Source organism: Crinia signifera, chromosome 9 (assembly GCF_055691185.1).
Source record: "Crinia signifera chromosome 9, ASM5569118v1, whole genome shotgun sequence".
Lineage (NCBI taxonomy): Eukaryota > Metazoa > Chordata > Amphibia > Anura > Myobatrachidae > Crinia > Crinia signifera.
This window is the reverse complement of record NC_139225.1, coordinates 91,019,874-91,137,880: the sequence shown is the minus strand read 5'-3', so window position 1 is coordinate 91,137,880 and position 118,007 is coordinate 91,019,874. Positions and strand designations below refer to the sequence as shown.

Genomic DNA, 118,007 nt, shown 5'->3' with positions numbered 1-118,007 from the left:
GTCGGGGGGGAATGGGGGTGATGGGGGGGGACCCCTACAGGTAGTGCGCCAGTGGTGCTCTGCTGGAGGCACCACTGGCGTGCTGATGTTTCGCCTCCTACGTCACTGGTGTCAAACTCATGGCCCTCCAGCTGTTGTGGAACTACACGTCCCAGCATGCCCTGCCACAGATTTTATATAATGCATTGCTAAAACTGTGGCAGGGCATGCTGGGGCGTGTAGTTCCACAACAGCTGGAGGGCCATGAGTTTGATACCACTGATGTACAGTGTACACACTAGGTGGTGATGGACACGCCCAGTGGGCGGCGATAGACACGCCCAGTGGGCGGTGATAGAAATGCCCTCCAATTGTGCACCTACTAATAAAATGGGCTGCGCACGCCTATGTCTACCATCTGTATGTCTGTATGTCTTGGAATGTACCGTGGCCCTGCAGTAGAGACGCAGGTTGGTGCTGAGATGGGGTTGTGTCAGCAATATAAGACATCACAAAGACACTGATGTGGTAAAACTTTAAAATCAATAAAAAAAAATCCAAAAGTATGTACTACAAAAATATAAATCATGATCAATTCAGTTGATTTTATATAAAAAAAATGTTATTCTAAAAAATAGAAGATTTGGAATGTAACACAAGAAACACAGATGCGTTGCAGCATATGATTGCTCATAATTACAGAACCAAGTAAAACATTTGTTCAAAAGTATTCAAACTTTAGCAGAGCAATGAAGTGAGAATACTTCAGAAGTAACAATTCCCCTCTCATATCACTCGGCTGTTCAACTAAACAATACTGAAATGATATGTAAAATATTATTTAAACCTAAATTTTGTGTTCCGTCCCACTTAATGAAACATTTTAGACTGCACTGATTTCACGGTGACTGGCAGTGGCTTCTAATTGGAAGTCAAACCTGCCAGTCACCCAAAGCAAGTCCAATGGGGAGGCGTTTCCTCCCTCTGGGATGCCTCTATGGGCTGCTGAGGTGGAAGCCCATAAAAATGGGTTCTGTGCAGACCAAGGACGATACTGCGTATGTACCCGACCCAGGACCATGAATTGGCTTCTATGGACTGCTGCCGAAGCAACCCATAGGGGTTGGGGGCAGTACCAAAGAAGCTACTGTGCATGCACTGGTCACATAACAGTGATAGTGGTCAGGACTGGTAGAGGGGACCAACAGGCAGTGGCGGGGACTAGCAAGCACCGACAGTGGGGTCCAGCAGCAGCGGAGGGGGGTGGCATTGCTGCCAGTGCCTGCACAGGGGACCAGCAGGTACTAGTGGCAGCAGTGGGGACCAGTGAGCACCGGCAGAGGGGTCCAGTGCCTGCAGAGGGGACCAGCAGCGGCGGGGTCCATCAGCAGCGGAGGGGGGGGGGGATTGCATTCTCCACTGAGGTAGAAGCCGCCATTTTTTCTATTATCGTCCACAGTTCATATTATGCCAGATGATAGTGTATACAACTCAGGGCTATCCACCTTTCCTCAGGCAGAATGAGTGATTAGAACGCGAAGCGGGCTAAGTGACCAGATAAAATGCAGATAGCAGAGGGCAAAGTATGAATGGCCAGCAGCACTGACCTGATGGCTGCATGTGTTGTTTCCCATGCACTGGGCTGCACAGGAGATTTTTCCGGAATTTAAATCTTACAGATGCCCCATCAGCCAGACAGAGGGGAAATACAGGCAATCAGGACGAGGCTGATGCGCAGTGGGGGTGGGGGGGCTTGGTGCTGCAGTTTCTTCCTTCACCTGGTAAAGAGGCAAAAGCATGAAGTTTTTTTACTGGCACTTATCATGTAGGTATAATACATTCCCCACTAAGTATAAAGGCCGCCACAAACCGCGCCAATTTCATCAGATTTTGACGGATCGGGCGAATATATTGCATGAAATCGGCTGAAATCCGAAGTGTTTGACATCAGGTCCGATCTGATGAGTGTTCCCCTGTGCGTCGGATCAGATTCTGTAGAGAAAACGTGCAGCACCTATGATTTATAACATTACAGTAAGTGCCAAATCAGATGGAGCTCTCCAGGGAAGCTGCCTGGGGAGGTCAAGTTAAAACAGGTCCGTCTTGTCAGGACAAGTCATGCCTGTGCAAGGGGACCTTAAGGAATAGCTGAGAAAGGAATAGCCCTAAATACAGTCACTGTGATCATAAACTACAGAACAGATCTTCCCTGAAAAAGTAACTGCAGTGCTAAGGAGCATAGGCAACCATCCCCTCACATCGTTAAACATATTGAATTGATAAAGATAAACTTTGCCACTGCCTTTGGTTTATGAAGAGAGATTTAATTCAATTAAAGCGCAGGAGGTTACTGTCATTAGTCAGTATTGACCAGGATCAGACTTGGGGTTTGATTTGACCTGTGTTTGTGTGCACATAAATTAAAGAACTTTGTGGCAAGCACCCACCTCTCCGTATACCAGCTGAGCAGAGCACTAATAGGCAGAACTGCTTGAACAGGCTTTCCAGACATACCAGCCCATTATACTCCTGTGCAACGGATGGCCTGTCTGCCCTTTGCTATTGATGCTGGAGAATGTGTATAAAGGTTTGCAACATTTTGATTCTTAGTGCTTCCGAAATGTCTGAAGATTGCTAATTTCCAGACTTAAGGCCCCGATACACTGGGTCCGACTTGTTCCATACCTCCCAACAGTCCCGATTTTATCGGGACAGTCCCGATTGTCAGGGCCTGTCCCGCTGTCCCACCCGCGGGCGGCAGTGTCCCGCGGTGTGGGGGGGGCTGTTGGGAGTCCCCCCTGTCAGCTGCTAAGCAGCGGGGAATAAACGCTGTGCGCATGCGCACAGCGTCTATTCCCGCAGCCAGGGGGCTGGGGGCATGGCTAGAGGCTCACAGAGCCTCTGGGTCATGCCCCCATAGCGGTAAAATGGGGGCGTGGCCACACGGGGAGCCGCGTGTATAGGTCACGCCCCCAAATTAGGCCACGCCCCCGAGCGTCCCGCCTGCTGATCTACGAAAGTTGGGAGGTATGTTGTTCTTAGGACAAGTTGGACCAGTTAGACCCCCTGGCAGCTCCCCGGGAGGCTGCTTACGAGTTGGCACTTGATGTGCCAAATTAACCCTGTGGGGCAGGCAGCGGGGTCCCTGCAGCACAGGGCAGGCAGTGGGGTCGCTGCGGTGCTGGTCCCAGCTCCTGGGGTGCTGATCAGCGAGTCCGTGCCGCGTATGGGAACTGATTGAGTAGTGGGGCTTCTCCCTCAGTTCCCGTCCACCACACGGACCCGTGTAATACCCTGTAGATACCTAATGTTGGGCCAGTATAATTGAGAAGGGATCACCATGGACAAGGACATTATGAGACGTGAAAGGTGCCTTAACCCCTTCTGCCAAAGGCAGAGCATTGCACCTTAGAGAGATTCACACCCCCAGCACGAGGAGAACTGGCAGGCTATACACTGGTTAGCCCGAGGACAGGCTCGTGCCATTGTCCAGGTGGAGAATAATAAAGCTAGGCTGCGCGAGTGATGAGAGGATATAAAAAGCAGGGGAGAGGATGTTAGAGCAACGGTCCCGGGGGAGAGAAGAAGAAGAAGGCTGACAGAGAGATCCGGAGAGCGGAGCAGAGTGACGCAGGCTTAATTACCGTGTAACAGAGTTCCCGGTCTATCTCCCGCTTGCAGTCCGGTGACCGGTGCTGGGAGCCATGGCGCTGGTCCACCCAGCAGGTGTGACGCCGTCGGAGGCGGTCCTGGAGGCGGCGGTCGAGATGGAGTAGGCGGGGTCCCGCAGGACGGCCTACTAGCCGGAGAGCATCCATCGGAGGGACAGCGCAGGGCGGGACGGAGGCGTGACCTGCCTTCTCAGCGACGCCCAGATCCCAGCTGTATACCCGGGTCGAGTGAGCCGCTGACAGCTGCGAGGATAGAGACAGGACGACCCCACGCAGTGCCAGACGGAGGGAGCAGGCACATCGTTGAATACCGGGTCTGCTAATTGTGAGTAGCCGTGGGAGGACCTCTAGGAGGTCGAAACCCGGCATCAACCATAAGCTCGGAATTGTATACGAGAGGGACCTAGCCAACAGCCCCATAGTGCCAGCGGTAGCCTGCAGACTATCACCTCTAAGGATCCCCCTACCACAGGAGTCCGTTTGGTCAATGACACTCTGTCAATTGCTAAATTCAATAAATAGTCAGCCAGACAACATCGGAAGGGATACAGGAAAAGTACATACAGTAAAGGCAGGATATTCGCCAGCCATTCCTACAGATTCCCCAACCCACTTCAATAGCACTAGCAACTCACCTGGACCAGTGTAGACAGTTGTTGCCAACCGCAGTAGCGAGAGATCTCTGTGAAATAGAGATAATTTCATTAATCAATAACCATCTGCTGGGTTGAACTAGTACTACGCTCACTGTTTATTTATAGAGGGAGCATCAGACTAGATACTCAGCGAGCTGTACATAAAACATTATACTAGCAAAGTGTTAGAGTCCGCCCATTAGGGTATGAGAATAAGTTGTTGTACGTTAGTGAATTAGTATAGTTAAAGATATAAGCATATGGTAGAGTGTCTCTCTGCGCAGAGACGGAACCTATTGTTGTTGATTTAGTGTTAGATACTTACCTGAAACGTATATTGCTGACAAGTGTCCTCAGGAGTTATTGTAATTGTATCAGACTGGTATAGATAATATGTATCACATTCATAAATGTACAGTCGTATAAAATGACCTAACCGGTTAACCCATGCTGTAAATACTGTAATGATTGGTACACTTATGCGAGCATTGTCATTTGGCTCACACACCTGTTGTTAAATATTACTGTAAAGTGGTGTTAGCTGTAAAGGGAAATTCCAGTATCCTGTATCTTTGATATTTGAATCCTTTACACCATTCTTTAAGTGTGCAGTCACCGTGGTGCTTCTGCAGCCTATGCACAAGAGAAATAACCTGTAATTAAAATAAATACTTACTGATCTCGAATATCTGTTCCTTGAGTCGTCCGGATCTGGGGAGAAGAGAACGCGGGTTCAGAAGAGAACTATACTATCACATAGTGTAGTACAAACTTGGCGTCTACGGACAGGATAGGAAAATGGCGGAGTCAGAACCCCAAACCCCCAAATCAGCAAAAAGAAGAGTCCTCCCATCCCCGAACGACATTGGGATAAGAAAAAGAGGAGAAATGGCAGAGAACTCGCCCATTACCATGCCTTATTACTTCGGGGCCCCATGGTTGCCCGTGTACTCGGGAAATAAACGCACAGCGGGGACGACAACATTCCGAGATTTTAAAGATAGGATGAAGTCCATGTTCGACTTGGGTCATGTGAGTAATGAACAGCAAGTACAAATGCTACTAGGACAATTGAAGGGGCCGGCGAGGAGAGAGGTGAAGGCGTGGATGGGGGAAAGAAAGGTCACAGTACAAGATATTTTCAAAAAGTTGGCCAGCGTATTTAACGCACGCACCCCTGCAGATTTAAAGGGACATCTATACGCGAGGAAACAAAAACCCCAAGAGTCATTGAGGGACTTCGCCCTGGCATTGCAAGAAGCCTCGCAGGCTATTTAGGCGATCGAACCAGGAGACAAGGATCAAGAAAACGAAACTCTGATTAACCTTTTCGTGGAAGGAGCTCGGGAAAAAACAATCCGAGCACAACTCAGAATGTGGAGGAAACAGAACCCGGGTGGCACTTTTTCAAAATTCAAAGAGGCAATCTTCCACATATTAGGGATGAACCAGTGTGACGACGAAGAAAGCCCGGCGACCACCGATACGGAAGATGAGGAGGATGAGGTGGATGAAGAACCGGCACCTAAAGCTTCCACCCGCGCAGGGAAAGGAGCTGTCACCCAGCAAGTATAGACAGGACGAGAGATGTCCGGGCCTCTGGCAGAGAAGCTGGATATGATTACCAAAAGCTTGGCAGAAATGGGAAGAGAATTGAAGGATCTCCGACAAGAGCAGTTACTGCTCAAAAGTAAGGGAAACAACGCCGGAGCTTCGGGCAGAGGCCGAACTCCCTGGACGACCCCGGTCGGAAGAGGGAGACGGGCCACGGACCGTTTCGACGCCCAAGGAAGCCCGATTTGCAGGCGCTGCCACAAGAGTGGGCACATCGAGCGCTTTTGCATGGAAGAGGATTTAAATGGAGATGCCCCGAGGTCGCGGACCCACCCTCGGGAGAATTCCCCCCAGTAGGTCCGACTCCGCCAACCTGGCATTCCCGATACGTAGGAGCCTGCCCACACGTAACCATCTCTATCAATGGTGTGGAGATTTCGGCACTATTGGACACGGGATCCCAGGTCACCACCATCTGTCTCACCGAGTTTGACAAGTACTGGCCAAGGGAGGAAATCATGACGCCACCAGATAACTGGCTGCAACTGTTGGCCAGCAATGGACAAACCATTGAATATTGCGGATACTGGGAAGCCGAATTGATGATCGGAAAAGCACGGTTGATCCGTCAAGGGTGTCTAATCACCAAGGAATATAACGAACATCTCCCACCCATGATATTAGGGATGAACGTGCTTAAAAATTGCCCAGGAGAACTAGTAGAGGCTCTACAACAGGAACTAAGTCGAGCAGATCGCGAAGAACGAAAGGCTCTGCTCCAGACGGTCAGATGGTTGAAGGGAATGGGCAACTTCGCTAACGACAGTGGAGAAATTGGAAAAGCTCGGATCAGCGATCGGACCACCCTCCTTCTCCAGCCAAACTCAGAAGTGATGCTACAATGCAAGGCCCGCTTCGGAGTAGGCGGAGCAGACTATGAAGCCATGGTGGAACCCCACGACCCGAGCGGACAATATCCATTCGCAGTAGCGAGAGCCGTCACCAGAGTCCACCAAGGCCAGGTGTTAGTATGGGTAATTAACCCACATAGCTTTCCCATCAAATTACATAAAAATTGCCCGATCGCCCGATTAACCGAAGTCAACTTCGAAGATATATTCGACGCAGAGGCTTCCACGGCCCCACAACAAGTAGCGAGCACAGCCCCGGCGATGGGAACAAAAAGGGACCGATGGTGGAATTCTATTCAGATTGGGGACTCGAGTACGTCAGCAGAACAGAAGGATGGAGTAATACGAGTAGTAGAAGAATTCTCACAAGCCTTTAGTCAACACCCTTCAGATTTCGGCACGGCGAAAAATGTGGTTCACTACATACCCACAGGAAACCATCCACCTATTAAAGAAAGGCACTGTCCGTTAGCCCCTGCGCTGTATCAGCCAGTACGAGATATGCTGACAGAGATGAAGAAATCCGGGGTGATCACCGAAAGCCACAGCCCCTGGGCGGCCCCCATTGTACTGGTCAAAAAGAAAAACGGAAGCCTACGATTTTGTGTGGATGACCACAAGTTAAACAATGTAACCCACAAAGACGCATATCCCTTGCCGAGGATTGAGGAGTCACTAACCGCCCTAAAGACCGCCCAATATTTCTCAACCTTAGACCTAACTAGCGGGTATTGGCAGATCCCCGTAGCGCCAGAACATCTGGAAAAGACGGCCTTCACCACGCCCATGGGACTATTTGAGTTTACCCGTATGCCCTTTGGACTATGCAATGCCCCAGCGACGTTTCAAAGATTAATGGAGCACTGCTTGGGCCACAGAAACTTTGAAATGATTCTGCTGTATTTAGACGATATTATTATCTTCTCCGGCACGTACGAAAAACACTTGGAACATTTGGGGGAAGTGTTCGCGCAGTTGATCAAGAGCGGCCTGAAACTGAATCCCGCCAAGTGCCACCTCTTGAAACCTGAAGTGCAGTACTTGGGGCATATTGTGAGCGCCCACGGGATTCACCCCGACCCGGAGAAGATCAGGGCAGTCACAGAGTGGCCCATTCCGACAACCGTGAGAGAAGTCCGGAGCTTCTTAGGCTTTGCCGGCTACTATAGACGATTCGTGCACCACTTTGCCAAAATAGCGGCACCCTTACATGCCTTACTCCGAGGCTGGTCCGGGTCGGAAAGGAGAGGAAATGCCCCAGTCGATTGGTCCGACTCGCATCAGCTGGCATTTGAGGAGTTGAAGACAGCGTTGGTTAGTGCTCCTCTTCTGGCCTACCCCGATTATGAACAGCCTTTCCGCGTATACACAGACGCTAGCAACGCCGGATTAGGTGCTGTGCTGGCCCAAGTGCAGAATGGACAGGAAAGAGTCATCGCTTACGCGAGCAGGGGCCTGAAAAAGACTGAGAGAAATTCAGAAAATTACAGTGCGTTCAAACTGGAGTTGCTGGCGTTGATATGGGCTGTAACGGAGAAGTTCAGAAGCTATTTGACCGCCGCTTCCTTTACCATTGTGACTGATAACAACCCCCTAGCACATCTGGACACCGCACACTTGGGAGCTTTAGAGCAGCGCTGGATGGCTCGATTAGCGAACTTCCGTTACACCATTACCTACCGTAGTGGGAAACTGAATACCAATGCGGATGCCTTGTCCCGCCTGCCAAACGTAACCATCCCGGAAGCGGAAGACGAGGAAGAGAGGGTTGAGATACCCGCGTTCGCACCTAGGCCGTCAAAACGGTGTAAGAAAACTGGACATTCCAATCCGGTCATGGTGGCCGAAACCGAGACAGTAGACGCCGGACCCGTCGTTGATTGGCAGAAGGTGCAACACGAGGACCCAACCATCCGGGAGTTAGTCAAAATTCTTCGGGAAGGACGAAAACTGTCCAAAGAACAGCGGTCACAAACAACACCCGAGCTGCTCCGACTCCTAAGACAACGAACTAAGTTACAATTGAGAAGGGGTTTACTGGTCCGAGTCCGATGCGACCCCGGTACGCATGAAAAGATTACGCAAATTGTGATACCCCGACAGCGGAGCGACTCCATCTTGCAAGCCTACCACGACCAGTCGGGGCATTTCGGGACCTACAAAACAGAGGCAACTTTACGAAGCCGGTTCTTTTGGGTTGGCATGAAGGAGGACATTGACAAATGGTGCCAAGACTGTACAGCATGTGCGTTGAAAAGGCGCCCGGATCCAGGACAAAGAGATCCGCTATGCCCAATCGAGACACGACGGCCATTAGAATTGGTGGCCCTGGACCACGTTAAATTGGAAGCCAGCACTAGCGGAGTAGAGTATGCGTTGACTATAATGGATCACTTTACCAAATTCTTGGTGGTGGTCCCAGTTCGAGACACTACCGCAAAGACAACAGCCCAAGTGTTCCTTAAACATTTCTTGCAACCGTATGGAACTCCAGACCGAATCCTTACTGACCGTGGGCCTGCCTTCGAAGCGGCTTTATTCCGTGACTTGTGTACTTTATACGGGTGTAAGAAAATACGCACTACCGCCTACCATCCGCAGTCGAATGGCTTATGTGAGCGGGCCAACCAGACTATCATTGGGATGCTCCGAGCATTGTCCAGGGAACAACGGAGTCGGTGGCCAAGCCTAGTGGCGGGCCTGGCATATATGTATAACAACACGAGCCAGTGCTCCACCGGATATACCCCCTTCTACCTTATGTTCGGCCGGCATGGCCAATTGCCAAAAGATTTGGAGTTGTATCCGGAGTTCGCGGAAACCGAAAGGCCCCCAAGTGACTGGGTCGGTCGACACCAACGACTAATGGAATCGGTCGGAGGAGTCGTAAAACAGCGGATGGACCGCGTCCAACAACGACAAAAAAGGAACTACGACGCTGATAGATGTGAGATCCCGCTCCACATTGGCGAACGAGTGTGGCGGAGGAAAAATCGTAGGGACAGTAAATTAGACTTTCGATGGGAAACTCAACCCTACACGGTTGTCAGCGTACCGACGGGCGAGTTTCACAGTTATCAGATTCAAAGGGGTCAAGCGGGCCCCATCATCACTGTCGCACGAGAACAATTGAAACCGTGCTCAGCGACAGCCACGCCCGAGTCAGTCAAAGAATTACTCGAAACAGAAGGGGACGAGTCTCCTGCAAATGCCGTCATGCCCGATCCCATGGAGATCCTCATGCTTGTTTGTGGTCCAAGTCTCAAAATAAGAAGACAAAGTGGACGCCCTTCGTCAGGACGGGAGCTTACCCCGAGTTCGGAAGTGGATCAAGTAACACCACGAGAACGAGACGAAAGTGAGGCTTCCGCCCTTCCAACGGAAAGACCATTACGAAGCACCCGAGGGGTGTTGCCCCTACGTTACCGTGTATAGATAGACACAATGATGTACCTATTCAGTGGCGCCGGAACGGGGGGGGCGAGGGGGCAGCTTGCCCCCCCCAAAATTCATGAGGCGCCAAAGCAGACGCCAGTGCGGAAGCCAGGGGAAGGAGACGTGACGTCTCCTTCCCCTGACTAGTGACCGTCCCATCGCGGCTCACGTGGGCGGGGGCTGACGATGCGGCCAGCGCGCGCCAAGCCCGTCCGCCCTCCCTCCCGTCCGGCGCTGCCCGGCCGTCCTCTCTGCTGCCCGGCCGCCCTCCCTCCCGTCCGGCGCTGCCCGGCCGTCCTCTCTGCTGCCCGGCCGCCCTCCCTCCCGCACGGCGCTGCCCGGCTGCCCTCCCTCCCGCCCGGCGCTGCCCGGCTGCCCTCCCTCCCACCCGGCGCTGCCCAGCCGCCCTCCCGCCCGCAGAATCAAGGAGCCGCCCGACCACCCACCAAAGAGGTGAGCAAAATTAAGGAGCTGCCCAGCCTTCATTGGCCCTGTATTATCAGCATTGTCCCTGTATTCATTACAGGGACAATGCTGGCAATACAGGGACAATGCTGGCCTGTATTGCCAGCATTGTCCCTGTATTGCCAGCATTGACCCTGTATTGTCAGCATTGACCCTGTATTGCCAGCATTGTCCCTGTATTGGCAGCATTGTGCCCGTATTGCCAGCATTGTGCCTGTATTGCCAGCAGTGTCCCCGTATTGCCAGTAGTGTCCCCGTATTGCCAGCAGTGTCCCCGTATTGCCAGCATTGTGCCCGTATTGCCAGCAGTGTGCCCGTATTGCCAGCATTGTCCCTGTATTGGCAGCATTGTGCCCGTATTGGCAGCATTGTGCCCGTATTGCCAGCAGTGTCCCCGTAGTGCCAGCATTGTGCCCGTATTGCCAGCATTGTGCCTGTATTGCCCGTATTGCCAGCAGTGTCCCCGTATTGCCAGCATTGTCCCTGTATTGGCAGCATTGTCCCCGTATTGGCAGCATTGACCCTGTATTGCCAGCATTGACCCTGTATTGCCAGCATTGTCCCTGTATTGCCAGCATTGTCCCCGTATTGCCAGCATTGTCATTGTATTGCCAGCAGTGTCCTCGTATTGCCAGCAGTGTGCCCGTATTGCCAGCAGTGTGCCCTTATTGCCAGCAGTGTGCCCTTATTGCCAGCAGTGTGCCCTTATTGCCAGCATTGTGCTCTTATTGCCAGCAGTGTCCCCGTATTGCCAGCAGTGTCCCCGTATTGCCAGCAGTGTCCCCGTATTGCCAGCAGTGTCCCCGTATTGCCAGCAGTGTCCCCGTATTGCCAGCAGTGTGCCCTTATTGCCAGCATTGTGCCTGTATTGCCAGCAGTGTCCCAGTATTGCCAGCAGTGTCCCCGTATTGCCAGCATTGTGCCCGTATTGCCCTGTGTATAATGCCCATGCATATATGCCGCTGCCCTGTGTATAATGCCCACGTGTATATGCCGCTGCCAGTGTGTATAGTGCCTGGGGGTAACATATAGCAATTTAGGGGGCGCCAAAATGAGATTATATCTTGCCCCCCCCAACCTAAAAACGTTCCAGCGCCCCTGTACCTATTATAAAGAGTATGTAGGGTGGTAGCATACCTGGGGACAGACATTGTTTTGGCCGGGGAAAGTTGTAATACCCTGTAGATACCTAATGTTGGGCCAGTATAATTGAGAAGGGATCACCATGGACAAGGACATTATGAGACGTGAAAGGTGCCTTAACCCCTTCTGCCAAAGGCAGAGCATTGCACCTTAGAGAGATTCACACCCCCAGCACGAGGAGAACTGGCAGGCTATACACTGGTTAGCCCGAGGACAGGCTCGTGCCATTGTCCAGGAGGAGAATAATAAAGCTAGGCTGCGCGAGTGATGAGAGGATATAAAAAGCAGGGGAGAGGACGTTAGAGCAACGGTCCCGGGGGAGAGAAGAAGAAGAAGAAGGCTGACAGAGAGATCCGGAGAGCGGAGCAGAGTGACGCAGGCTTAATTACCGTGTAACAGAGTTCCCGGTCTATCTCCCGCTTGCAGTCCGGTGACCGGTGCTGGGAGCCATGGCGCTGGTCCACCCAGCAGGTGTGACGCCGTCGGAGGCGGTCCTGGAGGCGGCGGTCGAGATGGAGTAGGCGGGGTCCCGCAGGACGGCCTACTAGCCGGAGAGCATCCATCGGAGGGACGGCGCAGGGCGGGACGGAGGCGTGACCTGCCTTCTCAGCGACGCCCAGATCCCAGCTGTATACCCGGGTCGAGTGAGCCGCTGACAGCTGCGAGGATAGAGACAGGACGACCCCACGCAGTGCCAGACGGAGGGAGCAGGCACATCGCTGAATACCGGGTCTGCTAATTGTGAGTAGCCGTGGGAGGGCCTCTAGGAGGTCGAAACCCGGCATCAACCATAAGCTCGGAATTGTATACGAGAGGGACCTAGCCAACAGCCCCATAGTGCCAGCGGTAGCCTGCAGACTATCACCTCTAAGGATCCCCCTACCACAGGAGTCCGTTTGGTCAATGACACTCTGTCAATTGCTAAATTCAATAAATAGTCAGCCAGACAACATCGGAAGGGATACAGGAAAAGTACATACAGTAAAGGCAGGATATTCGCCAGCCATTCCTACAGATTCCCCAACCCACTTCAATAGCACTAGCAACTCACCTGGACCAGTGTAGACAGTTGTTGCCAACCGCAGTAGCGAGAGATCTCTGTGAAATAGAGATAATTTCATTAATCAATAACCATCTGCTGGGTTGAACTAGTACTACGCTCACTGTTTATTTATAGAGGGAGCATCAGACTAGATACTCAGCGAGCTGTACATAAAACATTATACTAGCAAAGTGTTAGAGTCCGCCCATTAGGGTATGAGAATAAGTTGTTGTACGTTAGTGAATTAGTATAGTTAAAGATATAAGCATATGGTAGAGTGTCTCTCTGCGCAGAGACGGAACCTATTGTTGTTGATTTAGTGTTAGATACTTACCTGAAACGTATATTGCTGACAAGTGTCCTCAGGAGTTATTGTAATTGTATCAGACTGGTATAGATAATATGTATCACATTCATAAATGTACAGTCGTATAAAATGACCTAACCGGTTAACCCATGCTGTAAATACTGTAATGATTGGTACACTTATGCGAGCATTGTCATTTGGCTCACACACCTGTTGTTAAATATTACTGTAAAGTGGTGTTAGCTGTAAAGGGAAATTCCAGTATCCTGTATCTTTGATATTTGAATCCTTTACACCATTCTTTAAGTGTGCAGTCACCGTGGTGCTTCTGAAGCCTATGCACAAGAGAAATAACCTGTAATTAAAATAAATACTTACTGATCTCGAATATCTGTTCCTTGAGTCGTCCGGATCTGGGGAGAAGAGAACGCGGGTTCAGAAGAGAACTATACTATCACATAGTGTAGTACACCCGCTTACCAGCGCCGCAGGGACCACACTGCCCGCCCCATGCCGCTCCCAACTGCCGCTGCCAGCCTCACGCCACCAGCTGGCCAGACCCCGCAGCCTGCCCCCCGCAGCACGGGAAAGTCTCAGGCCAGCAGGTCCGACCACCTGCTCAGGTCCGATGCACATGGAACCGCGCATCAGACCTGAGGGGACATCAAACCGAGCCGATTTGGGACAATTTCACAGTCAGATTCATCACAATCGGACGAAATTGGCTTGGTGTATGGGCACCTTTAGAAGAGTTTCATTTGAATGTGCATTTAAAAAATAATAGGAACCATTTATAAAGCTATGGACATTGATGAACACAGTTCACACAGGAATCGTTTCAGTAATCAAACAAGAGGCCTTGATCTTCTTCTCCTAACAGACCTAGAAAGTGATCTTTTAGCAACACAAGCTCGCAGCTTTTTCATGCACCCTGATGTGATGTGAGCTAATTTATTCTAATCCTGTGACCGCTGCTTTGTAATGCTGCTTTCACACCGCAAAAACTGCATCGACCCGGTATTTTTAAACATTTCTAAAAACTGGTCAATTAAACCCCTTTCACACCGCATATCTTAAACGGTATTTCAATGCCGTTTTTTGTCCCTTCACATTGAACCCGTGTTCAGTCCATAGAAAACAGTGGATGTTCAGACTTAAAAAAAAACAGGTCTGATATGGGTAGGACCCTGCTTTTTTTACCGTTTACAAATACCAGTATTCTGGCTGCTTCAAAGGTGCACTCATTACTCACTGACACATTTTAAAAGATCCACAGGTGGAGCTAATTACTTCACTTGTGATTCTGTGAGGAGATCTGGAAAACATTAACTGTTGGTAGCTCTGGAGGACTGGAGTTGGCTACGCCAGGTTTAGACTATATTTTAGTAGATGCATGTAGTTACAGTATATTCTCAGGCACTTCACATTCCAACACTCTTCTCTATGCCCCTTATATAGCACCAGTCCCATCCACAGCAGTGCCTCGGCTACATGCCAGACCTATAGCACCACCATCTCCTACATTACAATATCAAATTAATAAAGAATATGATCTACAAATATGTTCTCAAAAGTCTATAAGGGGATTTTTGTAAGAACTTACCGTTCGAACCCCTTTCTCTGAGTCCAGTCCGGTGACACAGCTCACGATGGGATGTAGGAGGGTCCGCCAGGAGCCAGGCACCTATGCTTCTAAATTCTTTGGGAGCAGGCTCCTCCCTACTGCATCCCATAATGCTTGTTAAACTTCAACAGCACACTAGGATACACAACTCAGTAAAATGCCTGAACATCTTATATGCAACTTATAACTCATAACATGGCAACCATGAACGGAAGTGTTAGGGAGGGATCGCTGTGGCACCGGACTGGACTCAGAGAAAGGGGTTCGAACTGTAAGTTCTTACAAAAATCCCCTTTTCTCTTTCATCCAGTCCGGTGACACAGCTCACGATGGGACGTTCACGAGCCGGTCCTTTGGGAGGGTATGCTCAGACTGCCAGTTCTCATCACTGCCCGTCCAAATGAAGCGTCCTCCGACGCAAACTCATGAAACCTGTAGAATTTTGTAAAGGTGTGAACAGAGGACCAGGTGGCTGCCCTGCACAGCTGCTCCGCTGTGGCCCCATGGCGCACCGCCCACGAAGAAGCAACTGACCTTGTAGTATGGGCATTTATGCGAGATGGAACAGGCCTACCCGACTTACAGTAGGCAAAGGCAATAGTTGATGCTTGCCTGGCATCATCATCTGAAGCAAGTCGTCTAAAGCAAGCAATGAGTTAGAACTGGAATGAAGTTTTCAAACCATCTCTCATCTCCTCTGTACAGGTACATGAATGCCATTTTTCAAAACCTGATGCTTTTCATTTAAAAGAACAGTCTGCAATGGAAATGTGTTTTGCTACTGGGAGCCTACAACATCCCCCACCTTTAATCAGATAAGCTGAGCAATGTGTGCAAACACCAACCCCTCCCCCTGTACCAGCTGACCTAACTTTCCTTTAAAATGGGAAATTTGGAGAAGCCTGGCCAAGGCTTGCCTGGCATCATCATCTGAAGCAAGTCGTCTAAAGCAAGCAATGAGTTAGAACTGGAATGAAGTTTTCAAACCATCTCTCATCTCCTCTGTACAGGTACATGAATGCCATTTTCCAAAACCTGATGCTTTTCATTTAAAAGAACAGTCTGCAATGGAAATGTGTTTTGCTACTGGGAGCCTACAACATCCCCCACCTTTAATCAGATAAGCTGAGCAATGTGTGCAAACACCAACCCCTCCCCCTGTACCAGCTGACCTAACTTTCCTTTAAAATGAGAAATTTGGAGAAGCCTGGCCAAGGCTTGCCTGGCATCATCATCTGAAGCAAGTTGTCTAAAGCAAGCAATGAGTTAGAACTGGAGTTTGGACTGGATTTGGACATAAACCGAAACACTGCCACATTTTATTTTGCTTCTCCCAAATTACTATCTGTCTCCGCCTCTGAGCTGAGGAAAGCTATGTATTACTCTTTGTTTTACTGTTTCTTTACCATGATCTTCATCATATACCCCCACTGTATGCTGTTCCTTCACTGATTGCACACCCTGCCAGCAACAAGCTGGCAGGGTGTGTCAGCTTTGGAAGAAAAGTGGTTCATAAATACAAATATTATTATTACTGCTGCCTTTGAGCAGCATGATCAAGATGGCGCCGCTGATGGCTGCCTAGGAGCTGTGCAGCTCAGCCAAATATGTTCCCTGTGTGATAACTGTACTGTCTCTGCTTAATGTTACCTACCTGGCTGTAGCAGTGACCAGTGGCGCCGCTGATGGCTGCCTAGGTGCTGTGCAACTCGGTGGGCATGTGTTCCCCACATGTAATGTCTTAATGAAATGTATGTAATGCCTTCTCCCCCCCCCCTTCATCCCTGCTTGATGCTGCACTGTAAATCCACAAAAAATTCCTAGTGTGCGCAAGCATACATGGCCAATAAAGTTGATTCTATTCTATTCTATTCTATTCAACCAACAAGCAATCGTCTGCTTTGAAGCAGGCCACCCAATCTTATGTACATCGTACAAAACCAGCAGAAAATCAGATTTGCGAATATCCTTCACCCTGTTCACATAGATTCGCAATGCGCGAACCACATCCAACTTTTTCAAATTGTCCCTATTCCTCGTACCCTCAGGCGGGGAAAAAACCGGGAGAACAATGTCCTGATTCAAATGAAATGAGGATACTACCTTAGGTAGAAATTTAGGTACTGTTCTCAGCACAGCCCTATCATCATGGAAAATCAAAAATAGTGACTTGCAGGACAAGGCACCCAACTCCGACACACGCCTAGCCGAGGCAATGGCCAATAAAAAGGTAAGTTTCCAAGAAACATATTTTAGATCCGCTGATCTCAGTGGCTCAAAAGGAGGCTTTTGCAGCATAGCTAAAACAAGGGATAAGTCCCACGGTGCAACCGGCTGCCTGTAAGGAGGCTTAATCCTGGTTACGCCCTGCAAAAAGGTCTGCACCTCTGGCAACAGAGCCACCCTCTTTTGAAAGAAAATGGATAGTGCCGAAATTTGCACTTTCAAGGATTGTAAGCTTAGACCAGATGACAAGCCACCCTGTAGGAACTCAAGTAGCCTCGCCACCTTAAACCTGGATGTATGAACTCTCTGCCGTTCACACCATCTGATGTAGATCTTCCACACCCTATGGTAATTAGCCGCTGACTCCGGCTTTCGGGCCCTTAACATGGTCTGGATAACCGCCTCTGAAAAACCTTTCTCAATAAGGAGGACTCATAAACCACGCCGTCAAATTGAGCCGAGCTAGGTGCAGGTGTAGGAACGGCCCTTGACTTAACAAGTGAGGCTGAAGAGGAAGTCGCCACGATTCCTTCGATAATCTCAGAATGTCTGAGTACCATGACCTCCTGGGCCAATCTGGTGCAATCAGTATGGCTGGTACTCTTTGATTCTTTATCCTCTTCAACACCCTCGAGAGCAAAAAATGTAGACCAGGCTGAAACACCATGGAATTGTCATGGCATCCACTGCCCAAGCAGACGGGTCCCTTGCTCGAGAGCAAAACCTTGGCACCTGACAATTGCTCCTTGACGCCATACGGTCTATGTCTGGCAATCCCCAGCGGTCTACAATCTTCTGGAAAACTTCCCTGCGGAGGTAGTCCGCCTCCACATTCCGGATCCCCGGGATGAACACGGCTGATAGTGCTGGCACCTGCACTTCTGCCCAGGTGAAAATCCTCACAATCTCTGCCATAGCCATCTTGCTGCGAGTCCCGCCCTGATGGTTTAAGTATGCCACAGTTGTGGCATTGTCGGATTGAACTCGTACCGGCATTCATTTCAGAAACTCCTCTGCTTTGCCCAAGGCATTCCATACCGCTCTCAGTTCCAGTATGTTTATAGGAAGTCTGGATTCCTCCTCGGACCAAAGGCCCTGTAGCCTCAGATGGAGGAAAACTGCTCCCCAACCCCTGAGACTGGCATCCGTCGTGATGACCAACCAATCCCAGGAGCAAAGGGACCGCCCCACCTGCAGAGTCTCTATATCCGTCCACCAGATTAGGGATATTCTCGATTCTTGAGACAGAACCAGCCGTTCCTGTTTCATCGTCTTTGCATTTCCTGACCAGCATGCTAGGATGTTACACTGGAAGCACCTCGAATGGAATCTGGCAAACTGTAGCGTCTCGAAGGTCGCTACCATTTTGCCCAGCAACCTTACCCCCAGGTGCAGGGGGTAAGGTGAAGAATTGTCAGCACCATCTGCCGAATCTCCACTGCCTTGGGATATGGCAAGAACACCCTGTGAAGGTGTGTGTCCAGGATTACTCAGAGGATTTGCAGACTCTGAGTGGGTGTTAAATGCAACTTGGGAAGGTTTAGCACCCAACCCTGCTCTTGCAAGAACTGTGTCGCAACACTCAGGTGTTCCTGAAGTTTTCCCGCCGACTCCGCCTTGAATAAAAGGTCGTCCAGATAAGGAATAATTACTATTCCCCTTAGACGGAGAGCTGCAGCCATGACCACCATCGCTTTCGTGAACACTCTCGGAGCCGTAGCCAAACTGAACGGCAGGGCTTGAAACTGCCAATGGTTTTCTCAATGTCACGGCCGAAGATTCTGATGAGGTCGTGTGGTGCTCAGGGACTGAGGAGGAGGCAGTAGTAGGGTTAAAACGAGCAGGTTTAATAAAGGATGTCATACAGGACTCAAATACTTCTTTGAGAACAACTGTAAGAGGAATCAAAGTAAATGGCAAACGATAAATGTCCAGAAGACAATGGGGATAAATGTCCAGAAGACAATGGGGATAAATGTCCAGAAGACAATGAGGATGAATGTCCAGAAGACAATGAGGATGAATGTCCAGAAGACAACGATGAGGATTTATCCAGGTAACAATGATGAAGAAAATCCTGATGAAGAGATGAAAAGATGGTGGCAAATAGAGGATCCGGAACTGGAAGAAGATGGGAGGTGACTGCGGCTGGAGGTAGCTGAAGAGGAGGTCTTTGGGAAATCCAGGAGGAAGCACCCAAGGGTACCAGAGAGAAGCTGGCGACCAGCGTGACTGGAAAGGAGCACTGGATCTGAAGCCAAAGCGAGCTGACGGACACAGCTGGGATAACAAGGACACAATGAGTCAGGAGCCTTCCAGGAAGTGCACGGCACAGAAGACTCTTTGCACTGACACTGAGTTACCTGGGCAGATCCTCTATATGCATAGAAGGCGGCTGCCATTGGCTATCACAGTGAAACAGGTGTGCAGCTCTGACCTGGCCCAATCCCCTGTTTGCCCTTAAGCAAGATGGCGGCGCTGGTCTCACGGCACCCATAGCCTAGAGCGAGACCACGCCGCAGACTTCCATGCTGCCCTCCAACACTGCCGGGCCTCTGCCTGCCGCCTCACCTGACATGGAGGCCGACACACGCCAGCCGACTGCGGACACGGACGGGAGAGTACAGGACCCGCCGTGTACCGCCGCGGCGGCGCGTGACACTCAAATTGAAAATCTGAGAAGGGACTGGTGATCCTTGTAAATGGGCACATGGAGGTCTGCATCCTGAATATCTACAGATGCCAGAAACTCCCCCTGCTCTATGCTCAGGAACACAGAACGCAGGGACTCAATGCGAAAATTATCTACCCACAAGTGCAGATTTAAAGATTTTAAATTTAGAATAGGCCTGAAAGACCCGTCTGGCTTGGAGACTAGGAAGAGGATCGAATAAAACCCCTGTTTTCTTTCCAACCAAGGCACCGGAATAACTACTCTCTTCTCCTTGAGAGACAAGGCTGCCCCCAGAAGAGCGGACCTCAGTGACGCAGTCCGAGGCAAAGGTGTAGGAAGAAATCTCTTGGGTAGAATGCCCCTGAGATTTATCCGGTAGCCCTCGGAAATGATAGAAAGAACCCAAGGATCTACTATGGATTCCTTCCACCTGTCCTGAAAGTGCAGGAGGTGACCCCCCACTCTGAGCCCAGAACGGGGAGTCCCCGCCCCGTCATGCAGAGGACTTATCACTTTTTGCTGCATGCTTTTTTGTAAAGGCCCCAAACCGAGCCTTGGAAGACCTTCCTCTGTTGGCCTGAAATCTACCACGGCCAGCCTGTCCTCTGTTGGACGCTCCGCCCCGAAAGGGCGGCCGAAAGGACGGCTTGAAAACTCCAAACTTGGAGCCTGAACTCTTGGAAGTGGTGGGGAGGAAAGTACTCTTGCCCCCTGTAGCCTGCTTAATGATGGCTTCCATCTCTGAGCCAAGCAATAACTCCCCCTTAAACGTCAAGTTCTCAAGGGACTTTTTGGACTCACTATCAGCTTCCTTCTAGCAGTGACTGAGGTGATAGACACTCTGGATGCCATTTTAGCTACTTCTCTGCCAGTATAAACGCCTCAGAATTCTGGTGGAGAAGACCAATCAGCTCCTCTGCCCACTTGATCATAGCTTTTGTAACCCAAGCAGAAGCAATAATAGGCCTCAAAGTATATCCCACGCCTTCAAAAATAGCTTTCAAGCAGCCTTCCAACTTTTTTGTCCACTGGGTCTTTAAAGGCAGCACCCCCCTGGACAGGTAACGCAGTGGATTTAGACAGTCTAGCAACCGATGCATCCACTAATGGGGCTTTTTCCCATATCTTGCTATGTTCCTCCGGCATGGGGTACATATTAGCATATTTTTTTGCCATCAACAGCCTTTTATCAGGAGTCTTGTCTGCTTCATTCAAAAGAGAAGACATTCCCTCATCAGAGGGAAAACACACAGGGTCCCTGCGACTCTTTTTAAAGACACAAGAGACAGGAGTCTTTTCTTCCTCTGCAAGATTCAGAGTTTGTCTAACAGCCACAATCAAATCCTCAATGCCTGAAGCTAAGACCTCAGCCTCATCACTCATGTCCCAGCTCCAGTTCTCCTCACACACACCATCATCATCCAAATCCTGTAAAATGGGTGGTGTTGAAAGAGGGTGCCTAAGCACACTCTCATTAGAGGATTTTGTGAACTGCTCCATTAAGGCAGTCATTTTATGAACCCCCTGGGCAGTATCCTGCATAGCTTGCAGCAAAATGGGGTCCCCCTGAGCTGGGGTAACTTACCCCCCAGAAACCTGAGAAGAGGTAAAGTGGCCAGGAGACCCTATCAAGGAATCCTTCTGCCTATTCAAAGCCTCAGTAAGAGCATTCATAGACCTGCCCAGTGCCAAAGCCCAAGCAGGTTCAGCTATCTCCGTTCTGGGGGCGCGTGACCCACTCGGAACAGCCTCACAGGATGGGCATAAATCCCCCTGATCCTCATGTTCACATGTAAATTTAGTTTCACACTTTTTGCAGTTAATAAACATGTCCAGCGCTCCCTCCCCCACAGCAGCAGAAGCAAACCCTTCAGCCATGTGAAACACAATGCAAAATAAACAGGCACCGCACAGAGTAATGTATCAGTGTACTTATCAGAGCTGTATTCCGATCAGCGATCAGCGAGGGAAGCGCTTGTTAGAAGAGACTGGAGTCTGTGTAAAATCACCCTGTCAGCTCCGCAGCACGGGGAAAAGGCGCCAAACACAGTGCAGGAAGAGACAAAGTCTCTGCATCAGCGGGGGAACTAGCCACTCTGGCGTTTCCACCCCCTTCAGCCGCTCCCGCAGTTGTCTCTCCTTACCTCCTTGTATCTCCTTTCAATGGGACCACAATGGAGTTGTCCGGCAGCGCCGGACTCCTGTAAAAGACTTTAACTCCCTGGCGGGATTTCTGTCTCTAAACCCTTCAAGATGGCGGGCGCCATCGCGGGGGGTCTGTCCCCCAAGATCCCCTTCTGCAAGGAGCCGGTTAGGACACCTCCGGGGCCCAGTAAAGTCTCTAACTCAGAGAGACTAAGCGTTGTGCAGAGGTAATAAAAAAGTGTCCTTCTGCACACAGAGAGCTGACAGGACGCGCTTCTGTCAGCCTCTGCTGCGCTCTTAGTGTGTGTGAACTTCAAGCTGAAGTAACACACTGGAAAACCTACTCTTAAACTAGTGCATTAATAAAATAATAAAAACCTAACCATCTTCAAAAAATCCAAAGAAAAAAACGCAGCTGCAGCGCAGCTGCGAAGCATAGCACCCACTCCTGTGGGCACCTAAAACTAACTGAAGCATTATGGGATGCAGTAGGGAGGAGCCTGCTCCCAAAGAATTTAGAAGCATAGGTGCCTGGCTCCTGGCGGACCCTCCTACATCCCATCGTGAACTGTATCACCGGACTGGACGAAAGAAAATACATTCGTTCACTGATCATTTTCCTTGCCAGCATTAGTTTTAATGACATTTCCTTTTGAACTCCCTTCTAATTACAAATGGTCATTTAGTACTTTGCTAATAATTAGCATCAACCTGCTTATGTACAGGATAAGCTTTCCAATGACTTTTCTATTAACCTGCTGTAATTATGTGCCTCTAACAAGATGTAATTAATGTTGCCAGTTGGAAGTCTTATTATGGTTTTATTTTTCATGATTACTTTTAAAATTGTGAATAATTATTGGTACCTTTTTCATGATTACTTGAAATTACAGAAGTAATTGTAAAACTCGCATTAGCAAGTGTGGTTTATTACATGCAACAGGTTATAAATGGTGAGGACACATAAGCCAGATTAAATAAAACCCACCTTAATAAGAGAATGGCAATGACATATGTCCCTGGCAGGTGATATTTGGAGAAGACATAAAGCAGCTTTGGGTACTTGTGTATTATCCGGGTGCCCGATACATCGCATCGCATGCCACTACTAAGGCATGCGATGCGATTGTACCCAACTTTGAGCCTTTCCCGGGAGGAGTGTACAATTTCATTACAATTTCAATTTTCATTACATCGCATGCCTTAACTAGTGGCATGCGATGCGACGCGATTATACCCGATAATACATTGTACAGGCACCCTGATGCCTGATTACAATGTAAAATGCACCCCCATAATTTTTAATTGCACACCCACCCTGATGGGTGATTACTATGTGAAATGCCCCCCCCCCCCCCTGTTAATGCCACCCCTGTATAAACGACAACCCGAAGCGTGGCGAGCGGCGGCGGTACGCGCCCTCCGACCTTTTCATACCCCCACTATGCACGTCGGCATGGAGTTGACTTTATATAGTGTGGCGAGCGCAGCGAGCCCCGTGAGGGAACGCGTATTACTTTACATGTATTCCGAGTCGCCACGCTTCGGGCTCGGTGGCTCGCCACACTATATAAAATCAACTCCACGCCGACGTGGATAGTGGGGGTATGAAAAGGTCGGAGGACGCGTACCGCGGCCGCTCGCCACGCTTCGGGTTCGCGTTGATACTGGGGTGGCGTTAACAATGGGGGGCCATTTACATAGTAATCACCCATCAGGGTGGGTGTACAATCAAAAATCGGGTCGGGGGGGGGGGGCATTTAACATAAGAATCAGGCATCTGGGTGCCTGTGCGATGAAAAATCAGGTCCAATCGCGTCGCATGCGATATGATTGTATGTGATGCGACGCAATTTTTTAAGGTGCGATGAAAAAAATCGGGCGCCCAGATAATACACAAGTACCCTGCTTTGTACTGTAGTTGTGTTACTATAAGATCTATAGCTAGACAGACAAATCCTTTACTGTGGCCTGGAACATTGGTGTATTCTGCTCAAAATTTCATGGAGGGACCTTCTTTCTGCAACGCCGACTCTAACATATTCTCTGCCAGGTAAATTAATGATCAAGAGAGAATTCGGGTGCATTTCACCAGTGGCATGATTCTTATGACTTTTACCCATTAGAAGACTGTGGTACTGCCCCAGTGATCAAGTAGGCCACCACTGTCCTGTTTGAGAACACTTTCAGGTGAACACCTTCCAAGTGGCCCAGAGTACAACTTGTTATCCACACTGGTTTCATTTCTTTTCAGTTTAATAAAAAAAAAAAAAAAATCTTCTTAGACCCAACATCCGTGTACTGCGTGCTGTAACAGGTACATGTTCCCTACTGATGCACTGTTCTCAGGTACAATGGCTGTGATACCATAGTTATTATCCTTTATATGGCAACAGATCCCCAGACCGCAAGTACACAGTACATAAGCAATTAAGCAAAACCGGAAACAATAACTTGAATAATAATAGAGGACAAGTACAGGATACATAGCTGCATCAGCAGAGGACACTGAAGTATATGTTTAAGTATAAGCGTGGCAGAAAACGACCGGAATTGGCACCAACGAAGATGCCTTAAGTATGCCCTTTACATTTCCGTCCTTAGTTGACCTGTTTTTCAGTTTCCTACTTAGTTCAACATCAATGGGGGCAGACTAGATGGGCCAAGTGGTTCTTATCTGCCGTCAAATTCTATGTTTCTAATGTGGATTGTTTCAGCCGTAGATGGTAATATAGAGTCAGTTATCGTTGTCTTTCAACATATTCCATTATAGTTTTCTCCTTCACCGTCTCACCCCTAGAATTATATCTATAGTGGAGACTTTGATACATAGAAGCCTTGTGCGTAGCTGGATAAGGTTACAGAGTTGTATAAATGTGGATAACCCATGGGTTATTTTGTATCCTCCCTTCAAGAGTGTAATGGAATGTTGTATGGGATCACCCTGTTCTACAATCTTTCTGCCACACAGGTGTTAGTTGGCTTTTCCCCAACTCCTTACCCAGTCATGGGATTGGAACAATTTTTTTGTTGTCTGATGTAATTTTTATGTTGTTTTTTTCAAATTTGTCAGCTTTGTGCATTAGCTTGAATATAGCCAGATCCTGATGAGGTTACAAACTGAATGAAAGTAAATTGAAAAATGTTTGCCTATAATACAGAAACCCATGGGTGCCGGATGACCTCTCAACAGTGGGGATTCAGACAGTCAATACGATGACATCAGAATCCTGACTGTAAAAACCTGACAGTCCGGATCCCAATTTACAGGGGCTCTTCTTCTTCATAAGGATCCTTGACCTCCATTGTTGGAGAATACAAACTGTGGCGAGCGCAGCAAGCTCACAAGGGACTTCTTTGCTCTCCCATCGTCCGTCAAAGGACCAGCAGTCGATATTCTGATGATGGTATACTGACCGTTGGAATCCGGTCAGCCCGCTATAACACACCCAAAAACATTGAGGGTGACAAATTAACTTTATTTATGCCAGCTAAGATGGATGTCAGGATTTACATGCAAATATATTTTTTTAATTATTTGTATAAATCTATTTAAAAAATAATAATTACATAAGAGACAATATTTTTCTAGTACCATCTGAGAGTTTCCTTATTAGAAACAGTTAAAAAAAATCTTCTTTTGTATGGTCAACTTGACCTGGTTAAACTGTTGCCTAGGAGACATTACAAGATGCTTGCTTTACTTCTCTTACAATATTTTTTGCAGACCTACCTCTAATCATTATTTTTGTATTACTCCACAAAAGAAGAACTCCTCCTCATATGGTAAAGTACGCATCTTCAATCCAAAACACAAATAATTGTTGTTCTTCCTAACAAATCCTTAAATATTGTTCAATTCTGCCTTCTAAATTGATGCATAAACGGCTGAGTATCGGCATGTACTGTATGTACTGTGACCAGCTCACCACTGCAAGGCTTTCACCATTCTATCTGGTGAGCCTGAAACACTTTGTCCCTGATTTAAACACTCAATATACTGTATATCCAAGGTATCAGACTGAGGCATTGCTGGACATAACTTGTGACAGTCCCTGTAAAAACTTCCTGTCTCAACATGGAGGAAGGGATACTAACCCAAAGCAAAGGGAGGACAATTTGGCAGGATGTAAATGTAAAGCATTATAAAAGAAATAAAAACTAACTATCTTACTTTAGGGGGAAATGTATTGTATCATTGCATTTTATTTTACTTCTAAATACATTGAAGCGTCACAACTGAAATCTTAGATAGCCTAGGAATCTTTTTTTTTTCTACATCATTGACTGCTGGGGGCATTTGGATCATTTACCTGCGGAAGAGAGGATACCATCACCTACCTTTGATGGCACTGGCCTCTTTCTGCAGGATTATGTGGATTGTGTGCCCTACCTCCCTGCACAAGTAATGATTTGAATAACAAGACAAACCTGTCAATGATGGGGGGTGAGGGTGATAAACAATTGAATTCCTCCCAATGGCCTTTATTCTGGTTCACTCGCAAAGGCAAATTCCGGTACTTATGTATCATCTGGGCTCCCATGTTAAATGCACCCCATTTTTTCATACCCCTACTATCCAACTACGCATGGAGTTGAATTTCTATAGTGTGGCGAGCGCAGCGAGCCACTCTGCCCGAAGCGTGGTGAGCGACGCGGTCTCATAAGAAAAAAAGGGAGCTCAGATATTACATAAGTACCCAAATTCCTTCTCAAATGGACAAAACCATGTGCACTGCAGTTGAAGAAGATGTAACGTGCAGATAATTGGATTTGGGTGAGTTATTTTGTTTCTGTGCAGGGAAAATACTGACTGCTTTATTTTTACACTGCAATATAGGTATCATTTTGAAGTTAAACTCCACCCAAATCTAATTCTCTCTGCACATGTTACATCAGCCCCACCTGCATATAGTTTTGTCCATTTGACCAGAATAAGGGCCAATTTGTTGATTTGAACTTCAGACTCCCCAGATCTCAGTCTGACCGAGCATCTGTGATGTATGCTGTAAAATCAAGTCACACCCATGGAGGCCCCACCTAGTGACTTACAGGCTGTAAAGGATCTGCTGTTAACTTCGTCTGGTGGCATCTGTGGAGTCCATGTCTTGAAGGGTTTGGCTGCATGAGAACCTACACAATATTAGGCAGGGTTATGTCTTGGTGTACAAACATACACACAGATAGCACATGCCTTCATTTTCACCAAGTTTCAAACTGTAATCATTGACTTTCTTTATAAATACCTCTATGTTCTACCTGGGTTTGTAGTCTAGGTCTTTTTTCCCCCACCTTTAAGCAGGGGCACTTTTAGCAGTTTGGTCCAAGTTCTGACTGGGGGCTAGATTCTCTAAGCATCAAAAATTATAAAATGGAGAGTAATAAACAGTCAGCCAATCAGCTCCTACCTGCCATGTCACAGACTGTTTGAAAAAATGACAGGCAGGAGCTGATTGGCTGGCTGTTTATCAATCTCCATTTTATCACTTTTGAAGCTTAGAGAATTTGGCCCTAGGACTCTATCGCAGATGCCTTCACAGGGAGCAGTTCCTGTTGCTTAAGCGCCAGCTGAGCTTTTTTCAGCATTACATGATGTACTATGTGTGTACAAGGGTGTAAGCAACAGGTGAACCTTAGTTTCCCCTAACAGTGCTCAATGTCTACAGGTGTATACTGACCGGAAAACAATTACACACGGTTTCATTATTGGAAAGTCGGATAATTATGTATAAAACAATGCAAACAAATCCATTAAAATAAGGCAATATTCGATGGTGATATCATATGCCTCTTGACTAAGAAAATGGCCATGTTTTAGGATAAGAAAACAAAGGAAATTGAGCAGTCCCAGCTAGGAGTCTCCATACCCTGGACAGACAAGCCAGACGCTGCCCAGTGCTCTGCTCTTACCTTCTGTTCATAACCCATATAAAACAAAATCACTTTATTTAACAAACATAAAATTATCCATGGTAGAAGGACCATGTTGAATTTACCCAAGGCTTCGTAATTTGTCGAGACGGTGGTCATTTATTAGCATGCCTTCTGTTCAGGTATTTTTTTTAATAGGAAAGTTACGCTTAGGTGGCAGGAATAATAATGTAACAGTGAATCACTGGTTCTCTCTTTCACATCTGGTCTCATTTTGGCTGAATAGAAGGTCTTCAGGCACGAAACCATGGCATATGTACGAACAGCAGTTCTTTAGCTAGGAAATGAATAAGTAGAACGTATCTGTCCACAAATAACATTTTATTTTCAAATTTTACCAAAACTTTTCATTTGCACATTTTTTGTAAAAACCAAGTTAGAAATACCCCGTTCACAACACAACAGTCAGATACATACAGAACTGCTTTTTCCTGTTGGGATAATATCCTAAAATAGGGACTTCTTTCTATCAAACACATGCTAGCAAACCGCAGGTTTTCAATGCAACATTCTCAAAAACTGGATATATATTATATACGGAGTGTAGTGGCTTAACATGAAAGATGTGCCAGATACTGTAACAGCATAAAGGAGTAAAGCGGTCCTTCTACCGATCGCACAGATTACTACAGCGGATGGCACTAGATTAAATTTAAAATTAGTATTTAGGTAAGGACCATCACTGCTTTACTAGTTTGGTAGCGAGATCTATATTTGCAAGAGAGCCCAGCTAAAGCTTAAGTATTATCTACATTGGAGGTTTTATGAATATCCTCTTTCCCCCTACCTGGAACTACCTGCCACAGAGTTCTACCATTTATATTATACAGAACTGGAAAATCTATTTCTTTCTCCAGCTTTCAACGGCAGCAGCTGGAGATGTAGGCGCTACATGAGACAGCTGCTTATAGCCCCCGAGCTTTGGCTAGACGGAGGGCAAAGTTGATAGAATAACTTTTGTTGGCGTACGTGTGGCTTTATATAATTCTCATGATTAGTTATAGACATGCCAGCTTTATGACGAGATGATAAAACCCTAGAAGTGAGGTGCTGAAGGATTTTAGGGACAACATAATATATTGGTTTCACAAGTGCTATAGTTGCTATATAGAAAAAGCTGTTGAAAGATACATGTTGGAGAGGTTGGCAGACCACCCCAGAAGATACAGTCATTGGGCAATAATAGACCTCTATCCATGGATGGCTATACAGATTCTCAAATGTTAAAATTGACTGCTTAAAAAATACAGGGGCTGCTATGCTATTAGACAGGGGATCACAGGAAACTAAGGACTCTAATCTAACAGAGTAAAATAGTTCTCTCAAACGCCACCATACTCAATTTTGTAGGAATAAACACCCAAAACAAGGAAACCTAACAAAACGGCAAAAAAATAAAAAATATATACAAAGTTTACAGTGTATCCATATATCTATTTCTCCATAAATAGCTAAAACTAGATTACTAATCCTGTATACTTAAAGACTGGAATTGTCACAGTTGTAGTTTATTTTCTAAATGGGAATAGTTTGGAAATCTGGACAATTGTACCTTAAACAGCCTAATTTCACAGAGGACATTGCTAAATGTTTAGCACACACACACACACACACACACACACACACACACACACTATTAAATCCAGAAAGATACATCTACCATCTAATACAGAATACATACAACTTTGTAGACACATCGCACATGAATATGTAATAATGTACAAACTTGTTCAACTGACCACACAAAAAGGGCAAGTACTCCAAAAATTGCAATACAAAATATTATATATAGCATATTTACACATCCAAACCCTGTAAAAAGCAACAGAGGTTTATGGGACCAATATAATCTCCTTCCAAACATCTGCGTTAACCTAATATTGGCAACATTTTTACTTTGTCATAACTATAGGCTACCGTACTGCACTCCTCTAAACAAATGTATTCAGACACATTTTACTAAAACAAAAATAAATGGCTGCTTCTCAATTATGGATAGGTCAGCTTTAAAAATGCAGAAAATATTTGTAGGAAGAATTTAAAAAACACACACTGTACTATTGTAAGGATTTCCTACATCCTGTACTTAAGTCTGTGTCACATTATGCACATAGACCTCAATACACCTTGCTTTCTACACCCCAACACAAAATCCAAGCTGTATGGCTCATTGCACAGGGTAGGAAAATGGCACAACATTAATCCATTTATTCATTACTGCCTGACACCTTATTTGGTACTTGTTTCCTAGCACGGCCACACCGATTTCCATCGGGGTGGTCGTGTTGGAAAAATCGCGTTGGTCGCATGCGATGCGACCGACCCGATTTTTTAATTGAATCAAATGTGAATAGGGTCCCTGGGACCCAATTTTACATTGGATTCAATGTAAAATATCCCCTAGACCCCCAATTTTACACCGTAAACCCCACCCAAAGGAAATCTGGTCCATCGCGGGCATCGTGTACCTTAACTTAAAGTTACACGATGCCCGCGATTGTGGCCGTGCTAGGAAACAAGTACCCCTTATTTTGTAATGTTTACATGTGTAAAGGTTGAATCGGTTGGGCTTAATCCAGAAAGGTGCAGTTATAGGGTCCTTTGTAATCTAGAGAGGCACAAATCAAGTCCCCAAGATGTGCCTCAAGGAGGACGTGAAGGCACTCTGTACAGGAAAATGAGAACGCCATCAGCACAGAGCACTGAAACTCCCCTATGAATAAAAGTTTAGCAACACAAACAATCAAATTAAATGCCCATGAAAATGACCAAAAGCAATAGGAATGAGGAGTACACCATGGTAAAAACTATTTTAGAATTTCTCAACACCAGGAATTAGACGTTTCTCAAAAAGTAAAAAACGCAAAATCATACTCTACAAAATGAAGAGTTGAATCACATCTTTAATTAGCTATAAAAACAAAAAAGACCCTTTTAAACTCCATTCTTATTTTTATTACTTCCCTTTAACATAATATTCGGAACAATGGGGAGAGAAATGTTTTATTTAAAAAAAAAAAAAAGGGACTGTAATGCATAAGTATTTAATAGTGTTCTCCCCAGGCTTAAATTTTCAGACAGTCTGGGCAGCAAGAGATGCCCTGCCACCCGGCACTTGTAGTCCCCTGACATTCGGCACTCTCACCAATTAGACCTTGTTGCAGACGGACTTGCCGGGTGTCAGGGGGTGGGCGTGTGGCCTATCACATAGCAAGGATGCGTCAGGGTGGAGGACGGTGATCCCTCCCCACTGAATAAAAGCCAGGGTGTGCTGTTCAGGTGGGAACAGTCTCCCGACTGAGCAGCAGTGATCACAATGTCATTGGGAGCCGTTAAAAAAAAAAAAATGCTTGTTTGCAGAAAATTAGGGTAGCACCTGGGATCTTCTTAGCATTTTGTGCGGGCAATATTTATTCTAGGTGCTGCTTATTCTGTGGTGCCAACTAGTGGGCGCATTCTATGGCAGGGCAGTAATTGTGTCAGTGACAGAATAATTGTGTAGTATTTGGATGCCTAAAAGGTCAGGAGTTAAACACTTTATTATTGCGAAGACCCCCACTCTGCTACTTCTTGATGCTACCCGGCTGGAAAAAAAATTCTGGGGGGAACACTTAATATTAAAGAAAATATATTCAGGTTCAACCATAAATAATTCTGTACATTCTGCCCATGATTGACAAATTTCCCATATGTATTAAGAAATGCATATCTTACATGGTTGTACTGCCGATAGTCGCTCAGCTTCTTTCTGACTCTTGCATTATACAGTGCCTTACTAAACTGCTAAATTGCTGAGAAAATCTCAGTAAAGGTGCGTAAACATTAGATGATATTTTAAACTATATGCACGATAACCATTGTTCACAATTTTTTTGTGTATATCACCTAGTGTATGCACACTATATAGTTAAAGATGCGCACTCCCACGGGTTGTTAGTGACCTCCTCCATCATCTGTGCAGGAGTGATGGACACAATCTTCAACAGCATGCTCCTGGATGTGGCCAAGGAGACACTGCCAGGGGAAGCCGCTGCAGGGATGGTCGCGCGTGCTCCCAGTAACAGTTGCCCTGTACGCACGGAGATATGGTCACTCAATGATTCTTGCTAGAAATCGCACCGTGTGTACGGTAAGTGTGTAACTGAAAATCCATATGGTAATATTCCATGACTAATAATATATGTGTACTTGGAATGAGAGATGCAACAGACCATGGTAAAATTGCACATAGCTTATCGATGGCCCTATATATTCGGCATGGCCAACCTGGTCCTGTGACCTGAGAGTTTTACATATAAAAAAATTAAATAAAAAGTTGGGGAGGGGACACTTCCAGCATTTGTCCCCAAAGACCATAATGAAGCAGAGTAGATTAATAGCCCCAACTTTATAAAGAGTGGAGCATGGAACCTACAGATTGGTTTATCCTCCATGACCAGATGGGGTAACAACTTGCAGGTTATGTACCATGGCAAACGGAACATGCAACTGGTACTGCATGATACCAGTGTATTCCCAACTAATGGCCACCAGCAGCAGGAGGGTGGGGAGGGTTTGTATATCAAACTGGACAATTCTGCATCTAACCTTTTTCACTTGAAATAACAAGAGGACTACTACTAACTACTATGTAACAGATACGGACGGTGGCCCTTAATTAAATAAAAGTGTACTAACAAAACCTGTACGATATAACAAATGATCTGGAATGATGAGAAGTTTGGGTTATTGCCTCTCCCTATTGCTAAAGTTATTTTGATTGAATCAGGTTCTGTACACCTAGCACCGGATGAGTTGAGTGTCCGCCCATTTGAGGAGTGTATCTGGTGTGTGCCGTACCATGCATGCTCTGGAACTGGACAAAGGCAGGTACATGTGAATCCATCCCATCTCTACTACTGACAAAAGAGGCTTAACTGGGATGCAATAGGGCGTTCTTCCATTCAGCAAAGGAGCGTCAACCTAAATTTGGACTTACATGTAGAGATGTATTTTCAGACTTTGCCGGAAGTATAGACAAGTGAAGGTACACTATGCTTCTCGCAAGCCCAGTCTACAAACAAGGGCAGGCACTCCGCACATTGCAAACAGATGCATTGGTTTCCATGCACATAATGCAAGAGCATTGACAGGCTGATTGAAAATGGGTTCACCAGGACCCACCAAAGTACCTCTTATAGCTTATTCCTGTGAAATGATAACCCATATTATATAATCATACATCTTAGAGCAACATTTCTGACACCTTCTACAAGCATGCTACGCGTGTTTCTGGCGGAACCAGTAAATGTAATGGGATCAGAGGCTAGTGGTCAGTTTTGATCTGCAGTTAAAACCATGATAGAACAAGGCTAAGCCACTGCTTTTGGATGTAAAGGGTTAAACATTCCACATTACCATAACCACATGCCTAGTTTTAGACTGTAAAACAAAAACCATACAAATGGGACTGCTCCATTACAGCCCTGCTCATTCAGGTAAAGCCTTATATGAAGCTGGAGTAGATTTACGTTCCTGTTTAGCGCTGTATAAGCCTATAAAGATCTATAAATAAAAGTATCAGGTCTTGTAACAGACTAGAGTACATAACATAGAAAAATAAAAACAGGTATTTTTTCAGTCCCTGTGCAAAAGCCACCATAGCCCCCTGGCGATGCACTGTGCTGCTGATAAATAGGAAAGCATTTTGGCTTAGGGTGGCAAAATGAAGAGAATGTTCATACAAAATTGAATCCAATACTGGAGACCAGTGTCCGTTCTGTAAGGTCACTTGTTTACGTAGCTGGAAGTTTGTAACACTGTTAAATCAAAGTGCTGGTAGCTTTTTTTAACCTCTACATGTTAGATCCATATTTTGGCTGGGTAGAGGTTAAAACCGCAGTGACCTTTTAATCCACTTTCTTTCCTGAAGAGGGAATCAGGTAGACCAGGAACCTGTAGCCTGGTAGCCCAGGGGAGAACAGGGCCACAATCATCTTCCCATGAACCATGGTCATAATGGTTTGATGTCCCGAAGCCCATATACGATACCACGGCCCGTAAAATGGGTCAGACACAGCTGGGCATAGCATGTTGTTCAAGTTCACTTCAGTCATCTATTGAAAAAGCACAAAAACAAAACAAAGAGGGAAGTGAATTTGTAAAATCATACAGACAATGAGGGTATATTCCAAATGGGTGCCGGATGACTGACCGACGGTCAGGATTCCAACAGTCATTCCACAGACGTTGAAATACTGACTGTTTAAACTCCAACAGTTGGGATCCCGACAGATAGGGGCTATTCTACCTCTTTGGGGTCCATGACTCCCATAGAGGGAGAATAGAATAGGTGGCGAGCGCAGCAAGGGGCATTGTTGCGCTCGCCCCGCAGTCTGAGTCCCAGCAGTCGGGATTCTGATGTTGGTGTGTTATACCACACCCATTACATACATTAACCTTCATCCTACAGAAAGACCTATACAGTATAAAGGCTCTCACAAATACATTCAGCAAGTTTTCGGGATCGGGAGCAGTGCTAGCGGCTCCTACCCGGTCCCCTGCTAGCTCTCCTGGGGGGCAGCTTGTGCTGCTTGGGTCCCAGGTAGCCCTTCTCCTCCCCACATACGTGGTTAAGATTCGCCGTCAGGGGCAGCGAGCCCCTGCGGCATTGAATACTGGGACAGCGAGGGCTGGCAGCAAAGGCTCCAGCCCTCCGGAACACGGCGACAGTGCAGTGAATCCTAAACAGGATTCGCTGCACATGCCGAATTTTGACATTGAATACTGCCCATTAAATGTACTGCAGAGGTATGGAAATTTGTGTGTTATTAAAAAAAAAAGAAACACAAGAGAGCACATACTATAAACAAGTCTGCAAACTGTATTATATATATATATATATATATATATAAATAATTTTTTTTTTTATAAAATGTCCAGATATCAGCAAACACCCACTACAGTATACTTATCATTGCTGGCCACAGGGGCCCTTTAGAAGCATAGATCCCATGATGACTCATGGCTATTCAACATCCCTTGCCAGCACCGCGGCTCTGCAGCAGAATTTAACAATATCTAATGAAGGTCCGAAAGGTGCTTGAAGAACTGTCCCAGACCAAAATTACCACTTTTACACTGCTAACCTGGGTTGCACCCAGGATTTTGTACCCAGCTCCAACCCATGTGCAACCCTGCTTGAGACCCCATTTATGCTGGCGTTCCCACCCAGTGTATTGCCAGGTGGGTGACGTCACCAGGGAGGGTTGTGCTATAGCGGGTTTACAGGGTTTAGTTCGACCATGGTATGGTCGACTACCTTTAGACGACACGGCTTAGGTAGACATGTAAAGATAGTCGGCGGCAGTAACGCCGCCGCAGTAGTCTGGAAGTCCTAAAACAAACACTCACCAGGCCCAGGATCTGGAGAAGACTGAAGTGGTAGAAGAACATGAGTCCAGTTGCCAACATAGCCCACCAGAAGTTACAGAGTGGCTCTGGTGTGTACACACCTGGAAAACATCAATATAGTTATAATAATCCAGGTAAGGAATTTTAATAATCCAAGCAATGCATATAACTTGTATTTAAAATATCTAAGAATTAACAAGGCATGATCCGTTCTATTTAGAATATGTGCAAATTAATTGAATATGAACAGTCAACAGTACAATGAAATATCTATTCATAGGTTGATATCGATCTTCCAGAACCCAGCATTCAGATGTATAAATACAAACCGTGGCATCCCAATGTCCACATGGATTTTGGCGCGTATTATAACCTTAAACCGCCCCTCCAGCAGCCTAATGCTAACCTTTCCCCTCCAGCAGCCTAATCTAGTGTTCCCGCTTATAGCAGGACACCCTGGATGGTTTTTTAATTGCCAAAATGCGATGCACCCTGCACTTATGGCGGCGCCCCATTAAAAACAGCTTGCTACTGTCCCCACACGCAGGCTGCACTGTCAAGAGGCAGGGAAATAAAATAAAATTCAGCTGACTGATGTGTTGAAAAAGATTTGCATCAAGATTGCAAAATAATATTAATAGTGTTCCGGTTTTAAACTATTTTAGGCACATGAAAAACTAGAGTGACTTCTTTATATTAAATCTTTATTATAAAAGGTGCTGTAAATGGGAATACAATTGACGCCATGCATAAGAACAGACTAATAAGCCAGTAAAAGCTAGATGGATAGACAGAGCTTTCTCATGATAAACACTAGATGGCAACAAAATGCAATCAAACAGAAATCATTTTCAGTCAAGCAATAATTCTGTATAAGGTTACCAGTGTTGTGTGGGTAAAAATAGGGAAATTCATCTGTAGCACACAAAAAAGTGTAACATAACACTAGATAACAGTATAGATGTCTTTCAAAGTATTTCGGCTCGTAAAAAAGTGAAATTGCTGATTAATTTTTAATGATTGTGAAGAATAAAAAAAAAAAAAAATATAGATAGCAAGTATTTTTTCCAGCAAGAAATGCCCTACAATTTGGAGGGTATAAAAATATATGTATCGCTTCTAAAAGTTTATTTAAAGAAAACAAAAATCACCCATCCACTAGCACGATATGGCCACTTTTTATGCGATTCTGGCGCATTGCTGCGATGGATTGCATGAAAAGTGTCATATCGCAGGTGCTTTTCCTGCAATTGCGATGTGAGGAGCGTTCTTGTGTGCCTCGCATATCAAATCGCAGATCCGACGGGCTGCCATGAATATTTGTTGCAGCCTGTAGTCCCTGCTAGGATCGCATACGATACATTGGGCGGTATTCAATGAGAATACCTGCGAGGTGCAGCGAATCCTTTTTAGGATTCGCTGCACATTCGCCACGTCCTGGAGCCGGCGGGCTCCGGTATTCAACGTGTCAGGGGCTCGCTGCCCCTGACTGGCGAATATGAGCTCCTGCGGCGATTGCCGCAGGGAGCCTGAGGACGGTGCCAGGCAGAGAGATGGTAGTCTCTCTGCCTGCCCCAGAACTTTGTGGGGGGTAGGTGGGCTCCCCGGGTGCCAGGCAGCACAGGCTGCCCCCCGGGGGTGCCAGCAGGGGAGCGTATATTCACTATACCCGATCGTAACGATCGGGTGCAGTGAATATATGAATATGTAATGAGCGGCTCGGCTCCCCCTGCTGGCTGCGGTGTAAAAAAAATAAAAAAAAATTAAATTAAATATATATTCATGTGCTTACAGCACATGAATAAAAATAGCATGCCCCTCCTCAGAATAAAATTCCTGATTTTTTGACACCAAATGTAAAAAACAAAACACTTTATTTTAAAAGTTCACATTCCACTTCCCCATAAAAAGATAGCGATTGCTACTCGGTGAATCATGGTGAAAAAAACCTTGAAATGTATTCGCCGTGTGGTCATTGAATAGGGTGATTCACCGTTTTAGTCAGAAATTCGCCAAACAGCACAAATTCGCCATAAAAACATGGCGAATCAGGCTCATTGAATACCGCCCATTGTATGCAAAAGGAAGGCATACAATGTATTGTGTGCAATCCTGTCCACCTGGAACCACTGGGTGAGGTACCGCATGCAATACCTCACTCTAGTGGATGGGAGCCTTATCTTCTACATGCAAGCTTAAAACATCTTTCCCATCAATACAGCACCCACAAATAGCCATTCCACATGTTCTTCATTTTGCATAGCATCATTCCAAATCATAGCAACAAGGTTGTCTAGAGCGCTGGGGATACTTGCCGTGTGTAATATACACCAACAGCCACTACGGTGGAGGGATGCCACCCTCCAAATAGTAAAGAAAAACCAATACCGTTGGGCGTTTAGTGCATATAGGAGGAAATAAAAGACAGGACAATACATAAAACAACAATTAAGGAGCCCATACACGGTCCGTTGTGTATGGCTCCGTTCTGTACTATGCCATGTGCGCCCCCGCGCATCACATAGTACGGTACAAAAAGTATGTGCTGCACACTGCATGCACTAGGGATCTGATCCGTGCTAATTAAGTCCCAAGCGGATCCGTTAAATGGACCGTGTATGGGCTGCATTAGAATTAAAAGATATAAGCTATCTGCATATATGTATATATAGCTCCAAATTTTTGGAGGACTCAAAAATGGATATACCACCTGGGGGAAACTGCAGACCAATTGGTCTAATTCACTATAGGCAGTTCAACATGGAGCTATGTTTTGCTCCATAAACTGGAGTCCAAATGGCCACTGAATGATGGGTAGGTATAAAATCAGCTGTTACTCACACACATGGGGTAAAGATGGGTGTTGCTTTATGTGGGTTTAAACATCACAGGGCACCAGAAGCATAGAGATGCAGGTTTTGAGGTCCACAAGGACACTCCTTACTGCCAGATTTTACAGGTAGCTGGGCACTTTAGGAGACTCCTGGAGCGCTAGCTGTATGCACCGTAGTTTCCCACATAGGATAATGTAGCTCCATTGCCCGCCGGGGATCGATCAGTCAAAGCTGCAGGGGCCAAGTATAGCCGGTGACTGCCCAGATGATAATCTGCAGGGTGGCTGGAGCTGTAATTGCCGCTACACAGGGGACTCACCGCAAGTCAAAAGTGGCAGTTAGCAGTGTTTGCTGCTAACAGTCCCACGAAATTCCGAATTGATAAAGCCGTACTGTGTGCGAAAAACCGCGCCTTTGAGAACCCCCACACATCCCTACACAGTGGCAACCCGTGGGACTGTTACCAGCAAACACTGCTATCTGCTACTTTTGACTTTTTCAATCACCTCACTAAATATTACTTCCAATGGGCAAACAGTGTTTTCATTATATGCACCACAGAGCAGGTTTTTTTTTGGTGTTTTTTTTTATTTCTTTGCACAGTTTGCGAAGAAAACAAAGACTTTAATTAAATTGCAAGATACAAACATATATAACTGGATCTGTTTTATATGGATAATAGTAAATAGTAAAGTTTAAACAAGAATGATAGAAAACCAGGTCATACCTCCTTTTCGCAGCAAGTAGATAGGAACTACGTACAGCATGATGTGCTGAATATAATACACCTCTACTTCAAAGGGTAACTGCAATGACAACAAAAAAACAAACAGTCAGGTTTAGTACTTTTTATTGTGATCGCCGAACAGGTGTCTGAATAGTTCTAAGCAGAGTACACAGAAACATTTCATGGAAGAAAAGTGAAAGCGCACAAGAGTAAATATTATTGATGGGTTCCGATGTGTCTTATGGATAGTAGGGCTGCTTCAGGTGGTATGTGGTAACCTCCGGGCAGGGTGCCATCCCAGGGTAAAGGTTCGGGAAGATGCATCCATCATTTATACATGTTTTTCATACATTTTACTTATAGTAGCTGCTTAATAGATGTGAGGGTGGGAAAGGTTGGCAAACTTCACTTCATTCCAGGAAAATGTCCTTTTCATGTAACGTTTGTTACCAGGTTTCATAAAGCATATCCCGTACCACACAAGCAACATTTACTTTGCACAATATATTCTAAACCAGCGGTTCTCAAACTGTGGGTCCCGACCTTCTCACCATGGGGTCGCGACTGTATATACCGCTGCCAGTCTATATAATGCCCACATGTATATACCGCTGCCTGTGTGTATAATGCCCATATGTATATGACGCTGCCTATGTGTAGAATGCCCACATGTATATGCTGCTGCCCACATGTATATACCGCTGCCCGTGTGTATAATGCCCACATGTATATACCGCTGCCAGTCTATATAATGCCCACATGTATATGCCGCTGCCCATGTGTATAATACCCACATGTATATACCGCTGCTCGTGTGTATAATGCCCAGATGTATATGCCACTGCCCATGTGTATAATGCCCACATGTATATGCCGCTGCCCACATGTATATACCACTGCCTGTCTATATAATGCCCACATGTATATACCGCTGCCAGTCTATATAATGCCCACATGTATATGCCGCTGCCCATGTGTATAATACCCACATGAATATATTGATCATTTTTATATGGCCACCGAAGGATTTTATAAATATCCAAATGGCCCTTGGTAGAAAAAAGGTTCCCCACCCCTGCCTTAATGGAACAGAAAATGTAAGAAACTGTACATTAAGCAGGGTCTCAAAAATGAATTCAAGTAATGGGTAACAGAGGATTATACAAACCTTTTATTGTAAAAGCCTCTTCAATAAATAAAAACACCACCTGGTATTGAACTAGGAAGGCAGCACAGGACCAAGCAATCTTGCGGTCATAGATAGGGAGTGGCAGCATACTACTGAATACTATTGAATACTGTCTTTGCATTAAAAACATTTGTTCAATTGTTATAGAAGATGTGGCAGCTATAAGGTGGATTATTACCATGTCAAAAATACAATGTCTATGCCTTATACGACAAATGTTAACAACTCTGATTACATTGAAAACATGTTTATTTTTATTGTCCATGGTGTTTTAATAAAGAAAAATATTTATATAAAAAATAAAAAAGCCTCAACAATCTAACCATCCTGCATTCACATGAAACAAAAAAAGTGTAAAAAGTAGTTCAAACTCAAATTTACTAGAGCTAAATAAGCTGCAATAAACCAATGCATATAAGTGTACACACTTGGCCTTCTTCAGAATCAGTCTGACATGTTAATTGTGATTTTATTTGGTCTCACACTGCCTGAATTTTGTTAATGAGCATTTTTATAGGTCCAAAATGTGGCTGGAGACTTTGGGGTGACTGCTCCCACGTTCAGTATTCAGCTGACCCCCGGAATGCACCTTTTCCACCTCACTGGGTTTTTATAGTGATGGAGAAAGTGTGTGTGGCCACTAAAACAGCGGGCTCCCTGCATTAGCTGAGAGCCTCCCTGTTTGGGGGAATCCTCGCCATCCTGTGACAAGGAGGATTCCCCCGGAACATAGAATAGGGTGAGCAGCCGGGCGGGGGTTAAACAGCGAGCATCGCTTGTTTTAAGTGATCCTGGCCGCTTAACCCCCTCGCCGGCCGCATTAAATATGGCCCTGTGTGTGACTAGGTGGCTAAAATGGGCATGGAAAGTGAGCGTCGGTGTGCACACACTATAAGTACAAATGGGGGGGGGGGGGGGTTGTGGAGGTACACTGATTTTACCCTCTTTAGCGTTTTTTCATTTTCTAAATATAATCAGAAACCGGTATACGAAAATGTGACCTTTCACACTGTGCTGTAGCTGTCCGGTGGTGCACCCTAGAGTAAAGGTACAGTATGTATTTTTTTACTACGCAAGTACAATAAGGGCTTAGTGTGGGAGTGCAATCGCAGAGTGCAGCTAAATTTTATGGTTAAAAAGAAATGCAAACACATCCAGCTAAAGGGATCCGAGTGGTATTTACTCTGACCTTGGTATCCATCTAAAGTTGATTGTAAGGACTGTATAGGATTGGTAGAAAAGTGTTCACTGCCCCATAGAGCTCTGTATAGTTTTGTGTAAAGAGGGGCTGATTTCAGCCCCCAAAAGGAGCTAATCCAGGTGCCTTTGCCAACATTAAAATGCTGCGGCAACAGCACATTGCACCCTTCATGCTGAATAGGATAGACACTGCATTATACACTTACTCTACACAAACAAATAACGCTTCTTACTCAACTGTATGCCTTCATGTATAAAGTGTCAAAAAAATAGAACAAATTTGTGTATGCTAGTAATTGCATGTTACAGGATCCATTTCTCTCTGATACTTATCTGCTCTATAACCTGTAATGCAAATGCATTGTGCACTGTTATTTCAGTCACAAACCAGTTTTACCTCAGCCAGGTAAGACAATTGGAGGGAGAGGCGACCAAAGGGAAGGTGTCACAGTATGAAGATTAACTGACTTGAAAATTCCCAAAAATGCAATAGATTTGTGGTTGTACTTTGTATTGCAACAGGCCTGAATAAGGGCCTTATTTATCCATGGAAACTGCATGGCTTGTGGCCGCTAACACAGATCTTTCAATGGCAGAACATACAAACTGTATGCGACCAATGGACTAAGGGGGTTATTCTGGTTCATTCACATCCTTCCGAGTTAACCAGATCCCACCATTGCCAAGGCGCGTACATCCGCACTAGCTATGAATGGATGTTTTACATAAACATCCATCGTATGCCACTGGGACCCAAACTATCGAAAGATGTGGAAAGTGGATGCTCTCAGCAACCTTACATGTCTTACATATGAGTGTACGCTCAGGGGGAAGTGGATGGGCAGCTGACAACCGGTGATGTCAGCTGCCCTCCCGCGCATGTCCATCACTGCCGCATTAACATGCGAATGCCCAGCGTTCTCATGGGTATGCCCATGAAACGCTGGTTGTTCCCATAAGCTAATGGGCCGCCCAAGTACCCCCCCCCACCCCCCCTGTGGCCTTTCTGTTCACCGTGGCCACACACTCCAAATGCAAGCGCAAAGCCAAAACATTGGCAACGTGCAAACACACGCGGCCTAATGAATGGACCTGAATAAGGTTCTTAACACGTTTGTATGGAATAGGTATCATCACATATAGCGGTTATCTTTAATCATCGTGCAGGAAAACCTGCAGCTCTACAGCGCCTATGTATAAGGAACTACTAACAGTGTGCTCAGAGCTATTGAGAGTCGCATGACATGACATAGGGAGATGATCAACAGAACGTAGAAGAACATTCACCAAAACAAACAGAGAAATCCTACTGCATGAAGATAATAAATCCACTTTACTTCCTGATTAACTGGGTAATTAGGACATGAAGGCGAATAATCCTATAATCTACTCAGTGTGCTTAAATTCTTCTGTGTTCAAGATCATTAATACATCCACAAGCACTGACAGAAAAATCCCTGTGAGCCCTATTTATTAATGTACACAGGGCACACCTGAAATCACTGAGCGGGACAAAATGGATCTACGCAGATATATAATTTTACCATATTTACTTCCTGACAATTACCCTTTTTCAAATAGCTGAAGCAACATTGCTCATTAGTCTCCAATAGTTAAACTGATCCAAGGCATGCTGAGATGTGTAGTTCCTCAACAGCTGGAGGGCCGCTTATTGCCCACCCCTGTGTTAGATTGAGGTATTGCACGAGATATCTCGGCAACTCCGACGGGCACCCCAGCAGCTAGATCGCATAGGATACATTGTATGTGGCCCATTTGCATACGAAGCATCCTCCTGATCCAATCTGAGGAGCATGGGGCTGCACAACAGATCAGAAGTAAAATGAGATACGATTTATCGGCCTGATGGGTCTAAATCGTGTAAAAAACAAAAAACAATTTGTATACGTGTATTGCCACCTTTAAACTTTGAGGTCCCCAAAAAGGTAATTTATAAAAACAAAACTATATTTTCATTTATCAGTAGCACACACCTACAAATCGCTCTTCGCTGCCTTCTGAGCATGAAGAAGGAAACACACAGATGTAAACAGTAAACTATCATAACTTTAAGGACCAAATAGGTCAACACAATTTCAGTTTTAATGGAAATTATACCTTGCGCTCTATAGTAAATGAAGTGTGCCTGTTCATGAACATTAAATATTTATTTATTTGTAAAAACACTGTAAGAATATAATTGATAAAACACTGATTAATAATAACTGTCACAGTGACATGATTGAGCATAAATTAAAAATTAATAAACAAATTTAAAAGGTATATGATCAACACACTGCTAATGATAACTGAATGGCAATAAATTGATACAGTATTACATCCAATGGGCTGATCGTTAATTAATGCGAGGTGAGCAAAAGGATTGTCCCAAATAGGGGATCTTATGATGCCTATTGCTTTGGGATGAAATAGTACGCAATCCCAATGTTGTCCGCAATATTAATCTGTTGTTTCCTCGGGAGGGCGGGCACCTCCAATACCTTTGCTGCACTAGAAATACAAGAAATCTGAGCGCAGTCACTATATCCTTTTTACAATTTCAGTTTTGCCATTTTACTCAATTGTCTCGAATGGTTTTTAGTCAAAATGCACATGTATAAATACTTTGCTGCAAGAAATGCAGAAAATAGGATCATTGATGTTCTTCTTTCACACATGGCAAACAGACTATGAATGCCCATCATATAATGCTTTATTTTCAAGATCACCCACAGATGCTGCCATTATCACACTTAAAAGCAAAGACGATTGCATACAACCAGGACTGGACTGGCCATCTGGCAAAAGTCAGAAGGGCCGATTTTGTGCATCCTTTGCTCTGCGCTTTCAGTACTGCCCCCTGGGCATCACTGTGCTGAGCACCCCATAATTTGCATATTGACGTCATCATGACACCATTATGTGACTGCACCTGAGCTGCCGGCGCCGCCATCCAGTCTGAGCAGCCAGTGTGTGTGTGTGTGGGATGGGGGGGGGGCAGAGGGGCTGGCCACATGACCGCGACGTCCATGTCATTAATTACCCGCGGACGTGAGAAGCTGAACGTCACCACGGCGGGGTCGGTGCTATCTTAGCAGCAGAAAAGACCAGCCAGTCATCACGTGTGTTGGACAAGGTAAATTTGCACCCAATCAGCAGGAATAATTGCCATGGTTATTGCTTTGCCTTTAAGTAGATGTAGTAGTTTACCTTATATAATTTATATATCACATGCCTTTTTTGACTGCCAATATTATTTTGTTACTCTTAATTTAAAAGATCCTCTTTAAAGTGACCACATAGTTTTCTAAATATATATAGAAACTAGTGTTCCCGCTAGGCTTATTTTAGGCGTCCCCTTTAAGGCATCGTCCCAGAAGCCCCTATACCAACACTGCGGTCCTTGGTCGTCCCCCGGTGCAGCAGCGGAGCCTGGTCACCGGCCGCAGCCTACATACAGTACACGGTGTTGGGGACATGGAGGACACCGCACGGGCACCGTGTCCCGCAGCTTCCTAGTGACTGGAGCAAGCTCGGGGGGTGACTGGCATCAGGGGAGCTCACGTGTGGTGACACCCGCTGGCTGGAGGCAGTGCTCGGCCCCTGGGGCCGGGGATGGACAGCTGGGCACCCAGGGACATGCAGCCCTCCCGCTCCCCTGCCGAGCACTTGTTGATCGCCCAGAGCAACTTTCCTGGTGGGGAAGTGCCCGAGTGCGGCGTGTGGGGAGGGTCCCAGCTCATCTGACCCCCCCCTCTGTCGGCCAGACGGACTCCTCAGCACTGCCTCTGGGGGACTTTATGGGGGATGTAACACACTCTGGAGATGCTACGAAAGGAGTTACCCCTGCCAGAGGGGTGGGAGCAGGCCAGGGATGTGGACTGAAAAGTCTATTACATTAATCACAGCAACAGGACCACCAGCTGTATAGACCCCAGAGACAGGTACAGCCAGGGGATATCTGGTACACTATGATATCTGGTACACTATCAGCACCCCGGCAGTGCTGCCCCCCCTGTACACTATTGCCGCACACACACACGCCCTGCACACTATGTACATAGCTACTGAAGCTGAGGGCTAGCAGCTGGCACAATCGCTGTGTGAGTAAAGTGATGGTCCGGCTGCTGCTGTACCAGGTGCCAGGAAGTGGGCGCAGTGTCAGTGTACTAGTTGCATTGGATGCTGCGTTTCACCCATTTAACATTATGCATTAATTATCCTGTGTGTTACCGGTGTCTGGGATTAGTGTCTAGTCATATTGAGATCCCTATAGATGGGGGTGATTTGTGCACAAGTGCTGATGGTGTGACGCTCCGATGTCACAAGATGGTTTATATAGCATAAATGTGCCGATGGTGTGATGCTCAGGTGTCACAAAATGGATTATATAGCATAAATGTGCCGATGGTGTGAAGCTCCGGTGTCACAAGATGGTTTATATAGCATAAATGTGCAGATTGTGTGACGCTCAGGTGTCACAAGATGGGTTATATAGCATAAATATGCTGATGGTGTGACGCTCCGGTGTCACAAGATGGTTATATAGCATAAATGTGCTGATGGTGTGACACTCAGGTGTCACAAGATGGTTATGTAGCATAAATGTGCTGATGGTGTGACGCTCAGGTGTCACAAGATGGTTATATAGCATAAATGTGCTGATGGTGTGACGCTCAGGTGTCACAGGATGGATTATATAGTATAAATGTGCTGATGGTGTGACGCTCCGGTGTCACAAGATGGATTATATAGCATAAATGTGCTGATGGTGTGACGCTCAGGTGTCACGAGATGGATTATATACCATAAATGTGCTGATGGTGTGACGCTCCGGTGTCACAAGGTGGTTATATAGCATAAATGTGCCGATGGTGTGACGCTCCGGTGTCACAAGATGGGTTATATAGCATAAATGTGCCGATGGTGTGACACTCAGGTGTCACAAGATGGTTATGTAGCATAAATGTGCTGATGGTGTGACGCTCAGGTGTCACAAGATGGTTATATAGCATAAATGTGCTGATGGTGTGACGCTCAGGTGTCACAGGATGGATTATATAGTATAAATGTGCTAATGGTGTGACGCTCCGGTGTCACAAGATGGATTATATAGCATAAATGTGCTGATGGTGTGACGCTCAGGTGTCACAAGATGGATTATATACCATAAATGTGCTGATGGTGTGACGCTCCGGTGTCACAAGGTGGTTATATAGCATAAATGTGCCGATGGTGTGACGCTCCGGTGTCACAAGATGGGTTATATAGCATAAATGTGCCGATGGTGTGACGCTCAGGTGTCACAAGATGGATTATATAGCATAAATGTGCTGATGGTGTGACACTCAGGTGTCACAAGATGGTTATGTAGCATAAATGTGCTGATGGTGTGACGCTCCGGTGTCACAAGATGGATTATATAGCATAAATGTGCTGATGGTGTGACGCTCAGGTGTCACAAGATGGATTATATACCATAAATGTGCTGATGGTGTGACGCTCCGGTGTCACAAGGTGGTTATATAGCATAAATGTGCTGATGGTGTGATGCTCCGGTGTCACAAGATGGTTATATAGCATAAATGTGCTGATGGTGTGACGCTCAGGTGTCACAAGATGGATTATATAGCATAAATGTGCCGATGGTGTGACGCTCCGGTGTCACAGGATGGATTATATAGCATAAATGTGCCGATGGTGTGACGCTCAGGTGTCACAGGATGGATTATATAGCATAAATGTGCTGATGGTATGACGCTCCGGTGTCATCATTTTGACGTTTAAATTAAAATGTGCCCTCGCGATTGAAAAATGTGCCCTTCCCGTGGTCAGCACCCTGCCCTAAAAAATTTCTAGAGTGAACACTAGAAACTATTGTGGCCAATATATTGGATTGTTGTCAGATAGTAATGAGTGGGTTTCTAGGAAAAAGTCTGTAAAAAACCCTAAATAATACAGTTGTACTCATCTGAATATAATTCAGAGGTGGACGCAATGTAGGTTGCAGATGCAGTGAAGAAATGTTTTGCCGTTCACAAAGAGAGTGACAGGCGGTCAGCATTTGGGTTAGGTAATGGAGTGGCTAAAATAACACAGGTGTGATGGGACCACTTTATGCCATACTCAGCACTGTGAATTTGTATGCAGCTGGAGAGGCCCAGGCCCTAAAGTGTTATTCAGGAGCCTAAGGAGGACCTTGAAAGGCAGATCATGTAATAAGCATTACTGCCCAGTTTTTCCATGGTTTATAAATAAACCCAGTTACAGAGTTTTACCTCTTTCAGTTTGTAGTCCTAGGTTTAGTTACTGTGCTCTGCATAACAAGGGAAATTATCAGGGTGGGCAGGAAATCTCATAAGCATGGGCCAAGGATTCATGATGCTCTGTACCCACAATGCCTCATCAGCGTGCCAAAATATCATGAATCTAGGTCACAAGCAGGTGGGCCTGTTTGGTAAAAATGCCAGAGCCAATTTTTGGTCCCAGTCCGGCCCTGCATACAACGAACATGAAACCTGAAGCAAATGGGACGTGCATCATAGTTACATAGTAGGTGAGGCTGAATAAAGACTTGCGTCCATCTAGTTCAACCTATGTTTATAATAGCTTATCCCTTGTTGTATAGTATGTTCTGATATTTTAAGACAATGCGTGAAATAAACTTGAGATTGTGCGTATTCATACCCATTGACAGATGTGAAACAGAATTGGTTGAAAAGGGGAATTAAAATTGAATAGCCTAGGGCTAGAAGCCCAAACCCAACACCCCTTTTCACACCCAATAACTTAACATGGCTAATTTAATTTTAAATGAAGAATAAATAGCAAAGACAGTAATGAAAATCACTGGTACATACCAATCGTGTATTCAGCACTGGAAACACCAAAGCAAGAAGGGCCCCATTTAGCATATGCATCTGCAACCTTAAAAAAACAAACAAACACACAAATATAAATAAACAGAGAGAGATAAAGATAGAGAAATAGATACACACACACATATATATATATATACACACTCACACATACAGATGATCAATATAAACATTTAAAGTTTGTACAGGGCAAATGCCATTTATTCTATAAAAGGAATTAAAAGCCACATAATATACTGGTGACCATACATAACAAGATAAAACAAAAAGGTCTCAGTTACAGAACTCCAAGGCATTATTCAATATCCATATCATTTACAAACAAGGATGTGACAATTATCGTAGTGTTCCTTTCCATACCAAAGTGAGATCATTAAATATAAAGTTTGACAGTTATCAAACACAGATGTACAGAAAGGGAATGGGGCAGAATGTCTAAAGGCCCCCATACACTATACGATTTTGGGACGATTTCATCCGATTTCGGCACTTTGGGCCGATAACCAGATGAAATCGCCCCAAAATCGCAGGTGTGTGATGTATGATCCGATCCGATGCGCGGTCCCGTGCGCATCGGACCGGATCAGGGAGGTCGGACGGTCAGCACATAAGATCATCCGACCTCCCTGTATGCTATGCATATGCCTGCCCACCTGTCAGGCATATGCATGCAGACGGCGGGGGGGCGGGGGAGCACGGCGGGCAGACACACTGACCTGGCCGGCTGTGATCACAGATAGCAGCGGCAGAAGTGGGGGCGGGCGGCGGCAGTAGTGGGGGCGGGCGGCAGCTCACAAATAAGTTCCCGGCGGGTGATGCTGACCTGGCCGGCATGCTGTGGTCTCAAATACAGTAGTAGCGCTGCCGCTGCGGGACGCACAGCGGCGGCTATTAGATTTTCAAAATAGCTGTCAAATGACTGGCCGTTCTGTGATTGGCTGAGAGAGCTCTCAGCCAATCACAGAACGGCCGGTCATTTGACAGCTATTTTGAAAATCTAATAGCCGCCGCTGTGCGTCCCGCAGCGGCAGCGCTACTACTGTATTTGAGACCACAGCATGCCGGCCAGGTCAGCATCACCCGCCGGGAACTTTTGTGAGCTGCCGCCCGCCCCCACTACTGCCGCCGCCCGTCCCCACTACTGCCGACGCCCGCCCCCACTACTGCCGACGCCCGCCCCCACTACTGCCGCTGCCCGCCCCACTGCTCCTCACCGCCCTGCAGCTCCCCATTTGTTTACATGTGATAAATCGCATGCGATTTATCACATGTAAAATCTGGCTCATCAAGTGCCAAATTTTATGTGAGCCTCCCGGGGAGCTGCCGGGCGGCTCACAGGAGAATTGGGTCCGACTTGTCCTAAGGACAAGTCGGCCTAATGTATGGGGGCCTTAAGTAGTAGCATCAGATTGAAGTTGAGTCATATTTCTGTAGGCAGAACCCCTATTTGTATCCTTCTGAAACCATGCAAAGAGTGAGATAACAATAAGTGGCTGTAATTGCAACCTCAGAGACCACAATCAAACAGAATGCCCTCTGTGAATCCCAGTTCAAAGGCAAATTGAATACAACTAATGTGGTTTGTTGGCCATGAATGGCTCCTTATCCAGCGGTTTCAAAACAGCATTTTTTCCTAGTATTTTTTACACACATTCCACAGCGCTTCAAGCACGTAAAATTGGTATAGCAATTGAACCCATTAGTTTGCATTTCTAAGGAATGTTAACTTAGAAAGTAGCTGCAAGTAAACTGGAAACCAAATCTGTCAACCCATTGCATTTATGAAATATTCCAGTCAGGATTCATGAGAAGACGGAAAGGTGTATGTGCCTAATGATCTCTGATAACAAGAGAGAACAGAATGTGCAATCTTGGATGGTTTTAATTATTTCTTGCTGCCAGGTCACAGGAAGTGCCTGCATGACTAGGTGTGTGCCAGCTGCCTGAGAATTAATTCTGGTGAAACATTATGACAGGAGCTCAACATAAAGTATTACGTTTTCAGCTGGGCCAACCAACTGGGCTTCCTCTGATCATTTGAAGAAATTGATGTAGCACTGGATTGTGGGTTGACATTTAAATATCAAGTTTCATCCAATCTTTATTAGTATCCAGCATTTGATTGTTTCACAAAATTCTTTCTACAATCGTACTTGAATTTGTGTCCTCATGCTTGAACTTCTACAATGCGCTATTCTAGGGCCTCCAAGAAAAAGACGCACCCATGCAGCCATCGGTAACTACCCAGCCCTGTACCTGCCTCATAACAAATGTGTTCCATTCTCTTCACTGGCTGCATGTAAGATATATTTAGATAGCCTTACTGACATTTATAACCCGATACAAATGGAGTCTAGGTGCTTGAGGCATATAATCCAACTCTCAAACTATGATCCACTAATCGAGAACTACTAAAAGACATAGAATTCCCCATACCGAGAAAGAGATAAAAAAGCTTTAAGCTTGGCAGCGCCTACTCACCCCCTCAGTCCACAGAGGACACTACTCTAGAAATGTTCAAACACAGCATAAAGACAAGTTTACTCACACATTCAGTAATGGCCCTATAGTTTCTAAATCAAGAGTATAGGCACTAAAAAGGTAGGGTTAGGCACTCAGGGGGTATGGCTAGGGTTAGGCTGCAGGTAATAAGGATGAGGTGTGAGGAGGGTGGGGGCAGAATTACCAGCCAGGTGTTAGGGTTCTGCACATCAGGATGCAGTTTCCAGACTTCTGACCGCTGGCACACCGATAACATCCCAAGAAAAACGCTATATAAATAAATTAGTACCAATTCTCATTAGAGATCCGCAGGCCTGGATTTATTCGGATCTCAAAACGGGATCTAATTGGCTATATGCTGTCACATGTTTTGGATAGCCAATAAGATCCCAATTTGAGATCCGAGCAAATCCGGACATGAACATCTCAAATCAGCAAGCGCTGGTGGACAGGAAAGCCTATGATTTTGAATTGAAAATTCCATGGGATGGCACTTGAGAAAGCATTGGAGTCAATAAAGTGTTCCTTAGCGATACTTCGGCAACTGTTTATTACCACCGCATGTCAAATATGACTACCATGCAACAGCAAATGCACTGATGCTTAATGCAATACCAGTACGTATCTGGCTCATGGTCCTAATGCTGTGTACACACGGGGGAGACATGGGCTATAGTCGCTGGGAATATGGTCGCAGGCGACCATATAGCCAGTGATTGGGAGTGTGCCCCGGCGATAAATCGCCGGGTGCGCGCTCCCGTTTTCTACCCCATTGTAATCGCTGGTCGCAGGAGCTTGCTCCTGCGACCAGCTAATTACCTCTGCGGCACCCCCAGCAGAGGTTCCTTTTCAACAGCGACCATCTCTGGTCGCTTGTTGAAAAGGAGACACTGAGCAATATATTGCTCAGCAATATATTGCAAGCAATATATTGCTAGCAATATATCTCCTCCCGTGTTTACGCACCTTTTTTTTTGTTTTTAGGACAAAACCATGCTACATTCAGGTGGAGCAGATGTAACGCGCAGAGAGTTCGATTTTGGTGAGTTTCCTTTAAACTGAAATCTGAACTGCAGTGTAAAAATAAAGTATTTACCCTGCACAGAAATAAATAACCCAAATCTAACTCTCTGTACTTTACATTTGCCCCGCCTGCAGTTTTTGTCCAAAAGAGAAAAACTTTGCAATCCATTCTGAATTAGGCCCCATGTGTAGAGGGTATAAGGCTAGCATGAGGCATGCAGCCTTGTGCCTTATGTAAGAAAATTCCTCAGATACAGGATAAATGTTTTGACTTGTTTGTATTAAGCTCCATGTCTCACATTACATTGATTTATAGATTGCATTTAGCAGTAGTTCTATAGTGCGTCGGTTACGTGCTGGGCTGCAGTCCCAAGATTCCACTATAAATAGATTGGAAATGCTCAGTTCTATCACAAAAACCTGGCTCAGGGCTCACCTGTTTGCTAAACCAACCTGGGTACTACAATATTTGTCATATAGATCTATAGATCATCATTTTTGTAAGTGTTCCAGCTGCCTTCTGATGAATGCAAAGCGTGGCTGCCACCAGGGGAAAGACAAGAAGCCGCTATTGACGGAGATTACTGAATGTAACAGTGGTGATTGGCCCTAAACATGAGTAATATACCAGTCAAAACTAATTTAGTTCTCTGCATGGTAACAATTACTTTTCGCACCTTCATAAAAATATCACCAAATAGCATTTGTGAGGATGCTCCCTTTTTAAATCGCTACCATGTTCACCACCAGAACAAAAAAAAATTGTGCATTAAAGCATATAATTTCTAAGTAAATCACATAAGTGTTTGTAAATGACTGTGGTATTTAAATGCAATATAGGTTACACTTATACCTCTTTTACACCAAAATCCTGGACCACTGTTCCAATCCAGGTCGGAGCCACGATTTTTAAGCTGCTGGGCTACCCCCAGCCTCTGTGCAACGCAAGGCCACCCTACCCCCCCCCCAATCCCCCCCCCCCCCCCACGGGGTGAATGGATGCACAGTACATGTTTGCACAATAAAGCAGCAGAGGCTCTGTGCAACCCCCACCAACTTTCATTCTGATCGCAGGACGCTGCGGTCCAGAGGTCAGGCTCACCCATTGCTGTAAACTGGAGCCAGGTCTGATGCCCGTTTACATTGCCCCTGGCCCGGGTCCTCCCAGTGTTCCACCCTGGTCAGGAGCAGGGTAGGCTTGGCGGGGAAATGGACCCGTGTTTTCTTAGCTACCCTTTTTACACCGACGCTGACCCAGGTCCACAAAGCAAAAAGTCGGGTTTTTGACTCGGTGTAAAAGGGGTATAATTAATTACATTTGTGTTAACATTTAAAAATACTAGGAAACAGCCATTTTAGATAGAAATTCATGTTGTAATGGGAGTTGTAGCTTATGGGAGTTGTAGCTTATGTTCTACTCTACAGGAATACAGTTAAAAAGGGAGAACAATTACACTACAAAAGTACTTCAATATATTTTATAGCTAAAACAATGCCATCTTTAAAACGAGCACTTCCATGTGCTGTTGCTTTCCCTTAGTGAGCCCAGCTGCATGCAGACACCATTTCTTCCATGAGCTCTAATGTTTTGGAAGTACAGCACATAGGCAATACTTTGTCAACCAACAGAAAGCTGCAATCAGTGTGCCTTATCTGACAACATACGGCGCAATTCAATTTAGCACTATTTTAATGAAGGAGGTCCCAGAGCTATTTAAATTGTCAACATTGCACTGAACTTAGACATCTGCCAGTTTCTGCGCCTCAAACCGGGTGTTTACTCATGGTAACCAGTATGCTCTTAAGGGCCTGCCGCGATGCATTGCAGCACTAAATTACTCAGGAGGGGAGTGAGATGAAAGCCTCTGGTCGATCTGAACAGAGTGCTGAATTGAAACATCCCCATGTATGGCTGCTTAACACATAAGTTGAATTAGCTGGGGTCCATTTCACAGAAATTGAGAAGCCCTGTGCATAATTTCTCCAGCCTGCAGTCCTTAAAGCTCTGCTAAGGGGAAGAAGTTGGTCAGTTAACCCTTTTAGGTCGAACGTCTAGTCAGGCTCAACAGCCCTAGTAGCAGATCTAATGGTGAGACACTTTGAAATAAGACCATTAACATCGTTCAATGTAGACCATTTTTTAATTAAAAAAAAGAAATGACAATTAAATTAAAACATTTAAACCAGACTGTTTGGAATTTAAAAAAAAATTTGGACTGCAAAGGGTTAAACTTGAATTTTGCTGGTAAAAAACTATAAAAGAATGTTAACAATTATACAATTGACATATTCCAAAGTACTCACCTGAATACTATTGTGGCAACTTTACATGGGGGACATGCCAGGAGAAATATCTGCAAAGCAAAATGAGGACAAATTAATATTTCACTGAAACATAATGCCAGAGCCCATCTATTTGTAAGTGTGACACTATGGCCAGTATCCAATTAGCTGCGGTGATTTACTCTATATAAAAATGGAATATGACAGTGGTTCCTAAACTGTGTGCCAAAATCAAAATTATTTATGATCAAAGTAAAACCAGTGCTGCGGACTGCCAGAAGCACAACTATACACCCTCATACAACCGAGTATAAGGAAGACAGGCAGGAAGAATTTACTATTTTTTTCCAATTGTATAAAATAAAAACAAAAATTTTTATCCGAGGGGTGCTGGAAAAAATTTCTGATCCTCTAGGGTGCTATGATTTAAGAAAGTTCGGGAACCACTAGACTATAAGTTTAGTAATGTAGAGATTTCATGAGATATTTGCAGTGAATCTTGAGACCCTGAGGGGATGGATCAATTATCAGCAATTTTTGTTCTCCATAAGGATCTTTGGGGGTGGGGTGGAAGTGCACCGTGATTTTCTTTTGCAATTCAATTCCTAAAAATTGCAAACTTATTGCAGGAAATTCACATTTGTTTGTGTGCACCTGCCTTATCAGGGGAAAGGTAGGGAAAATAGTGTTTTACGTTAAGATGCTGGATAAAATACTCTGCATTTGCTGATGACCTTCTGCTCTATTCTCACAACCTGAAAAAAGCAATCCCTCATTTACTTTTGATTTTACATTGGTTTGAATTGATAAAGATTAACCATTCTAATGCTGCACGTACACTAGTGTGATGTTGCACACAATTCTTTGATTTTGAGCACATCTGTGCGATAAATCTACGGTTTGTATACACGTCGAATGCATCACCCGATGGGATGCCCGGGCCCACTAATCGAATCACACGTCGATAGGTATTATGTGCTCCACCCAAAAAAAATCTATGGAATTGTAATGCGACCGGCGGGTATGGGGAATGCACTTCCTTGTAACACTGTCAGCGGCTGTCTGTATAGCGTAGCACTAAGAAGGAGCGCTGGTGGGGGTCAGCGGCGGCAGAATTTGAAAAGTTTCACACTGGGCGGCCCTCTGATTGGCTGAGAGCCGCACAGAGTTTTGAACAGTTATCAAATTCTGCCGCTGCCCACCAGCTCTCCAAGTAACATCTCCCAGATATTTAAGGTTTAGTACATGTGGGGTCCGCTAGGTTCATCAGTTTTTACATCAGGAGTATGTTCTTACTCCCTCTCGGATACAATATGAATTCCCTACTTTACGGATACCCCTGTTTTATTATCTACAGGCAGTTTATTATGTTCAAAGGATTTTACCAACATTGACAAAAGTGGACAGGAATTGTGGTTCAGATGCCACGCTTCGTAGGGTCACAGGGACGCCATTTTTCACTTCTACATACTTTTGCCCTTTGCTCAACATATATACAGGCAATGTTGGTCTTTAAGATTACAAAGGGAATTTCCTGACATACCCATCAAAACATTATTGAAAGCATACAATACGCTTAAACAACTAGTGTCAATATTGTATGCTGAAATGCACCAAAAAATTTTGCATCGCTCATATTTTACTCCAAAACTGAAGTTTTTAATAGGTAGTGCTACGACAGCCAATTGTTATAAATGTGGTTCCCCAAATGCAGACCTTGTTCACAGTTTATGGTCATGTGCTCAAGTACACATCATCTGGTTGAACCATCAGGACTATATAACAAACACTGCATATTGTTTTTCACAATTGATAAAATGGGCATTTATTCTATGGACTATCATAGGACTCTCACTTGGTAACCAAGTTGTATTAGATAAATTAGTAGTAGCTGCCACAATAAAAAAAAAAACTATTCTACCAGAATGGATTTCTACTCCACCGGTAGCAATTACTTTATTATATCCCTGGATTTCCTTTTTGTTTTTCATGGACTGGATAGGTGGTGTCAGTAAACAAAGAAAAAGGGCTGTTAAATGCTTTAGTATTTACGTTCAAATGTTGTCTACCACTGGTACAATTTAGAAGTACCTAATTCGGGGGCTCCCTTTTGAGATTCCGTTTCTACAAATATTTGCTGGTTCACCGTTGATTATGTGTGCTATAGTTTTTAATTAGTATGTATTCTCTTCTTTGATTTGATATTCAAATGTTTGGCCAAAGGTTCTTGTCACATGTACTGAGCGATTTTCCCCATCATCGCTCTGCATACACGCTTGGCAAAAACATCCAATGCGTATGCACGTTTAGTGATATTAGAAAGTGAAAGCATTCAGGAACAGCAGCAATGATGTGAATATTCTCTATAAAGTGCTGCAGAAGATTTCTGTGCTATATAAATAACTGGTACTAAAATAGCAAATTCCAGGTTTCCTACTCTGTGGCAACAGCTTGGGGAAGGCCTTTTTTGTTCAAACAGTACACAAAGCAAGGACTGAAAAGATATGGTTTGAGGAGTTCAGTGTGGAAAAACATGACTGGCCTTAAGTGGGACAACTTGCACAATCGGTGGCTGTCGAAATACTTTTTTGCCCCACTGGTCATGTGTGTAACATATACACACACACACACACACACACACACACACACAGAGCAATGTATCAAATATAGTATATTAAATTAAGAAACTCTAACGGTCACTTTTAAATGAAAGCACTAATTGTAGTTGCACTTGTGTCCTTTGTCCAGATTTGATGGTAATATAGTATCTAAATATTTAACAAAAAAAAATAGCAGTTCTTTATTTTCTGTGTTCAAACTTTTAAACTTGTTGAAGGTAACAAATTGTTAACCATCAGGTATGCACTAAGGAAGCAATTCAAATTGATGACCTAGTAAGTAGGCTCCTGCTCATCACCTGCCATCCAATACAAAGTGGACACCAACACCACTTCACACTGTGATGATCCTTTTATTATTACAGGTTGAGTATCCTTTATCCAAAATGCTCGTGACCAATTGAATTTTGGATAACAAATTATTCCGTATTTCAGAGCATCCACAGGGTAAGGTGAAATTCTGTAACAAAAGATGTGTCCATAACACAACAGCAATATGGGATACTGTACATACAGATGACCAGCAGTTGGAATACCACCATTGGCATTCTGAAGTATGTAATCCCACCTGGGGTCAGGCAAGCATACTTACCCTCTCCCCACAGCCTGACCTTACCACTCCTCACTAGTGCCTAACCCAGGGCTGGGCAACACCGGCCCTCCAAATGTTAGTGAACTACACATCCCAGGATGCTTTGCATTAGTTTTGCTATGTGGCCATGCTGAAACTGATGCAAAGCATTCTGGGATGTGTAGTTCACTAACATTTGGAGGGCCGGTGTTGCCCAGCCCTGGTCTAACCCTAACTTCTACCTCACAGTTAAACCCCAAGCCTCCACTTTCCCTGACCTAACGCTAACCAACTCCAGTATACTTTGTTTGGCAGCCCAGCACAATTAATGAGGTTGGGATTAGGGCACCAGTCTTGGTGGTAATTGGGATGTCAGTATTGTGAGCTCTGGCATCACGTATAACAAAGATAAATAAAAGAATCTGCAAGCAAGGGCGTCACTCAGAGTTATTTCAAAGCATGTAGTTTATTAAGAAGGATGGTACAATCCAACAATTGTTTCGAGCTGCGTGCTCGTCCTGAGTATCTATTATTTTAAAGAATTACCACCTGACTCGATGACACGGTGTCATTTTTTAGTATATACACATGTTGAGGATTCAGGTGGTTATTGTCAAGTGCTCTCATCCACTACCAGATTGTAATTTGCTCCCATACATTGCCAAATGTTTGTTTCCACCAGACAGATAAATCTTTAGGTGTGTGCACAAATTTAGACTCTAAACAGATTCTCAACACCAGGGGCACAAGTAGGGGCTACTACTAGATAAAAGATCATCCTGCTTATATAATACCTGTGGTAATGGCAATGCTGCTTCCTGCATGCACCAGGTTGTATTAATGACATGAGGATAGAGAACTCAGAAAGTTTAGTATACACATCTGTCTAATTAACAATCTTAAGTCCAGGTGGAGACCCAATTACAGTTTACGGTTTAGCGCGATGCCTCCCAGCTGACTATAATCACTGTGCAGCCAAGAGAGCAAGTGCTCTGAGACATGGGAAGAACAGCACTCCAGGGAGATGATATAATGTCTTTTGTGCGTCCTATAACCCATATAAAGTTACAGGAGATCAGGGATAAAAATCATTATAACGTATATAACAATGGCTAAATCAGACCAAAGCACTGGGCCCATCACCAAAAGTTCTCAAATGGGTCACTTTCTTACCGCAGCACAACATATCCCTTATTAGGACACTAAGAGAAATAAACGGTTTTACTTAAAACAGAAAAAAAATAGGACTTTTCAGATCTTTCAGTGACCCCACAATCATGGACCTTACGGTTTTGGTATAAAAATTGCTGTGATGAACTTCCCTCCTACACCCGGAAAGCATGTCACATGCCATTCACAAATTAAAATAAAAAAGGTTAAACTGAATAAAAAGGAGCAATACAGTAAACATCATGCATGGCCAATCTGTGGCTCTCCAGCTGTTGTGAAACTACACATCCCAGCATGCTCTGACACAATTTCAGCATTCCTTAAAAGAAAAACTGTGGCAGGGCATGCTGCGACTTGTAGTTTCACAACAGTTGGAGAGCCACATCTTGGGCCAGGCCTGGTATAAATGAAAAGAAGGAAAGGACACGCACTGGGCGAGTCGAGCAGCCATTTAGCTATAACATTGTATGTTAATTTCCCAACTATTTAACAGGATTCGAAGGATTTATAGTCTCCTTAATTAGATAGTCACACATGCATCCATTATGTACATTCTCTGGTGTATGGACATATCCATGTATCCAAATAAATAAAATAATATCTAATGACATCAGTATTGTTATATGGTTGTCTATACAACATTGAATGATAATATGGGATCCATTAAGAAAATATATATATATTCATAGAATGGAATACAAAAAAATGGGATTATAGAGCCATGGTTTTCCTGTCCCATATGGTTGTGAATTAGATATTTTTACTAACTATATAATGTCACTATATGGGTTGTTACTTATGAGTTATGTGTGTAATAGCTTTTTTCCGTACGGATAATGACAAATTTATTTCTGGATATATCAGTTTTCAATATGTAATATCATTCATCCGTCATTCATTGCAGTTAAAATGTATGTTACCTTATGAAAAACATTAATATGCATGCTATCTGACATTAATTATTGCTTAGTCTTACATTTTTCTAAACCTGTATATACATCTAAATATAAGTTACAATTGATACGATAAAAAGTTCTGATCACGTGATCACACCCTGGAGCGCATATGCGTTCCAGACAATTATAGTAGTGACAGAAAGTTCCGCTCACGTGATCACACCCTGGAGCGAGGAAGCATTCCAGATGATTATGGTAGGTGTCACGTGATGTGCACGTGATCAATTGCGTCATTTTATGACGTAGGGTCATGTGATAAACAGATGACCAACCACTATGATTGCTTCGATTGGGCCGTTGGTCTCTCTCTTCTCTCTATACAGCATTGCCGCCGAACTCCCTTTTCACTTCCGGGGTGTGAGCGGAAGCTATTCTGTATGTCTCATATGGAACGCATTTGCGTTCCATTCACGTATTTGATACTTCTATTACACACACCATATATCTTGTCTATCAACTTGATTCACTCTTAATTCAGTAAAAAAAAAAAAAAAAAAAAACTTACCATTTAAAGTATACTATGAACATAACGATGTCGAATAGATACGTATTTATTTATATACCACTCTCTCTATCCCGATCACGTGATCAGCTTTGATCACATGATCGGAGTTGAACTCCTGAATAAAGAGAAAATTTTATGAAATTCCATTATCATTTCTTGTTACGAAATAATTGTTTATATTAATTATGTTGATATATGTCTGTCGCCTCACTCCTGTATTGATTTTTTATATGGTTTATGAAATTAAATTGATGATTGAATCTCACAGGTGTACTGATTTTCTCATCAAGTAGGGTATATATACCTGAGCCAGGTACACAGTCTCAACACCTTTGATAAAGCTGCAGGACGCAGTGAAACGCGTTAGTTGATCTATCCCAGCCTCTGGATACCTGCTGTGAATTCCCCCTTTTTTGCAGACATCATTCTACTGTCTATCCCATTCTCTGGACACTGTTATTGGCGGACAACGTGCACAGCAACTCCAGGTGAACAACATCCACACCAGTGAGAACCATCACTGTGCACGGAAGCCACATTCCACATCCGTGTTGAAACACTTACTGTGTATCGATACAGAGACTCCTCTGGTGATTTGAGCCAAACATCATTCTCTCACCCCAAAAAAGAGGACCGAATAACACAAAGCGAACGATCTTCCTCCAGCGGCAACAGATTCAGCCGCAGACATCGTGAGGACCCCCAGTTCTGCTATTTCATCAATTGGTAACGTGCACTTACCTGTCCCCCAAAAAGTGATCACACACAATATTATCCAGACGTATCCATTGAGGCTTGCGAGCGAAGCGATGTGGTACACTGGAAACTGTGTCCATGTTGACTGTGCCAACATTCGGGTAAAAAAAAAAAAAGTGAAAAACCCCATGTCCACCTATTGCTTGTGTCGACCTATTGACCTTGACCCATGTCAACCTAGAACCCTGTCCACCCAACGGTGTCAACCAACTTGCTGTAGACCCAACCCGCCCATACACTGAGCAGATTTGGGACAATTTGGGCAGATTCTGACGACTCAGGCTGTGAAATCAGCCCAAATCGGCCCAGTTTGAGGTCCCCTCAGTCAAAGTCAGAAACTCTTGGGAGGACATGAAAAGGCTATTTATTGTTAGGGAGGTAAAAACCCTAACCATCTGAACACAAATACTGAAATATTTCTGATACAAATGTTTTATTATTAAACGCGACTCAAATATGTAGAGGATTTCTTTATATATCTGTTCAGGGGTGTAAATTCATTCCAGGTGCCAGGAGGCAAACTGGCGATTGACATTTGGTCCTGTCCCCTCCTTGTTTCCATCTAGTTACCCAATTGCAGATGTTAGCAGAGGTCCTAGGACAGAAGAGTATTGCTGCAGCAGCAGGTGCACCACCGAGCTCCAGAGGAAGTTCAGCAGAAATACTTGCATTGTTGTGAACCACTAGTGCTGTACATGAAGGTGCCCCTTTGTGGCCTGGTGTTCAGAGGCAGGAAAATCCGAAAAGATGGCATTGTTTAATTTTGAAGAACACAATTTTAAGAGATATGGACTCCAGTTACACAGTTGCAATATCTAATAAGGATAAAAAGGAACTGATGCAAGTCAAGTATTGCCATAAGATAATTGCAAAGACATATTTTGAAATAAAAACGGGAAATGAAATAAGTCTCTGGAAGGAAGCTGGTCTTATCTTAAGATCTGTGAACAGATTGGTGTAGTAATGTCTTTTTTTCAGATAAAGGATTATTTCAGCATCAGATGATATTGGTAATTTAGCTACTATTTCCCAAGGTAGGTATTGGTGCTTTTATTTTATTATTGCAAGACCAGTAATACATGTACACACTCCACTGATCACCAATACCCGTATTCTGCTATTTTAGATTTTCAAAATGTAGTCAATGTGGTTTAAGGCACATCATAGCACTATGCTAATTTAGCAGTGACTATAATGTGCCACAAGCCATTACATGCACGCTATGGTGTTCTCTGTTTCTCCCTTGCATGGTAAAAGCTCAGATCGCAAATGCATGCAGAGAAGCAAGACCGGTCCATGAACTCATGTCCAGAGCAAGCAAATGATATCGCATATGGGGCCAAGCGCTGTAATACAGTGAATGCTTCTGGCAAGCAATGGCCAGCACTCCAGCTGTTGTGGAATTAAGCATCCGGGGATTCCCTGCCACAAGTTTTAGCATACCCTAAAAGTATAACTGAGGTAGTACAACCGCAAAGCCCTGTTCTGTGCTAAAGATTAAAAGGTGAAATATTTGTGATTACCCAATAAAAATCGGTCCAATACTCCACTGTAAGATTGCCAGCTGTAAATGCTGACTTACTAAAGCATTGAAACTTTGCATCTTCAAATCTGCTGGTAGTAGTCTTTAGGTCTTTATGTTTTGGAGTGCTGCACGCATAGAGTTCGGTTATTACCCAATATATTTAACAGCATTTGTTTTAAAAGTGGACTTCTATAAATGAAAGGGCCCTTGCGTCTCACCACAGTCCGAAGCAATCTCATCTTTGCACAAAGTACCCTGTATTTCCTGAGCTTCCAGTTGAGCCTCAATTACATCATTAGGTCATTGAGGCTCAACTGGAAGCACAGGAAATACAGGGTACTTTGTGCAAAGATGAGATTGCTTTGGACTGTGGTGATATTGCTTCCGAATGCCCCTGAGAACAGTGTTATGGGAGGGCATGTGGCTGAGCGAGAGCACTTCACAGCGGGGAAGCAGGGTCCGTATGCCGATTGCCGTTTCAGCATGTGCACTAGAGCGCTGTACTTACTGGCCTATCAGTAGCACACCTTTCCATCTGTCCCCGCCGCTCAGCCACCAACTTTTCTTCTGAGACATACTTCACTAAAATCATCACTTTTTTTGGATCCCTTTGTCACAGATTAATGGTTCAGGCACCTCAACTTTTCTTGACAAATGATGTATTATACAGTGAAAACCCCAAAATCCATTTAATGGTTCAAGAGATGAGCCATAAAAAACAAGATGCCTATAGTATGTAGTGCTACATCTCTCTACACCCTCTCCCGATAGATACACACACGCACGCACGCTTTCCTAGGTTTTCTTTTCATGTTTTGGCCAGTCATAGCTCACATCTAAAAGTTGCTGGAATATAATTATTCCAGACTGCAGCTACAGGTGCCCAGAAATAATAAAAATAAAAAAAAAATACTGTGTCAAACAGTATATTTCTCAAGTTAAATTCTGCTTCTATAATGGGGTTAAGATCTACAGCTCTAAAAAACACTCAGATTTCACCCTGTACAAACCAGATATGCTGCTTCTGACTGGTAGTAGCAGCAAACACACTATACCTAACCTTTACTCTGGAACAGTACAGTGATTAAGGTATTTTAAATCCCTAAACCTAGTGAAGCATATCAGGTGACTGTTCATCCACATAGGGGATCACTTCTCCTCCCTTGTCACTGCTTCATATATCTACCCCAGAATCTGGTATCCCTTACAACTAGAAGCTTATAGGATGGAACCTCGGGCACCAGATGATTGACACAATGGAGAGTACAAACATTCACATTTAGCGATAAAAGAAAAGAAAAAAAAAAGAGAAAAAAAAAACGAAATCTGAGTATGACAAGTAAAGGCTAACTGGATTATTGAAATAAATATTGCTGCTACAAATCTTACATATGGCATTTTTTCCAAATGTTTTAGTGCTTTTTCGGCATATTTACTTAAGGTGAACAAGAACGGTGTGTACATACTACATGAAACTGGTGAAATCACCTGCCTTCAGGGATTTCATAACTGATAGGTGTCCACCGGTGTACAATTAAGAGTGTTGCAGTAAAAAAAACATCTTTCAGCCCAAGTTCCCTCAGGTGCATTTCCAAACAAAGCCGTCACGAAGATCAAAGATGTTTCAAAACAAGATCAGAGAAAAGGCAATTGAAATCACAAATGTGGGTCAGGATAAGAATGACACCATGTCAAAAATCAGTGCTCTACAAGAGTGAGGGGAAAAAAATAAAAAATAAGAGAAAGATAGCCACTGTAGAAGGATCACTAATAAATCTTTCCTGGAGTTCTGAAGAAAGCAGTGTTTAGCAGAAGATTGCATCCGCATCATTCCAAGAACACTGTAATAAAGTATTTTGCTAGGACTTATTCTTTGTTTAAGATAACTGCTCTCAAACTGTAGGTCCTGACCATTTCAACATGGGGTCGAAACTCCATGTTGTCGACGGTCAGGATAATGACCCCTCAGCTCTCAGCCAGTAATCCAAAGAGTGTACTCCGGGGTCCTGGGGTTTCTCTCCCACTGCCTCTCCCTGTCATGCACGGCCTGCCCAGTTTTCCACTGTAGCTTCTTACCATCATCGGCTTCTCTCTGTCATCTACTGCCTCTCTCCTATCGCCAAAGCATTCACAGCAGGTATAAGCTTTAACAATTGCATAAATATAGTTAAAACCACATGCAGAACAGGGACTTTGAAAGGAGGTCATCTCTGCAATTTTGTAAGAAATTAGGTGGTCACATTAATACCATGTTCTCATTGCCGCCCCTGCAAAAACCCAGGTTTTTCTTGCCGGATTTTTAGTGGGGCACAGAGCATCTCAGCTCACAGACCCCCTTCACACTGCACCTCAGACCCAGGAATTTCCTGTGTCTGCCCCTTTCACGCTGCTTCCCCTGATTTGCCTGCCAACAAGTGTGTGGAATCTAAGAGCAGCTTTGATGACTGTTGGGAAATTTGTAAAAATTGCTCTGATTGGCTGTTTAAAAAGCAGCTTTTATTGGCGGACTAAAGGCTTTTTTCCCCAGCACACTGCATTGATTTTATCATGGCTATTACCCCATTTTTTGGCGATGTTATAATAAACTGTGGAGTCCTTCACTGTGCCGGTGACTTGCTTTTTGATCTCCTCGCCTCTCACAGCCAGCAGCTACAACACTTCCTCATCCCTCCAGTGCAACAGCTCTGCTCTCCTCTACGCAGCATTTAATGGACGTCACATGTCACCTGATTACATCCCCCAATGAGCTTGGTTTTTGGCATCATGTGTGAAAAACACGGGTCTGTGCCATTCAGACTGACGTACATCCGTGTATTACCCAGGAAACACCCGTATTTAATTCCCGGGGCATAACACCTGGGAATTTCACAAAGACCCATTCACACAGAGACACAACACAGTAAATTACCACTCGCCCTAGCAAATACCCGGGTGTTTGCGGCAGTGAGAACGGGGTATGACTTTCACTTCTATATTATGCCTCCACAATGCTGCCATGTATGCAGAGTCTGCTGACCACATATGTGGCAGACATTCTGCAAAAACTTGCTGGGGTCCTGTAATCATTTTACAAGAAAAAAAAAAAGTAAATTATGTAGATAGTGTGTACAGGTCATCCTTATGTTCAAATATGTGGTAAGGGACAGGAATGACTCCTGTTTGTGCACAGCACTGGTTTTGTCTATTACAAGGGCCATAAATAACATGGACAGTGTTATACTACCCGCAGTAGTTAGCCACATGGCAAACATGGGATTTTAACTGAATTTTTGGCAGATGGTCATTATCGGCCTAGTTTCCATGAAAAGCCACGTACCTATGCATTGCCACTGTAATGATCTCCGCTTTGAAGAACTCCTATTGGGGATGTGGTTTTGCCTGCCGGAGGCAGGTGGAACAAAACCCAGATAAGTGCGAGTGGTCAGGGCTAATAGGATAGCCATGGGGGAGATATTTAGCTACAGTAAATTGTGGTTTATAATTGTATACCCCAATGCAAGCATCCCAAGGCACCACAGGGTGTCACGGCACACAATTTTGTTATCAATGTGCTATGCTGATGACGTGCAAAAAATAAATAAATAATGTACACACTGCAAAATAACACCAATTGTTAAACACTATAGACTTTTGGCTGTAATTCTGCTAAATACACAGAATTGGGAACTTATGAAATCAGGTAGTGTTTATTTATTTGTAAATATATGTAATTAACAAACCATTTACATTTGCTCTTAAAATGAGTCTAATACAAAACTGGTGTTTGACAATAAAGTTGCCATTTGGTCATATTGAGATACATAAACACTATCAAATTCAGTGCATTTGCAAAATATCTGGCTAGGTCTTCAGAATACAGATCAGTAGTGCTTCTAAAATTACCTTTCCAGTTGCCATGACAACACTTCCTGTTGCTCTAATGCAGAATAATTTAATGAGTAATTCCTCTAACCATGCAAAAGGCAATTATTAGCCAGATATAGGGCCAGATGCATCAAGCTTCAAAAAAGTGATAACATTGAGAGTAATAAACAGCCAGCCAATCAGCTCCTACCTGTTATTTTTCAAACCCAGTCTGTAACATGGCAGGAAGGAGATGATTGGCTGGTTGTTTATCACTCTCCATTTTATCACTTTTTAAGCTGGATACATCTGGCCCTTAGTGACTTCAATATTCCCTGCCAAAAAAAAAAGTTGCTGCTTGAAGAGGCATTATGGAAAACAAATGTGTAAATACAAGGGTCAGTCAGAAAGCCCCATTACATGTGATGGCCAACACACCATAAGGCCCATTACACGTGATAGCACATACAAGTCTCTTACCTAAATGCTCATTGCCAGAGGTTTTTTTTCATGCTTAGTTGGCAAAGAGGTTTAATGCTCATTGCCCAGGGTAGGAAAGGCAAACCCAGACAGGCATCCTGCCTGACGAGCAGGTCACGGCCCCCTGCCCTGGTCCTCTTTGTACTGCTACCAATGAGCTGGGATGCAGGATACTCAGGGAGAGGTATGATGATGGTGTATCAGTGTACTGGTGTTGGTCTGGGAACCGAGGAGGGTATTAGGCCTGGAAGCCTATGGGGACGCAGTCTGGGAGGCGATGGTGATGCCTGCTAGCAGAGACCTGGAACACACAGATACTACTCAGGAGCTGATGGTAAACAGCAGAGGGTCTGGAAGGTGGAGAGATCGAGGAGGATTGCTAGTAGCAGCACAGGTATCACTGGGGAAAAAATAAAATAAAATTGCTTGGAAGCCCGGGAGCCTTGGATGCGGATTCTGGAGGGTGTCATAGGGAATACACAAGTTGCTCAAGGCAATTTGATAATGCTGGAGGCCTGGCTTATATCCCCCTGTCTGTGATTGGCTGCAAGTCGCAGCGTCATTTAACCTGGGAAGTACCTGTGCACACCTTGAGCATGTGATTGAGTGCACAGGTAAGAGGTCAGAGTCATCGGCTAGCACATTGGAGCTAAACCGTCAGCTGACCAAGGTTTCATGGCGGTACCCATGCAAAGGGGAATAGCCGTGGAAGCATTGAGGGATGCCGACCAGGCCCATAGAGACATCCTGCCAAAGGACTACACCACTCGCAGATCCAGTGTGCAGGTAAGAGACACGCAGACACAAACTTTGATTCCTTACAGGCTCATTTAAAGGCATAAAAAAATGGGCAGGGTATGGTGCCCCGCAAAAGAAGCTTAGAAGAAATACCAGAATCTGTTTGGTTGCTATTGGCAACATCCCATCTGCAATCGAACTCCAATCTTAATAAATGTACCCCTAACAATCCAAAGTTATTAGGCTGATAGGATTTGAAATATTTCAATAACTGATTTTAGACTAAAAACATAATTAATACATGTGTAAATTTTCAGAGGAAAAAAAAAATTAAGGAGTTGGGCATTAGCACTGGATATGTCAATGGCATTAAACATTTTGAATAAACACTAGTTTGCCTTTTCAGTTCCATGTCTGTTTCAAAGTTTCAATTGCACTAAAACAAAAAACGAAGAAAAATAACTTTCTAAACTAGCGTAAGATTCAGTAAGAAATTGTTCCGTAATGGCAAATACATTACGATTAATGAATGTTGGAGGAGACGCTTGATGCTAGGCAGACTTAGCACCTCTCTTATCTGAATCACCTCCCTATGGGTCTTATTCTAGTTCACTGACAAAATCCTTCTTAGATGGACAAAACCATGTGCACTGCAGGGGGCAGATCTAAAATGTGCAGAGAGAATTCGATTTGGGCGAGTTATTTTGTTTCTGTGCAGGGTAAATACTGTCTGCTCTATTTTTACACTGCAATATAGATCTAATTTTGAAGTAAAACCCCACCCAAATCTAATTCTCTCTGCACAAGTTACATCTGCCCCACCTGCAGTGCACATGGTTTTGTCTATCTAAGAAGGATTTTGTTAGAAAGTGTGAACTAGAATAAGGCCCTGTATCTCTGCTGTGTGAGTGTGTGTGGGATTTATTGCATTGGTTCAGTTTACTTAGGTAAAGACCACAAGCAACAATGTGGAACAACACCAGGGACCGCATTCATACATTGTTACATGTATGAATGAGTTTCAACTGCTAGCAACTTGCATGCATAAGAACAAGAAAATGGACAGGTTCAGAGAAAAATTACAGAATGGGTACAAAAAGTACCGTACATCATCCTATTTAAGAAACATTTTAATGACCATACAGCAACATAAAGGATGTCCTGCACATAGAGTGGCACAGGCCTTTTTCAAATACAACATTGCTCCAGTCCACAGTATCCTACCAGCAGCAAATGAATCTCTTTCAGTATGTGATACAGAGTGCTAGATGGAGACAGTACTGAGACACACACATTATATTACAAAGACAATGATAACGATCCTTCAGGGGAATGCATAATTAGTACCAGAAATCTGTCAGCAATTAGTTCTGGCAAATTATTCAAAGCAAAATAAATGGTCAGCCACGAAAGGAATAAAGACATTGCAAAGGCAACAGGCTTGCAAGGAATAGTTTGAAGATTTTTGTAGAATTGATGCTGTTTATGTTAAAATGAAAAGGACATTATACCAAATACCAAAGTGGATGTGAAGCAAAGGGCCGAAGGGAGCGAGGCGCCATTCTCATGCATTTAAACGCCAAAAACGGCACCCAAATTAAGTTGATCTTGCACCCTTCGCTGTGCCCCCTATGGAGGTGCGAGCGCTTTTAAGCAAATTCAGCCAGCCGTAAAGTGCGCCCGGTGCCGCAATGATTCGCGCTTTGTGAATCATCCGCATGGAATAGGATCTACCCCTTTGAGTGCCAAGGGAATTGGTCAAAATAGGTGTGAAAATTGGCAAGTAAACATTTTTATTCATCATAATGACCGGTAATGTATACCTTATATAGGAAATAAAATCTTTTTTTACACAACATTTTTTATTTGAATATAACAAATGTGAACGACGCTGGCATTTTTAGTCAATATTTTGTACATTTCTCAGAGATGTTGGCGCTCAATGGGTTAAAGTAGAGCGCTTTAAGACGACCGCATTCATCTTGGCACATTGCCAGAGCATCTATCCTTAACTACAAATGCTATTCAGTTATTTTAGAAATTAATTATAAGCCACACATTAAGATCTCATATACGCCATCTTTAACCGCCATGCCATTTTGTTGTATAAGGAGTCCCGAAAGACACAACCACGTAAAATGTGTGGATTATTAGTGTTTATTTTAAAAAAAGCGCATTCGTTAATAGATTTTTCAGTTCACTATAGGTTCACCCACATTACTTTAATGTTGTGCACTGATATTCTATAACGCTATTAAGGAATATACTACAATGTTCCTATGGATCAAGGTAAGTACCCTACCGGTCTAACACACATAAACCAGACAACTACATTTATTCACCATACTGTACCAACACTTAGAAGTTACCATACACTACTATCTACATAAGTATAATTGAATGACATGTTTATGTGTTCCACGATAACTCTCAAACGCTTTAACTAATCGTCTTCAAACTTGGCACACTACCTTATCATATTAAAGGGACATAAGTTTGAAGATGTGTTTAAATCGGATGACCCCTTAAGGGTGCTGTCATAAGTGTCCATGCTATTTCTGTTGTTTTCATACATTGTGATATGTCGTGGGAAAGCTTATGAGATTATTTATTTATTAACAGTTTCTTATATAGCGCATACATATTCCGCAGCGCATTACAGAGATTATTTGACCATTCACATCAGTCCCTGCCCCAGTGAAGCTTACAATCTGTATTCCCTTCCACATGTACACAGACATTCTAGGGTTAATTTTTGTTAGGAGCCAAATAACCTACCAGTATATTTTTGGATTGTGGGAGGAAACCGGAGTACCCAGAGGAAACCCACGCAAGTACGGGGAGAATATACAAACTCCGCACAGTTAGAGCCATGGTGGGAATTGAACCCATGACATCAGCGCTGTGAGGCAGTAATGCTAACCATTACACCATCCGTACATTATCAATACAACCAAGGCCGCTGAAAACATTGCCGGACCCTGGTAAGAAAAAGAGGCGTGGTCCACGAAAGGATGCTTGGCCACGCCCCTGTAAAAAATGCAGGGGATGCGGGCTTCTGCTACAGCTGCCTCTAACCCCCACTCAGTACACGGCACTGACTGGCATGTTGCCGAGTGGGGGAGAGAGGCAGCACAATAAACAGACAGACTCCCTTAAGTGGACCCTTAACCCCTTGAGAAGTGGGTTTTCCTGGAGCAGGACAAACCTACCAGGGCAGGTTTGTTCTGGCCCAGAGTTACTTACCACAGAATATATGCAGTATGTACAGGCCAGCAGATATTAAATGGCATATTAGCTAGATAGAGTGTTTATTCTAGCACCCGCTATCTTTGAAAACCCATGCAGTTCCTCTTCCCTACCTGGGGTGTCGCTGTCTCCTGTAGTGCTTCTAGCACAGTGTGGTCTGTATATCAGCACTTATAGGCAAACTAGACTTGTGCTAGAAACACCACAGCAAACAGCAACAGGGGTCCCCTCTCTGCGCTCAGAGTTTAAGGAAGCAGCACCTCTGAGGGATCCTCTGTTAGATAGGATCCAAGAAATAGAAAAGGGGTTTCAGAGGGCGCTAGAGTGACAACAATTATGGTAAAAAATTGTATTTAATACAAGTTTACGAATATAATTACACATAAAATACCCTAATTGGGTGTGATAAATATACAAATTGTACTACTATACAGTTTAAGGTGGATTGATATATAGCTCAAATATAGTTCACAAATATGCACAATGCTGATGGGTTGATGGTGGAAAGCCCAACGCGTTTCGTCATTCTCATGACTTCATCAGGAGCAACTCAGCAATTAGTAAAGCTATGTAAATCCGAATCAAGAATGAATTTCAGACTTTCACAATGATAACAAAGTAGGCAATGTCCAATAGTAGCCAAAGGACGTGAATTTTCTCCAGCAAATACAGACGTTAGGCTCAGCAGAATGAGACCTACAAAAATAGAGATTTCCCAAAGGAGTGTGCATGCAGCTAGAATCCACCTTAGCATTCACTAAGGTGGATTCTAGCTGCATGCACACTCCCTTGGGACATCTCTATTTTTGTGGGTACTTGCCTACTTGGTTATCATTGTGAAAGTCTGAAATTCATTCTTGATTCGGATTTACATAGCTTTACCAATTGCTGAGTTGCTCCTGATGAAGTTGCCCCTGATGAAGTCATGAGAATGATGAAACGCGTTAGACTTTCCACCATCAACCCATCAGCATTGTGCATATTTGAGCTATCTATCAATCCACCTTAAACTGTAGTTGTACAATCATTTGTATATTTGTCAAACCCAATTAGGGTTAGATTAACAGTACAGTGGCTGACCCAACAGCCGTTTCGACTGGAATCCAACCAGTCTTCAACAGGGGTTGGATTCCAGTCGAAACAGCTGTTGGGCCAGGTGAGAGTTACAGGGAGCTGGTGTCCCTAATCTCTGTAGTGCACCCTCACGCTGATCATCCTTAACTTCCTCAATGCAGATAACGATGCCCAGGAGTTAGACAGTTCTTCAATGGGACGGCGAAGCAACTGTCAGGCTAAGCACATGTGTGCTGTCACCCGGCGTCCTGTGCCCTCCGCCTCAAATTTATGGAGGAGGAGTAGAGGTGTGTGGGTTCATGTAGTGAGAGTCCAGTGCTCCCTTCCCTGGCCCTGTGCGATATCAAATCTGCATCTGGTGAAGTCCTCACCAGGCGCTTGTACAGTTCCAGCTCTTGCTGCCTCTCCTCCAATGCCGGAGGGACAGTTGGGGAATGCGGGGGAAGGAGCGTAACTGATGTCCAGCGTCTTCTTCCCGGACCCCGTCCGCAACTAGATCAGTCACCGGAATGATGGGTCTCTTGTGCGAGCCGCGATTTGAACACTGCTCTCTGTCTCTTGTAGAAGTTAGAAGTTCGGGAGCCACTTGGGGGGGGGGCTCGGGAGTTCAGTCATGCAGTTGTTCGTCTGTTCAGGCATGCCTGTCTTTGGATGCGCCAACAGCCAAGTGCAGCTGAACCTCCCTGAGCAGCTCTGATCTTCCCAGAGAGGCAATGGGGAGGATCGGTGACTGGAAGGATCAGTGATAGAGGGTGGGGGGCCAGTGGTTCACCGCAGGAGGCACCACTGTCGCACAGAGGCATGCCTGGAAATTTCTCAGGAGAGCCCGCTCCTGCAGTGCAGCTCAGTCCGAGAAATTTCCGGGCATACCTCTGAAGGGGTTACAAGCCTATAAGGGTCCATTAAATGAAAAACCATTTTCACTTTACAAGACTTTTAAGAATTGCATAAGCATCCTAGCCAGACGTTCATAGTCTGCAATGCTACTCTGTCAGTCACTTTATTGGTTACCTGTATTCTACCGTACTCAATACAAAATTATTTTACTTCCACACAAAGCCATAAACCTGCACCAACATACATACCTTCTCTTATCTCAAAATATCATCCTACACGACCTCTACACTCCACCCAAGTCTCTCATCCACACTCATTACTCGCTCCCATTCCCGAATGCAGGACTTTCTTCGGGCTGCACCCACTCTGTGGAATGCCCTCCCAAGCACAATAAGACACTCCTCCAGTCTGCAAACCTGTAAGCGTTCCCTAAAAACTCATCTCTTCAGGCAAGCTTATCAAACTCCAGAGCCAGTCACAGTACCTTGCATTCTGGTGGAATCGATGCAATAAAGACTACAGTATCTATCCTTATGTATCAATGCCTATTTCCCTATAGATTGTAAGCAGGGCCCTCCAACCTTTTGACTGTCTGTAAATACCCTGTTTGTTGTATCACTGTCTCCTTTGTAAAGGGCAACGGAATATGCTGCGCTATATAAGAAACTGTTAATAAATAAAGAGCTTAAGACTAGTAAAGTTTTAGATCACACCTTTTACTCTGACTTTCTGTCACCTGATATCACTACAACCAGACTGAGTATTGTGCCATTAATACCTAGATGTCTTCTTAAGAGGAAAAGGCTGATAAATTTATTAGCACAATAAAACGGGCATATTCTCATCGCCAATCATATGAACCAGATTTTTAACACAAAAGCTTACATTCTCTGTTTGAGGAAAACAAGAAATAGAGATTGAGCAAGTCAGTAATGCCGACGGCAACCAAAAGAAGTTATTTTTTGTAGCAATTTCTAACTGTAGTAGCTGACCGTTACGGTGCTGTGCATCAGGCAACAACAGCTGCAGCTTATACATTTGCTGGGACATTGAAGCCTATGTAGCAGATAGTGATCCTCACCTGGCAATTCGGTCCTTTTGGGGACCCATAGAATGCATGCAATAGCAGTCCAACTGCACACCATCATCTGGAACAACTCTGCAATACTGTTGGGCTGGCTGATGGTGTGAAGGTGCCCACACACAGTGCGATATGTGCTTTGCACTAGATGCGATCTAGTACAAAAAGTAATGCATACAATTACTTTTTGTACCGTGTGATATGTGGGAGCGATGTGAGCTGCATGCAATGTGTTTTAATCTAAAAAGATCAAAAACGCATCCATCGATCAGCACCTTAAGGAGTGTGTGTGTGTGTGTGTGTGTGGGGGGGGGGGGGGGGGGGGGGGGGGTAAACGTGGACTGCTAGTCCATCACATCACACCCCCTCTGCATGGTGGAAAACAAACTTAACAGCATTGTGTAACCTGTCATTTCTCCATTATAAATTCACATGTAAACAGTTAAGAAATGTCTCACATACACACACAAACACTGGGCAGGAAAATGATATACAATAGAGAAATGCTTATTTGTAAAGTCATAAGCCATATGACAAAATAAAATCCCTCCTTTTGTTCCCAGTACACAGCCAGTTAAGAATCAGACAAATAATTCAGTAACCACCGCGTACTCAGGGGCAGAAATTATCCACAATGCGTCACCACACACATTACAGGCAAATATCATCAACACAAGGAAGACAAGACCCTTTTTCATGCTCTCTTCTACAGAGGTCCTCATAGAAGAGAACAACAGATAAGGGATATATATTAGAACCATAAACATCATAATTCAACCTGGTGCATACCCATGCAACAGGTGTCAAACATCTGTGTGTGTATCCCAAGTCTTATGTCACACAGGAGGGAAGAATACTTACTAGTGATCCCTCCAAGATCACAGGAGGGCAGGGCACCAGGAAGAGGGGATAGATTGATAAACAATCTAAATATCACAAAATATTGTAGGCGTCAAAAGGAGCCTACAGTTTCCAGACAGTATTATGTCCCTAAGAAGAGCCAAATATTTTAGTGTATCTATCTATATATAGACGCCTCATCTCTTAGGTGAAGTACCTCCACTGACCACTAGAGGCCACTTAACTGACCAAATTTCGCTTTAACAGAAAGTGAAACCAAAATGATCTGTTTCTAATGCTGCTTTCCACTGCAAAACCTGCTTAGACTCTGTATTTAAAATGTTTCTTAAAAAGGGGCTGAGCAAGTAAAACCCCTTTCACACCGCACGTAAATACCGGGTCTCAAACAGGTTTGCAGTGTGAAAGCAGCTGCAGGAGAACAGGAAATACAGTAGCTATGATAGGAGCGGAATCAGCTCATTATATATGTGCATATGTAATGAGCAGGTCCTGCTCATTAAATATTCATTGCGCTGGGTCCTGCTCATTATATATGCACAGAGCAGGACCAGCTCAGTGCTCACTGCTGCCTGAGACCTAAATACCATTCAGAGCCGTTCACACTGCATAAAAAAAAGGTTGTGAACCGTGTAGGACACTGCTTTTTACCCGTTTGCAAATACCAGTTATTTCTAACCAGTAAATGCAGACTGCCGCTTTCACACTGCCTGCCGCTTCAACAATTTTAAAAGGCTAGGAAAAAAAAAAAATATACAAAAAAAAAGGCAGCAGATTGTTGAAAAATGGCAGAGAATTCAGAGGATATAGCTGCTGAGATTGAATACCCCCTGGTCCCCTATCTGCTCCTACCTAAAAATATCTGTCTTCACAGAATATATATATATATATATATATATATATATATATATATATATATATATATATATATATATATATATATATATATATATATATCTGTGAAGACAGATATTTTTAGGTAGGAGCAGATAGGGGACCAGGGGGTATTCAATCTCAGCAGCTATATCCTCTGAATTCTCTGCCATTTTTCAACAATCCGCTGCCTTTTTTTGCAAAGCTTGAACTTTGCGACACTCAGGACATTGAATTCCGATTATCAAGTTGCAGTCGGGTGGACCGAATTTTTTTATCTTTATTTTTTTTAACAGAAACTAAATTTGGAGAACAGATAAACGGATAAGGGATTCTCAATCTGTACCAGTTCACTACAACATCCAGCAAGCCCTATGCAGAAGAGTTTCCAGAACACTAACAGGAATAATAACCGTTTTATTCTCAGCACAAGCGCTGTTTGGGATTTCATGAATATCTTGCACTTATCACTCACAGCCACATTTTCTGAACAAATCTGGTGGTTGGAATGAAAATTTGGTAATGGATGAGAGCAACAACATCTGTTAAATCTTGATTTAACCAATTTGTTTAACCGAACAATTTTGTCTGTTTTCCAAATTGTCATGTGCGCTCATCCATTACTATCTGATATGCCAGAGAGTTAAAGTTATAATCTCATGTGTAAGGTGTGACAGGCTATATACTATGTATGTTTGTACAGATGTGTTTACATACATCTAGCCTCCTTTGGCATTCAACAGCCCTTCTAGTTGCATCATGCCCATGGCATGACTCGGTAACAGGCGTATTTGAGACTCTCCATTTCATAGTGTCTGATATGAGACATGTCTATATACAATGTATGACTGCTGCTGTATCTGCATATGAAATGGTTCAAAGAAAACTCTTAAGATGCCCACACACTAGAACAATTTTTTGGCCGATTTACGATAAATCAGCCGATATATCATCCGATGTTTACCGATAAGCGCTCCCGGGGATCTTTTGCTAAATCTTCTGATCTTACGTGCTGCATGAAAGATCAGAAGATTTAACAAAAGATCCATAGGAACGCACACGGGATCTTAAGAAAAAACGTTGGTAAAGATGTGCGCTTGCCTGAAATCTTTTGTCCAGGACGGGCAAAAGATTTGAAGGCTAATATATGCGCACATCTTATGATGGCAGATCTTTCTAGTGTGTGGGCACCTTTACGTTCCATTTCTTTATACAGTAACATTCACACACTTAAAATAGACATGCCGCATATAATTTAAATCAGTAGAACTGCTTTTGTATCCTATTCACTATATTTTGCAAATACCCCTTTCACACCTAAAAATGCAGGGAATACAGTCCAGGAATAATGCATGGACATTCCCGGGTCAGCCCCTTTCACACCAACCTAGTCCCTGCATTTTCTGGTGTGAGTCAGTGCGGGCAGCTCGAGGCGGGCGAGTGTAATGATGCTGGCGGGGCTGGCCGGGTGCTCGGAGCTGTGTGTGGGAGGATACAGCGTGCTGGTGTGGTTGCTAGAAAGTTTGTTGAGGCGCACCGTGCCGCCGTTGCTAAGGGTTCTGTGACAAGCGACCCATGAAATCCCAAGACCGCTGGCTGTGACAGGACGTGGGCACTGGTGGAGACTGGGAGCGGCTGTGTTGGATTCTCCACTTACGGAACACAGGAGCTCCACAACCACACTCCTGCTAACCAGAGCCTGGTCCTGTCCCAGCCAATCGCCATGTTGCTGAAGGATAGGCGGACACCTTAACGGCAAGCTGGGAAGCCGGGTAAATTTCTTTTACATCGGCCAGTAACCTGTGAAGGTCCCAGGAGCAATCCTGCTAGCTAGCAGTGTTGAAATCACGGCACATTTGGCCCTGGAGCCTTTCACACCTGCGCTATTCCCAGGTTGTTCCCTAGGCCAACCTGGTAATTTTAAAAAAGGTGTAAGACACTTTAATTGGAGCCTCAGAAAAAGACAGCCAGAGCTACAATGTCAAACAGAGGTCATTCATCATGTATAATGCAACTTGTGTCGCACGAACAATAGATGTAGGTGAACATAACTGTAGTTATCCGGGCCTGGCTAACAGGGGTCCATTAGAGTTGCTGCTCTCATTACTATCTTGGGCACGGTTGGGGTACCATTTTCTGTGATAACTGTAGTTACCATTATTTTCTCAGGTTGCTTCCAATGAATTAGGATTCCAAACTGCCATAGCAATCACAGCATCATAGCAACAGGTAGTTCCGGTTAATGGATATACACTGTCACTCTAGACCAGGGGTAGCCAACTCCAGTCCTCGAGAGCTACCAACAGTTCACATTTTTCACTTGTGGTTCTGTGAGGAGATCTAGAAAACATTAACTGTTGGCTACCCCAGCTCTAGACAGACAGCCAATACTCAACATGAAGTAGTTCAACATGAAAAAGTCGACAAAACCCCCTCCCCAAAAAGACTGTATTTCGCTTATTTCTGCTTTTAAATAGAAATCATCATGTGTATTACGGCTTTTTTAATTAAAATTCTGAAGTCACACTGCTAGTTTCAGGAGTTTAGATGGTCCGTTTTTCCATCATTTGCCGGTCTGGGGATGGACCGCGGTCCGCCAGTTGCCGGTCCCTGCTTTAGGATTTTGTGTCTTCTTATGGTTTTGTAAGCCAAGTCTGAGCTATCAAATTCACTGGGGTGTATGCAATGCGGCCAGCGAGGGGGTTATAAGGTGTGTGTGTGGTGGTGGTGGTGGGGTCGGCAAAAACAAGCGATCGTCGCCATTTAACCCCTGCGTCCGCTGCTCATCCTATTCAATGTTCCAGGACGGGGAGGATTCCCCCAAACAGCGAGACTCGAGGCTAATGCAGGGAGCCCGCTGCATTTAGCAAAAACGGAGTGAGGGGGAAATGGCGTATGCAGGGGGGGGGGGGGGGGGGCAGTTGAATACTGACAGTGTGAGCTGTAACAGCTCGCTCCCAGCATTGAATACTCCCCATAGTGTATATCCCTTCCCTTCACACTGGCCAATAAGCGGTAAGTTAGCTTTAAAACTGGACATATATAAGACGAGATTTTAATGATACGCATGCAAACGATAAGTAACGATATTTCCATTCATATGATCTAATATGTATGCACTATTTTGTCAACAATGCATGCTCCCGCAGGTCAATAGCGAACCCCTCTATCATCTGTACATACAGTACAATCCTGACTAAATTGTCACTGCCTGATATCATGTCAGGGAAAACAGCCATATCAAGGAAAATCGTGGACGACATTTCATCACTTTGTGGCATCACCTAATGTGTACCCAGCTTAAAGCTGGGTACACACTATGAGATTCTCAGCTTTCAGATAGAGCAGATAACTGTATAACGTGTACTCAGCATCAGAGACTAAAAACTGTTTGATCATCTCCCGACAGATATAACATGTACAACACATACATGGTCGGTCCCGTTATTTTGGCATCATTCAGAAAGTGCACCGTTTACTAACCTCTGCCGAACTAAACGATTATTGGGTATTGTGTACTATGTCTATCTGCCGTTTTCGGTGTTGTTTTGTTTGGTCAGAATCTGTCTAGTTGGGGCACAATCTTCTAAAGATTATCCAATATTATGAGCATGTCAGAATCTGTGGGGCAGATGTATTAAGCATTAACAAGAGATAAATGCAAGGATGATAAAGAGACACACATCCAGCCAATCAGCTCCTTACTGCCATGTTAAAGGCTAGGTTTGAAAAAAGTCAGTAAAGGAGCTGATTGGCTGGACGTTTCCCTCTCTATCTCCCTTGCATTTATCTCTTGTTAAGGCTTAATACATCTTCCCCAGTGTTTGATGTGCTTGTATTCAGTCCATGTCAGAATTGTGGTTGCTGGTCTTCTGTCCATATCTGCATTTTGGGTCTTGTTTCTTGGTATTGAGAAGTCTTTCAGGATTTCAGCCACATCCCGTATTACATGGTCCTTGCACGGAGCATACAGTAAGCCAAATTTTAACAAACGAGATGGAACCCTCCAATGCAGGGTTTTTTTTTGTTACCGTGACATACAAAATGAAGCCACAGAGATGTAACCGTCAAATTTTACCACTCTTTATACAGTACATGCTTATTATACAGTAACAAGATCATAGGCTATCTGGAAATTGTTTAGTGACCTACAAAATAATTATTGCTACGCCCAATTACTGTAAGTAACGCTTCACTTCCCACTAACTAGCTAGCAAAATCACGTAATGCCTTTGATTCTCTAAAGAAGAAGTTGGCAATACCTCAAGTTGCAGTATGCTCTGCCTGGCAGGCTGGGCAGGTTCACAACCGCTAGATGGGCACAGGTTGCCAGCCTAAGCCTGCTCTGCGGCATACCAAACTCCTGACTAGTCACTAAATATAATTATCCAAGCAAAAGGTTGTGTACATCAGAAAAAAAAAATACTACACTTTATTATCTACAAAAATACACTTATATCTGCATTATTACCAGATTGCATCTTTCACAATGTGTGTTACACCGCACCCATGCAATGGAACATGTGTGATAAAACAAAGTATACACGCTCTGCAGTCAGAATAACAGCTGTAGTGACAAAACATGGATGACCTGATGTGTGGGTGCATCATTAGAATTAGCATTAACTGCATCATGGTGACTGCAGGACAGGGGTTCAATTGGTATAGTACAAGGGGATGTGTGGGGTAATACTATTATCTGCAGCATGGTGACTGCAGGACAGGTGCCCAGCGGGCTTATGACGGGGATGTGTGGGAGGGGGGAGTATATACTATTATCTGCAGCATGGTGAAAACAGAACAGGGATCAGGAGGTATAGGACATGGAGATATATGAGGGGCAATACTATTATCTGCAGCATGGTGACTGCAGGACAGGTATTCAGTCGGTATAGGACAGGTAGATGTATGAGAGGGGGTGCAACGTGGTGACCACAGGACAGGGGGATGTATGGGAGGGGGTGGAATACTATTACCTGCAGCATGGTAACCACAGGACAGGAGATCAGGAGGCACAGGACAGGGAGATGTATATTTTTTTTTTTTAGGGGGGGGGGGGGTGTAATACTATTGCCTGCAGCATGGTGATGACATGACAGGGGGTCAGCAGGTATATGACAGGGAGATTTATGGGGTGGGGAGTAATACCATTACCTGCAGCATGGTGACCACGACAGGGGGTCATCAGGTATATGACAGGAAGATGTATGGGGGGGGAGTAATACTATTACCTGCAGCATGGTGGCCACAGGGCAGGGGATCAGCATATGTATGAGGGGTAATTTCATTACCTGCAGCATGATTAAGAGAGGACAGGGCATCAGGAGGTATAGGACAGGGAGATGTATAAGGGGGTGGGGGGATAATACTATTACCTGCAGCATGGTAGCCACATGACAGGGATTCAGCAGGTATATGACAGTCTTGGTGGCAAATTTAAAGCCGACCTCCACGCCGAACGTCAGGCAGAGCGCCGCCAGCAGCAGGTTCTTGCCGAGGCTATCGGGGCGGGCAGCGGCAGCCGGCAGTTCCCCGTCACCCGGCTTCCCCCTGGCGATCCTCCGCAGGGACAGCCCGATCTCCAGCAGTGACACCAGCAGCAGGACCAGGCTCTCGCTGAGCCGCTGCCCCGCCGGCAGGAAGGACGCGCACTCCGGGCCCCCATTGCCGGCCAGGCTGGGGTCCACTCCTCCGTACAGCCAGTCCGAGTAGCGGGACATGCTTCCCTCGGTCAGCAGCACTCCTCCGCTGCCTCCTTCCTGGCGGAACATCAAATGCACGGCCCGGGTGTCTCAGTCAGTCAGGGAGGGAGGGGTGAGCATCCCGGGAAGGGGGGGCGGGAGAAGATGGCGGAAGGAGGAGGATACGGCTATGTCCACACGTGCGGCGGGTCTCCTGCGCTCCCAGCGCCGGTGTGAGCGGGGCGCAGAGGCTGGGGCGCGGGGTTGGTGGTGCGGTGTCGGGGAGGGCGGGTGCGCCTGTGTGCGCATGTACACAGAGGGGCAGGACAGCTGTATGTAAAACATGCGAGAACCCGCAGCATCCCCAGTGGGCGGGGAACCGGCTGTGTGCTCCCACCCGCCTCAGCCTCCTCAACGCACTCTCCAGTCTCCCCCACAGACGCAGACGCCGCCGGGATCCCTCCTGCGCATCACCCGGTCCCGGAGCAGGACCTACGCCTCTTCCTATTGGGTGAGACCCTCCTCCAAACCCCGCCTACCCTTCGTGACATCACACTGGGACACTGGCTGCTGCAGCTGCTCTCCTCCTCACACATGTTTCAGCAGTACATACATATTTACATGTTATATGCCCCTGCCCTCAGCGTACACAGAGCCTGTAACGTGAGCCGTTCATATCTACAATGTAAGAACATGTAACATACTCCTGTCACGTATATATAGATGGATAGATATAGATGTATATGTTAATAGAAGCTTCTATCATCATTATTATCAGCAGCATCACCAATAGCCTTTATGTATATATTCCCACAGGGAGTCTGCAGCGAAGTGCAGAAGCAGAATGAGCAAAAAAAAGAAAAAGTGATCCACACACAGTACAGAGCATGCAAGGGCTACATCAGCTCTTGCATGCGCTTTTGGCTGTTCTTCCTTGAAATAGGCTCATCGTCTGTGTTGATCTGCTCTGCCAGTCCCTCCATTGGTTGCCTGTATCTTACCGTGTTCAATATAAAACACTTCTACTCGCATATAAAGCTATTAACCATAATGTGCACAAGCATATATCTCTTCATTTATCACAAAATATCACCCATCTCGACCACAATGCTCTGCACAAGAACTGCATGCATCTCTCTTCTGCACGGATCACCAGCTCCCATTCACTATTACTGGACTTCGTTTCATCGGGCTGCTCCCAACCTATGGAATGCCTTTTCACTAGCCTCCAAACTTTCAAGTGTTCTCTGAAAACTCACCTCTTCAGGCAAGCCTATCATAGTTAAGTTCTACACGAATAACCCTCTGAGGCACTTATGTATTATATAGCTTCCCTTCTGGACTTGTAATTTGGTGGGACTGCTATGCTGTTACTGGTGCCTGTCCTATATCCTTATAGATTGTAAGCTTGCAGCAGGGCTCTCCTACCTCCAAGTCTGTCTGTTGTTACCCAGTCTGTTTTATCACTGTCTACTATTGAAAAGCACAACGGAATCTGCTGCGCTATATAAGAAACTGTAAATAAATAAGTCACATTCATATAAGCAACAGAGTGGCAGAATCCAATGGTTATGTGCCATAGGCGTAACTAGAACTTTTGGGGCCCCATAGCAAAATCTTGAAAGCCCCCCCCCCCCCCCCCATTGTCACTACAATGCCCCTGGGAGGGGCAGAAGATATAATGAGGGGATTGAGAGCCAAAGGAGGTATCAAGAAAAAGAGAATTGGAAGAGAGATGGGGTGAGGGGGTGATGGGAAGGGGGAAGATAGTGAGTGTAGAGAGAGATGATGTGAGGGAGAGAAAGATGGGATGAGGGTAAGGGGCAGAGAGATTTGAGGTGAGAGTATAGGGTGGGGGGATGGGGAGATGGGATCAGGGGAGGGGGCAGAGTTGGGTTTAGGGAGTGAGGGGAATGGGTGTAGGGGATGAGGCTAGAGCACAGGTTTTAAAAGATTTACATTGATAACTTTGTCCCCCAGCCCCTCCTCCCCCCTCACTCACCGTCGCTGGCACTCAGTCCCCTCTCCTGCACAGTGGCAGGGGAAGCCGCATCTCCTCACAGTTGCAGGGGTAGCCGGGACTTGTGCACAGCGGCGGCTGAAGCTGGAGGGAGCTTGCTCTAATGCACAGTAGCAGGAAGAGCCCGTCAGGTCTTCTGTACAGCGGCGGCTGTAGCCAGGAAAGCCGGGTCACCGTCTCATACATAGCGGCGCCTGAAGCCATGTCTCCTGTACAGCGGTGGCTGGAGGTGGGTCTCCTGTACAGCGGTGGCTGGAGGTGGGTATCCTGCACAGTGGTGGCTGGAGGCGGGTATCCTGCACAGCGGCACCCGGAGCTGGGTCTCCTGCTCCGAATAGTGCTGAATTAGGGCACAGGACTGTGTCCAGGGGTCGAAAATATTTTAAAAGAAAAACTGAATCAAAAGGGTGCAGGGAATTGCGTGCTGGACCTCCGGGGCCCCCAAGCCGCCGGACCCCATTGCAGTTGCATCCCCTGCTCCCTCTCTAGTTACACCACTGTTATGTGCCATTGTAGGCAGTAGGAGGTGATAATGAAAAAAAAGGGAAAAAAAACTACATGCAGAACATGTTACATGACCCTTTCATAAAGAATGCTAGAACTTTGTCGGCAGATAAGAACCACTTGGCCCATCTAGTCTTCCCTAAACATGTATACGCACATACTTCCGCAAGAACACAAGAACAATCTGTTACCACTTTTGCACTGATACCCTGCTTCAAACTGTGCCTAAAAAGGATTAAAACCATGTTTAAGATGTACATATCTCTTTTTTAGACCACTGGATGGTTCCAAAAGCTGGCGATACCCCGTAGAAGCCTATGGGCTTCATACCGCAACCCGCAGCTGCACACGGACCCCTCACCTGTGTCCGGGCAGCACAGTGCTGTGTTGACCGTACCAGTGTTCTCCTCCTCTCTGCACTGTACATCCCCTTCTGGGTGCAGAGAGGAGGTGGAGCCCACCCCGCAGCAGCAGCTGGGTAGCTGGAAGGGGGAGCCGCTGGGGAGTCGCTTGAGACCCGCTCACCCTCTGCCGGCTACTTTGCAAAGGGAAGCACTTTCCACAAGAGCTGCCCTTTGCGATACTAATTGCATATGTTAGAGCATATGCGATTAGTATCGCTGCGGTATCCGGTGGAGGGGTGCAGAGTGGGACGGTGTATTTTACTGCATCCCACCCTATTTATTTTATTAAATGAAGAGGTAATTTTTCAGAATATTAGACTTACAAAATTCCTACATTCCAATTTTTCAATATATTTCACAATCTATACTATATTTTTCATTGCCAGTTACCTAATTAACCCCCTTAGTTGTCTTTATATTACAGTATGTACGTACTTGCCTATTTCTTACTCGTTAACAAAAATACTGTATCAGCTTCCACAATAGCATACTGAATTTCTGCATGTATTTTCATAAATCATATCACCTTTGTGTTTCAATTGAAAACATAAGTTCACCAATATCCAACTTATGTTTTCCTACAATGGAATCAGTTGATTTTTAGTCATAGGCAAAAGGGCACCAAGAAAGGGTAGCACTAATTACCCGGGCCCATGTCTGATGAAGGGACCCAGTTGCCTGGCAGCAGCAGCTCTTCTCCACCCAGCACATGAAAAGTGTCACAATCACACGTGTTTGCCATCTGATCCGATGTCCTATGCGCATCGGATGTGAGCTGATCGCATATGCTGCAATTCAGATTTCTCGGATCAGGCAGCCTCTGCCAGGCTTGGCTGGGATCACATACGATACATCATATACAAAAGGAATGCATACGCTATATTGTATACAGTCCTGCCACCCAGGAAGCTGCCAGGCGGTTCAAGGGACATCTTATGGGTGAGATTTAATAGGATGAAAGATTTGGGAAGAAATCTCCAGTTTTTTTAAAGCGGCAATCATTTACACTGCAAAACCAGTTTGATTTTGCAGTGTAAATGATTGCCGCTTTAAAAAAACTGGAGATTTCTTCCCAAATCTCTCACTTTCTGAATCTCTCATTCTATTAAATCTCACCCTATGTGTCTTCTCCCCTCGGAGATGTTGCACAAGGGCATGGGCATCTTTAGATTTGTTGTTCTTTTGGTCAAATCCAACTACTTGGTTTAATGGAGTAGGAATATGGGGACAGATGTATTAAGCCTGCAGAAGAGATAAACTGGAGATAAAGTGGAGATAACATGGAAGAGATAACGCACCAGCCAATCAGCTGTATTTGCAATATGACAGTTGGGATCTGATTGGCTGGTGCATTATCTCCTTCCACTTTATCTCCAGTTTATCTCTTCACCAGGCTTAATACATCTGCCCCAGTGTGAGATAGTCAGAGTTGATTGTTGTTATGGGAATTTGCATGTCGATTATCGAAAGTTCTGGGTGTGTAAAAAAAAAAAACAGCGCAGGCCCACCCAGGTGTTTTCAGTGAGGGTGTGTGACATCGGCTTCGGGCTCGATCAGCCAGTTTTTATTGCAGAGTTGTGGAAATGTCAGAGTTCTGCACAGATTACACACACTGGAAAAATAATTAGATGTTGAGTGATTTCCATATGGATTTGCAGGTGGATGACGATTTTTAAAAGCAATGCACAGACTTGCACAGGGAGGGTTGCATTCTGCCTGGGCGATGACTATCTGATCACAGGGCTCTGCAATTTTGCACAGCCGTGATCAAGTCTGAATAACCCCATGGTTCAGATCATGATGCATTATTTGGGAAGATTTATTTTATTCATAATAGGGTATTATTGATTGGCTATGTAATAATGAGTTATATATTAGATTGTTAAATGTTATTAGTGAAAATAGTAAAGGAAGAAGGCCTAAATAAAGGTAAATAATGGAACAGTACAAACGCGTGGAACCGATAAATCAAATGAATATGTGATACTTATGATATTATCAAGGGGTGGTTTGATAATGCAAATTTAAATGAAGCCAATCACTGTGTGTGTGTGCAGGGGCGGATTGGCCCACCGGGAAACCGGGTATTTTCCCGGTGGGCCGGCTGATTTAACTTCAAATACGGCCGCTCTTCCCCCCTGCCGGGCCGCGGACCGCCATCTATGCGGTTAGCGGCCGCAGCTCTATGCCCTCACTAAACATGGCCGCCCGCAGCCAGCCCTGGCTCCCCAAACTTAAAATGGCCGCGGGAGGGCTGGTGCGCATGCACACAGCCTCTCCCGCGGTACTCGGAGTCGGAGGAAGTGGCCGGGCTGAGAACTGAACGACGCCGGCTGGTGACGTGATCCCCAGCAGGCAGCATGCAGCGCACAGGACTGGGGATCCGTCTGATGGGCGGGGCTGGGCAGCGCTGAAAAACAGAAGATTGCGCAGCAGCTGAGCAGCACACAGTCAGTAATGTATTAAAATCATAAATGATAATAGTCTGTCTGCTGTGCCGTTTCTATATGTATATTTATTTATATGTGTGTGTGTGTGTATAAATATATATATATATGTGTGTGTGTGTGTGTGTGTGTGTGTGTTTGTGCGTAAATATATAAATATATATATGTGTGTGTATGTATATATGTGTGTGCGTATATATATATATATATATATATATATATATATATATATATATATACACACAGGGGAGGGGGTGGGGGCACAAGGACGCACTGCTGTCTGTTATGGCAATAATCGTCCGCCTTCACCCATTAACCCATTCCTTTCCAATCCAATATTAATTCACCCTACCAGCACTCATTAACACAGCATCTTTTCACCTGGGAAACCTATTAACCCCCCTCACCTGCACACACAAACACATTCAGTACTGATTAACCAGTTAATTGTATAATGGGCATCATGTGCGTGTGGCATATGTTTAATGGGCATCATGTGTGTGACATGTTTAATGAGCATCAAGGTGTGTGGCATATGTATAATGGGCATCATGTGTGTGGCATATGTTTAATGGAGCATCACGGTGTCCGGAATATGTACAATGGAGCATCAAGTTGTGGGGAATTTGTATAATGGAGCATCATGTGTGTGGCATATGTATAATAGGCATCACAGTGTGCAGCATATGTATAATGGGCATCACGGTGTGCAGCTTATGTATAATGGGCATCACGGTGTGCAGCTTATGTATAATGGGCATCAGGGTGTGCGGCATATGTATAATGGGCATCACATTGTGCAGCATATGTATAATGGGCATCAGGGTGTGTGGCATATGTATAATGGGCATCAGGGTGTGTGGCATATGTATAATGGGCATCACAGTGTGTGGCATATGTATAATGGAGCATCACGGTGTGTGGCATATGTATAATGGGCATCACGGTGTGCGGCATATGTATAATGGAGCATCACTGTGTGGGGCATATGTATAATGGGCATCACGGTGTGTGGCATATGTGTAATGGAGCATCACGGTGTAGCATATGTATAATGGGCATCATATTGTGCAGCATATGTATAATGGGCATCAGGGTGTGTGGCATATGTATAATGGGCATCACGGTGTGTGGCATATGTATAATGGGCATCACGGTGTGCGGCATATGTATAATGGGCATCACGGTGTGCAACATATGTATAATGGAGCATCACTGTGTGGGGCATATGTATAATGGGCATCACGGTGTGTGGCATATGTGTAATGGAGCATCACGGTGTGGCATATGTATAATGGGCATCAGGGTGTGTGGCATATGTATAATGGGCATCACATTGTGCAGCATATGTATAATGGGCATCAGGGTGTGCGGCATATGTATAATGGGCATCAGGGTGTGTGGCATATGTATAATGGAGCATCACGGTGTGGCATATGTATAATGGGCATCACGGTGTGTGGCATATGTATAATGGAGCATCACGGTGTGTGGCATATGTATAATGGAGCATCACGGTGTGTGGCATATGTATAATGGAGCATCACGGTGTGTGGCATATGTATAATGGAGCATCACGGTGTGTGGCATATGTTTAATGGGCATCACGGTGTGGCATATGTATAATGGAGCATCACTGTGTGGGGCATATGTATAATGGGCATCACGGTGTGTGGCATATGTATAATGGAGCATCACGGTGTGGCATATGTATAATGGGCATCACGGTGTGTGGCATATGTATAATGGAGCATCACGGTGTGTGGCATATGTATAATGGAGCATCACGGTGCGGGGCATATGTATAATGGAGCATCACGTTGTGGGGCATATGTATAATGGAGCATCACGTTGTGGGGCATATGTATAATAGGCATCACAGTGTGCGGCATATGTATAATGGAGCATCATGTTGTGGGGCATATGTATAATAAGCATCGTCTGTGGCAAATGTATAATGGGCATCACGGACTGCACTATTGGGGTCATATGTGTATCTGGCACTATTGGGGTCATATGTGTATCTGGCACTATTGGGGTCATATGTGTATCTGGCACTTTTGGGGGCATATGTGTATCTGGCACTGCACTATTGGAGGCATATGTGTATTAACACCCCCATGTAGCCTCACAGGAGTTCCATGGTAGTAGGTGAACCCTCTAATTTTGGGCGCAGATGCCTCTTCTCTTCTGCCTCCAGTGTTGGGAGGTATGTTTGTGACATATTGGACATTGCAGTGCGTGGCTTAATGTGTCAGGGGCATTACGGTGTGTGGCATAATGTGTAAAGGGCATTTTTGGATATTATGCAGATTTTTTTAATTTTAGTAGCTTTTCGGGTGGTTTATTTTGTTGCGAGTAGCTCCCGCACCAAAAAAGGTTGGAGACCACTGTCCTATAGTAACCTGCGGGCTACCTTTTTGCAAACTGAGCATGTGCAGTGTGTGGCAGGGACCCAAACCAGGAAGTAGTGTTTCTCCTACTCAAGGATGGTAATGGGTAACCATGGCTATGTAACACTGACAGGACCAATCCGCCCCTGTCAGAGAGAGCTACTAGCCATGCCCCCACAGCTGCGAAAATGGGGTGTGACCTCGTTGAAATAGGCCACACCCCCATATCACTAGGCCACGCCTCCTAAAAATTGGGCGCGCCTCCGGCGCGCAAAAGGTACCCGCCCCCCAAGGGCTGCTTCAAATTATTTCCCGGGCTGCTTTTAATCCCCAATCCGCCCCTGTGTGTGTGTGTGTGTGTGTATCTGTGTCTGTCTGACTTCTGGGACAAAGGGCCTTATTCTAGTTCACTCTTTTTGACAAAATCCTTCTTAGATGGACAAAACCATGTGCACTGCAGGTGGGGCAGATGTTATTTGTGCAGAGAGAATTAGATTTGGGTGGGGTTTTACTTCGAAGTGAGATCTATATTGCAGTGTAAAAATAAAGCAGCCAGTATTCACCCTGCACAGAAACAAAATAACTCACTCAAATCTAATTCTCTCTGCACATGTTACATCTGCCCCACCTGCAGTGCACATGGTTTTGTCCATCTAAGAAGCATTTTGTCAGAAAGAGTGAACTAGAATAAGGCACAAAGAGCCAATCAACGCACTAAGATTAAAATCAATTATCATTTTAAACTTGCTGTTTACTCATCAGATGAAAACTGCTTGAATACAGGTTTAAATTATAAATGATATATTGTAAGCTCCACTGGGGATGAGTGAAACATTGTCTGTGAAGTGCTGTTTAATATGTGTGTTCTATAACTACCTGTCAATAATAGCCTGAAATGAAGTCTTCAAAGTGAACGGTTACCTAAACAAGAGAAACACAAACATGGCCATAAACCAGTAAAACAGCTAGTAATCTACAGGTGTTTGTAAAAAAGCTAGCAATCCACATATATGTGTAAAAAAAAAAGTGTTAGGATAAGAAAATCACAATTGACATGTTAGCAAAAAGGTTGTTCATCTGTAGATTTTAGAAAATTGGCAACTAAACTGTTTCAAAGGTTCATCAACCCTCTTATTGTTATTATGTATTTATTTATTTGGTACCACAATAGTCACATAACGCCACACATTAGTTTCTGTGAGTGGCTTTGGTAGACCTACTGTCCAGACCCTCATCTAACCTATCTGGGGGCTGCTTTTTGGACGGCTTGTTCTTCTCTCTCATTCACCTTATATCAAGCCATCTTTTTTGAGCTTCTATCCTGTCAAGGAACTTTTAGTAAATTGCTGCATTAGGAAATAAGAACTAGTATATATTGACCCACAATAGATGAACAGATCCCTGGCTTAGACATTGATTTATTTATTATTTATTAACAGTTTCTTATATAGCACACACATATTCCGCAGCGCTTTACAGAGTATATTTGAACATTCACATCAGTCTCAGCCCCAGTGGAGCTTACAATCTATATTCCCTACCACATGTACACACACACACACACAGACATTCTAGGGTTATTTCTGTTAGAGCCAAATAACCTACCAGTATATTTTTGGAATATACTTGTATCATAGTTGCCTACCTTCCTACATTCTGCAGGAGACTCCCTGAAATAGCAGAAATCTCCCTCATTAGTCTTCCAATCTCCCTCATTTCACCTAATCCACATAACACTGTTCCATTTTTGGGGAGAAAAGGAATGAGAGATAGATACATTTACATTGAATCAGCAGCACCATTTCCCAGCCCTTTACCAAGTATAGTATATCCAGGGCCGGTGCAAGGGTTCCTGGAACCCTAGGCAAAACCTCTGAAAATTCCTTCCCCCCCCCCATTTACTCTTAGGAAAGAGGTTTCGGTTGTGCTTTACAAATGATGTATATACATATACACAGCCATACACTACACAGACTCTGTCATACACACATACAATATGACCCCCTCCCCCAGGCAGACACTACTGCAAGTGCCATACCTCTACAAAATAGAGAAGCTTACTGGTAGTGCGTGGGGCTGGCAGGGAGGCTCCCTGTGGGTTCTGCGGGCTCCACAGTGCCCATGTTGTTTGCCGCTGATTTAGGGGCAGGGGCGGTCAGTGTGGTGAGGGAAGGCTGGGCTGGGGTTGTTACAGCACCTAGGGTCCCCGGGGTGGGGGTCTTATGTGGATGCTGCCACCTGCCAATAACACTGACCAGCTCCAGGGGGCGCAGGTGCTACCTCACGCCGATCACACTGAGCAGCTCCAGGTGGGGGGGTGCGGGTGCTACCTCCCACCGATGACTCTGACCAGCTCGAGGGGGTGGGGGAGTGCGGGCTCACCTGCTCTTTCCAGCTGTGATGAATGATTGGCGGCAGCTTACATCCTGATCCTCTGGCAGGTCTGTTCCTCCTGCTCCTCGAGCAGCAGACAGCTGCTTTCTTGCTTTACTCCTGCAGCACGATACCGCCCTCCAGTGGCCAGCGCCCTAGGCAAATGCCTGAAGCTGCCTAGTGGTGGCGCCGGCCCTGAGTATATCTTACTAACTGCTTTGGGGCTCATCTACATTTGTATATAAGTCATGTTAAAAGATTCCCCTCAGATGTAGCAGTACACACCCACGCTTCTAGGTGCCACATTCACAATCTCTTTTCACAATCTCTCCATATATGGAACTAGACACGCCCCTTTAAGTGGAGCATGACACGCCCCCCTCAATTGGGCGCTGTGCAAAATTCTGCTACCAACTATATTCTCCCTGAAACTAGTTTACAAAAGTAGGCAAGTATGACCTGTATACAGTATATTGATAAGATTTTTTTGAATTTTTTTTTGTATTTTGCTAATCATTTTTGAATGAATACACTGCAGTGTTGTGTACACAAGGAAAATATGTGCTGAAAGAGAAGTCTGTAAGGACATGCAAACACAAGGTGTGGACATGAGATAGGGAAGGAAAAGTCTGCAAATGCAAACAGATAAGTAATCTACTGGCTGAATGCCAATGAACTTTTGCAGTGAACTTCTAGTAGGATATTCTCTATCGCAAGTATGGAGCAGTCTCATAGAATGTAACAGAACAAACTGAGAAAGTTATAGTAAAAAAGGGTGTAACATACATATCGTAAAGCTTCAAAGAAAAGCATGTAATTATTAAATACACTGTGCAACGTAGTCATCTTTATAAGCTTATGCCAAATAGGTGCATTAGTTAAACCTGAAATATCACACTGAGGGCAGGATGTTCTAACATCCACAACCCAGCTCCGCCGCCCATCGCCGATATAATTATTGCATATGCAGTAACATATGCGATAACTATGGCAAAGGACAGCTCTTGCGTTAAGAGCTGTCCTTTGTGGTGAATAGGCGGGTCCCGGCAGCTTCCCCCTCCCTCCCTTACCCGGCACTGGTGCTGCTGCTGCAGCGGGGGTCTGGCTCTATTCCTACTCCCTGCACCCAGAAGAGGATTACAGTGCAGGGAGGAGGAGGTCACAGGTGAGGGGGAGGGGGGGAGGGTCTGTGCAATGCCCCCCTTTGCGGTAACCTGGCGGGGGATGTTTAGAGCATCCCAAAATGCGGTAAAAACCCAGCTAACAGGATTTTACCGCATTTTTAGTTTACAGAATCTCCTCCTGAACCAGGTACAATATACTACCTTTGCTATAAGCCCCATATAACTAGGTTGACAGTCAAAAGGTCGACATGCATCAGGTTGACCACGGAAGGTTGACACATTAAAAATGTCAACATGGTCATTAGGTCGACATTGGGAAGGTCGACAATCAAAAGGTCGACATGGGTTTTTCATGAATTTAATTTAACCGACATGCCAGGAGGCGTTATTTCATGCCCTACTATACACTAGAGCATGGAGGGAGAATGTAATAGTGTGCCAAGCACAGTGAGGCACTATGCCCAAAGCATGGCAAGTGCAGCCAGCCACGCGAGGAGATGCAGTGCACTGTTTTCGGTGTCCATGTCGACTGTGTCGACATGGACACCAAAAAAAGTGCAAAACCCATGTCAACCTTTTGGCTGCTGACCATTTCCAATGTCATCCTAATGTTTGTGTCACCTAATGATCCTGTTGACCTTAAGCCATGTCAATCTTTTTCATGTGTCAACCTAAGGCCTATTGACCTTCAGTGGTCGAGCTAATGCATGTCGACATTAGTTTGGTCGACCTAATGATCCACAGCTCTAAAAATATGTTTGGACAAATCCTCTGCTAATATAACAGATTTTCATGTGTCTTGTCTATTAGTTGGTGTATAAACCAATAATTACCTATTCACTGTTTCTGTGCTCTTGGAGATCCAGGGAGATCCAAGCGGGGACTTGGTGCTGTGGTCATTGCATTATGCCAAAAGGGGATAGGCCACGATAAAAAAAACAACGTCGTCATCACTATTCCACCATACTAGAGATGTGTGCAATATGCGCCAGGGTTGTCTACTTCCAAAAATTCTCCTGGAAATATTAAGTGTACATAAAGAACAAGACTTGTAATGTATAAGACAGAAATATGTAATTCATAAATGTTAATTGTTAAGTCTCTAAAGTGTACCATTGATGTTAATGGTTAGCATTAGTGCCTTACAGCAATGAGGTCATGAGTGAGATTCCCACCATGCGCCTAACTACAGTATGTGAAGTTTGGATATTCTCCCTGTCCCCGTGCTTGCCTGGGTTTCCTCCAGGTACTGCGGTTTCCTCCCAAAATCCAACAAAATATACTGGTATGATAATTGGCAACAAACAAAAATGAACCCTAGTGTATATGGGCAGACTAGACAGGCCAAGTGATTCTTATCTGACGTCAAATTCTAATTTGATCTAAAGTGTTGCTTCTTATGCATTTAAGTATGGACAGGTTGTAGTGAGTTACTTATACCGCTTCAAATCGCAAAATGCAGGGTCGCATCGGGTCTTTGAAACCGTCCCGTCCCAGTGCGACCTTGCATTTTGCGCTGTTCAGATCACTGATGTCATGTTTACCTTTTGATCAATGTATGTCGACATTAACTTGGTTGACCCAATGACCCATAGGGCAGTGTCTATTGACTGAAGAACCCCCTCCCCCAAGGTGGTTGGTAGATGCCTGCATTTATAAGTGATAACCCATTTCCCCTTACAGAACTCTGTATATTTGACATGGTATATAGACACTAACTGATGCTGGTATGTCTGTCTGCTTCATATCCAGAGTCAGAAATCAATACATAAAAGCAATCTGAAATATTGTATATTACTTCATTCTCGCCAAGTTGAGGCATAAATAACAATGAGCAGTATTAAATCATAGGACTAAATTGGAAACAACAAACCATGCATATGTTCCCTTAAGTATAAATGAAAATAATAAAGTAGAATATATTTTAATAGTAGAAGTATGTTGTGTTTGTTGCTGTGCATCCTGAATAACATTATGTCCGGTTATGTCAGTGTCACCGTGCCCGAACTACGTGTGCCATTTCTGCATCAGAAACCTTATCTATTGCACACATACAGTAATACAGTATGTGTCTGTCTGATTCTGCTGATTGATAGTACTTTGCATGACCCACATGCTAATCCCCTGACCCTCCCTTCTTTCCCAACAGATTATCCTGCATTTAAAGCAATCATTTGGCTCTCACCCTTTCCACTTCTCTATTAGAGATGTATAATCTGTAAAATCCTTTTAAACAATGCCCAGTGTAACAGAACCTTTTTAATTTGTCTACTATAAACATTAGGGTACAGCTACATGGTACAATATTTTGGGAGTAACATGAACTATTCTGAAAAAGCATTGTACATTAATAGACAAGGTGTATATACCTAGCTATCCTGGATTGGGTGTTACCATGCAATAAAATGCTGCCATCATAGCATTGTTATCTATCGCAACCTCATCTATAATGGTCTTGTCAGAACATGACAGCTCATAAGCTGCGAGCCACTGCCATCTACTTATGCATCTCAGCCACCTGTTGCTTATCAACCGGGATATTGTGTTCTCCACAGCAGCAGTCACATGACTGCATTGTCAGTTGATCAGCAGTTTCATTGGTCTTAGGATTTTAAAAGTGATAATTTCTTCTGTTTGTTCACTATTTATTATGACTTTGGCTTTCATTATTATGACTAAGTTTGTATGTGTGTCATGAAATTTGGACCGTTTTTAGGATTCACTGGCTCAATGGCGGCAACAGGGCTCCTATTCAATTGAAAAAGCTGCCGTAGCGCGGCGAAACGCGTCTTGAATAGGAGCCCTGTTGCCGCCATTGAGCCAGTGGACCTGGAGGAACCTCTCATGTACTGAGCTCCACGATATTTAGCTTACCTCGGTCCCAGGTATCTTCTCACAAGCGCAACAGTGGTGTGTCACCGAAGACGACACACAGCCACCACAACATCTTGCGGCTTACGGCTGTCACGCTCACAGCAGAGCGCACGAGACTCCCATCTCTAGCAGCCTCCGCCCGACATAGTGTCCAGCGGCTCGTACTTGGCTGTCTGGCCGGTACAGCTGCTCTGTCACCATCTGACACTGTCAGGCAAGATTATCTGCCCGCAAGCAAGATTTGTGGCTGTCGTCTCCATCGACACAAAAGTGTCGACTGCATCGGCTCATCAATTTTCCTTCTGCTGCTACAAAGCCGTTCAAACCCCCGCTGTGGATTACAAATACCCTGTTGGGAGATTCTACAGTTTTTATTTACTCCCACAGAGCGCTGGTATCTTTACCTCCTAAATCGGGACATTAGCACCTGGCTTCATATGCGCATATGAAAGGGAAATAAACATACCGGGACTTGGTAACTATACACCATATTAAATCAGCTGTCATTATTGCACATGTTTTTTTAACTTTTTTATGCTTATGTCATTATCTTTTGTGTATATTTTGTGTCCATAGTTTTAAATTAATTTTTGTATGATATTTCTATTTAATAAATTGTCATATTTGTGTGCAAGAGGCGCCCACTGGTATTTTTCTTCTTCCTTTTAACCCTTTTGGGGGCGGCAACCCCCTCCCAGAGGGCAGCCATTTGCACACAGCACGCAAACACTGGCCCACAGCGCTCAAAATATTTTGTTTTCTACTTCCTTACAACTGCCTGTGAAAATGGGCAGTCCAGGGGACTCGTGGTGCAATTTGCACTGGTTTGCATCGTTGTAGCCTGGCCCCTACTTTACAATGAATAGAATCTAAGCATTGTATAGTGGGGGGCGGGGCACAGGGCTGCAATCATGCCTCCATGCTTCCACACTGCCCACTCTTGTGCCAACCTGGCTGCCACTTCCTGGAGGGGGCAGCCAGAAAGTCAACAAGTATGCTGTAAAGCCATACCTTTGGATTTTTGTTTCTGTATTACACGGATTTGCCATAACCTTTAGTTACATATTCAAATGACTTTGGTTTATGGCAGGTATTATGGTGACTACAGTATTGATATCTTTACTGACCTAAGTGTGATTAACTTAATAATTATCAGAAGGAGGGGGTAAAGGTTGTCACTTACAGTGCACATAGTTAAAAAATAACCTTTATTAATACAATTAAAAAATATATTTCTTTCTTCACAGACTGTGACATAAAAGGAAAGAATGTGTATTAAAAATGTGTATTAATACTGAACCACACTGTGCGAGTGTCTAGACCAATAATAAATTAATAATATAACTAATGTTAGTTAATAAAGATTGTTTATAAAAATACCAAAATCTCATCTTGGTCTTTCTTTCTTCACAGAAAATACATGGAGAAAAGTAATTCAAGTTATCATGGGGAAAAATACATCTTAGAGTTAATAAAACCCATCTATGGGCAGCACGGATGGTGTAATGGTTAGCATTGCTGCATCACAGCACTGAGGTCATAGGTTTGATTCCCACCATGGCCCTAACTGTGCGGAGTTTGTATATTCTCCCCGTGCTTGCGTGTATTTCTTCCGGGTTCTCCGGTTTCCTCCCACAATCCAAAAATATACTAGTAGGTTAATTGGCTCCCAAAAGATTAATCCTAGAATGTCTGTGTGTGCGTGTACATGTTGTAGGGAATATAGATTGTAAACTCCACTGTGGCAGGGACTGATGTGAATGTTCTAATATTCTCTGTAAAGCGCTGCAGAATAACTTGTGGGTGATCAATCAAGGCAGTAAGAAAACTGCTATTTACTGTTATTTATAAAAGATACAAATTGTGTCAATTTTTCAACATGAAAAGTATCAATATATTAAAGAGAATCATTGAGTCCTGGGAGTATAACAGGTGTTAAGAGCCATTCATATCAAAGCCTGGTCATCTACATTGAATGCCAGGATTTGGGGGAATTGTTTTATAATGGCAGAGTGATGAAAATCAGTTATGCTCAACACCCTCTAGTGCATCATTCTATAGGGATATAAAAGGTTAACTGTATTTTTTGTTTAATCTACCAGTTCTCCTTGTCAGGATTGAATAAAAGGCCTGTGCTGAGTGGGGATATTGTTAAAAAATGCCATATATATATACAGGTTGAGTATCCCTTATCCAAATATCTGTTATCCAAATTATTCCGAAAACCATAGTCTCTAAAATGTACAGTTTTTTTGATAAAAACCTACTGGGGACATCTGTAACTGGGGACATGGGCCCTTATTCTAGTTGACTCACAAGGCTGCAAATTCCACAGCCTTGCAAGTCCACCAAGCCCCCCCCCCCTTTCCCGGCCGCATGCCCCCCCCCCTGAACCCCCGCATCCTTGAGTGTGCTGAAGAAATCATTCGATATTTGGCGACCATCGAATGATTTCCTCATTCGATATTTGGCGACCATCGAATGATTTCCTCAGCATGCGAAAACGCGGGGAACCAATTGAATCTGAATAACCCCCATGATAGGTAACTGGCATTACTGGGGACATGATATATAATTGGCACTACTGGGGACATTATTATTATTATTATATTTGGTACTTGTGTAGTTTCACAGAGGCAGTTACGTAGTTTGCGTAGCATCCCTGTCAGAATCAGCGTAGTGTTCCCGCGGCCAGCGTAGGCAGCGTCCCTGTCAGTATCAGCGTAGTGTTTCCACTCGTTCACGGCTAGCCAGAGCTTACGTAGTTAGCATAGTCAGTCAGGCTTCCCTGTCTGTATCAGTGTTGTGTTCCTGTCCATTCGCAGCCAGCCGGAGCTTACATAGTTAGCGTAGTCAGCGTTACGCAGTTAGCGTAGTCAGTCAGCACGTATTACATTGTGTGGGAACCATTGACCATTTTAACCTGCCTGACATGACCGGTGTGAATGTGTTCCTGAAACAACCCCACTATCCACGCCAGCCCGAAGCATGGCGAGTGGACGCGGTACGCGTCCTCCCAACCTAATCCACGTCGGCGTGGAGTTCCTTTTATAAAGTGGGGCGAGCCCGAAGTGTGGCGAGGGGATGCGGAATACAAATCAAGTACGTCATGTCAAGTACACATCATTATGCTGACAATGCAGGGCTGCCGTGGAGCCACTACGCTAGGCCGCTTTTGGGCTATGCTGACAACGTAGATTAGCCTACTTTGAAAACGTAGCATAGGCTGCCGCCGTGAAACTACACAAGTACCTTATATTTTATATATAAAGGCGCCACAAGTGGAACGCAGCGCCGTACATATAGAACACATTAGAACAGTGCAGGGTACACAGAACTAGACATAACACAATTAAAGCACAATTCTTAGTACACAATAGGGAAGTGAATGAGAATAGATGCAGGTATATATTGTAGGTGAATAAGAGAGCTGTAATTGAAATGTAAAAGAAGAATGCTGTGAGAACAGGAGGAAAGACATGATACTTAACTGGCACTACTGGGGACATGATATGTAACTGGCACTACTGAGGATGTGATATGTAACTGGCAATATTGAGGACATGATATGTAACTGGCACTACTAAGGACATGATAGGTACTGTAACTGGCACTATTGGGGACATGATAGGCAGAGGCGTAGCTAGGGTGGAGCCGGTGGAGCACATGCTCCGGGCGCAGAGATGTCACCTGGCGCCTGAGCCGTGAACTTTTGCCACCGGCTCCCCCGCCCAGACACTTTATTTCTTGCTGCGCCAACTTCCCTGTGCAGGAAAACAGGGCGACCCCCGCCACCACTTCTGACCCCGGGGCACAGGACACACTCCTTGTGCGCCGGGTCCCGGGATCCCCACACACACTCCATCCATTGTCACTTCCGGCCCGGGCACAGGACACTTGCTGGCGCGTCACACAGGAGACTTTCCTGTACAGAAGCGCAGCAGTGGCCAGGGATGCTTTTACAGAGCCGCCGCTCGCAGCTACTCCTCAGTGCAGGGAGGACATCAACACAGCTGTGCCTGCACTGCCTGTGTTAAAGCCGGCACCCTGAAGCTAGAGTCCCGTCCCTCCCTCCTTCCCAGCAGTTCATGCCTGCTCACACTGACAGCCTGAAACTCCGGAGGAGTCCGTCCACACAGGCTGTGAAAAGTGTGTTTCTCCCTCTTCATGCTGCTGCTGCATGGAGAGGAATGTGTCGGGAACAGACACTTAACTGTTTGCATCCCTTCTTTTAACAGTAAGTAAGTGTCACTAAATTGTCATGTTAAAAGTGTGTGCCTTTGTTTACCAGAGCTAATTATTGTGTTTCCAACGCCAGTATTGAGTACTGGTGTGTTTTTCTAATATGATAGATATATATACACATGCTTCAGCCCCCCCCCCACCTTATACGTGCACCTGCGTATTATATATATATACATATATATTAATATACGCAGGTGCACGTATAAATAAATATGGGGGGGGGGCGTGAAACATGCCCTTGCTCTGGGCACCGTGGCACATAGCTACACCACTGATGATAGGTAACTGGCACTACTAGGGACATGATAAGTAACTGACACTGCTGAGGAGATGATATTTAACTGGCACTACTGAGGACATGATAGGTAACTGGCACTACTGGGAACATGATATGTAACTGGCACTACTGAGGACATGATATGTAACTCAGGGTTGCCGACTTTCAAAAAATCCTCTCCGGGAGAAGCCCAGAGAGGAATCTTTCATTACGAATTTTGGGGGCGGTGCTTAACCGTGATGTCATTAAGCCCCACCCCTATTACGTTAAATAGCCTAAATAACTGATATCCATGGAGGGGGCGGGGCTAAAACGACACGATTGTGCCGTTTTAGCTCCGCCCCCTCCCCTGAGACCCGCGGATTGCGGCATATAAATGCCGCGATCGGGGGGCTCAGTGGGGGTCCCCCTGATTCCAGGAGGGTTGCCCACCCTTCCGGGGGCCGGGAGGAAGGACCCGATTTTCGGGAGACTCCCGCAAATTCCGGGAGGGTCGGCAACCCTGATGTAACTGGCACTACTGAGGACATGATATGTAATTGGCACTACTGGGGACATGATATGTAACTAGCCCTACTGAGGACATTATCTGTAACTAGCCCTACTGGGGACATCTGTAACTGGCACTAAATATGTGCAAGAAAATGATTGCTTGGCATTCAGATGCAGTGAGATTGTACACAAACTTTGTTTCATAAATGCAAGATACCTCATTAAAATATATAAATATTCCAAAATATGGAATAATCCGTTATCCAAATGCTTCTGGTCCCGAGCATTTTGAATTAGGGATACTCAACCTGTACATATGTGATGTTACACATTTCCACTCAAATATATAGGGCCTGATTCAGACCTGTTAGTAAGGCTGTGATTTTTGCAGATGGAAAAAAAAAATCATTCAGAAACACAATAAATCACAAAAATCTAACTCTCCCTGAACATGTTACATCTGCCCCATCTGCAGTGGACCATGGTTTTGTCCATCTGCAAAAATTGAAGCCTTGTTAACAGGTCTGAATCAGCCAATTGTGTAGTAGATACGTTATATAACACATAAAGAGTACGGTAAATGTGCAGAATAACTTGAGAGCGGACACTGTTCTTGCTATTAATATTGCTGCACTGCCATTGAGTCACTCGACAGGTTACGGCAAGCCATTGATGCATCCAATGACTCACCCTGGTGTACTTGTCTGGTCCCAACATGATTGATCAGGTGGGAGGAACCTGCACTCTATCCAGGGATCAACACAAACTATTCCCATTACAATCACCCAGTCCCGATGTACTTAATTTGATAGGAATAGTACGCGCCCTAATCATTATCGTATGTGTATACATCTGGCAGAAAAGGGTGAGAACAGAGTATATTTCAACATTCACATCAGTCCCTGCCCCAGTGGAGCTTACAATCTATATTCCCTTCCACATGTACATGCACACACATTCACTCTTGGGTTCAATCATTTGGATTGTGGAAGGAAACTGGAGTAAATCCACACAAGCACTGTTAAAATATACAAACTCCGCACAGTTAGGACCATAGTCTGTGCTGCCCAAAAGCCACATAGTATTATATACAATATGATTAATATATTATTTATATATAAATAACACACACTACCATTAAAAAGCTTGAAGTCCCTTAGATATTTTCTTATTTTTGAAAAGCATGTTTTGTTTTTTCAATGAAGATAACATTAAATTAATCAGAAATACCACATTGTTAATGTGGTAAATGACTATGCTAGCTCCAAATCTGTGTGTGTGTGTGTGTGTTTTTTTTTAAGGAATATCTACATAGCAACCATCACTCCAGTGTTCTAATGGTACGTTGTGTTTTCTAATAGTGTTAGAGGACTAATGGATGATTAGAAAACCCTTGTGCAATAATGTTAGCACAGCTGAAAATGGGTTTGCACTTTAGAGAAAAATCACACATGTGAGCTAGTTAAGTAGCTGTACATTTGTGAGTTTGATTATACTCTCAAAATGGCTAGAAAAAACTTTCAAGTGAATCTCGACAGTCTATTCTTGTTCTTAGATATTAATTATCTTAGATAATTTCTATTCTAGAAAAATCAAGATTCAAGAAATTACCAAGAAACTGAACATTTGCTACTATGGTGTGTATTACTCCCTTTAGAAAATAGCACAAACAGGGTAGAAAGAGGAGTGGGAGGCCTTGGTGCACAACTAGAAGACAAGTACATTAGAGTCTCTAGTTTGAGAAATAAAGGCCTCACACAGGTCCCCAACTTGCAAAATGCCAGCATCAATGTCTACAGTGAAGAGGTGGCCTTCTAGGCAGTCCATGTCCAGTGTCTGTGTTATTTTGCCCATATTAATCTTTTTCCTTTTATTGGCCAGCCCCAGATATGGCTTTTCTTTGCCACTCTGCCTAGAAGGCCACCATCCCAGAGAGTTGCCTCTTCACTGTAGACACCTGCTCACGGCATCTCTTCAGTTTAGGGAAAATTATGAAAATGGGGGTCATGGTGCTAAGCCATGCCCCCTTTCACGAAGCCATGCCTGCCCCTACCCCCTTTTCAGAACAGTCACGTCTTTGGTGTGGCATGTCCCGATTTAACATCTTCAAATGTTGATAGTTATACAGAACTATCCAAATGGAAAGAGTGTAGAATGGGTGTGGCATAACACACTGACAGTCGGGATTCCAACAGTCATTAGCCCGACGTCCGAATCCTGACTGTGGGGACTCAGACGCCCCTTGCGGGCACAGTGGCTTGCTGCACTCAGTCACCACCTATTTTATTCTCCCTCTATGGGGTTGTGGACCTCCACGAGGGAGAATACCTCTGCCTGTCTGTCTGCCTTTTAGCAGTCGGGATTCCGACAGTCATTACACCGAAGGTCAGTCATCCGGCACCTGATGGAATACCAGGAACAGGGCACCGAAGGGTTACTGGAGATCTCTTGCTGCAGGCTGAACTCACACATGTGCTACATTCAGGGCCTTATTCTAGTTCACTCTTAGAGGCAAATTCCTTCTTAGCTGGACAAAACCATGTGCACTGCAGGTGGGGCAGATGTAACATGCGCAGAGAGAATAGGATTTGGGTGGGGTTTTTCCTTCAAAGTGAGATCTATATTGCAGTGTAAAAATAAAGCAGTCAGTATTTACCCTGCACAGAAACAAAATAACTCACCCAAATCTAATTCTATCTGCACCTGTTACATCTGCCCCCCTGCAGTGCACATGGTTTTGTCCAGCTGAGAAGGAATTTGCCTCTAAGAGTGATCTAGAATAAGGCCCGCAGTCAGCAATGCTCAGAGCTACACAGGACTGATTGGCAGCATGGAGCAGAACAATACAGAGCTGAACTAAACACGAACATATCACGAACCAAGTCAACTGGATTACCCAGGTTTGTGACACAACCGCTGCGTTGTGAGGGCACAGGGCCTGATTCTGGTTGGCTCGGTAAACTGCGAATATTGCAGCTTACCAGGTACAAGAGAGCCTGCCTTGCTGAAAATCTGCCGCCGATTCCCCATGCCACCGTGGGAGGGGATGTGTACTGAAGACACACCCCCTCACATGTCTCCGCTGCAGGAGAAATCATATGATGGTCGGTGACCATAGAATGATTTCTCCTGTATTCCCAAATGAAAGTCAGTGGAAACTGACTTTAATTGGCGTGTCCCGGGATACAGACAGGGCAAGTCGCCGAAGCCGCAAAGAGGAGCTGCACATGTGCGCAAAAGACTGTGCACATGCGCAGACCCCCCAAAAATGGAATGAAGCCAAATTTGGCCCCGTCTGAATGATTTAGAATGACCCCCATAATATTAACCATGAAACCTTCTGTGCTACTATACCCCTAATAATCCTTCCATGTTGTTATGGGCGTTGTTCACATAAAACAGTAAATATACAGCACAAATAAAAGCAACTCGATGGTTGATTTCTCAAACCAAAGTTTTGTTTGATGTACAGCTTGTATTAACCTTGGACAAAGAAGAGCTAAATATATTCCTTCCATTCATTAATCTTTCCATGACACTGTTGCTACACTTCTGACCTTAGCTTGCTATTGAAAATATTCGGGAGGGCTGTCCCAATTCACACACGGGATTGTACTACAAGACTCCCAGCAATCCATTATAACATTTCCATTAAACAAGACCAAAATATTTTAATTTTAAATGAGATCCAGAATTAGTTGTCATGGAACTTTTGCACTATAATAATTTTCCAGTGCATTCTACCACACATCCGAACCTGATTTTGCATAATTTGTGCAACACCCCCACCTTGTACACCCAGGAATCATACCATTTGCTGTAACGGGGCTTAATAATTCCAGACTCTTTTTGCAGATTTGCTGCACCTGGATAATTATAGCCTGTTTATTATAGAGCTTCAATAACCTATTGAGGGGCATATCTATTTGAGATACATGGATAGTACTACCTTTCTGCTGTTTGAGTGAACTTACTTTTTGCAGGACTGTTATATCAGAATCAAGGGTTCCTTGTTTGATAAATTACATTCTTTAACTTTTTGATACAATTGTGTTTATGAGTTCTGTTAAGTAAAACTGACTAATTTATAGTCCTATAACATACGAACTTACCAATTTATAGTCTCATAACAAACAAGCCAATATAAAGGATACCAATGCACGTGCACAAATGTAAATACTGTATATACTTTGTTTGAATATTTTGAATTATTTTTGCTGACCAATGTTTATAATCCTTATCTCATTTAGTTGAGACAAAACTATAATGCCAATTGGTGAAGGCATTAAGGATTTATGACGGTCAGCCCTATATAGCATTGGTGCATATGTGCATTTGTGGCAGTGACACACACATACGATTTTATTGCACCAATCTTTGATACCAGCCCCACTATAATTGTCCATAAATAATTCGCAAATAGAGGCAACATAATAATATTAAAAAATGTTTTTATTAAAATTTTGTGCAGCACAAATTGAATTAAATTGATACATTATATATCTTTAATACAAAATAATTCTTTTTGCATTATAGGATCTTAAAAGCACAGAAAATGATATCTAAAAAAAATGACAAAAATAAAAATAAAAAGACAAAAATAGATGTTTCACTTGGCATAGAAAAAATTATATAAAAAAACTTTTTCAAGCAGCTAAGCAATCGTAGATTGGGGAATAAGAGTGCACCCCACCCGAGTTTCTTTTTTCTTCTTTTGTTTATAATTCCAGACTCTGTCTGCACCCCTCCAATCCCTATATGCTGCAATAGTCCTAAAACTAACTGTTGGAAAGCACAATGTAATACTTAACTAGAAATGTTAAGCTCCACCTGCCCCCAAAAATTCTGGCGCCCCATCTCCTACCCACCATAACATCCAAAGTTTTCTCTGCGCATGCGCGGGACCCCGGCAGATGGCACGGCACCCCGGCGATGGCTAGCCATCTCTGGATTTGTACCACGCACATGAGCGGATGTTTGATTATCAGGCCTGAGTTGGCCAATAGGTAGGGTAGCTATTAGCCTCTTCTACATAGCTTTATATAGCCATATTTAGACCAGACCCCCCCCCCCCCCTAGCACCCTGTAGTACAGAAAGATAAATTGCATGCAATATATCTTATGCAAAATAAGCCTTCAAGTACAAAATCTGAGGTGCAGGACTCCCGGAAAGCTGACGGTGAGTTTAAGGGAAATCTGATGCAATTTCAAGCCTCAGATAAATTGCCCTAGTGCAGTGGTTCCCAAACTGTGTGCCATGGGGTGCCTTGGTAAAATAGCAGGAGTGTCCTGGATTGGTGTTCCATGTCCAAAAAAAAATGTTTTTGACCAATGTAATAGGCAAATTGTGGAAAACAGAAGTGAATCCTGTCCATTATCACATAACTGACCCTAAGGATGAGATATAAACCAGGGTTGCATTACCTCCCTATTTTTTTATGACCACTTTCTGCCGGAGTTATAATTATAACTATAAATAATAATAATTACTGAATGTCCTTGCGTATATGATGTAACTAATTCATGATTGACTTTGTTGCGAGATTATATGTATAAGTGTTCCCCCTCCCTCCTTCTTCTTCTGTACCCCTCCCCCTTTTTTTTATTGCATTTGAAAATTCAAATAAAAACTAAATATTGTAAAAAAATAAACCAGGGTTGACGACTTTTGTAGTCTCCTCTCCGGGAAAAGCCCGGAGAGGAGACTTTCAGCAGGACATCGGGGGTGGGGCTTGAGCGTGACGTCATTAAGCCCAGCCCCCAAGATGGAAAATGAACCAAGGTACTTGTTTCCTAGTACGGCCACAATCGTGGGGATCGTGTACCTTTAAGTTAAGGTACACGATCCCCACGATGGACCCGATTTCCTTTGAAATCAGGTCCATTTTGCCGGCAAAGGTACAAAATCGGGGGCATCGCGTCGGTCGGGACCATTAACATTGGTCCCGACGCGACCGACGTGATGCCCCCGATTTTGCCATAGGCTTCAATGTTAAAATATTTTTTAACATTGAAATCGTGAGCATCGCGTCGGTCTTGTGCCATTATAATGGCACAAGATGAGATGGACTTGATTAAGTCCATCTCACATTGAAAAAAATGTGAAATGGGCCAATATGACCCATTTCATATTATATATGGTCCCGTCGTCACCCCACGATAGACGCCAACCCGAAGCATGGCGAGCGCAGCGAGCCCACGAGGGGCGGCGGTGCGCGTCCTCCGACCTTTTCATTCCCCTACTATCCACGTCGGCGTGGAGTTGAGAATATATAGTGTGGCGAGCCCGAAGCGTGGCGAGCCCCGCGAGGGGACGCGTATACCTGTGAAGTTATACGCGTCCCCTCGCGGGGCTCGCTACGCTCGCCACGCTTCAGGCTCGGTGGCTCGCTGCGCTCGCCACACTATATATTCTCAACTCCACGCCGACGTGGATAGTAGGGGAATGAAAAGGTAGGAGGACGCGCACCGCCGCCCCTCGCGGGCTCGCTACGCTCGCCACGCTTCGGGTTGGCGTCTATCGTGGGGTGGGGTTTACGTACTAAAATTTGGGGGTCTAGGTAATATTTTACATTGAATCCAATGTAAAATCGGGTCCCAGGGACCCGATTTACATTTGATTCAATCAAAAAATCGGGTCGGTCGCGTCGATCGCATCGCATGCGACCAAATCGTATGTGATGCGATCGACGCAATTTTTCCGACACGACCACCCCGATGTAAATCGGTGTGGCCGTGCTAGGAAACAAGTACCTGAACCAATTTACCAGCCTCCGTGGAGGGGGCGGGGCTAAAATACCACAAATATGACACTTTAGGCCCCCCCCCATCGGAGATCAGGTTATTTAAACTCTGCGAGAGGAAGCCGCAATCAGGGGCCAGAGCGGGGGTCCCCCAGAATCTGGGTTGCCCACCTTTCCGGGGGGCCGGGAGGGGGACATGATTTTCAGGTCCCTCCTGGGCGTTCTGGGAGGGTAGGCAACCCTGATATAAATACAATTTATGTCATTAATATTTTTTTCTTATTTTAATCAATGAGAAATGTTTGCCCTAAGGCTGCCATGAAAAATTATGATATGCAGGAGTGCCATGATTCTAAAAGTTTGAGAATCTCTTCCCTAGTATATGGCCACCTTAGCCGTGCTGTTTATTTAAACAGTGGCCACTCATGAAAAATACAAAGATTCAGGTATATAAACAGGTAATCCAGAGTTGCTTACTCAGTATTTGATTTGCTGCCAAATTTAAATGATTGAAGTTTTGTAGCTAACTGAAATCATTCTGGCTGCCATGTAAAGTTGGACACATAAAAATGTGTAAAGAAAAAAAGACACCCAGGTAACAGCTGTATGGTAAGGTAGAGATTCAATTATTTGCAATATATTGTGCAAGAAAGTCTTGCTTGTGTTTGGTTTCAGCTAGTGATGTCCATTGGCAGGTTAACCATTGAGGGTCATAACTGATTATGCCATCAGAATGATCATCAATAGCATTATACTATAAACAGTTAACGATCAATGGCCATCCCAGTTGTTGAGCATGGAGGGTCGGGTGTGGTATGGGGCTCCGACAGTTGGGATCCTGACAGTCATTAGCCCGACATCGGGATCCTAAATGCCCATACTCAGACTGCATGGCGAGCGCAAAAAAAGCCCTTTGCGGGCTCGCTGCGCTCGCCACGCTGCGCTCGCCACGCTGCCGGCACGGTGGCTCGTTACGCGAGCCACCTATTCTATTCTCCCTCTTTGGGGGTCGCGGACCCCCACGAGGGAAAATAGCGGGTGACCATCGGGCACCTGGCTGTCGGCGTTTTGACAGTCGGGATCCCGACGTCGGGTAAATGATCCCGACTGTCGGGAACGCGTCTGGCACCCGGTGGGTCAGGTACCAATTTAACATCAGTGGAATACCCTGTAGACAGAGTTTGATTGGAGCCAATTCCCTCCTCCAACAGGTCAATGCCCCAAAGCACACCTCCAAATTATTTGAAAAAGCTGGGGATGCCCAGCGAAACGCGTCAGGTGACAGCACCCCCCACTCCTTTCTCCAAGTGTGGATTGCGGATTACAAAAAAATCTTCTTTCTTCCAAATTGGATACCTGGACCAGGACAGTAAGTGGACATTGCTACTAATTTTGGGGCACACCAAGGACAGAGTAACATCTTCACGGGGACCGCTCCAACTGCAGCCTGCAGTAGGTGGCAGCTAACCCAGACATGTAATTGTCCAAGGACTGAACAACAACTTCACGGGGACCACTTCAACTGCAGTCCGCAGTAGTGGCAGATATCCCAGATACGTGAGTGTCCAAGGACAGAGTAACATCTTTACGGGGATCACTTCAACTGCAGTCCACAGTAGTTGTAGATATCCCAAATACGTGAGTATCCAATAACTGCTACTCTCCCCCCCCCCCCCCCCCCCCCCTCAAAACCACTTTGCTAACCGGTGTCCAATAGGAATATGCACAGTTTAAATCTTCCTATTTACACCTCCAAATTATGCAAGAACTACTTAGGGAAGAAGCAGGCAGCTGGTATTCTGTCTGTAATGAAGTGGCCAGCGCAGTCACAGATCTCAGCCCCACTGAGCTGTTGCAGGAGCAGCTGGACCGTATGATGAGCAAGAAGTGCCCATTAAGCCAATCCATCTTGTGGGAGGTGCTTCACTGGATCACTCCGTGTGTACACCCCTTAAGACTAGGCAGTGGCGTAACTAAAGGGCCGCAGCCCCCGCGGTGGCGGGGAGGCACCGGGGGTCTGCGGGCGCTGTTGTTTCTTCGCCAGCAACCCACTGCTTGTGGGTGCAGCGGGGAGCTGGCAGGGGGGTCCGTGCGGCGCGGGGGTACCTGTGGTCAGGGAGTCGGGAGAGCCTGGAGGTCCCTGCGGCACAATCGTGAGTAATCGTGTCCCTTACTTAAGGGACACGATTACCCACGATGGACCCGATTTCTTTTGAAATCAGGTCCATTTTGCCGGCTAGGATAAAATATCGGGGGCATCGCGTCGGTCGGGACCATTAACATTGGTCCCGACGCGACCGACGCGATGCCCCCGATATTTCCATAGACTTCAATGTTAAAAAATATTTTAACATTGAAATCTTGTCGGGAAAGGTAAAATATCGGGGGCATCGCGTCGGTCGGGACCATTAACATTGGTCCCGACGCGATGCGACGCGATGCCCCCGATTTTTGCATAGGATTCAATGTTAAAAATTTTTTTAACATTGAAACGGTGTAAAAATGTCAAAAAATGTGAAATGGGTCCATATGACCCATTTCACATTATAGATGTCCCCGTCGTCGCCCCACGATAGACGCCAACCCGAAGCGTGGCGAGCGCAGCGAGCCCGCGAGGGGCGGCGGTACGCGTCCTCCGACCTTTTCATGCCCTACTATCCACTAGGGCGTGGAGTGAGAATAGAATAGTGTGGCGAGCGCAGCGAGCCACCGAGCCCGAAGCGTGGCGAGCGCAGCGAGGGGACGCGGATACCTTCATAGTTATACGCGTCCCCTTGCGGGCTTCACAGGTGTCCGTGGCGACGCGGACACCTGTGAAGCCCGCGAAGGTACGCGTTTACCTGTGAAGGTATCCGCGTCCCCTCGCGGGGCTCGCTGCGCTCGCCACGCTTCGGGCTCGGTGGCTCGCTGCGCTCGCCACACTATTCTATTCTCACTCCACGCCCTAGTGGATAGTAGGGCATGAAAAGGTCGGAGGACGCGTACCGCCGCCCCTCGCCGGCTCGCTGCGCTCGCCACGCTTCGGGTATGCGTCTATCGTGGGCTGCTGTTTACGCGCTTCAATTTGGGGGGGTTGGGAATTTTTTTCATTGAATCCAATGTAAAATTGGGTCCCAGGGACCCAATTTACATTGGATTCAATGAAAAAAATCGGGTCAAAAATCGGTCGGTCGCGTCGATCGCATCGCATGCGACCAAATCGCATGCGATGCGATCGACCCGATTTTTTTCAGCACGACCACCCCGATCTTAATCGGTGTGGCCGTGCTAGGAAACAAGTACCGGTTTTATTTTCTTGTAGCAGGAGGTTTAGCCCAGCAACAGATAATACATACAGATAATACATCCATCGCTGTTTTATAATAGAGCAATACATAAATATTAGTGATCTGCTTGTACAATGTAATAGTTTGGTGTCAACGGCCCCAGAAATAGGTCAACAAAATAACGACATCACATTAGCCGTTCAGTAAGTGAGAATGTATACATAGTAAAGCACTGCCAATTTGCACTGTCCTGTCAGAGGAAACCTTACTGTATTTTCATTGTACTTCAAGCAAATAGCTGCAGCTTGAGTTCTCACTTGTTTCCTTTTTAGAACTTAAGGACATCAAGGCAAAATAAATCCTAACGTTATACTGTACGTCTTGGTATGGAGTCAGGTTGACCTCTGATGAGCAGTGCTTGAACTGGAACTTACCTGTAACTACAAGGCTGGTTCCTAGTTGGATCTGTTCCTCATTTCAACTTAACTTTAACTTCTAACTCCTCCTTCTGCCACAGCAATCCAGCAAAGCCATGCAAAAGATTCCCTGTGGGCAAATCCTCAGTGATTCCAAGCAGGCACTAATGCCAACAACATCCCAAAGCAGTTCTCCCTATTAAGCAATACAGACCACTTGCATATACCTCCATTCATTTGGATGCAACTGGAAGCTTCTGGCATCTTCTATAGGTTTCTGGTGATAAAGATATAAATCTTTCTGAAACTTTCCCAATCAGTCTATGCAACATCAGAGTATTTCAGGCACCAACATAAAGAATATCCCCTGCTATGGAAAAGTAGCAATTAAATGTTTTTATACAGTGGATGGTGCATTCAATCCTCTAATGAAATATTGTAAATCTACTTAGCACATTCAACTATATTTATTTTCTTGTAACATAGTAACACTCTGGCTTTTTATTCTACTTTATACCTGCACTTCCTTCCCCTAACCTTGGATAGGATGTTGTACCTGAGCTGCCTGACGTAACCTTGGCCTGTTTCCATCATTATACTGTTTGCACTATTTACAGTAGCTTTCCCCAAGCAAAGGCCATAACTTTCACAGAGGACCTTGGTGAAGCTCTTCCAGTGCCAATCTTTTTTGGCATAGTAGCGTTACATATGGACCCAAAACATGCTGTGTCATCCCTGCACTTACTACAGTATTTTATTTATTGTCACCAGCTATTTATATAGTGCACACATATTCCACAGCGCTTACAGAGAATATTTTGGACAATCGTATCAGTCCCTGCACCAGTGGAATTTACAATCTATATCTTCCTTAACACATGTACATGCTCACACACATCAGTATAATTTGTAAATTGTGGGAATAAAGCCAGACGAACCTTAAGGAAGCCCAAGCAAGTAAAGGGAGAACATACAAACTCCACACAGTTGAGGCCATGGTGGGAATTGAGCGCATGACCTGCTGTGAGGCAGTAATGCTAACTATAACAACATCCGTACTGCTGATGCAATGATCCTAGGCTCCTCTCCTGGGCCCTTATTCTGATCGGTGCGGATATTCCCGCATTCTTACGGTGCGGTCCGCACGCCACGGTGTTCTGCCGCGTGCGGCCATCGTCCGTAGAAACGCCCACGGGTCCTCCGCATTCGGACGGACTCACTCTTTAAGAACAGGGCGTGTTTACGGACGACATACAAACCATGCGTGTGCGGGAGAAACACTCCGATTCTGCACGGTATTACAGAGTATTACAGAGTATGCTCGGGAATACCGCATCCGAACGGGAGCCAAGCGGTGCTACCGCACGTAAGCGGAGTATTTACGCCAAACAACCCACTATTATGTATCTTCTGCAAGACATCACATGACCCACTTATTCAAATACCTATCCTCATAAAAAACTTCTTATTTGGAATTGGAATCAATTAGATGCCAATATATCCTTACAAGCATGCCTAACACATGCATTGCACACATTAACCCTTACAGCAATTGAAGTGCAATGGTTTCAATTAAAGCACTGACAAGCGTCCTATTAGTGAGTAATGAGTAAAGGAGTCGATTCTATTGGGTTCAGGTGTTAATGCTTGTAGTCATTAGGCGTACGTTCGCCTACCGCATGAACGAGTGGTGTCCGCTAAGCAATAGTACACTTGTGGACACCGCACATTTCTGCCCTTTTTGATCGCGTGCATTCGGAGTGCTATCCGAATGTACGCCCCCCAACATAAGTGTACTCCCCCGTATCCGCCCATGTTTCCGCCCCGTTTTGCCCACTTTGAAACTACGCCCATGTGTCATTCCGCATGACGCCCATAATACGCCCATATTTCCCGACTGATTGCGGGGAACAGTTTTGGACGGGATTTGGCCGAACTGGTACGGAGTCAAGGCGTGGCACATGCGCGTTGCGTTCTCCACGCATGCGCAGACGCCGAAAACACGCGATCCGAAAGTATGCGGTAAAGTCCGCGTCAATCAGAATAAGGGCCCTGGTGTGGCCTTTCTTTGTTGCTGCAGTGGGAACCATTGTTCGGGGATGTGACTATTTTATATATAGGTCAAAATACTTTTTTTTTTTCAATAATCTAATCCAATACCATAAAACATCTTCATCTGTTTTAGGAGCTCCCTTGATGTAGAATAACTTAGAAGGGATCATATTCTGTTACTCTGCAAAGTACTTTGGTTTTTCACAAAGGGCTCATTTTAACAAAAATATTTAAAGTATAAGGAAAAAGAATTTGTTTTACTATTTAGAATACATTAACATGTTCAATAGCCTCCAGTTCCTATTATGTAAATAATAATAAAAAAAACACATTTGTTCTGTGTGTTTAAGTTATAATAATTGTTAATGGATAAACAATCATTCAAGGGCTTTATAAGGACATTTTTGATCTATTTGTTGTTTGAATAGAACTCAGAAAAGCTCCAGCAAGTCAAAACCACCTGCGGGAAACATAATAGTTGATTACAAAATGAATTCAAAAGTATGGCTATTGTTGCATCAGAAGCTAGTTATAGCTAACCTTTGAAATTAATTGCATGGTGATGTATCAAACAAAAAACCCTGCGCATTTACAGAGGCACGGTTCTGTATAACATTAATTCTCTTCTATAAAAAAACATGTTTAGTGAATTTGAAGAAATATTTTGTTAAACTGTTTAATAGTTTTTTTTTTAATGTAAAAATACTAACAGATTTTGCTTCTTTATCATCTCTCTCCCACTGGCATCGAGTGAAACTACATCTCTTTGGCCCTTATTCTGATCGGTGCGGATATTCCCGAATTCTTACGGTGCGGTCCGCACGCCACGCTGTGCTGCCGCATGCGGCCATCGTCCGTAGAAACGCCCACGTGTCCTCCGCATTCGGACGGACTCACTCTTTAAGAACAGGGCGTGTTTACGGACGACATACAAACCATGCGTGTGCGGGGGAAACACTCCGATTCTGCACGGTATTACAGAGTATGCACGGGAATCCCGCATCCAAACGGATGGCAAGCGGTGCTTCCGCACGGAAGCGGTGTATTTACGCAAAACTACTCACTATTATGTCTATTCTGCAATACATCACATGACCCACTTATTCAATTACCTATCCTCATAAAAAAATGTTTATTTGGAATTGGAATCAATTAGATGCCAATATATCCTTACAAGCATGCCTAACACATGCATTGCACACATTAACCCTTCCAGCAATTGAAGTGCAATGGTTTCAATTAAAGCACTGACAAGCGTCCTATTAGTGAGTAATGAGTAAAGGAGTCGATTGTATTGGGTTCAGGTGTTAATGCTTGTAGTCATTAGGCGTTCCGTTCGCCTACCGCAAGACCGAGTGGTTTCCGCAAAGCAATACTTGACTTATGGACACCGCACATTTCTATCGGTTTTGGTCGCGTGCATTCGGAGTGCTATCCGAATGCACGCCCCCCAACATAAGTGTACTCCCCCGTGTCCGCCCATGTTTCCTCCCAGTTTTGCCCACTTTGAAACTACGCCCATGTCTCATTCCGCATGACGCCCATAATACGCCCATATTTCCAGACTGATTGCGGTGCACAGTTTTGTACGGGATTTGCCCGAACAGGTACGGAGTCAATGCGTGGCACATGCGCGTTGCGTTCTCCACGCATGCGCAGACGCCGTAAAGACGCTATCCGAAAGTATGCGGAAAAGTACGCATCAATCAGAATAAGGGCCTTTGTCACCGATGTACAAACACAGAAGGGAGCAGACTAGGGCCCTTATTCTGGTTATGGAAATTCGCAGCCTTGCAAGTCCACCAAGGGCCACCTGCACGGCCGCGTGCACCCCCCTTGTAGGCATGCAAATGGATGATTTGCATAATCATCCATTCGCAGCCTTGGGTGTAGGGTAGAAGTCATTTGGTCGGCAACCATTGAATGATTTCTTTAGTGCTTGCAGATTTGAGACACATCTATGGTGTCTCAGACCTGTGGGCGCCCTATGCAAGGACAGCGCAGGCAGCTGACATCCGCTGACGTCAGCTGCCCCCCACACCGGCGACACTGGGCACTTCGCATGGGAATGCCCAAGAAATGCTAGGCGTTCCCATATGCAAATTGCCTGGCCCATCACCCCATGCCCCTCCACGCCTCCCGCCCAGACTTCTGTGTGGGAGCGCTCGCACACAGCAGCTGCACATGCGCATAAAAACCTATAGACATGCGCAGTCGCAAACGTGTGGGGGACCGATTGAATCTGAATAACCCCCTAGCTTTCTAAGCTTTTGCTTTGAGCGGTCTTACTAGTAACGTGAACGGTGGCCACTTCCACCCTGTCTCAGTTGCAGATTACTGGAAGGGTCAGACCTACTGAAAATTGAACACTGCAAAATCCTTTCGATGGTTCATGAATTGCATATGGATCTGTGAATTGGTCGCGATTAGTGACCATTAGTGATCCATTTGCAGTTCTCTCACAAATTTACATAGGGTGTGTTTTCTTATGTTTGGGTGGCGGCTAATTACATTCAGTCAACTGCAACTTTACACATTCTCAATCCAAGCTGAATTAGCCCCATAGGCACCCCATACCAATCAACTTGCCCCCACATGCACACAATATAATTATAGGAGCAAAAGAGGCAAAAATAGGACAAACTTGTAAGCATAACTTTGGTATCTCCTGCCTGGGGGAGAGCTGGAGAGCAGGAGCCCTTACAGTTGTGGGTCCCGCTCTTCCCACGGCCGGCGACAGGGGGGTCAAGGGGGACATGTGTGACGGGCCCCTGGGATCTGAAGGGCCCCAGAGCCCAGCCGGGGCCTGTCTGTAGGCAGTGTTACCCCTGCAGCCGTCTACTTTGCAGTCTGTTAATGCCGCCCAGCCCCCTACCCATGTCTGTGTGCACAAAGTGTGCTGCCTGGCTCGGTCCGACTGTGTGCAGCCGCCGGGTCTCTCCGGCTGCTATGTCAGAGTGTTTGGAGTCTGGACTGGAGGGGAGATTAGAGTCTGTGACCGGTGTCCACGCTTACAGTGCAGCAGGCAGCAGCAGCCACTCAGCACAGGGAGGCTGAGTCGGCTGTCTCCTGTTGCACTGCGCACATACCTTACTACACATGTGCGTCCCCATTGTCAAATCTGCTCCAGATTCTGTGCGGTGGCTGCCTTCTGCCCTGCTAGTGCCTTCCTGTCACTGCAGGAGATGGAGGCGCAGCATGATGGGACAGTTGGAGAAGACAAGTCCCCAATTGAAGTCAGAAAAGGGAACCCTGGATCCGGACCTTGAAAGTATAGGTGACTAAGGTGAGGAGGGAAGGAGGCAATTAGCTGCCTGGAGCTCATCTCTGCAGAGAGAGCCAGGCAGGGCTGTCTTTACACATGGGCTTGATGGGCAGTTGCCCGAGGGCCCTACAATCCTAGGGGCCCACTGCCCAGCCCAGGTCATAGCTTGCAGCTGCGGCCCGCGGGTGGTGGAGTAGACTAGCCATGGCGAGTACAGTGGGGCTGCCTGCAGGTTGTGCAGGGCAGGGCCCGCACTCATAGCTTGCTGCGTGCGGCCTGTAACTCCCGTGGGTACTTCAATGGGGCTGCTGCACAGCTGGATTATGTGGGGGGGGCCCCAGAAATATCAGTGTAGAGGGCCCCAAGATTTCTGTTGCCGGCCCTGGGCCTCTTCCTGCTACCGGCATCTATGCTGCCTGTAAATCACTGTGACAGTCACAATCAGTGGAGCTGGCAGCAGCACACAGCAGCAGCGAGGCAAAGCAGGGAGAGCCTATGCAGTTCGGGGCCTCACCGATTTACAGAAATTGATCAGTACATATCGCAGGGGCATAACTAAAGAGGGTGCAGTGGGATTGCCTTTGCCCCCCCCCCCCCCCCCCCCCAAGCCACAGGGCCTACAGCAGCTGCACCCCCTGCACCCTCTATAGTTACGCCACTGCATCATATTAAATAAAACATTTACCATATTCAAAATAAGCTTGAATTGATAATACAATAAATAGCCACCAAGGGGCAGTGTAGAGAAGCTATGAGTTCCACAAATCACAATGGTACTGATTTAGAGTTGATCGCAAAGCACATTTTTTTACCCTTCAATGAACAAAAACATGTGCACTGCAGGTGAGGCAAATGTATTGCCCTGTACACATGGGGCGATGGGTGCTGTGTGCTGAACGATCTATCTAAGCACAGATCGCTCAGCAAACAGTGCCGTGTGATGAGCAATCTGTCACAGCCAGTGTTCTCAATTGAGAGAATACTGGCAATGACTAGATTTATACTGCATGAGGTATAAATCTAGTCAGGCGATAGTGTCGCGCAGGACCGCGCATTCCCGGGCCTATACACACGGAGCTTAATTTCTAAGCAATCTTGTCAAATCGCTAAGAAATCAGACCAGGGCCCCCACCTTACACCTCCAGCAAACCCAGGCCTGGGTAATTTGTACCTGCTCCCCCCCACCTCTCTGCGGCCCTGCTCATGGGCCAAAATGGCCAGTGGGTATGCATTGTTACTCTCTCTGTGCATATCACATTGGTATACAGTCAATAGGTCAACCTTATTAAGGTTGATATGCATTGGGTCGACCACCGAAGGTCGACACCTGAAATAGGTTGACATGGGTAAGGTAGACAGGGTTGGAAGCACTAGGTTGACAATAGCAAGGTTGACAGTCAAAAGGGCGACATGAGTTTTTCACATTTTTTTGAGCCGACATGTGCTGACAGGCGGTATTTCATGCCCTACCATCCAATACGGCGTGGTGGGAGAATAAAATAGTGTGACGAGTGCAGCGAGGGGAAGCGGTCATCTGTCAGAACAGACTTAGGTCTACAGTCATTAGGTCGACCCGGAAGGTCGACTTGCCCCAAGGTCGACAGGGTTAAAGGTCAACATGGGTCAAGGTCAACAGTTATTAGGTCGACATCAGTTTTTCACTTTTTTTTGAGCCGACATGTGCCGACAGGTGGTATTTCATGCCCTACCATCCACTAGGGCTTGGTGGGAGAATAAAATAGTGTGCCGAGCGTAGCGAGGCACCGTGCCCGAAGCATGGCGAGTGAAGCGAGCGATGCGAGGGGCTGCGGTGCATCTCCAACTGTGTCCATGTCGACTGTGTCGACATTCGGCTAAAAAAGTGAAAAACTCACGTCGACCTAATGACTGTCGACCTAAACCCATGTCGACATTGGCCCATGTCGACCTTAAGTCATGTCGACCTTTAACCCTGTCGACCTTGGGGCAAGTCGACCTTCCGGGGTCAACCTAATGACTGTAGACCTAAGTCTGTTCTGACAGATGTACCGCTTCCGCCCGAAGCATGGTGAGCACAGCAAGCCATGCGAAGGGGCGCAGTACGCTTAGACGTTGTCTATGTTGACTGTGTCAACATTCAGAACCAAAATGTGGAAAACCCACATTTGACTCTTGACCTTCCCATTGTTGACCTAATGTTTATGTTGACCTTCCGACCCTGTCGACCTTACCCATGTCAACATATTTCAGGCATCCACCTAAGGCCTGTTGACTCTCAGAGGTCGACCCAATGCATGTTGACCAAATAACCCATACCCATTACATTTATCCCACCTGCAGGGCAACTTGGTTATATCCGTTTGAGAATACAGCTTTGCGATCAAGTTTGCATTAGGCCCTATGTTGTGATCATATCAGTGAATTTGTCATTTCATGGTTCCCCGTCATTTTCAAGCAGATTTGTTTTTTTAAACTTACATTTTTAGTTCATTATATATATTCAGAGTTGCGAGTTGTTTCATGAAACTTGAAACGGGGGTCCAAGGGG

General features: G+C 45.0%; 1 protein-coding gene across 1 annotated transcript; it reads right to left on the bottom strand.

Moving 5' to 3' along the window:
* Positions 1–28,046: 28,046 nt before the first annotated feature.
* Positions 28,047–81,095, bottom strand: TMEM164 (transmembrane protein 164). The gene is made up of 6 exons (XM_083159374.1): positions 80,280–81,095; positions 53,792–53,841; positions 47,945–48,011; positions 38,696–38,774; positions 35,135–35,235; positions 28,047–33,837 (listed from the first exon to the last, which is right to left on the bottom strand). Exons 1-6 carry the CDS (start codon positions 80,673–80,675, stop codon positions 33,631–33,633), a joined length of 900 nt encoding a protein of 299 aa, XP_083015500.1. The 5' UTR covers positions 80,676–81,095; the 3' UTR covers positions 28,047–33,630.
* Between the last annotated feature and the right edge of the window lie 36,912 nt (positions 81,096–118,007).

What these genes read in the sequence shown, in the direction of transcription:
- TMEM164 (XM_083159374.1), bottom strand. Translation starts at nt 80,675, where the DNA reads ATGTTCCGCCAGGAAGGAGGCAGCGGAGGAGTGCTGCTGACCGAGGGA. An exon ending in ATGTGGCTACCATGCTGCAG is followed by an intron (nt 53,842 to 80,279) that starts GTAATAGTATTA and finishes TTTGCTTTGCAG; the next exon opens with ATATTTCTCCTGGCATGTCC. An exon ending in TTCTCCAGATCCTGGGCCTG is followed by an intron (nt 33,838 to 35,134) that starts GTGAGTGTTTGT and finishes CTTTTTCAATAG; the next exon opens with ATGACTGAAGTGAACTTGAA.